General features: G+C 40.8%; 5 protein-coding genes and 1 long non-coding RNA gene across 8 annotated transcripts; 1 reads left to right on the top strand and 5 right to left on the bottom strand.

The window, feature by feature from the left end:
- Window positions 1–463: 463 nt before the first annotated feature.
- On the top strand, window positions 464–25,174 carry rubcn (rubicon autophagy regulator). Of its 3 annotated transcripts, XM_004561970.6 has the most exons (22): window positions 464–868; window positions 2,734–2,887; window positions 4,492–4,575; window positions 6,456–6,615; window positions 6,719–6,825; window positions 7,051–7,276; window positions 8,040–8,462; window positions 9,089–9,136; window positions 10,029–10,124; window positions 11,862–11,977; window positions 12,164–12,359; window positions 13,273–13,380; window positions 14,667–14,741; window positions 17,334–17,394; window positions 18,371–18,503; window positions 18,580–18,725; window positions 19,052–19,116; window positions 19,212–19,450; window positions 19,752–19,813; window positions 19,905–20,058; window positions 20,195–20,288; window positions 23,143–25,174. In XM_004561970.6, the coding sequence occupies exons 1-22, from the start codon at window positions 831–833 to the stop codon at window positions 23,277–23,279; spliced, it is 2,922 nt and encodes a 973-aa protein (XP_004562027.1). In that variant the 5' UTR covers window positions 464–830; the 3' UTR covers window positions 23,280–25,174. The 3 variants fall into 3 exon arrangements, with proteins under 3 accessions (XP_004562027.1, XP_004562029.1, XP_004562028.1); XM_004561972.6 differs by lacking the exon at window positions 14,667–14,741 and having other exon boundaries at window positions 465–868; XM_004561971.6 differs by lacking the exon at window positions 9,089–9,136 and having other exon boundaries at window positions 466–868.
- Window positions 25,175–26,220: 1,046 nt separating this feature from the next.
- LOC101475288 (5-hydroxytryptamine receptor 3A) lies at window positions 26,221–32,926 on the bottom strand. Its single transcript, XM_023155304.3, has 6 exons — window positions 32,615–32,926; window positions 31,333–31,502; window positions 31,012–31,172; window positions 30,305–30,515; window positions 29,577–29,786; window positions 26,221–27,207 (listed from the first exon to the last, which is right to left on the bottom strand). The coding sequence occupies exons 3-6, from the start codon at window positions 31,156–31,158 to the stop codon at window positions 26,903–26,905; spliced, it is 873 nt and encodes a 290-aa protein (XP_023011072.3). The 5' UTR covers window positions 31,159–31,172; window positions 31,333–31,502; window positions 32,615–32,926; the 3' UTR covers window positions 26,221–26,902.
- Window positions 32,927–50,338: 17,412 nt separating this feature from the next.
- On the bottom strand, window positions 50,339–53,366 carry LOC101475589 (5-hydroxytryptamine receptor 3A). Its single transcript, XM_076873609.1, has 6 exons — window positions 53,347–53,366; window positions 52,951–53,120; window positions 52,227–52,387; window positions 51,423–51,633; window positions 50,966–51,253; window positions 50,339–50,728 (listed from the first exon to the last, which is right to left on the bottom strand). The coding sequence occupies exons 1-6, from the start codon at window positions 53,364–53,366 to the stop codon at window positions 50,511–50,513; spliced, it is 1,068 nt and encodes a 355-aa protein (XP_076729724.1). The 3' UTR covers window positions 50,339–50,510.
- Window positions 53,367–53,673: 307 nt separating this feature from the next.
- Window positions 53,674–54,440, bottom strand: LOC143412723 (uncharacterized). Its single transcript, XR_013093268.1, has 3 exons — window positions 54,117–54,440; window positions 53,910–53,954; window positions 53,674–53,790 (listed from the first exon to the last, which is right to left on the bottom strand). It is a non-coding gene; the product is annotated as an uncharacterized LOC143412723 (long non-coding RNA).
- A 10,225-nt stretch (window positions 54,441–64,665) lies between these two features.
- Window positions 64,666–71,435, bottom strand: LOC112436008 (5-hydroxytryptamine receptor 3E-like). The gene is made up of 8 exons (XM_076874588.1): window positions 71,297–71,435; window positions 70,949–70,993; window positions 70,561–70,667; window positions 69,775–69,944; window positions 69,489–69,652; window positions 68,522–68,732; window positions 65,806–66,015; window positions 64,666–65,620 (listed from the first exon to the last, which is right to left on the bottom strand). The coding sequence occupies exons 1-8, from the start codon at window positions 71,408–71,410 to the stop codon at window positions 65,346–65,348; spliced, it is 1,296 nt and encodes a 431-aa protein (XP_076730703.1). The 5' UTR covers window positions 71,411–71,435; the 3' UTR covers window positions 64,666–65,345.
- Window positions 71,436–90,914: 19,479 nt separating this feature from the next.
- On the bottom strand, window positions 90,915–101,746 carry LOC112436007 (5-hydroxytryptamine receptor 3C-like). Its single transcript, XM_024805123.2, has 12 exons — window positions 101,725–101,746; window positions 101,422–101,501; window positions 99,640–99,814; window positions 98,487–98,653; window positions 97,783–97,846; window positions 96,852–97,015; window positions 96,252–96,358; window positions 93,984–94,153; window positions 93,692–93,855; window positions 93,203–93,413; window positions 91,460–91,669; window positions 90,915–91,377 (listed from the first exon to the last, which is right to left on the bottom strand). The coding sequence occupies exons 1-12, from the start codon at window positions 101,744–101,746 to the stop codon at window positions 91,094–91,096; spliced, it is 1,818 nt and encodes a 605-aa protein (XP_024660891.2). The 3' UTR covers window positions 90,915–91,093.
- Window positions 101,747–110,462: the final 8,716 nt, after the last annotated feature.

Raw genomic sequence — 110,462 nt, 5'->3', positions numbered from 1 at the left:
ACTGCCACAGGGATAAGTAATAATAATAATTAATATTATTTGTATTTTTTCACGCTATATATCTATCTATAGATATAGATAGATGTATTGAAGGCATAGATACGACTCTTTAAACAGCGTCAAAAAATACAAATAATAATAATAATTATTATTTGTATAAAGAGAGAGAGAGAGTCCACTGTAGTTACAAGTAGATTTTCAGATTAATTCCCTCATTTATTATATCAGGCTGTCCTTTGTAATCATAATAATTTCTTTTTTGAGTAAATGTTTCAGTCTACTGCAGTGTAAAATTATAACGGTCAGTGGTAATTCCCTTGCTGTGGTTATGGGTTTAATCTTTGCTAATATTTTAAAGTTTCAGCTTGAAAATACAGACCTGCAGTACTACTCTGTAACAACAGGTGGCGACATGGACCGGGTTTCTATCTAGTCTTCTAGAAAGCTCTTTCCTCACCCGCCGCCTAAAAGCCATAACTCTTTATAAACTTATTTATAAAACACAACTGAGCCTTTTATTTTCAAATTATTTGCAAGTTACTGAGGGCGGTATTATCTGGTGTTATTTTAAAGTAAGCACTGTTACGTTAAATAGTGGGCAGAGCTACGCAGAACACCACCGCCCACTGATGATTGTAGCAGGTCATGCGGCCTCCTCTGTTTTGATCCACGGCTTTGACAGACAGGGTAGAGATGGCGGAAGACTTTAAGTCCGGGTGACTCTTTCAAGCAACTCTGCTACTGCGATACATCTCTATTGTACCTAACAGGACGGGATATTCTCCGAGAAGCTGGCGGCTTTGTACGGCACTCGGTTCCTCCCTGAGGACATGGAGATCAGGGCAGAGGGAGAATCTGAGGAGCGCAGGTGAGTGACAGGTTAGGCAGCGTTGGTATACGGCTAACACCCATGGTTTCATAAACAAGGCAACTAAAGAGTTATGTCACTGGTTACCTGTGATCTTTGTTTAAAAAGATGACCAGCAGTGAACGCATTTAAGCTGAGTCAACTGTAAAAAAATGCGAGCCTAAGTAGGTTTGAACACTAGTGAAGAACTAATACCAGTATTACCCGTTAAGCTAGGCTAGGCTAACCTGACATGCCAAGGTTTGACAGGCTGGAGCTAATGGCTCTATCCCAAAGGTCTCCTGGTTTATTATTTACTGTGTTGTAAAAAAAATATGGCGTTGTTAGACTGCACATTTGGAAGATGACGGAAAGGCTTGTATTCGTTAGCGTTATTAGAGCTGTTAGCTGTCATACAGTGAGATGGTGCTAACAGCTAAACTGACCACATAAAGTACCTGTTGTCTAATAAGATTAAAATATGGGTTATATCAGCAAACTAAGCAGGTGGTTATTTTTATGAAGGTTTACTGAAGATCAGCAGAATTACTGACAGTGCAAGTACTGGAAGACTTTTGGGAAGTTCAAGGATTTCCAAGTGTTTTCCCTAGCAGATTAGAAGGATACATGTTTGCCGATCCTCTTAGTTTGCACAGCCCGGGGTTTCTCGTACATGAACACGCACAGATAAGAGTGGAAGGTAATCCTTAAAACCTCAATCTCTCCGAGTCTAGAGGAATTTTACCCCTGGATGTGGAGGGGCTAATTACATAACTTTACCCCTCTCACAGATGCACCACGCTCCGCAGTATGTGCAGAATGCTCGCTAACCTCCGGCCTCGTCCCCCTTACACTCCTGTGTTACACATATTATGTGATTTGATTAGTTGGCTCTGTGTCTTAACTCGTGATGCTGCTGCTGCTCAGAAATTCTGCTGATGCCTAAGAAAAGACCTTGTGCTCACTGTTGTGCTTCTTCCAGGTTTTATTGACTTTTCTAGCTGGCCGTTCTACTTTCACACACCGTCTCTGCCTGAGATACTGTTTTTGATCTATTAGGAAAATAAATTGTTGTGTTTGTCTTTGGCCATGTCAGCCTAGATCAAAGAACTCTTTAGTCTGGTTTCACAGCCTTACAACACATAATCTTCTCTATTTTGTTGCAGTTGTGTTTTTATATTATCTACTGGATTTATTTAACACCATGGAGCACATGTCCAGTTAAGTTCTCCTATAATCAAGGAGTTCACCCTCAGTTGTTAACGTGAAGGTTTCTTTGTTTAATTTTTTTCATTTGTGTGCTGCTGGTGAAGTCTGACTTGCTGAGCTGAGGGGGAATGAGGAAGTCCTGTGAGCCAGCAATTTATGGCTCTTGGGGAGTGTCTAATATCTAGTATCTGACTTTTTTTTTCTTTCTTCCACTGCTGACTGTATCCTAAAGATAAGGGTTGACTCAGTACTCAGTGGGTACATGTCAATGACTGAATTTGTTTTGCAGTATACTTCATGAAGGTACTTGTAGAATTCAAGTGGGCTCTCACTAGGTTCAAGACCTGCCTTTTATTTACATTTGTACACAAAATATTGATGTTCATGATAGAACGTCATGAACATCAATAATGGGTTCAAACGTACTGACCTTTCCTGATAGGCAGACTCTTGGCTATCGGGAAAAGTCAACATGTTCATGTTGGGATGTAATCACACTGCTCACACATTCAGTAATCCTCAGCATTTCCAATAAGTCATTGAATTTCTGATTGTTTCTGAGAAAAGAATTTTGGTCTAGATGATTAATGGATTAATCAGCTGCATTGCCAACACCAGAACCTCTGTACCTCCTCCCTCTTTGTTAAATGTCTTCTTGCTTCCCTGTTACCTTCCAGAAAGGAGCACTGGAAGCTGCTGTCCAGCCTGAAGACCACAGTGGAGGGCCTCTTGTCCACCAACAACCCTAACGTGTGGTCGCGGTATGGTGGCTTGCAGCGGCTGCACAAGGACATGAACAACATCCTCAGCCATGGACTGAGGAATGAGCAGGTCAGCACACGAAGCCCATATCGATCTCAACAACAAACCTTTTTTTTTTGTTTTAACAGAACAAGGATGGCATTTACTAAAATAACACCAGCATATTCGCATGCTTGGGGGAAAATAAAGAATGCTGATTTTGCTAGATACGTCCTGTGTGTTTTGTATCTTATTTCCCGTGCTGTGTCTGTGCCATCTGATTCTGGTATGAAGACAAAAACACTTTGTGTTGCACTGAAGGTGCATTTACCCTGATCAACTGTATCAACACAGCATGCCTGATGAGGTTTTGGTGCATGCATGTATTGAGACTTGGGATGTTTATGTGAGTGATATTGACAGAAGTGCTGTGTTTGTATTGAAAAACCTGTTCTGATCTGACAGATACTCTCCATATCATGGTAATGGGAGTACCTGCTTTGGAAACAACCTGCCCTCATATTAAATTAAAAACAAAAGTGAAACACAAATGTGAACTAAACCGGAAAAAAATAAAACCATAATAAATCTGGCCGGGATGGAAGCGTGTGATTTTTATCAGGTGGTTTACAGTCATGTGGGGGAAAAAAGTTTTCACAGGACTGTGCAGTCTTGTGAAATCTAAATACACCCTTACGTCCGTGAATTAGGAGGATAAGACGCAGGAAAGTGCAAATGTATTTTATTAACAGATCATCAGGAAGGGTGAGGACCTCCTGTAGAAGCAAATGTTTTGGTGGTTTGATCGTCAGTTAGCATGTTAAGTGCTAAATGATGGTATAATGGGGGGGAAAAAACAACAGAACAGGTTTGGCTTGTTTGACAGCGTTACCAGGGGAAGACTCTTCTCTCTAAAATGAACATGGCAACAGCGCTTAGGCTTGCAAAACCACATCTGAACAAATCATAAGACTTCTGGAACAATGTCCTTTGGACAGATGAGAGCACTTTGGAGAGTTTTGTCCATAGTGCACAGCCTCATGTCTGGTGAAAATCAAACACAGTATACCAGTGCAAACACCTCATACCAGCTGTCAAGAACTGTAGTTGAGAAGTGATGATTTGGGCTTATTTTGCAGCCACATAAATTGGGACATCTTGCAGTTGTTAAACTCTTCTGCATATCAAAGTATTTTTGAGTCAAATGTGAAGCCGTTGGTCCGACAGTTAAAGCCTGGTCAAAATTATATAATGCAGCATGAAAATAATCCCAAGCACAACAGAATGGCTGAAAACAAAAAGAATCACAGTAGTGCAGCCGCCCAGTCAAAGTCCAGATCTCAGCCTGATTGAAATGCTGTGGTGGAGCCGTGAGAGCTGTGTATAAACAAATGCCCGCAAATGAACTGAAGTGGTGTTGTAGAGAAGCTGCTCCACAGCAATGTGAGAGACTAATAAATTTAACAGAAAATCATAACTTATTGTTACTAAGGGCGATTCTGTAAACTACCAATTCACCAAAACTTTCTTTTTAACTAACTGGATGAATATATATATTTTTTCAGTTGCCCTTCTAAAATTTAAGGAAAATATGATATGAAACACAACTCTCGTTCTTCATAATGACTTGCTGTATTGGTTGAAGCTGATACTTTTGAAACTGGGTCATACACGCCTTTGGTCTTGTGTTGCAGGTGTACTACAAGCAGAGAAACTATTGGCCGTTTGTTTGGTGTGTTCGCTACATCAGCCCACAACTCGCCTCCCATGTTGAACAGGTATGCCCAGCCATGTTAAAGCTGGGATGTAACTTTTTTTTTCTTAATCTTTCCTGACACACAAATATTTCTACTAGACTTTCTGTGCATGATTCAATTTCTTTCTTATTCGAAACTGTGATACAGACTCTTAATACATCCTCTGGCTGAAACAAGCTGCTTTAGCGTTCACCCACTTTAAGCCGGCTTTCTTCTGATTGGCTGGCCTTTACAAACAGAGATTTGGAACAGCAGTTCAAAAATAAAAAAAATTAAAAAGCATCTTTATTTAATCAAACACTGCAAGTTTTTTGTTTTTATATTGTGATTTACATTTTTTTTTTTTTCCCCTAAATAATGTGGCAAAATACAGTATACACTCTTTTGGCTCTGGTTCTCCTTAACTAAATAATTAATAGTTGCTGTTTAGCAGTGTTTGAGAAAAATATGCTACTGTGATTTAATGCTAAGTGTGGTTTATTTACGCTACATTGGTTGCTAATGCGGTTTTCATTTCTAAATCAGTTTCTTTCTTCGTTTCTCTCGCTTCGTTTCCTACTTCTGAGTCATCTTGTTCAAAGCTTTAAACACTGTCTGGTGGTGTTGTTGTTGTTTTTTTTTATTATTAGTTTACTGTAAATGTGAAACCTGTAAAAAGAGCTAATGTTTCAGTTCTCCAATCCTTGTTCACAGCTACCAGGGATGCACACATGCATGTTTATATCTTTTATGTTGTTGCTGTTGCTGTGTGTTTTAGTTTTGAAAGTATAGCAAGTTTCCTGAGAGAGCTGCAAAAGCAAAGAGTAAGCAATTACATAATTTAGGCTCAGAAGAAGCATTTGTTTACTACAAACCAAACACATCTTTAGTGTGAAGGTTGCATTTAAGAAAATGACACTGTTGGATTTGGAGGATTTATCTTTTCTGGAGGAAAAATGATAGTTTACTTTTTTTTTTTTTTTTTTTTTTTTTTTTATAACCTGTAATGTGCTCTTGTCCCATCAAGCCTGAAGTGCTAGATTTGCTGGAACTGCCTCCCTTTTGTGGAAAATCCCCATAAAGTGATGTTAGAATGTGTTTGAGAAAAATAACACGGGCCTTATAATTATGTTCTTGAAAAATCCCCCCCAAACTCACATGATCTGATGGCCTGGGTAGAGCCACTACACTTACTTAGATTGCTGACTTTTTGCTTCCTAGTTTGTTGTGGAAAACGGTCTGCCTTTAACCCCAGTCCTGTCTGTCAGGAGGTAATGGAGTTGTATAACAGCAAATGGACTTGGAGTAATCTAGTTATCCTCATTATTCCCCTGGTGTTACAGACCAGCAGGGCTCACTCGGGCATAATGCAATCACCATGTGATGATTGTTGTTCATATCTGAGCCGCCGTCCTCTAGTTTTGTGCTGCTTTTTATCATCTGACATTCCACTTGTTTTTCTCTCTTTTCAAGCCTGGTGTCTATTTCTGTCTCTTCTTCCTAAACCCTCTTCGTAGCTTTAGACCAACTGGTGGGAAACACTTATGGGGAATGTTTGCAGGAAAACTCAAAAGAGGAGCAGTTAGGTTGACTCAGTGTTGGCTTAATGTTTCTTTTAACAATAGAAACTAGTTTGAAATATATAGAAGAAGATCTGGGTAGGTGTTAGAAACAATTAACTGCCAAGGATGAACTCCAAAGCCAAAGCCAGCACCACCTGCTGAATGGTCACAAAAACAAAATCCAGTTAAGGAAATGTTTATGGCCTCATCAGCCGAATTTTTTTTTTTTTTTTTTTTTTTTTTTTTTTTGGTTTACAAGTTTGATCACATAATTAGAGATGGAAATGTGCTTTTATAGACATATAAAAGTTTTAGCCTGTGTCAACACTTTCCCATCTGCTGTTCTCTGTCCATCCTCAGTTCAGGCACCTGGAGCCGGTGCTAAGCACTGGGATGAAGAGTGCTGGTGAAAGCTACAAGGCTGAGCGTTGGCTGCTTCACAGCTTACAGGTTCACATGCTGTCATCGCAGCTCCGACCTTTGCTCAAGCATCTGGGACACATGCGTAAATACTACAATGGTGAGCCACGTTAATAACAGCCCAGGTTGATATACTTGTATTAGAGATTGCTGTGGTGTATAAGTTGTGTTAACTTTGTTTTCCCCCCTCTCTCGTCTTTCAGATGATGCTTTTCTGCTGAGCGAGCCTCATGTGACCGCCATGTTCCAGTGCCTGGAAGCTGTGGAGCAGAATAATCCCAAACTGCTCGCCCAAGTAGACACTGTTGGGGTGGGTTTTCTGACATCTTTGCACATATCACCTGTTTATTCATGAAAAGGTCACTTGTGCAAATGTTTTTCATCGCTGTTTCACTCAAGTTTGACCAGACTGTAAACACATCATTCAGTTTTTAACCATCACCCATCTTTGATGAGTGGTGTTAAAGTGATTTAATTTTTCAAAGAAAAGAAACTCCTTTTACTTTTATTAAAAATCTTTCTTTCCGCTGCCCAGCTGTCCCCTCTGAAGGGCCCACCTTGCCTGGGACTACTGAAGAGCCAGAGTCTGTGTGTCTTGCCCGGATCTGGTGGGGCTTGGAGAAACGCCGACAAGGCTCCCAGTAGAGAATCTCTAAGCCGCAGACTCACCACCTCCAACTGCTCTCTGCGAGAAGCAGTCACCACCAGCCAAAACTCTGCAAGCACTACAGCAGCTGGATCCTCAAACAGCAACAGCACAAGTGAGAAAAGAGGCTGGGTTGTGGATTTATTTTTTCTTATACTTAAAGTGTCTTGATGCATGCTCAATCATCCAGGTAAGTAAATCTCCAAAAGTTGATTCTGTTCATCTGGACGTCGCGTTCTCATTGGGAGAAACGTTTCGTCACTCATCCAAGTGACTTCTTCAGTCTCAGCTGACTGCAGGTTTCAATCTTATAAACAGTACATTTGCATAATGACTGAAACCAGCCCAGTGAAGGAACAATGGGCTGGGAGGTCAGTTCCTTCATCATAATTATGCAAATTCTCATGACCATTGATCAATGGCCATGAGTATCATTCACAGAGAGTTGGGGAATGTCCCCTCTCGGGTGGATTTGTGGCAAGGCGCTATGAATACACTACAGTTTGTATGTGAATAGGCAGGCTGAGTTAACCGTACAGAGGCCTGATTGTTTGTTGGCAAAGCCAATTGGTGAAGAATGTGTTAATGCAGTTGGCGAAGTCAGTGTCCTGAGCTGAATGTGCTCACTGAAATGGACAAGGGTGGTTAAAAAATAGCTTAAGTGGATTTAAAATCTCTGCAGCGTGTCACCATTTTTAGACAGTCGGTTTGTATAAACAAAAACAGACATGCGCGATACTTATATGTATGTAAATACTTACATACGCAAGCCCTTGTGGGGCAGAAAATTCTGGGAGTAAAATTTGAATATGTGAAAAACCAAAAACCCATAAGCAAAATCTGAGTACAAATCTTAATCTGTCCCATTTGTCTTGCAGACACTACCTCTCAAACCAGCAGCCTGGAATCTGAATGGGTGGTTGTCACCAGTCCGGGGGAGAACGCACGAGGTGCGACACCCCCACCTGGCTCAGCGTCCATCCCTTCAATCTCATTAACGGACACAAACTCCTTCCTTCAGCCCGAGGCTGACGAGTACGGTGGCGGCGGTGACTCTGACGATGGTCCAGAGTATTTGGCCATCGGTAACCTCGGGCAACGCAACGATCGATGCAATTCCCAAAGCTCCACCCACAGCAGCGAGCGGGGGGGGAACACGGACCAATCCCTGCAGCGTTCTACTACACAGGCCCCGCAGAGGCGTTCATCTTTTTCAGAGGGCCAGAAGGGGCCGGGGAGGGGGCTCAAAGGACACACTCGATCATTCTCTGACACGGGGGTCAATCAGAAACTCAGGAATGGTGAGTAGGAGATTTCAAGAGTTTCCGTTTGGAAGGGATTGTTTTATTTATTTAAATTACAGTGTATAGCAATTTTCTGTTTAATTAAGGAGCCTCTCTTTCCTATGAGAAACATTTAAAGATAAACTTGTACTTCAAAATTGATTGTAATACTTCCTAAAGCGGTGAACTTCAGCTTCAGCTGGTAGCCAGTTCACTTCTTGCTTAGTTACTTTGTGTTGCATGTTCATAGATCACAACGTGGCCTGTAGTACTTGTGGTATTTATTTGTAATTGTCTGGCGTGTTTCTCTGGAGCGAGTTTGTAAATTTCTCATGAGTTTAGGTCATTTTCAGAATTAAACTAACCCTAATTTTACTGTAAGTAGCAGAAATGTACCTGACTAATGCAGTTAAGGGTGAGGTTAAGCTGTAGTTCTACCTGCGTAGTATGTGTGTTTTTTCACAGCTCTCTGATATGCGGTTAAGCCGTGTTCTCGCACGCTTCCTGTCTGAGGTTTTAAAGCTTTCACCCAGTTAATATCGGCTCCGTTTGCTCAGACTGTTTCCCCTTTCTTGGCTTGAATTAATCATCTCTTCTTCTGCTCTGTCCTTGTCTTATCTCTCCCTTCTACTGTTTGCACAAAGGAGGGGGCCACAGAAAAATCACCATAATAATAGAGGACCCGGTAGCAGGTTGGCGGTGCAGTTTCACTGTACTCCATCACATGACTTCTCATCTCCCCTCCGCTTTTTAAAAAAAAAAAAAGTTCTTTGTGTGCATGGTGAAGAACTCCATCCCTCTTATTTTCCACTCTTGTCTTCAGCCCATCATTTGTGTTTTGGATTTTTCTTCTTATTTGTTTATTTAAACCAAATCAGATTGGTGTGAAGAAGTCACTTTATCACTTTGCTTTCTTTTGTTCTGGGACTCTATTACAATTCACACCTTGGCTCATGTGACCCTTACGACTCGCATGACAATGAGGTGGCTCAATGACTCTCAAAATTGTCAGTGTTACAGCCCCATTAGAGGTTAAATACCTGGGAGTGTCCCGTCTATTTGAGAACCCAAAAAGCAACATTGCCTTTAACTGAAGTGTGATGGGGGTGACCGGCGACCATAAAGGTTCCCTAAGACTACGTGTCAGTATTGTATTCAAAGAATCATGTAGTCTTGTCTTTTCTTCTGATGTTTTGAAGTTTTAATATAAATTCTGGAGCTCACAGAGAGGAAGATTCCCAATGCAAAACATAACTTTAATGCAGTATTGTTTACATTTGCAAAGCAATGACAATGTAAACAATACTGTAAGTTTGTGGTCTTTAAGTAAAAGTGGGTCACTGAGTGATATAGACTACCTCTGTTTCACTCTGCAGTTAGGCTGGTTGGCACTTAAAGCCACATTTGTTTCAGTGTAGCCATACACTACACAATAGCCTTAGACGTCATTGTCCAACACAAAGCATTTAACCAGCTGCTTTTCCTGCACTCAAGCATGTTTGCATCCATTTCTCTTAAAAGAATACTGTAATGAGGTGAAGGATGTATTAACACACATCCTTTTTTTGTGTGTGTGTCTCTCAGAATCAGCAGGCGAGGACTGCTGCATGAAAGACTACAGCCCGTTCTCACCTCAGCACAGTGATACCAGCACATCCAGTTCTCTTTACATGGAGTCTTGTGAGTTTTCTGTGTGAATACTGACACGCATATGTCAGCTGACGTCTTGATGAGTTTTGTTTATTCAAAATGCAATTAGGTCATTAAATAGAGATCGACAGACCACGCGACTTTCGCGTATTGCATTGTAGGTACGAATGGCAGCAAAATCAAAACACTGCATCAGGCGCTAGCATTTCCAGCACCGGTAATCGTTCATTCTGCGGTTTTAATCCCTGCTTGCATTTTATTTGCCCCCAAAACAGTTGCGTACAAAACGAAGGCGAACACAGCAGGTCCGTACAAAGACAGACTTGATGAAAAGGCAAAAAAAAAAAGTACGAGGAAAAAATCAAAGGAGTGAAAGGGTCAGACCATACAAGCATACAGAGTGCGCTAAAGACGTTGGCGTGCTGCCCAACTTTCATCACACTCATATTTAGAATTATATGGTCCTAAGTGTGAGTGCATACACTCACGAAATGTTTAGTAACTTCAGATCCCTGCAACAAGCCCAGGTCCAGTTTATTTTGGTGTGTCTATTTTCTGATTTGGACTATTTCATTTTACAGCTGTCGTTAAAATTTTTCCATTTTCTCCTGTGCAGGCCAACGCAATTTATTTGTCTTTTCAGGTTGTAGTTTTACACAACATTTTCAGATCCAATAGAAATAAAATAAGTTTTTCATAATTCATTCAATTTATTGTCTTTATTTATAACTGGCATTATTGTTTCATTCTATTATAGATTCTTACAAGAAAGAGGCAAATCCATTATGCTTTATTAGCTGCTTCGGTGAAAAACAAATCAACAATGCAAAAAAACAAAACAAAAGAACCACAAAACATTTCAAAACAACATACTGGAAAACAGTTATTCATCACTTGATTGCTTCAATACAACCCTTGGGCACATATATGTCGGACTTTTCGTGGCTGTTTTGATCTCGCTCTCCCTCTTAACCGATCAAATCTCGCTGTGGTAGCAGCTTTAAACTCAGTATGACCCAGGTCGATAGAGGGTGCCCAGTCTGGACCGCAGCATTTTGTAGGCTGGTTTTCCTGCAAAACACAACAAACATTAGCAGGCAAAGCCACAGTGAACAAAGCAGCAAAGCGCAACGAATTCAGTTCAAATCCATATAAGACTTATTTGTAACCCACATCAACAATTATGTTATGATAAATTACGTGTTAACTACAACAAAAGATTTACCTTTGTGGAAATGCTTGGAGCAGACTAACATGTGAGCTGGAACGTTAGATTTGGTCTTGGAATAGCTGTAATCCAGGCCATCCGTCGCCTCTTCGTGACTTCGGAAACATGACTTGAACAATTTTTCTTCCGCGAAGGAATCCGATAAAAAACGATCTCTTTACCCGTCGGCTTCCCGTGACTGTCATGTGACCGCCTATGGCAGTTAATAATACAACAGCTTCTTGCCATTCTTTGTGTCTCAGTTTATCTCTGTGTGACTGTCTTGTAATAGCTCGCGCGTGCTGCCTCTTGTACCTACAATCCTTTGCGGTTTTACCCCGGAAATGACGTCACATTTTCGATCTCTATTGTCCAATATTATGTAAAATGGATAAAAGTAAATCTGTCTTGACCAACACCCAATTAAAGTGTTTCTTCTGGCAGCCAAAAATCAGAACCTTTTGATTTGTAGGCAACATTATGGCACTAAAATTCCAGTGCAGTGTGTAAATGTCTGTTTTTATGGCTTTGTGTTTCTGTGTATGCTTTGTTTACTTCAGATGGGTCCCAGTCCAGCAGTACCTCAGAAGGGATGTTCAGGAGGCCGTCAGAGGGGCAGAGCCTCATCAGCTACCTGTCAGAGCAGGACTTTGGCAGCTGTGCAGACCTTGAGAAGGTCAGGGCTTAATTCATTGCAAATGTAAATTGAATCTCAGTGCAAACATAATTGAAATGGAGAAAAATGTAGAAATTATGGGTGAAGATATGATGATAGTTACAACCAAATTTCCCCTTGTGGGACAATTAAATTATTATTCTATTCTATTATATTCTCCTTTTTAATTACCTCTGTGTGCTGCAGGAAAATGCCCATTTCAGCATCTCCGAGTCGCTTATTGCTGCCATCGAGCTGATGAAGTACAACATGCGGCGCCAAGAGGAGGGCGAGGAGGAAGGAGACAGTGACAACGAGATTCAGCAGCTGAAGCAGAAGATTCGCCTGCGAAGGCAGCAGATCAGACGCAGCCGTCTGCCGCCATCAGCAAACTCCCAACACGGTGTGCAAACATCAGTTACATGAAATCCTTTTGTCATCTGTACACAGACACAGTACTTCCTTCATGTGATTCTAGGTCTCTCAGTAGAGAGAGAGCTTTTTAGTTGTCAATCTTCAAAAACAATGTGTCTGTTTAATTAAAGTAGCTTTCACTGATGCACAGATCTTTAAAACAAGTATCAGCTTTTAATAGATCCTCACATTTAAATCAGACAGTAAGAACCTGCTTTTTTCACTTGAGGAACATTTCTAAACTTAGATCCATCGTGTCAACAAGTGAACTCAAGATGATCATACATGCTCTTGTCTCTACTAGACTTGACTGCTGTAACAGCCTGTTTACTTATCTAAACAAGAAAGGGCTAGCTCGTCTACAGGTTGTTCAAAACTCTGCAGCGAGGCTACTGACCAGCTCGAACAAGGGAGCTCATATGACCCCTGTTTTAAAGAGCATTACAGGGACCCCCCCCCCCCATATTGCTGATTAGATTCATACACATACTTCCACTCGTAACCTGAGGTCATCAAACCAAAACCTTTTAGTGGTCTCCCACACTCGTTTTAAAACCCGAGGGGACCGATCTTTCCAAGCTGTTGCACCCAGACTGGAATGCACTTCCCCTATTTCTACGGTGTTTGGACTCAGTGGAGACCTTCAAAAAGCAGCTAAAGACATTTTTATTTCAAAAAGCTTTTAATTAGACCAGGGTTTTTATGATGTATTTATGACTGTATTGTGTTTTTGTAAAGCACTTTGTGACACATGTCTGTGAAAGGTGCTATATAAATAAACTTTACTTACTTACTTACACATACAGATGGACCACAGAAATACTGGAGAAACCATTTATGATTTTTTTTTAAATTTTTTTATTGCACGTGTTGTTTATTTCTGTGTCCTTTCTTCTGTGCAGCTTTTCACTCCACTGACAGTGGAGGCTCCAGGAGGAGCTCTCAGGACTCCTACCAGGGCCTGTCTGACTCGGGCTCAGCGGAGGAGGTGGAGGAGTGTGAACTGCGAGGTAGAGAGGGAATGAGGGAACACTGGGGTGGGGGGCTAAATAATCAAATATATATATTTTGGAATAATTATTAGTTTTATTCCTAGATTTTATAATTCATCATTGATTCGATTAATTCACTTTCTGGTCATAATTCATAACCTCTTCATCAGCCTGTCTGCTCACCAAGCATGTCACATTTCACCGAAGACCCTAAATATGAATGTCTGAGTGCAGAGTTCACATAATACTAGCTATTTCTGCTGTTGCCATTTATATATAGCTGTTAAAGTCATGTGATCACACACGCTAAGTATTTGTATAGTCATACTCATTTTGAAAGGCGTAGCTATTCTAGGAGGTCTGTCATATTTCTCATGCTACAAACAACCGTAGTCTATGAATTGCTTTGATTCTGCTAATAAGGGTTGTGGTTTTTCTCGTGTCTTGGTGGGTTTTATGTATGAATGTATATACATGTATTTAACTGTACTTGGAAATGAACATCTTTGGGATTTCTGCTAACAGTAGGGCTGTCCTGTAACATTTAACTAAATGTTAACAGAGGATAATTGGTTTGGTTGGTTGTTAGGGGGAAAAAGAAACTTTGACCCAAAAGTTCTCAGGAAGTTACAATCATGGACAGATGCTGTGAAGCTGATATTTAGTCATTCATCTGTCGACCTGATATCATTTACAACTCGTCTTTACTTCAGTCCTTTAGCACTGGTGCTTGTTATAGACTCTCTTTACTGGTTGTTGCAATACATTCAGATGTATTCCTGCTTTTGCAATAATGAAGCAGCAGTTTTATTTGTTGTTGTTTTTTATTGTGTGGTGTTACTGGTAACATTCTTACCTAGAACTAAAATATTTTACTGTTTCCTCAGTATATGAACTCAACAGCCATTTAATTCAATATACCTGTTAAAGTACTTATTAATTAAAACATTAAGCTGGTTGTAATACTGTGTTCAAGTTCAAACCAAGCATCAGAAGGGAAGAAAGGTGTTTAGGAGAAACTGCTAACTTGTTATCTTTACACATAACCATGTGTGGGGTTTACTGAAACTGGTCTAAAAAGGAGAAAATATCCAGTGCGTGGCTATTCTCCAGGTTAAGAAGCCTTGTTGATACGAGAGGTCAGAGGAGAAGATTGGAGTAAAATCATTTCATGTGTTTTCACCCTTGTACCTGCATGACTTCCACATATACATGCTCCTCTGGATGCGGCAGCGCAGGGTGGCACTGACACACTCTGTGGAGTGTAAAAATGTATGCATGTGGTGACAGTTTGTGTCTCTCAGATGGCTGTGAGGGTCAGTCCCTGTTGGCGATGTCTCAGAACGGCCTCTCCCTGTCACTCGCCTCCCTCTTCTCAGGTATCTGCGGGCTGGAGTGGTGGGCGTGGCTCCACAGCTACTTACAGGCAGTTTACTGTGGCTGTGCTCCTCTGAGAGGAAGCTGGTGGTTCTACTCCAAACTGAAAAACCTTCTTTCATTAATCGCTCTAACTGTGCTGGATGTGGGTCCTGCATAATTGCCGTGCTAGTTAGTGTTTTGGTTTCATAGTAATACTTTTTTTTTTTTTTTTTTTTTTTTTTTTTAAAAAAACAACTTCCATTTCACCCAGCTCTCACCACTAATTTTTATACTATTGTGCATATAAGGTTTTGCAATATCTTATCTTTACCTGCTTTTATAGTTTTTAAGTATTTAATTGAGAGCTATGCAAGCTGTGCACCAAAGGCATTAAAAATTGATGATACATTTCTGGGTTTAATTTACAACCGAATTACAAAAAAGTTGGAATCTGTGTAAAATGTATATTAAAGAGAACGTACAGATTTGTCTTATTTACAAAAGAACTTTGCCAACATGTCAAATGTTTAAACTGACATTATGTAACATTTTAAGCTCATTTAAAATTTTACTGGAGCATAGCATCCCTTCATTATTTCACAATAGCTGCTCTCCAGTCCTCAGTTGTCTTTGTTGTAGTTTTTATTTAGTTTTTCGTTTGTTTCATTGTGCTCCAAGATCTGGACTGCAGACAGGCCAGTTCAGAACATGGAGTCTGCAACATTCAAGGTGTTCTCTGACAAACATGTCATCCTGATAGGAGCATGTGCTGCTCTAAAACCTGTATATACCTTTCAGGTCTGATGGCTGATGTACAAGCTGCTAATTCCATAGGCAATAATGTACTCGCATACCATTGTTTGAAGTGAGTGCTGATAACACGCTGGATGGTCTCCATCTTGTGTTTGTTCATGTGGACAAAATAGGTTAGAAACACTTAGGCTTCAGCCTTTTGTTTCTTGTGTCCAAACTTTTTTTGAGATGTTGCTGCCATCAAATCAAAACAAGTTAATATTTATGTGTATAATATGTCTCAGTTTAAGCACTTGGTGTGTTTTGTTCTATTAAGAATAAAATGTGAGTTTATGAAATTTGCATTGCAAATGATAGCGTGCTGAATAACCACTCTTAGCAGTGGCAACATGTAGTTTCCTTCCATAACTAAAAACCAAACACAGTTAAGATGCTATCGGCTCAGTCTCATACTCACTCAGTTATTTTATTTCCCTTGTGTCCAGTATCTAATCTCTTTACAAGAACTTGTCAGTTTGGAGATGAGCCACCTGCCTCCTCACCTCAGTGAAACTGTGCTCTTGCCTTTTTGTGTTAGTGCTTGTTGCTCAATGCTCCGGGGTTTTGGTGGTGCAGGAAGACGAATGTGCCTGTACCTGTCGGGGTTTAAAGAGGCTCTCGGGAGGAGACGAGGGAGTTAACCAGTTGCATCATGTGGCTGTTGTACATTTGAGGTTATCACGTATTCATCCATCCATCCATTCATTCATCCCAGTCATTATTCATTACTTCCAACATGTGTCCAATGACCATCTGGTGTTGTCACACATGCGTCCTTCCACCACGTGTTCATATTTAAAGAAGTTAGCTCAGTAACCAGAATGGTGCTAGGATTATTCCTGATAAGGTACACTTCAGGAGGAATAACAAAGAAGCGGTTATCTCTTAGGGGGATTTCATTTAGACATCACAGCTTTAATTTTCTCGTAGCATTTTCCTGAAAATGCACCGTTTAAAGGGAAGGCAAAGAAATTGGCTAACACCACTGACTACAATATCCCAACAAATCTAACAGCTTTCTAACTGTGCTGTAATTGCAACTCACTCCTCTGAACACAGACTGATCAAAAAGATCAATTGTCAGAGCTTCTATGCACACATGATTTACGTTGTGCCACTAATTGAAAATTGCACATTCACACGATGATTTTTAATCATCTCGAGCAATCAGAACAAATGCAACCGTTCAGACCTTTGTATCTGTAGGTCTTGAGTTTGCTTAGTAGAAGCTATTCATAACACACATAATCAAAAGATTTTTAAAATCCATCTTATCTGTTCTGCACCAACTTTAATTGCCTGCAATCCTGAAATTTTGGCTGTAACCTGCACTCATATGAGCAAACAGGAATGTTGATCCTGAAAGAAACTGGTAAATCCATGCAGGCGGTCTCCTGTTCTGCCAAACCTGTGCTGCTTTTGTCTTTGCTCGCTAGTTTCTTTTCTTTCTTTTTTTTAAGAACACGTTTTAGTGATGATATTGAGACTGTTTAGCTTTCACTGCATGTTTTCTGCTTAAGTGAATTTAAAATTAGCTTGAATTAGAAGAGAAGAGATGGTGTGGGGTTTTTTTTTTTTTTTTTTTTTTGTCAAATTTATCTTTCTCGATTTGTTTCACTTTTTAATCTTCAACCTCTTTGATTAATTTTTTATTATTATTTGTTTTTAACTCTGCTTTGCTGTAGCAAATAGTGGCAACAAACCAAAGAAACACCATCCACTCGCCAGTTGCTTGCAAGCCTTTGGAAGCCCTCTCTTAAAAATGAGTCCTGTTACTGTTTGTTTTCACTCGGCCAAATCTCCTTTAACGTGTCTTCTAGATGCAGACATAAAGCACAGTGTAAGCTCCAGCGGCAGATCTTTTCTCAGCTCAGATTCATTGTAAGTAAATTTTTCTCATTTCTCTTTACATCATAATTTTGTCAGTTTTACTTTAAAAACTGGCTCAGTACCTCACTAAGGAACAGCCCTCTGGCTCGACAAATCATGGAAGCTCCACTACCACATCGTCGTTCTAGACAGACCAATCACTGCAAGGACAGAGGGTCTCCTGACCCCCTTTATAATAGCCACTGGCCCAACCACAGGCATTTTCAAATAGCCCTTTTCCTCTAGTACTTACTGGGGGCAGCTCAGCTCGACTCGGTTTTTCAGGTTTTCTGTTAGGTGGCAGTACCTGATACCAGGTACCTTTTTTATTACCTACTGAGCCAGGGTTCCAAACAATCTAAAGCAATTGGAAAATTTGACATCAACAGACTGCATGCCACCAATTTGACACTCAGTGGCGTCACTTGATGAGTCATGAGCGTCTCCACAGAAACCTGGCAACGAGGGAAATGACTACCCACAAAACTCTATGGTTCCCGTGGCTGACAAAGTGCCGTACACTGAGTAGCAGGTATACCGTCACCTCAATGTCCTCCATTGTTGTGGTGTTCATGTCGCATGCAAATGACGTCACTGGACTTTCAGCTGGATTGCTGTATCAAGCTCGTGTACATTGGATGGTACTCAGGTCACTTTTTCATTACAACTAAGTCAAGTTGAGCCAAGTAGGTGCTAGGTGAAATAGGCCAAAAGTATTTCCTCTACGTGCCCATGCCCCATTGCTCTTACTGTTATTGTCATACTAATAACTTACTGATAATACACAAGGACCTATTTGGAGTTGAAGACCAGAGTTGAAGTCACTTAAACAAAACAAAACAAAGCGTGCTTTAGGTTTCCTACACTCCATTGACTTCATTTAGTTAGTTTAATCAATCAGTTGAATTCCAAATTTGAACATTAAAATGAATCAAGTTGTGGATTTTACTGTCCCTTTTTTAAAAATGTCTTGCTTTCCTGTGTGTAGCACCCCCTCCTTCCTCCAGTCTAACTCAGCTGAGTCAGTAGCCATGGGTTTACTCAGGCAGTTTGAGGGCATGCAGCTTCCTGCAGCTTCTGAGCTCGACTGGCTGGTCCCAGAACAGGATGCCCCTCAGAAGGTACATATCCCTGCCGCTTGCAGTTTTCCAAACATGGCACTGAACATTGTACTCAACTGATCATGCTGTCTCCCAGTTGTTGCCTATCCCAGACTCTCTGCCGATCTCTCCTGATGACGGCGAGCACGCAGACATCTACAAGTTAAGGATTCGGGTCAGAGGTAACCTCGAGTGGGCGCCGCCGCGACCACAGATCATCTTCAACATTCATCCTGCACCCAAGTGAGTCCACATCATATGCATCTTCATCTTTGTGAAAATAAATTAAAAAATAAATAAATAAATGTATGTATGAAAAATAAATAAAAGCATACTACAGGGATTAAAGTGGATACAGTAGGTGGAGAAGAGGAGTCTAAATTAGGGTTCTGTTAGCACCAATGAACTTAATTTATATTTTCAGGAATAATAGTGATGACTGTGGGCTCTTTCACAGAAAATTTAAAGATATGCTTATATTTATTAATCATTTCAGACATGCAGTAATCAAGTAAGAGACACAACTGTTTGCAGTTTGCATTTTTTTTTAACTTATTGTTGTCTTTCAGGAGGAAGATAATTGTGGCTAAACAGAACTACCGCTGTGCTGGCTGTGGCACCCGCATTGACCCAGGTATAACCAGCAACAACATAAAAGCTAAAGGAATTGTTCTGCGTGCACATCCTTACCTTACCTCCCTGTGTTTTTGTTGCCTGTCCCTGCCTCAGACTACATTAAGCGGCTACGTTACTGTGAATACATCGGCCGGTACTTCTGCCAGTGCTGTCATGAAAACTCTCAGGCTGTGGTTCCCGGCCGGGTGCTGAGGAAGTGGGACTTCAGCAAATACTATGTCAGCAACTTTGCCCGGGACCTGCTGAGCAAGATTTCTGGAGATCCGCTTTTCAACCTCAACGATATCAACAGCGAGCTGTACAAGAAAAACAAATCTCTGGAGACTGTTCGAGTGAGTTCAGAGGCAGCAGTGACATTATCATGTTCAGACTAACATCACCAACATGCAATATCATTAAGAAAGAGTGTTGGAAAATAATTCACACTCTGTCTTTACCTTATATCCTGTATTTGAATTTATTTTTGCAAGTGCTTCAATGAATTACTGCACATACTTCTGATTTTCCTGGAAAATATAAAGAGATGATGGTTGACTTGAGACTTTTGCATCATACAGTAACACAGCCTTACAAGTCATGTTTATTTTTCTCATGCACAGTGAAGTAAACATAATTTTCTAATGTGGTATTCAGGTTTTGAGGATGCAGCTTTTTCACATGAAAAATCTCTTCAAGACGTGTCGCCTCGCTAAAGAGTAAGAGATCTCTGCTTTCTCGTAGTCCACGATCATTTCACAAAGCTTGGTAACAAACTTAATTCGAGGTTGTGTGTGTCTCTCTCCTCAGCTTGTTGGACAAGTTCGACAGCCTGCCGGGTCACCTGACAGAGGACTTTCACCTCTTCTCCCTCAACGACCTCACTGCTGTGCGCAACGGGGAACTGGGTTCCCGAATGAAAGAGCTGCTGAAACTTGGTACCATGCACGTAGCCGGCTGTGTGGTAAGATGAGAGTCAGGTTCCTCTATAGATTAAAATGGGCTTTTGGACAATAACATCAACAAATACAATGCTTTTTGTTTTTTTTTCGTGTTAATCTAAAATTTCCTTATTTCCTTTCCCCTCATCTTATCCTCAGCTGTGCCAAGCAAAAGGCTTTATTTGCGAGTTCTGCGGGAACGACAAAGACATCATCTTCCCTTTCCACCTGAGCAAGTGCCAGCGTTGCGAAGGTGAGCCCTCTCTGCTGGTGGCAGGCCTGGGTGGTGCAAGGCCCTCCTCCCGCCTCTTCGTTCAGTTTACCTGGCCAGATTGGAAGATCCCCAAGCCTCGTAGCCTGGCAAAGGCCCTCGCGATGGGCATGAAAGAGGGGGTGGGTGGGGAGGAGGATTTAGGGATGGGAGTAGATGAGGAGGTGAGGAGTGGAGAGCAAAAGGAGCAGGAGGAAGTGCGACAAGCATCAAGAGACACAGCACAAGTGAGACATGAGAAAGGGGGACTATTTCAAGGTTTTACTGCTGGAAAACTGGTTAAAGCTTTTTCCCGAAATAAGCTTAATGAGGAGGAGCAGGTAATGACAAGAGGGGGGGATTTGGGGAGGAAGGAACAGATGGCGCATGATGACAACGGAAGCGTTGGTCAGCACGGTGGGGTGGAGAGCAGTGAGGGGGAACAGAGCAAGGAAAAGGAGGACAGACATACAAGAAAGGAAAAAATGAACTTCTTGAAGGTTTTTCAGATGGACAGATTAAAGAAAAGCATCTTAAAAGCAGACAAAAGGGACAGCGACAGAGAAATAGGCAGCAGCGTGGAAAGTTTAAATGAAATTGGAAAAGAGGGGAAGGGAGGTGGCAAGGCATCAGTGCTAGGAAGTCGAGTCAAAGGTTCTTCAAAAACAGACGTGGAGGATGAGCGGAAACCAGAAGTGAAAGAGGAAGACAGAAATGAAGAGTTTAAAAAAAGATCCTCAGAGGAAGCACGGGGAACGGCAGACGAAAAGAAAGATGGGGCCCAAGCTGGGAGAACGGGGAAAACTGAATCTGTGGCTGACAAACATCCCGTTATGAGGCTAGAATCTCATCAGCTGACAACTGTTGTCTCCAGAGGGAGAAGCAAGGAGAAGGAGGAGAGTAGTGGAAGTGGGGAAAGTGATGGAGGAAGAGGAAGAAACCCTGGGGAGGAAGGCCAAGAAGAATCAGGAATTGTGACGCGGAGTAACTGGAGAAATCATAAAACTCGCAAAGGCAGGAAAATAACCAGAGGCAGGAAGATGAGGGAAGGCATGGAGGAAAAATAAGACAAGAGGGGAGAACACAAAGAGACGCGACATAAATCATGATGCAGGGGGAGGTGGAGGACACGAGTAAGGAGGGCTGTGTCCTGGGATCACAAAGGATTAGGAAACCTGAGTAAACCTGGAATCAGCTCACAGCAAACAGTTTAATTTCATACATTTGCTGGATTAAAACTAGCTCCTGTTTGTCCAGAACAAGCGATGGATTTCTGGTTGCAGTTAACCAAAGGCCTCACGGTTATTTATCCTTTGAATAAGACTATCGAGCAGTTATTGTACAGTGATTTAATTTTGTCTACCCTTGAGGTACATGTTTTTTTACAGTGTTCAGTCTTGATATTTAAAATGTTACTACCCCAAACGCACATTTTTGGCAGTTAACACTTGTGTAGCTGTGCATTAATGTTTACCAAAACCAGAAAGTCTTACAGAAACCAAGTTGGACAATCCTTATTGCCAAGAGTATGATGATGATGATTATATTGATACCACTCTTATATTTGCCTGTTAAAGGTAAAACAACGGCCTATAAACGTCTCTAAACTTTGCAGATGCACGAGTTGGGCCTCACGTGTTTACATCCAGTGTTAAATATGTAGTTTTAATTTACTTTGCAGACATAAGAGTGGTGTTCTCTAACTGCACAGGACATGGTGAACTGTCCCTTTAGGTGTTGTAATATGTCTTGTGTGTTAAATTATTATTAGATGTTGTAGTCGTACCTTCATATTTCAGCCATCTTTTTCCCTTTACAGTTGTTTTTTGTCACTGAGGTCTGGTGTGTTTCTGTAGTTACGGTGCTGGTGGAGGGGCGATGTTTTTGGGCGGGGTTTTTTTGCGGTGGATCTCTTTCGGCTGAGGTTGTGGAGGTGCTGGCGCTCTACGTTCCCATCTTTCTCTCTGAGCTCTGAGCTGCTTCCGTGTTGTTGGTGTGTGTCACAGTGAAAGAGACGCTGCTCCTTGTAGTTGCTGCTTTTATTCTTCTTAAGAGCTTTTCTGGGAACGGGTGGCAACTGTACTACAGTGGTGCGTCGCTCTGAAACGTTTACATCTCTGCATGCTTCGTTTCGGTGGGTGTTTGTGTTTGTCTGAGTCGTTTTCTCGCACGTGTTCCACCTGAGCTGGTGATTTCATTCCCTTTGTTCGTGTGTGATGTCGGCTGAAGAAGAGTCAAGTAAATCTGGACTCTGCTGTTGTTGTTGCTACGCTGCCTCGCCTGTCTGTGTTTTTAAACCCTTTTCTTTTAGTATTTAGGCTTTTGTCGAAGGAACTACTTTAACGTGCGGAGGTGACGACATGGATGTGAATGTGTAATTTATGCTTTTTAGTAGCTTCTGCTTCTGATTGCTATTATTTAAGCTGGTTTTTATTTTATGTCCTCATAAAATAAACATTGTTTTTGAATTTGAGTTGCCTGTTTTTTCATGAGTCCATCATCAACAGAAAAAAAAGAGATCCCCGTTAGAGCATCGTATGGGAATGAGGCTGAGTAATGAAACGGGACATGTCTGGACAAGTTTCCTTGTGCTGAGCTTATCCCGGGATATGACTTGCCTGACATACCTGCTCCTTGTGGCTTTCTGCCTTTTTCTTCTGCGGCTTTTATACCTTCCCCGCTCCACCCATCGTCCCTCAGCTCTAATTGTGATTGGCTGCTGTTTGTGCAGTCCAAACATGAAACTAGTTAAACTGGTTTACACTGCGCAGGTGTTGCTTTCTTGTTAAGATGACACACAAGCTCAGTTAAACTGGCTTTCTTTTTAAAAAAATGTTTTCTCTCCGCTTTTTTTCAGACTGCCACGCGTGTTACCACCGCACCTGCTTCCGCACAGGTAAAGACTGTCCTCGCTGCCAGCGGCTGGCAGACCGGAGAGAGAGGATGGCACGCAAAAACATGGAGGAGCAAGAAGATGAGGGAGGCGGGCCTTAAAGCTGGCAACAGGGGAACCTCAGAGAAAGAGGAGGAGGAGAAGCACAACACGACGATGATTGTAGTGGCTGACGGTCTCCCGTTCTGTTCCAGCCTTTGTAACCCGGCGAGACGGCCTTTGCAAACAGCTGATTGCCTCACATGCAGGTTTTACTACATCAGGGCAGCCGCATCACTCAGAAAGAGCACCAAGGCTGGTGTTGATTTTTTTCCTATGAATCTCTTTTAGACATGCACTTTACTCTAAGAATGCGTCCTGCTAGAATGGTAGTGATTTTTTAGAAATCAGCTCCCTGATTTGGCAATTGGATTAGATTTGTCTGTCCTTTGCTGATGACTTTATTTAAATTTCCTTGTAAATATGAACTGAATATTCTTGCCAGCATCTCCGTATGGTAGTGCTTCTGTTGCTCCAAAGGGAGTTTTACAACAGGGCACCTTTCTTGCTTCAGCTGTGCTGAATCATTCCTGAATTAATAAAATCGCTCCGTGTGTGTGAATGAGAAAACGTGCTGCCTTACACAGATGTTTGATGCTCTTATGTTGTAGTTTCATGTGTGAAAACAGCCAAAGATTCTCGACCTGTCAGAAAGTCCCCATTTTTCACTTTTAAATCTTTAAATTGGGATTTCAAAACGTTAGATTTGAAGAGCTGATCAGTTTCCCAGTTAAGACGGTGTATTTAAATAACCCAGGAGTGCTCTCTTCCTCGCTCCTTACTGTCCTGTTTTTAGCTATTTTACACACATTTGTGTGGCTCTTGGACAAAGCTGCATTCAAAAACACTGGACATTAGAGGAGGTGTTTCAAATCAGCATTGAGTTTTTTTTTTTTGTTTTGTTTTTTTTAAAGAATTGTGCTGCTGCTTTGTGTGCATTTGGTTACTGGAGAGAGGTGTGGGTGCTTGTGTTTATTTGCGCACACGTCTACCTGCTGTGCGTGTAGCCCAACTGGCACACGGCTGCTCGTTGTAGGTTTTGGAATATTGGAGAAGGTTTGGTTAATTGCACTGATCCCATGTTTTTGTTGGAGGGGCCGATGGTGGGACATCACTCTTTGAGTTTTTAGATGTGTCAGGAACATGAACCCTGATCTTGAACGGTCTTAAAAGTTCCTGCCGGTTGAGTTTCTCAACATTGTGAAGATCCACAAGGTAGAAGAGACCATTATCACTTCCTGGGCTAAATTTAGTTTTTTCTTCCAGCAGTTTGAAAGTGTAAACACGACGGTTCACTGTTTGAACACGGAGTTGTGTGCGAAAGCAATTTTTCCAATGGGACTGCTAGCTTGGAGTCTCCTTTAACTGTTTAAACTGACCGTAAGGTTCTGACCACGTATGAGCGTGCTGTTATCACCTGTAGCAGATGATTAATTTCAGTAGTTGAACCAAAAAATATCTTTACAACTCTGATCGTTTTATTTTGATGACTTTTTTTGCAAACCCAGTATTGCACAGAGGAATAGAAATGTCTGATTATTGGCTCTGTTGTGAGCTGAATTGATCACATTTGTAGTCCTGAAGTCCTTTGATAGACTGGATAAAACTCCAGTGTATGTATCCCATCTGTAGATTTGAGTTGTTGAGGTTTTGGGCACATAAGGATAAAATATCTTTATTTAAAACTGCCAGAGACTGATTTTTGAATTTTGAGATGCTTTTTAGAAGAAACACTGAACAAAGTGACTGCTGAGCTCTACTGACAAACCTCCATTTAGATGATTATTACTATTGGTTTTGTTGCCTTTAACATGGACGAGCGAAGGAGCCTTACAGTGCACTACAGATCCAAATGTATGCTATTAAAAAAGTTAATTATTATGATTAATATTGTGTGTTCATTTGCTTTGGTTCTGTAATCATGTTAATAATAAATGACTGGCTAGACTGTTAATAAGTGTCATTCTTCACTTGAACTTTTCTTGGTAAATAAAACTGAAGTCTTGGAAGTTCATCTGCTATGTATGTTCATAATTAGTATTTAATACATCAGAGTCACAGCTGCCAAGACCCAGAGGTGGAGGTTTTTCTTTGCCTGTTTTGTTTTTGTGTGATTGCAAAACAATAGGCTGGCGCCCCCTGGTGGGCCATGAAGGTACTTCAGATCGACTATAGGAGATCATTAACAATAACCCATTTTGAACATTTCCTTCATACATGTAATTTGTATGCAGTTTAAATAAAAGCGAATGTATAATTTTTAATGTTGCACTTCTGAACCTTTAATAAGCCATAATCCTATTTATACGGTGAATCAAACGATTATCATTTTGGTTTGATTTCTATAAGAGTCTATAGGAAAACTTCATTGGAAGTGGCTCCAAAATCTCATAGATTTTTCTGTTTAAAAACTCTGATTATGATAATTTTGGAGTCCTTCCATGAAAAAGAAACTGAACTAATAAAATAAAGCCAAGGTATTTTAAAAATGAATAAATCCGTAAAAATTAATCGCTGTTTTGTTTTGTTTGTTTTTTTTGGGGGGGGGCTACTTTCATTTTTGATCTATTTAAAATAAATAAAAAAAAAAAAAATCCTAATTTGCAAAAGTGAAGCTGTTAATGAAGAATCAAGTCATCAGAAAATCAAAATAAATGAAAACCCAGCTGAAAGTCTTCATTTTCTGCTGGTGTGGTGATTGGAAATGATTGCCTTAGGTGATATCCGGTCACACTGATGAATGCATTTGGAGCAAATTTGGGGTTCAATACTGAAGTGGTTTGCAAATCAAACCTGATCGGTGGACAGCCTGCTCCCAGTCGTCTCCGTACAGGTACTAATCAGGCTTGGCCCAACCCAACATGTGGAGTGCTCGAGGTGGCGGTATAACCTCAAACTGAAGCAGCTTTAATTGTCATAAAATGTAATTTTTAGTTACTCAGTTTCGATGCCAAGCTGTTTAAGTAGCAGAGCTGAAACCATCGCTTACATTTCATTGTCACAGAAGCTGATGTCTCACGTATTTATTTTCTTTGTCACAAATTGCTGTTTATGATTATGCAGGTAAACCACAACCCATGAAATTGAAAAACAATACAATAATAGTTGTAATAGTTTTAATTGCTAATGAATCTTAAAGACAAGTACAACTTCTATTAATGGCATTAGAGTCTAAATGTGTTCAAGGTTCTGATCTGCAAGGAAAATGGTGGTTACTGGATGTAAGCCGAGGCCTGTAAGTTTATGAATGTGTCCCTCTTTCATTATTTTTCTCTGGCTACTGATATGTTTGGGGGGGGGGAAGCTCCAGTAAATAGTGTCAGGATACAGTAAACCACAGTTTGTGACTGTAAAATGCAGAGTTTGCCAAGGCCAGCTACCTTACAGCTCATTAACTGATGCTATTTTGATTACAGGAATGAAATGCAGATAACAGAAGCAGGGCTATTTTCATTATACTAAATAATGCTGCAATTCCTGATCTCAGCAAATCTAACTCATGCCCTCTTTGCTCTTGGTTTGTGTATTTGTCACACTAAAATGTTTCAGGTCATCAATTCCTTTGATCTGAAACATGTACGTGTGACAAATATGCAAACAAATAAGGAATCAGCACGGGGTCAAGTGCATGCGTGAAGTGAAGATTGCCATGGCACTAATCCATGTGATGCAGTTTTTGATCTAATCATGTAGCAAATGAATTATTCCATATCCAGATGCTTATTATTGTGATAAAGCTCACAAAAATGAAGATGATGTACAAGCCAAACAGCAGACGATCGATCACTGTCCCGATCATTTCCCACTCCTGCGTGGCTTTGGTCCCTTGACAGTATTTGTCCATCTGAACTCGGATGGCTGTGAGCTCTCTGCCTAACATCCTCAGTTGTTCCAGAACTGGGTCCGGAGAGTCCAGAGAAGCTGAAAGTGTAACATCTGAGATGCTCTGATGGTCGGAGAGGTTTGTGGCGCTGGTGTTCGCTGATGGTGCTGTGAAACACAAACAAAACACCCTGAGACCACAAAAAGTGGTTACTTTTTCTTAAGTCGTAGATGGTGATTAAAATCGACTTGACTATATTACTACCGGCTTAAATAAGGATAAGCATAACGTACTTTTCAGCTGAGAGATACGTGGCATGACTGTGGAGAGTTGTGACCTAAAGTTTACGTGTCCAGATTCATCAGGATCAAATTGTTTACAAGTTTTAAAAAAAATTGGTACATCGAACTGACTGCGAGAAAATGATTCATGCGTTCATATCGAACGGGTCAGACTGTTGTAACGCTCTGTTTGTAGGACTACACCATCATCAGAGTTCTTGCATATAGGCAAATATAACCATTACCCAAGCGTTTATGTCACTTCACTGGCTCCCAGGACACACACACAGATTTGCCTTAAAAATCCTTCTATTAGTTCTTGAAGCTCTCAGTGGTTTGGCTCTCTGGTACAAGTTAATATAATTCAGTGAAGGAGAAACTTTCAACTCGTTTATTCTTCTTGCATCCCTCCATCCATGGTTTTCAACTTATCCGGGGCCGGGTCACGGTGGCAGCAGCCTAAGCGGAGAAGCCCAGACCTCCTCCTGCCCGGCCCCCTCCTCCAGGTTGTCCAGAGAAACAGCAAAGCGTTCCCAGGCCAGCTGACAGATATAATCTCTCCAGCGTGTCCTGGATCTGCCCCAGGGCCTCCTCCCAGTCGGACATGCCCGGAACACCTCACCCAGGAGGCATCCTTGTCAGATGCCCAAACCACCTCAACTGGCTCCTTTCAAAGAGGAAGAGAAGTGTTTCTACACTGAGCCCCTCCCGGATGGCCGAACTCCTCACCCTATCTCTAAGGGAGACGCCAGCCACCCTTTGGAGAAAGCTCATTTCTGCCACTTGTATCTTGCTCTTTCGGTGGGAACGTACACCGATGGATAAACTGAAAGCTTCGCTTTTACGCTCAGCTCTTTCTTCAACATGATGTACAGCCTCCGCATCACTACAGTCGCAGCACCAATCTGTCTGTAGATCTCCAGCTTCCCTCTCCTCTCACTCGTGAACAAGACCACGAGATACAGTCGTGGCCAAAAGTTTTGAAAATGACACAAATAATATTTTTTACAAAGTTTGCTTCTTCAGTTTTTATCATAGCAATTTGCGAATACTTCAGAAGGTTATGAAGAGTGATCAGATGAATTGCAAAGTCCTTTTTGACATGAAAATAAACGTCATTCCAAAAACCTGCATTTCCACTGCATTTCATCGCTGCCATAAAAGGATCTGCTGACATCATTTCCACAATCTTCTTGTTAACTCAGATGAGAATGTTGATGAGCACAAGGCTGGAGATCATTATTATTACTCATTTATTGAGTTAAAATAGCGGACTGGATTTGTTAAAAGGAGGGTCATTTTTGAAATCATTGGTTACCTGCAAAGAAACACATGCAGCCATCATCGCGTTGCATAAAAGAAATTGATTCCATCCTGTTTTTTAAAACTCCAATTGCTTATTTGTACTATGCTTTCATTTTAGAGTGTACTTAAACTCCTTTATTTGGTGCAGGAACTCGTCCCTGACCCTCAGTGGGCACTCCTTTTTCTGGCTGAGGGCCATGGCCTCAGATTTGGAAGTGCTGATTCTGAATCCTGCCTCTTCACACTCAGCTGCAAACCACTCCAGTGCCAGCTGGAGGCCGTCACCTTATGAAGCCAACAGAACCACATCATCTGCAAAAGGCAGAGATGAAATTCTGAGGCCACCCAAGTGGAAGCCTTCTGCCACTTGGCTATGCCTAAATATTATGTCCATAAAGATTATGAACAGATTCAGTGACAAAGGGCAGCACTGTTGGCGTCCAACGCACCAGAAACATGTTTGACTTATTGCTGGCTATGCGGACCAAGCTCCTGCAACATTTTTATAAGGATTGAATGGCCTGTATCAACGGGGCTAGACACCCCATACTTCTGCGGAACATCTCACCAGGGACATGGGTGAATGCCTTCTCCAAGTCCACAAAACACATGTAGACTGGTTGTGCAAACTCCCATACACCTCGAGTATCCTCGAGAGGGTAAACAGCTGGTCCAACCAAAACATAAACCAAATTGTTCCTCCTGCATCCGAGGTTCGACTAACGAACGGACTCTCTTTTCCGGCACCCTGGCATAGACTTTCCCAGGGGGGCTCAGGAATGTGATCTCCCTATAGCTGGAACACACAATCCTCAGCCATAATGCCAGCATTATGTTGTTTAACCTAACACATAGTCCACTACAGTCAATACAGGCCACAGCTGTTTCTTCAGCTTGGGCTCTTAACAAAATCTTCTAGTAATAACAGGACTATAAAAATAATAACGTACCTTTGTGAGATGGATTGAGGGAGACTGTGACTCGGTTGCTCTTTTGCTTTGGAGGGATACAAACAAGAACAGCTAGATAACGTAACACGAGGACACTGAGCCAGTGAGGCACTGCGCTGTACTCTCTGGGCTTGTACTGAATGTTTGTGATGAACAGCGTCTCCAACAGGCTGGCAACCATCAGCGCCAGACTGATGGAGAAGAAAACATCTGCAGGAAACAGCACCAAAGACAGGAAGAACTCAGAACAGTTTTCATTAAATCATTTTCACATGTGAGCTCATATTCTCTTTCTCAGTCTTAGTTACCATCGTGTTTAAGAAATGTCTGGATTACAGCCATAGATGCCTTATCTTGCTGTGTGTCATTGACATGACAACTAGAGCTAAAAAAAACCCCCCACACCCCAAGAATAAATGTGTCTTTAGTAGGTGGAGCCTTTTGGCAAGTTGACACTGATCGGGATCATCCAGTTTTGCAAAATGTACTTCGGTGAAGAGTTTCACAGTTTAGAAAACTTGTTTTTTTAGGAACTGACAGTTTTGGTGAAAATTTGATTTCGAGACGTCTGTTCCACAGATGTTTGAATTCAACCCTTCTTAATCCAAAGGACACTGTATTGTCTTTCAGAAACACTGTCTCTAACCTCCTTAAGTGTATAAATACAGCACAGTGTATTTCTTCAAAAGAAGAACTATGCAGCCGATACTACATTTATGTACACTCACTGATGAGCGGTGTTTTCTCCCCGGTAACAGGCAGCAGGTCATTCATTATGAGCAGGAAGACGGTGTAGCCCAGGATGAGTGTCATCTTGAAGGAGGATCTGTCCACGCTCTGTGGGGGCAGCACAAAACTGAAGAGGTCCACTGTGATTAGGAAACAGCTGGGGACCAGGAGGTTGACCACATAGGCGATTGGTCTCCGTCTTAGCACGATCTTGGGAAGAGACAAAAGTATTAAACCTGTAAGAATTTTGTTAGATTGTATGCATCAATCAATCTTTTTCCTTTACAGCGATGTGACTGACAGAAAATGATTACATCAAGTTGTTGCTGCTAAAGTCACTGAATCATAGGATGTACTTAGTTTTTACCAACTGCTTCAGAATTTTGGTCAATAAATGAGATGTCTCATTACATCAAATATTAGAAATGAAGCTTTTAAAACGGAAACTACTTCCAAAATGCTGGACGTAATCCCTGCTGTCCTGTGCCACCACAGCACAGTTCAGTTTCTTTATGTTTCACTCATGCATCATCTGCACCTGATTTTACTTTACTTTCATTCTCACGACAAACATGTTCAATATGATAGCGACTGGTTTATAAAGGCTTCCCATAATTAGGAACTATTAAACAATAAAGTGTGATCAGCTATAACAGTACAAAATAAATTATCAGAAGGATGAAAAAGTCAGTAAAAACACGCTTACATAGTATGTGATCTCAGAGTAGCTTCCACTGTCTAAATGCAGGCTGGAATCGGCAATATTTATATCTGTCAGCTCCCACTCCCCACTGGTTACTATCACATCTTGGGACTCTTTCAGGACCTTTTCAGCTGTGGCGCCTTGAATCATCTGAATATCCGTAGCTAGAGTGACATTCAAGACTTTTGCTTATTTGCATATTAGCACATAGTTTTGTGTTAAAATCAGAATATGGATGCTCTATAGGGATGTTTTAGAGTTTAAAAAAATAATTTTTAAGACTCTTTGAGATTATTATTTTTTTAAATTTTCAGGCAGCCTTACCAAAGTGTATATATGATCCGAAGGTCAACGAGCAGTTTTGGATATCAAAGGGAAAGGTGTAGATTCCCAATTGGCAAGAAGTGACCACTGTGATGGGCTTATCATCATATACATGACCTGTATTATATAAGTAGACATAGGGAGTTTTGGTAGAGCTGGCTTCGTCCAGGCTGGAATAGAACAGAATACAATAATAAAACACTGAAAAAATATATATGAAAAACAATATATTCAAATCAGGTGATGAGTGTAAGAGAACAATAATTCATTATTATCAGGATGTCCTAAAAACTAAATGAAAAGTCTTCAGCTAATCCAAAATGCTGCAGCAAGAGTCCTGACAGGGACTAGAAAGAGAGAGCAGATTTCTCCTGTTTTGACTTCCCTTCATTGGCCATCCATCCATCCATCCATCCATCCATCCATCCATCCATCCATTTGCTTCCGCTGTTTTATAGAAGTGAAAAACTATTTTATATGTTAGAGGTGTCACAAAGCAAGAAATATTAGTGTCAAAGGCACTTTTCTGCTTGAAATGTATTTTTCACAAAAAGCTCATTTTCTCCCCTTTTTTGGTCAAAACAGGCATTTTTGGTGGAACCCACCTCTCTTCTACAGCTGATTACTAAAGAATGGAAAATGGTAGAAACAAGCTTTTTTTTTGGATGAAAGAAGAGAGTCTGTTCTTCATTTTGGTAGGTTCAGCGTTTATATGATCATAACACACAGTTTTCTGTGGCTCTTCAAAAATGAGTAAAAATGCTCAAAAACCCTGGCAGTGGGGAGTTACCTGATTTGAAAATGGCTGGCAGTGAATGAGTTAAAAGGGAGTTTTTCCTTCCCACTGTCGCCAAAGTGCTTGCTCATAGGGGGTCATATGATTGTTGGGTTTTTCTCTGTATGTATTATTGTAGGGTCTACCTTACAATATAAAGTGTGATTTGGCGCTGTATAAATAAAATTTGAATTGAACAACACTGAAAATAAATGTCGCAGCCTGTCCAGTAGGTGGTGCAGAGGGTGGTCGGGGTTCCTGATTAGTTTATTTATCTCCTGCTCCCCCAGCAGACCACAGCAAAGTACACTGCACTCATCAGGACGTAAGCTTCCTTAGCAAAGAAAACCTGCTCTTCCACTTTCTGTTTACAGAGCAAGTGTTGGTCTCCCAGCTCAGTTGTGGACGGCGATGTCTCTCATGACTGCTTTGTCATTTCTGACATTTTTAGTGTTTTAATTAAAAGTTAGTTTCTTCGACTTGATTTAGAAAATTCATTAAACTTACAGCTGTTTTAAGTGAATGTCTGGGACCCAAAGGTTGTCCCGAGGAACCGAAACTCTTTTAGCTGCACATTCCTTCTCATCCCAGTTCAGTCCTTCGATATCCCACTCCTACATTAAACAGAACAACAGCAAAACTGTTCCACAGCTCTACAGCTATCATGCTAACTGCTGAAACAGGGAAACACAACATCTGGCATTAAGTCATGTTAGACTGTAAGAAAAAGTTCCCAAGTGATAATAAATATTTGAAATTACTGTTACAGACTTAAGGAAATCTAAAATAACAAGTAATGTATTCTTTATGTATTAATTCAGTGGCCAAACATTTTGATTCATTCTTATGATCGCTCTGGATTGGTTCATTGTGCTGAAAATACAAATAGCTGCAACAGAAATAATTTACAAAATGTCAGTATAATCATATAAGAAATGTGACATTATTGTATTAGTTCTGAGAGCTGTTCAAAACATACCAGGACCTGCCATATGACTGAAGACAGTGTTTGGGATTTTTCATTCTAAAGATGAGTAACATTAGAAAGTATATTAGAGTCATAAGGATTATTAGTTCCACATAGATGACATGATGTTAATATTTTGTGTATAAGCTGTGTAGACTCACCACTCCTAAAATTCCTGCCACTGTTATGCTGATGGATATGTTTATTGGCTTTGCAAAGGTTTCGACAGGACGCAGCAGTTTGTTAGGGAACAAATGATTTGTGAGTTCATCAAACAGGGCAGCAGGAGTTGGGCTGGTGCAGTTCAAAGCCGCCACAAAGCCTGAGATCAAGAAGAGAACAAGCAAATTAAACGTACCATTATGTTAAATGCTTGAACATGAAAACACGCAGGCTCAGTTCTTCCATTTGTATTTTTTTTTTTAGTGCAGCAGATGCTTATTTTATTACAGCGGGTAAACACGTGAGAGCCGAGTGTGTTTACTCGTTTCTTTTGTTTGTAATGAAAATGTAATTGTACTGAAAACACTGAAAAATAAAAGCAGATCCAGTGCTGCCCTTTATTGAGATAGATGTAACTGAATGATCTCCTTTGTTTGAAAATTAATGACAAAAATAATAGTGATGGGAAAGTTTTTAAACATTTAACCATTTAGCTTCTCTGTTATGTATTAATCTGCATGTATATCACGTATAAAGAAATGAAGGCAATACTTTAACTTTAGTCTCTAAGTTAGGTTTGTTTTTCTTACAGGAAGTTTTAATGCTAAATTTTAATAAATCCTTCATACATTAGTAAATATGTGTAAGGTGTTACGACTGTGCAGGAAGTAAATCAACACATTGCTGTCGCTTTCTTTGTTGTGAAATGTGTTGATAAAATGTTTTCTTGCCTTACCTTGTAGCAACATGAAACAGATGACGATCAGCTCAGCAGCTTTCACACCGGCCATTTTCTGTCTCAGCTTTATTTAGCCCTTATTAACATGACAAGTGGCTGATACTCTAAATTACAACAGCTTGGGTGCCGTCACATACAGATAAAGCTGTGAGGATGCGCAGGTGAAACCAGTAACCACCTTCAGAAACTAATATTGACTTTGCAGTGTGACACACGTACCTGATGCACGCGTCCATCCACACATTGTTGCAAGTGTTTGGATTCAAAGCAGGTTTTTATCACTTATCATCTTCACTTGGATTTGTTCCGTATGAGTCAATCACATGATGACTGTTGTGACAGCTTTTTTTTGGCAACAGGCTCTGCTGCTTTCAATTTCCAATAATGTGACATAGGTCACATTATTGGAAACATTATCAGCTGCCTCCCTCTTCCCACTCCACCACAATCACCCACACATGCAGGGCCTTGGGGTAAAGGTATGTCACCAGGGTGCGGGGGAGGCATCTCCCCCTCTGTCCCCTTCTGGCTGCCTGTACTTCAATTTTATCCCACAACTTAGACATTCACATTACTCACACTCTCATAACACATACATATAGGATCTTGGGGGTGGGCACGCTACACGGTATCCAAAAGACCATCAGGGGGTACACCTCACCCCTGGCGTCGTTGCCCACCTCTCAATGTTAAATACACTTAGACATTGAGGGCTATCAGGAGGGACCATGCGCTTACCTGCTGCTCTCTGGCAGGTAGCTCCATGCCCTCCTGGGTTTTAAATGCACCTTAGAACACACATGCATCAACACTACAATGAGCGGGTGGAGGGAGGTTTGGAGTCTTCTCTCACCCCCATTCTCTGCGGCCTGCTGGAGCGGGGGGGCTAGGAGGAGGAGTTGGCTGTCCGACTGCGGTCTGGAGTGTGGGGCCTCCCTGCTGCTGCCGAGTCGGGGCGGTCTGCCTCTCCCCACCGCAGGGAAAAGGGTAACACTACCTGGGTCTGGGTGCAGTTTCCCCCTCCAGGGGCAAGGGTACCTAGACCCGGTTCGTAGAGTACGCTTGGGGAGTGTGATCGTGTGTACAGCGTCTCTTTATGTCTGTCTCCACGTTGGGTGAGTGTGGAGTAAGTGCATATGAGAGCATGAGGGTGGGAATGGATGTTTGTATCTGTGTGTGCCTGTATGTCTGTGTCTATATGCCAGTGGCGGACTCCCTCAGACATCGGTGCGTTGGTGGTTCTTTGTGTCCGGGGATGGGCGTCCGGGTAAACACCGGCTCACTCCTTGGCGGCCGCTTATCGGGGCCTGGAGCCTGGGGCTTGCTCGGGCCACTTCGGAGGTGGGGTGCCCCCGGCCTCTCGGCCTGGGGCTCGGTCACTCAGGCACAGCTGGCTGCCGGCGGAGCTCACGGGTGTGTCACTGCAACTCCCCCTGGCTTCTGCTCCGCGGCTGCTGGGTGAGCCCTCATCTGGGACTCTCCTCAGCTCTTTCTGGGACAGTGGCGCGGCTGCCCCTCTGTTGGTCTTCCTTGGTCTCTTGTGTTCTGGGGGCCTCTGGATGTCTGGAGTTTTGATCTCCTCCATACCTGCTTCATGCCCTGGAGGACGGGGCTGTGGCCCCCCCACACCCTCTAGCAGATCATTACATGAAGGAACCTTTTAAAAAAAACAAGCGCATCCATGCTCACAGGTGTACACACCCACAAACTACACCCTTTTTGGCTCCTACCTCAAAGCACACTGTGTTCTGTTGATCTTATGTGCTGCACAATAATGTTTAACATTTAGTATTTACTGTCATATTCCCATATATCATTGTGATGTTGTTTATTCTATTACTCTTGTTCTCTTCTGCTTGTTTTCTTTTTTCTTTCTCAACAGGTGATCCAGGTGATCGATAGATGCATTTCTTTTTCTTTTTTTTTCTGCCCGTTCTGTTGGTTTTTGTTTTTTGCCCTTCTCCCCCGTCCCTCTTCTCAGCTGTTTCTCTTTCCCTCTTTCTTTCCCCCAGTCAAGTCTGTCCCGTATTCAGCAAGTAAAAATAAAATAAACAATAAAAGGTGAATCAAATGGACCATTATGGCAAGGCTGGGATGGTCAATTTGGTAAAGTAAATCCGTTGGGCATCTTTCTTTGCCTTTAGACAATAATTCTGATGGCAAAAGAGCCAAACGGGACAGGCAAAAAACAAAAACAAAAAACGACTAAATAAAACAGGCAATAAATTAACCAAAAGCAGTTTAAAAAAAAAAAGAAAAAAAAGAAAAGCCAGTGTGCATGGATTCATCCGTGTTTGCCATTACACACTTCAGCACCATTGGGCAGTGATTTTCAGGTTCCTTTTCACATGTAATGTACAGCTGGCCACTACACTCTTTGCAAAAGCCTCTGATTTTAATAAAACAAGATACAGTTCTGAGGTACACCTTGGCTCGTTTAAAAGTAATGGTGCATGTACTTTTAACCTCTTTCCAGATTCCCTGGTTTACAACATGAGTCCATGTACCTGGCTTCAAAATTGTGTATTCCCTTTTCTTGAAAGTACTCTTTTTGTATGTGACTTTATGTGGAATCATATGTATCCACTGTTCAAATGGGAGCTCCACATTGAAAGTCTTGCAGTCTTTGTTTTGAAAAGGAGAGCTGCTTTGTTCAAAATCATTATCATTGTCACTGCTGTCTGTGTCAGTCAGTCTCTCTTCATCACTGTAATCCAGAGCAGCCCATACATTGTGTCTGTTTAATTTAACAAAAGTGTAAAGAGCTTTTGGTGTCATCTTTTCACCAAGTTGTTTGCATAGATTTTGCCATATGTCATCACTTGGAGTTGAAACTTTTCCATTTTTTATGACTGCTTCTTTAGAAGCACGAAGGACTTCAAATACTGCAATTTTGTCCACCACTGATTTCTTTGGCATCTGTCAAGCAAAAATTAAAAATGTGATATATTAGTGCTATAATTTGGTTATAACTTTAATTCTACATCTTTAAGTGGACATTAAAAGTGAACAACTAAGCTGTAGTGCCTCTTCACCTCACTGTACAATACCTTGTGCAATACTTTTTGTAAATAGTCAACAGTGAAATAGACTCAATACTTGAAATGTGCAATTCACTTGTATTTTTATTTTTTATTCCTATTTATTCTATTTATCCCCTTTGTATATTTTATTTATATTTGTCTCTGTATTTATGTTATATATATATATATATATATATATATATATATATATATATATATATATATATATATATATATATATATATATATAACATTCTGTAACTGTAACTTCTGTCGGTGCTGTGCTTTTTTTGGAAATCGAATTTCCCAGAGGAACCCACCTGAGGGATTAATAAAGTTCTATCTTATCTTATCTTATCTTATCTTATCTTATCTTATCTTATCTTATCTTAAATTACTTACTTTGATACACTGTTTTGACGTAGTAAATTGAAGTGTTGATGATTGCTGTTGCTCATGGGATCTAGCTTAAAAATGCAAATAAGATAGCTAGCACATGTTTTCTTCAACTCTTGTTTTTTTCTCTCAGAAGAATGTGTATGATAGCATCCCCTGGTGATCACAAACCAAACACAGGTCGCTATGTTTGTTTTTTTTGGCAGAGTTTATCAGTTTATCCTTACCAGTGTTGGGTAAGTTACTTTAAATTAGTAACTTAGTTACATTACTAGTTACTTCTATCAAAAGTAACTCAGTTACTTCAAGTTACTCGTTACTTTCAAAGTAACTAGTTACTAGGGAAAATAACTTTGGTTTTACTCAGAATTCTCTTGTTAATGTGTTTCTTCCATAACTTTGCCAGTCTTCTAGCTTGCTTACTTGCCACAGTGCACTGTGCCACCTACCAATAGAAAGGAAAAAATAATGTGCACATTTCCACGAGAGAAATCCCACGCCTGATTCTATCCTAGCCTGCTTTTTACATCCAACACAAAAACTGCAGTCGTGGTGCTTTCGATTGTACTCAGAACTCGGAAATGCTGCCTTCTGAATAGGAAGATGTAGGTAACACCAGACTGCAGATGAGCTGCTTACAGGGCTGGACTGGGACAAAAAAATCGTCCCGGGCATTTTGACTAGAGACCGGCCGCCATTATAGGAAAAATCATAAAGCCTTTGAATGAAAATAAACACTGTTGTGGCAGTGATGTACACTGTTCTGATGGTATATATGTATCAATTTATCAATTGTTTGTTGCAAGACTCAGATAATTATTTTTTTAAAAGTGAGACATTTTAAATGAGAATAAGAAAGTGTTTCTTTGTGCCCCCCTCTCCCTTTTAATGCCCAACCTTGTCCCCTGGCAACACTTTGCTAGACCCGCCCCTGCACAGTTACCAGCTGTCAGCTACTTAGAAAAGGATCCTGGGGTTATTTGTCTCTCAGAAACAGTTCATAACTTCCCTTCAACTCATTCATGTCACCTAAAAGGTAAACCTGTTTCTCCATCACAGCTCTGATGATCCAGTAAGGACATCTCCTGGTTTCATCTTCATGTTTCCCTCTCACCAGATAACCAAACCATATCATGACCAGCAGCTTTACAGCTGAGGCTCCAGCAAACATCAGCTGATAGTAGAAAGTAATATTAAATAAATTCTAACAACAGCTGATCAAATGTGCTGCTGTTGTTTAGCGCGACATCCGCTGGTTTCCTCTTTCTGGCGCAAAGTGAGCAATAAATAAACAAGAGACAAAAGCCGATCAGCTGATCATTGATCAGTTTCATGATTGAAGTAGAAACGGGTGAGGGAGGGGGAGAGGATGAGAGAAGAAGAGGCAGCTGTGCAGCGTAAACACAGAATAACTCCAGCTTTGTGTCTTTTTCATTGTAGCTGAAGTCCAGGACAAAATGTTCCTTTTCACCTCAATAAGAAACACGTAATATTTTCTCTGAATACTAGACGATTCTGTTTTTTATGGGACGGTTGGCAACTCTAATAATTAACCTTATGAACAAAATAAAGTTCAACATCAGTAACATAGCACCCACCCAGCTGTATAGAAACTCCGTCATGCTAGCTAGCACGCAGTACGAAAAAGTCAGCACAACGAAAATAAACTCCACCTAAACTTGGTTCATATCTGACCCAGATGGACTGCAGGTCATAACTTCTTACCTGAAGTTCAGTTCACCTGACTCTCTCGGACCAGCGGCTGCTTCGGGTCTCTGCTCCTGCCTCCCTTTTCCTTCATCCACCTGCTGGCCTCCACCACTTGCTAATGTTACTGAATCTGTGGAAGCTCTGCGATGCCGCCACACGAAGTAACGAATAACGAGCCTATTTAAATCCCAGTAACGAGTAACGCGTTCCCGGTTTTGACATAATAACTAGTTACCGTGCTCGTTACCACAATAATAACGTAGTTACTCTAACGCGTTACTTAATAATGCGTTAGTCCCAACACTGATCCTTACCACGATCTAGTTCAAAATTCATTTGATCAGTATAAAAATGAATTTAGTCAATGTTCAAAGCTCATCATTAAAATACTTGTAGATAAATCCAGACTCTGTTGAGATAAATCTGTGTCTGTGTCAATCCCACACGTGTTTAATAGCCCACTCATTTAATAGCCCTTTGTGACCATGGCTACAGAAGTTTGACTCTTGCAAAAAATATAGGTCGGCCCTTTCATGTAACATTGACAGTTACCTAAGGTTCACAGTTCTGCAGGCTGTTTGGAGCCTTTGAGTCCAGATTTGCTGAATCACTGAAGTGCACTCCTGTGTATGTTAATTTTATACAACTTGCTCATGACAGCCCACATACAAATGACAGCACTTTTGTTAATATTAGCATTTGACTTAAAAGCTACAGTTCACATATTATTAGGTTAATGTTTTAACAACCATTAGCATTTTAGCATATACCCTGCTGGTAGCACACTAGATGGAGTAAGGTAATGTTAAGAAACATGGTAGCCAGTGATCCACAACCAGCTTATTGGCTCAAAACACCTTATCTAATTATAAACTGATACGCACCTACTGGCATGCCCCTTTAAATTTCTTCATAAATGTTATTTAATGTTATTATTACGGCAGCACGGTGGTTAGCACTGTTGCCGCACAGCAAGAAGGTCCTGAGTTCAATTCCACCATCAAGCCAGGGTCTTTCTGTGTGGAGTTTGCATGTTCTCTCCCCGTGTTTGCGTGGGTTCTCTCCGGGCTCTCTCCAAAGACATGCAGCTTGTGGTGATAGGTTAATTGGTTAATCCGAATTGCCCATAGGTGTGAATGTGAGTGTGAATGGTTGTCTGTCCCTGTGTGTTGGCCCTGTGACAGACTGGCAACCTGTCCAGGATGTACCCTGCCTCTTGCCCTATGACAGCTGGAATAGATTCCAGCACCCCCTGCGACCCTTAAAAGGATAAGCAAATGGATGGATGGATGGAATTTTATTAATATCTTTAAAATAATAGCACCACAAACAAAACTTTTTGCAGCACAAACCTGTGACATCAACTTCTGTTTGATTTGGGTGATGTGGGGGGCTGGTTGACCTTTTGACGTTTGCATTTTCATTAATATCTTTAAAACAGAGGCAGCACAAACGACAATTTTAGCAGCACAAACCAGCACAAACGTAGCACAAACGTTTGATACCACTTTTGTTGGATTTGAAGAAGGTGGGGGGGCCAACTTCACTCACATGGTATCACGTTGTTCCACCCTCACCTTGCTGTGTTTCTTCCTTCGGTTTCTTGGCTAAGCTTTAGCTCTCAGTTCCTGGTTTGTTTTCTAGTTTGTGTTTCCAGTTTCGTCTCTAGTTTTCTGAGTTTTTTTCTATAGAAAGTCTTCCCAAAATTAAAAGCGGCTGCTCTAAGTTGTCAGTCTGTGTACGAGTCCTGCATTTTGGATCCTTCATCCTGCCACTGCACCCTCCTTGACACAGGCTCAGTTCTTTTAATTTTATTGGTGTTTCAAATGCTTTTTTTTTTTTTTTACTGCTGCACCAAGTTTGCTTAAGTACTTTAAGGCTGCCTGTTCATTCAAGGGAGATGAAAAATACATTATAATTGTAGCTAGTAATATCACAGATGATTAAATAAATATATTTTAGGTAGATGCTTGTGCATTCTTAAAGTCTTATTGAAGTATGTCATCCATACATGCCAACCCTCTCGATTTTTCCGGGAGAATCCCGAATTTCAGTCCCCCTCCCGAATATCTGTACAATAATAACATTTAACTTATTTTATCCGATAAACACTGTAAAATTCAAGTTTTTTGTATATATATGTATATGTACAAATGTCTCCCTAATTCTGAGGTCTCAAGGTTGGCAAGTATGATGTCATCTGTTCAAAGACCCTCCCAGTCAGTGCTGTTCTCCATGCCTGTCTTACTGTACATGATGTTGTTACACAAACACTTTAAAGGTGATCATTTAGGACTTAAACAATAATACAGACAGCAATGTAGTTAAACATCTTACATTCAGTTTTATTAGGAATGAATTAAAAAAAAATCTAGTCTCCTATTTTTTTGTGTCATATAGGAAAAGAAGCATCAATATCCGATGAGAAGACTCATCGGATATTGGCCTTACTGTGTGTTATTTTGTGGTGTTTGGTGCAGTTTTCTTGTTTTGTAGGATTGTTTTTTTTTCCCAATGGGAGGTGAATATCTCTAACAAGTTTTTTTCACATTTGCACATCTTAATTTTTTAAGTGAAATATGCGTTTTGAGTTTATGTACTTTATGCATATAAGGCAACGTTTTCCTTTTGCAGTATTTTTGTGTAGTGCATTTTTCTGTGTTTTAATAAAAGGGGAACAAAGGTCAACCAAAAATGATGTTATTATTTTCACATACTTACTCAGGTTATGCGAAGTGAAACATGCATTTTTTTTTTTGGGGGGGGGGGGGTAATGTGCTGGAAAAGCTTGAAAATGGACTTGAAAGTGCTTAGAAAGGGCTTGAATTTAACCCTGAAGAAGGTGTATGAACCCCGCAAGGCAGGAAAGTAAAAATCTCAAGAAGGAACTGATGAAAGTGCAAGATGAAGTTGCAGAGGAGAAAATGGAGTTGATGGGATTCCTCAAAGCGATGACAGACGCTGAAGTGACCAAGAAAGACTGTAAAAATGCACTGAAAGACCTACAAATGCACAAAAAAGAAGCTAAAGAGCTCCTGAAACAGTAAAACTGGCCAAACAGCAAAAAGAAAAAGTTAAAGATGCCAAGCAGCACCTAAAGAAAACCTTACAAGAGCTGAAGGCAAAAGAAAAGAAAGCCGAGGACAGGAGTGGATTCTGGAGCAGAGTGCAGAAGAAAAACTGTCCCAGCAACATCGAGTTTAAGGGGAATGATGGATCCACAAAGGAGGACCAATAGTTTCTTCTTCCTTCCCCCTTTCTCTCACCCCAAACCTTTTTCATGATCTTCTCTACCCCCACCCTGGCCCATGACAAGTGTTATGTAAAACAGTACCACACTTTCCACTCTGTAACTGTGAATAAATCCATTATTGCTTTATTTTACAATGCAGTGCAAAAATATTATGCTCCCAATCTTTTTTTGAGCACAAAGCTTTTTTTGCCCCTTCCTGACTTCTTAAGTTTTATTAAGTTTCGTTTTTTTTTAAAATGATGATTTCGTGTTTTGGATTATTCAAATTCAAATTCAAATCTTATTTGTCACGTACACAGTCATACACAGTACGATATGTAGTGAAATGCTTGGACAACTGCTCGTGACCTAAAGAAAACAAAAAAAAAGAAAAGGCTATGAATAAGATAGGAAATAAATATGAAAAATTAAAAAGGGTAAATTTAACTAGGAGGGAATAAAATATAAATTAAGGTTAAAAATGAAATAACTGTACAACACAAATTAGAATGAAGGGTAAATTTAACTCCCCTCCTTGAATCGCTACCTTATCGTGGTGGAGGGGTTTGTGTGTCACAGGGATCCCAGGGGCTATGTTGTCTGGGGGCTTTTGCCCCCTGGTAGGGTCTCCCATGGAAAATTGGCCCTGGGTGAGGGACCAGACAAAGAGCGATTCATAAGACCCTTATGAAAAGGAAACCGAGGGAACAGTTTACCCTGCCCGGGATAGGAGGCAGGCCCGGGGAGGGTGCCCGAGGGCGAGCGTCTGGTGGCCGGGCCTTAGTCCATGGGGCCCGGCCGGGCACAGCCCGAAGAGGAGACATGGGCCCATCCTCCCGCAGGCCCACCACCCGCAGGAGGCGCCATAGGGGTCGGGTGCATTGTGTGCCGGGTGGCGGCCAGGAGCGGAGGCCCTGGCGGACTGACCCCCGGCTGCCAAGACTGGCAATAGGGACATGGAATGTCACCTCTCTGGTGGGGAAGGAGCCTGAGTTAGTGCGTGAGGTTGAGAGGTACCGGCTAGATATAGTCGGGCTCACCTCTACACATGGCTTGGGCTCTGGAACCAGTCTCCTGGAGAGGGGCTGGACTCTGTCTCAGTCTGGAGTTGCCCCTGGTGAGAGGCGGCGGGCTGGGGTGGGTATCCTAATATCCCCTCGGCTTGCTGCCGGTGCGTTGGGGTTTTTCCCGGTGGACGAGAGGGTTTGCTCCCTGCGCCTTAGGGTCGGGGAACGGGTCCTGACTGTCATCTGCGCTTATGCGCCGAGTGGCAGTTCAGAGTACCCCGCCTTCTTAGAGTCCCTGGGGGGGGTGCTGGAGGGTGCTCCACCTGGAGACTCTGTTGTCCTGCTGGGAGACTTCAATGCTCACGTGGGTAGCGACAGCGAGACCTGGAGGGGCGTGATTGGGAGGAACAGCCTCCCTGATCTGAACCCGAGCGGTGCTCTGTTATTGGACTTCTGTGCTAATCACAGTTTGGCCATAACGAACACCCTGTTCGAACATAAGAGTGTCCATAAGTGCACGTGGCACCAGGACGCTCTAGGCCGTAGGTCGATGATCGATTTTGTAATCGTATCAGCAGACCTGCGACCATATGTTCTGGACACTCGGGTAAAGAGAGGGGCTGAGCTGTCAACTGATCACCACCTGGTGGTGAGTTGGATCAGGTGGCGGGGGAGGACGCTGGACAGACCTGGTGCACCTAAACACGTAGTGAGGGTGTGCTGGGAACGTCTAGCAGAGGCCCCAGTCCGCGAGATCTTCAACGCACACCTCCGGCAGAGCTTCAACAGCATTCCGAGGGAGACTGGGGACATTGAGTCCGAATGGACCATGTTCAGCGTCTCCATTGCCGAAGCTGCTGCATTGAGCTGCGGCCGCAAGGTGGTTGGTGCCTGCCGTGGTGGTAATCCCCGAACCAAATGGTGGACACCAGAGGTGAAGGGAGCCACCAGGCTGAAGAAGGAGAACTATCGGGCTTGGTTAGCCTGTGGGACTCCGGAGGCAGCCGACAGGTATCGACAGGCCAAGCGGAATGCGGCTCGGGCAGTGGCTGAAGCAAAAACTCGGGTGTGGGAGGAGTTCGGAGAGGCCATGGAAAAAGACTTTCGGACTGCCTCGAAGAGATTCTGGCAAACCGTCAGACGTCTCAGGAGGGGAAAGCGGTGCTCTACCTGCACTGTGAATAGTGCTGGCGGAGCGCTGCTGACGTCGACTGAGAAAATTGTCAGGCGGTGGAAGGAATACTTCGAGGACCTCCTTAATCCCACTGACACGTCTTCCAAGGAGGAAGCAGAGTCTGGGGATGAGGGGAATGACCCGCCAATTTCCGGGGGCGAGGTCACTGAGGCAGTTAAACAACTCCTTGGTGGCAGAGCCCCTGGTGTTGATGAGGTCCGCCCCGAGTCCCTGAAGGCTCTGGACGTTGTAGGGCTGTCCTGGTTGACACGCCTCTGCAATGTTGCGTGGAGATCAGGGGCAGTACCTGTGGACTGGCAGACCGGGGTGGTGGTCCCCATCTTTAAGAAAGGGGACCGGAGGGTGTGTTCCAACTACAGGGGGATCACACTCCTCAGCCTCCCTGGGAAAGTCTATGCCAGGGTGCTGGAAAGGAGAGTTCGTCCGTTAGTCGAACCTCGGATACAGGAGGAACAATGCGGTTTTCGTCCTGGTCGCGGAACACTGGACCAGCTCTTTATCCTCTCCAGGATACTTGAGGGTGCATGGGAGTTTGCCCAACCAGTCTACATGTGTTTTGTGGACTTGGAGAAGGCATTCGACCGTGTCCCTCGGGGTGTCCTGTGGGAGGTGTTGCGGGAATATGGGGTGTCTGGCCCATTGCTACGGGCCATTCGATCCCTATACAACCGTTGCAAGAGCTTGGTTCGCATTGCCGGCAATAAGTCGGAGTCATTCCTGGTGGGTGATGGGCTCCGCCAGGGCTGCCCTTTGTCTCCGGTTCTGTTCATAATTTTTATGGACAGGATTTCTAGGCGCAGCCAAGTGGCGGAGGGCTTTCGCTTTGGTGGCCTCAGAATCTCATCTCTGATTTTTGCAGATGATGTGGTTCTGTTGGCTTCATCGGGTGAGGGCCTCCAGCTCGCACTGGAACGGTTCGCAGCCGAGTGTGAAGCAGCGGGAATGAGGATCAGCACCTCCAAATCTGAGGCCATGGTTCTCAGCCGGAAAAGGGTGGAGTGCCCACTGAGGGTCGGGGATGAGTTCCTGCCCCAAGTGGAGGAGTTCAAGTATCTCGGGGTCTTGTTCGCGAGTGATGGGAGAAGGGAGCCGGAGATCGACAGACGGATTGGGGCTGCAGCTGCAGTAATGCGGACGCTGCACCGGTCCGTCGTGGTGAAGAGGGAGCTGAGTGTAAAAGCGAAGCTCTCAATTTACCGGTCGATCTACGTCCCTACCCTCACCTATGGCCACGAGCTGTGGGTAGTGACCGAAAGAACGAGATCGCGGATACAAGCGGCAGAAATGAGCTTCCTCCGAAGGGTGGCTGGCCTCTCCCTTAGAGATAGGGTGAGAAGTTCGGCCATCCGGGAGGGGCTCAGAGTAGAGCAGCTGCTGCTCCACATCGAAAGGAGCCAGCTGAGGTGGTTCGGGCATCTGACAAGGATGCCCCCTGGGCGCCTCCTGGGTGAGGTGTTCCAGGCATGTCCCACCGGGAGGAGGCCCCGGGGCAGACCCAGGACACGCTGGAGAGATTATATCTCTCGGCTGGCCTGGGAACGCCTTGGTATTCCCCCGGATAAGCTGGAGGAGGTGGCTGGGGAGAGGGAGGTCTGGGCCTCTTTGCTTAGGCTGCTGCCCCCGCGACCCGGCCCCGGACAAAGCGGATGAAGATGGATGGATGGATGGATGGATGGATGGTAAATTTAACTGGGAAAGAATAAGATAAAATATATAAATTAAAGTTGAAAATAAAATAACTGTACAACAAAATACACAATATAGAACTATATAAGAATGTATGAAGAAATATAAATATAAATAAATATATACACAATAACAGCAGCTGTACAAGTATTAACCGGAAATGAAGAATATAGTGACCAGTGTTGTGCAATCCACATTATGTCTTGTGCAGTGAAAATATGCTTAAAGTGATTTAAGTGATGAAGTGAAAACAATGTCCAGAATGTCCAGTGTGTGTAAGAACCATATGTGTGGGTCAGTACTGTGTGGTGGTGTGATTGAGAGACTGTATCGCCTGCGGGAAGAAGCTCCTCCTCAGTCTCTCTGTGTTGGTCTTCAGGGAGCGGAATCGCTTTCCTGACCTCAACAGAGAGAACAGTCTGTTGTTGGGATGGCTGAGGTCCTTCACGATCTTCCTGGCCTTGGTCCAGCACCGCCTGCTGTAGATTGAGTGCAGGTCAGGGAGCTCGGAGCGGATGGTGCGCTCAGCTGACCGCACAACCCTCTGTAGAGCTCGTCTGTCCTGCATGGTGCTGTTCCCGAACCAGGTTAAGATGTTTCCCGCCAGGATGCTCTCTATGGTGCACGAGTAAAAGTTCCTGAGCACCTTGGAGGGCAGTTGGAAGTCTCTCAAGCGTCTGAGGTGGTAGAGATGCTGACGGGCCTTTTTCACCACGGTGTTGATGTGACAGGACCATGACAGGTCCTGCGTGATGTGAACTCTGAGGTATTTGAAGCTGTCCACTCTCTCCACTGGGCACTCGTTGATGACGGGGGTCTGGTAGTTCCTCTCCTGCTTAGTGCTGAAGTCCACTATCAGCTCCTTTGTCTTACTGACGTTTAGAAGGAGGTTGTTCCTCTGGCACCAGTTCTCCAGATTCCTAATCTCCTTCAGGTAGGCCGTCTCGTTGTTATCAGAGATCAGGCCCACCACGACGGTGTCGTCAGCAAACTTGATGATGGTGGTGGAGCTGGTAGTGGCCACACAGTCATATGTGTACAAAGAGTACAGCAGGGGGCTCAGAACACACCCCTGGGGGGCTCCAGTGCTGAGAGTGGTGGAGGCTGAGACATGTCCGCCCATCCTTACTGCCTGTGGTCTGCCAGTTAGGAAGTTGGAGATCCACTGACACATAGATGAGCTGAGTCCCAGATGCTCCAGCTTGGTGGTGAGTGTGGAGGGAATTATGGTGTTAAATGCAGAGCTGTAGTCTATGAAGAGCATTTTAACATAATTCCCCCTTCTAGTGTCCAAGTGAGTGAGTGATGTGTGGAGGAGATGAGAGATGGCATCGTCTGTGGAACAATTGCCCTGGTAAACCTAAAGGCTTCAGGGAGCATTAATTGAGACAAGTGAAGCCTTTAGGTTTTTATTTCCAGTTCTTTTGTGACCCCCTGGATGAAACGTCGATGGGCTACGTCCACACGTGCACGGGTATTTTGCACCCAAATGCATATTTTTCTATGCGTTTGGGTCTTTCTAGACTTGTGATTGCTCACCATTTAGTTTATAGCGTTTACATGTGGACGGAGATATTTTTTCAAAACTGCACGGCTCAACAGGATTTTCTTTTTAAAACAATTCCGTTTTCAAAAATACCCGTGTACGTGTGGACGTAGCCTTGGAGTAATTTTAGTAGGTCGGTCAGTTCAAGTCCCAAAGTCACAAAGAAATGCCTTTGTAACCCTTTCCGGTAGTGATGTGCGATACCACTGATTTCCTTTCCGATCCGATAACAAGTAATATTCAGGGTGGTATCGACGATACTGATCCGATACTTTGTATAAAACTTATTTTATTTATTGTATAATAATAATAGCGTCATAATGATTACAGGACATCAGATTACTTGTTCTTATCACTTAATAATGCAGGGTTCATCATATAGAAATAAAAAACTGAAGTTGTGCGCTATTTGAACACCTTGCCTGCCTGCAGCACTAAAGGACTCCCTGAGAGACGTCTGTCTCGCCCTAGCAGCACCTGTCCCTCTCCCACTCTTCAGTTCGCCTCAACATACGCTCGTCATATTCTGTGATATGATTTACTCTGAGGTGTTTGACACGGTTAGTGATGTTGCCACAACCATACATGCCAACCCTCCCGATTTTTCCAGGAGAATCCCGAATTTCAGTCCCCCTCCCGAAAATCTCCCGGAGCCACCATTCTCCCGAATTTCTCACGATTTTCCACCCGGGCAACAGAATTGAAAAACCATATCGCAGAATTCAGCCAATTCCAGTTTCCAACAATGACGGCAGCTACTTAGTTTTAATATTACTCTTTTTTCTCTTTCTGGGTCGCAAAAAAACTTTTAACATATTTTCAGGTGAGCATGTAGCTGTGTAAACTTCAAATATCTGAGCCGACCGACACATCGTCTTCAAACCCCCGCGGCCTTTCACTACTCGGGTTAAACATGATATATAAGTCACTTTGATAACTTAAATATGTTATTGTTTGGCTTTTTCAGTGTTTTATTTGTTCGTGAGTAAATCGGTTTGGCTGAGATTAAAGTTATTAGATTAGATTAAATTAAATTTAACTTTATTAATCCCTCGGGAGGGGTCCTCCGGGGTTTTCACACAGCTGAATAAACGTTAAACAAAAAACTAATTAAACAAAGTGTGAGACGGTCGAGAGTTTACGTCAGCGCCTGGTTATATTTTAGATAGCAAGGAGCAGACGGCAGAGTTTCACTCCACCGAGGGAGCTCGTGATGTACTACCCGGCTTTCTTTAGACCACGAAGGCCGGGTCCTCAGGTGGAAGCAGCCTCTGAATTTGGACACCCCCGCTGTTTCCGGGCCGGCCAATAATAACGGTGACATTTAACGTATTTTATCCGATAAATAAACCCTGTAAAATGCATTCATCCCCCCTCAACAGCCCTTTTGAATGTCTCCCTAGTATGGCCACAACACCTCACTCTTGGAGCACTTTTTTGCCACTTTTATCGCAAACCACGTCTCAGCTGTTTGTGGAGGTAAAATAAGTCCGCACATGACTCCAATTACACTCAGCCATTGTTGTGAGTGGTGATGTGCGGATCGATCCTGAAATATCGATTCCTCCGATACCAGTCATTTATGTTCTAGAATTGATTCTCATATAAAATATCACTATTTTAGTAATTTAGGGTAAATATGTAGTTCATCATTAACAGGAACAGTGGAAAGAAACTATATCATTCGGATCGTTTACATTCAAAGGAACTACTTCCTCTTCCGCCTTTCATAGTCATGTGCGAAATACGGCTGTATAAATGTCTCGCAGCCCCTTGGCGTTTTTTTAAATCCTGCATATTATTAAAAGGTGGTGATGGCGAATAAATAGTCCATCAAAAGCTTTGTGGGTCAGTCCATCTCAGCCCAGGATCAACTTTATTGCTGGCTTATTGTTAATATCAGGTAACAACAACAAATTTTCATTTCCTACTTTATTGTTCATACTTTTTCTAAAGTAGATTTTCCTCTGTGTCTTGTGTCTTTGATTTAAAAAATAATGGTAAGCATCACTGTTTTTATTTTCAGAATTACTAATTAAGATTTTATTTTCATTAAAATTTCTTTCTTTGACAAAATAAAAATAATAATAAATACGTGTGTGTGTTTAAAATGGATTAAAAATGTAATGCGTCTGAGAATTTATTACCACACGACTCTTCTTCAGCTGATTTCACACATAGAGACAAGAAAACTGCATTGTTATAGTTCACTTCAGTTATTATGTTACTGTTTTCTGTCATCAGATCTTGGGTTAATTTTAAAAAATTTGTAACTGGTAGGGTTAATAAAAGAAGCTACTGCTGTACATGATTAATGGTAAAAAGCAATAAATCTAAAGGCATGCTATATATATATTAGCACTTTGAAAATCTTACTGATCATGCAAAGCTCAAACCACATCGAATCATACATTCATCCACTTTAAGCAATATGATCTATCCCCAAATGCACAGCCAGTTTACAATCACCCGTTAACCTAACATGCATGTGTTTGGACTGTGAGAGAAAGGACCTTGTTGCTCTGAGGGAAGATTAACTCATTTATTACTGTGGCAGATGATGGTGATGATGACCAGCCCCTGTCCTAAAACCACTGCACTGTATTTATCAGTTGGCCTGTTTCAAAATTACAAGTAAATTATACTTTATGTTAGAGAAAAAAAATACAGTCCTTGTCATGCATTCACGTTTTCTAATTGTTTATACAAGACACCCATCCTGGATCATATCAATATTCATTTAGGTTTGAGTGATCCAAATGCACCACATTGTGACAATAACCATAGCATAGCAGATGATGATCAGTAGATAGATACGAAACAGCAGGAAGTCAAGGACATATCCTACATGGCACCACTGGTCCAACAGCTGGCTTTCCTTCTGCAGAGAGACGAGGTGGGCATGAAGTTCAGCAAGGTACTGACAGATCTGTTGCAGTTCAGGCAGAGCAGATGTACCTGGCAGAAAAGTGGAGATTAAAAAGTCAAATAAAGAGCACTCCATAATATATTTAACACCACAGATATCTTTTAATTTAATACAGAATAGAACATTTGCCCATGTAACCTTTTTGTATCTGAGTGAACCAAGTGATGCCTGCCAGTATGTTTTCTCAAATACTTTTAAGGTCACAAGATTTTTCAGCACCAATTGGCCATTGGCAGTAATGACAGAGTATTATGTAGGTTGGCTACCGTTACTAACTGGGTGCTGGTCAGGTGCCCGGCTGGCTGGTTGAATGATCCAAGGACCAGAACTGCCATTGGAGTTTCCAGGTTTATCCTTCTGTGGTGTAGAAGGTGGCTGGATATCTTCTGGCCAGCGGTAGCAGATGAGGTTTGCTATATGTTTGAGCACAACAATCCTAACCCACTTTGGAACCTCCCGATATTTCAAGGAGTTATGGTGGAGGACATTTGTAATGATGACTGTTTCCAGTAGACTGATAACCATGAGGGCAAGACACACTGAGAAATAGATACCTAGATTGAAGAATCAAAGGACAAACATTAAAGTAGTCATACATTTAACTTTTAAGATGTTGGCCGAGTTGTTTATCAGCACTTTTAACAGGCAGCTAAATTTGGGGCCTATAAGCCTTCCAACCATTTTCTTCTACTTATCTATAAGGTGGTTTATAACAGTATGCACCTATGATGGGAGTGCCATTTGCTGTACTTGGCAGCAGGTCGTTCATGATGAGCAGGAAGACTGTGTAGCCCAGGATGAGGGTCATTTTGAAGGAGGCACGGTCGACGCTATGGGGAGGCAGGTAGAAGGACAGGATGTCAATGAGCATGAGGAAAGAGCTTGGGATCAGAAGGTTGACCACGTAGAGCACTGGGCGCCGCTTTACGACCACCTAGTGAACAAGAAAGCACATGCAGTTTAGATGCATCTTCACAGGGTGTGACTTCTGTATTCAGAAAAGTGAGTTTTTAATTTTGCATTCACTTTCTGTTGGTTCTTTTTTAGTTTCTATAAACTGATAGATACTGAATTAGTAAATGCTAAATTCTAAAATCTGTTCACCGACTCCTGTTTGGGGATGAGAATGTACAAAACCATCTGCCTGTTGCAGTTCAAAAAGTTTGTATAGGAGAAGTAAGAAAGGAAACAGTTAGCTAAAAATCACTTTAAAGGTCTACAGTGATGCAGTGGCTTGCAGATAATCTGTGGTCAAGCAGTAAAGCCTTTTGGATGGTTTTAAAAACAACTTCTGACCTTAATAATAAGAGACTCAGCTACATGTCACACTCTGTGTTGAGCTAAACTATACCTGCTGGCTTACATTGTATATTTGCCATACAGACACTAGTGGTAAATAGCATTAATAAGTAAGCATCAGTCCCATTGTTGCTGTGCTGTGGAGTCTCTGATGCCCAAATTAGTTTCAGTCTGTTATATTTGTTTTATTTAAAAGTAGGAAATTCAGTGAAAGTGTGGCTCTCTGACCCAGAAGGTGATGATGTCCCATTCGTCGATTCCAAATTTAAGTATGGAGGTCTTTCCCAGTATGTCCACCAGCTCCCACTCTCCACTTGCTTCCAGGTATCGTTTTGAGTTTAGAGACATCTCCTTAAAAGGCAGAGCTGGACTGACCCTCACATCCCGTACTATGTGAGACAACCACAGCAACACAATACACTGTTAGGTATACATACAAAAGTAATTTTGTAATTTGCACACAATGTATGATAGTTGTGTGATTGAAATGAAGATGTTTGGCTTTCATTTAAGCGGTTTAATACAGGTATTCAATTAACCCTTTAGGAAATACAGACATTTTCAAACATAGTCCTTCAAATTAATTGGAGTCAGTCTCATAGCAGTTACCTAATCTCAACCCAAACAAACATGTTTTTTATTTATTTATTACAACCCAAAAAGACCCAAAAACAAACAGCAACTGAAGGTGGCTTCAGTAAAACCCTAGCAGGGAGGAAAGGGAGGAAACAGTATTTGGTTAGATGGCTTCTGCACTTCAGGCAGTCAGAGAATTTGTATCCCAGTATTAAAAACAATTATTATGTTTAAAATTATGTTACTTTGTTCCATTAATATTATTTAGCCACTGAAGATGTGAACTATGTGTAAAATTGGCTGTAATTCCTAAAACGGCTGATGCAATTTTTTTGTTAAACCCTCTGAATTAAAGCTGAAAGCAGCCCATTCTTACTGGTGTGCATGTAAGAGCCAAATGTAAATGTGCAGTTCTGCACATCAAAAGGAAAACTGAAGATCTCCAGATTGCAGGATGAGACGAGCCGCAGCATCCTGTCCCAGCGGATGTGACCCGTGTGGTTAACGTAGACGTAAGGACATGCCTGGGAGACGTCGTCATCCACACTGGCAGGGGGAGGTGGGGAAATTAGGAAATAGTATAATATTGAACAAAAACAATGACAGAAAAGAGAGATCGTATTTGTATCAGTCCCACTGTGGATACATATGTATGAGACAGTGTAAAGTAAAAATAGAACTAAATACAAGTACAGTCATTATTTATAACTCCATAGTTTTATAAGTGCCCCTGTAAGTAATTACAGTAATCAAGTACACACAATACTAGGACCATAAGAGGTCTGTATCCATCCTTATTACACCTGTGGTTCCTCCACTGTGACAAGCTAAAATGTCTGCATGAAAAGGTCGATAATGTACCTGCAGATGACATCTTAGAATATCGACATGGTTTGTATTTTGTAACTGGACTTCAGGATCTTTGGCTGATTCCAAGCCTGTTCACAAAAATATCTTTTTCAGATCTGTATCAGCATTTCATGCTTATCACTCTGTACTTATGGCAACTATGCATGTGTGGTTTTGTGCTTAAAGGTTCATTTTGCTGAGCTGATTAAATGTATAAATGTTATTATTTAAAAAAATGTTTTATTTGAAGTGCTTACAACTCATAAACAATGATGTCCGGAGACCAGAGCTCCTTCACAGGTAGAGAAATCTTCGTGACACCATCACACTCCTTGGGGTCCCAGACCAGGAACTCATTGTGCCAGTACTGCCACAGAAGTAATGCATTCATTTTAAACCTCCAGTGTAACATTTAAATATGTGAGCAGCTTTTTACAGTGTCCATGGTTATACTTACTATAAGTTTGACATTTATTGAGTACTTACCAGTCTCAGCCACAAGAAAGTAGTGAGCATCTGAGTTTTCTCATTCTGAAATACAGTGAATATGAGTAAACCTGTTGTTGACTGGTACCACTCAATTCGAGTTAAAACAGCATTAAATAAGAATAGGTATGATAATAATATGGGGTTTTAGAGAAATTCCTTAAGAAGTCTTGGTGCATTTCTTAAAGTGGTAATAAGGAAACTCACCACACCGAGGACAGCATACAAAGTGAAGGAGATGTTGGCTATGGTGGGATTGCTGAGGTTCACGGCTGGCCTGAAGGGTTGGAGGTCAAAGACAGCCTGCAAGGACTCGTGTGTTGGGCCACTGTGGCCATTTTTACAAGACAGTATACTGTAACATACAGACACTGACCACAGAGAAAATGTATTTCATAAAAACAACAAAACACAAAGAATAAACTTTGCTTTTGAGTTTTTGCCTTTATGGATTTTTACCTATAGTGTCAGTTTAGATGGGGTGACCAAGAGGGTCACCTCAAGGCACTTTATATTGTAAGATAAAACCCCTAAAATAATGACCCCCTTGGAGCAAGCACAATAAATTGAAATCTATTAATTACTGTATTTTTCTGACCATAAGGCACACGGATTATAAGGCGCACTGTCGATGAACGGGTCTGTGTTTTTATACATAAGGCGCACCGAATTATAAGGCGCTTGTTAAGCAAAACAAGCATTAGCATTCATCCTCCAGCTTCACTGTTTATGCTATGCTATGCTAATATAGCTGTGCTCCTAGCGATCACGGAGCACATCATTATATACCAGCTAGCCCAGGGGTGTCAAACTCAAATACACAGTGGGCCAAAATTCAAAACTGGAACAAAGTCGCAGGCTAACGTTAATATTTATTGAAATATATTTATTCCTCCAGATATAAGAATGAATCTTTTCTTATGGACTCAAAAACGTTTTGCTGAAAAACTGAATATGGAACAAGCAAAGCTTAATACTAAACTGTGGTGGACCACTGGAGGGCTCCACTCACACCCAGTTCTCAGGAAGTGTTGTTGCTGTGTTTTGGAGGGAAAGTGTTCAGTTCTGTGGTGATGAGTAATAAACGAGCAGTGTTTATCGAGAGCTCTCGTGTTGTCTGTGTTTACCTCCACATTGGTGACCCCTGACTCGAACATGCTGCAGTCCGATGGTGGCGCCGACTCCGCTCTGGATGCATCAGCAGCCGCCAGCTCTCTGCCTCCGGCTGCAGCTACGTTTGCTGTGGCGCTCGAGCTGCCGGACTTTTGGCTTCACGATCCCCCGTCGTGGTTCGTGCACGTGGAGGCTCAGTTTGCCCTTCGTGGCATCTCGGCTGACGACACGAAATATCACCATGTGGTGGCTTCTCTCGACCCGCTAGCCACCCGTCGTGCGTTGACTCTCCTCCGGGACCCACCCACCCGAGGGAAGTACGCTGCCCTTAAGGAGCTGCTTCTTCGGCGCTATGCCCTCACCGACGCAGAGCGAGCCGAGAAGCTCCTCTCCCTCTCAGGCCTAGGTGGCGGTACGGCTCTCGAACTGATGGAGCACATGCTATCCTTTCTCGGACCGGATGACGGGGGATTCCTCTTCGCCCACATCTTCCTCCAACAGCTGCCGGCGGCCGTGAGAGCTGGCCTCGCCAACTCTCCGCTTCTGGGCACGAAGGATTATCGCTCCCTGGCTGAGGATGCGGATCGTATTCTCCTGGCTACCTGCACTTTCCACGATCACGACCTAGTTCCAGCCTCACCGGCGGCGCCTTCCACTTCCCCGCTGACCTGCCACGACGTACCCGATCCTTCGCTGACGGCAAAGATCGCGGCACAGCGACACCACGGACGGGACCTTTGTTTCTACCATCAGCGTTTTGGCGCCGGAGCGCGCCGCTGCCTGCCGCCTTGCGCTTTTCCGACCCTGGGACATGGACCCCGCCAGCGCGCTGTAGCGGCCGCGACCGCTGGCGACAAAGAAAAACTGCTCTTCATAGAAGACTCGCGCTCTGGGAGACGTTTCCTGGTCGACTCTGGCTCCCAGAAGAGCCTCCTTCCCCCGTCCGGAGCCGACAGTTTAGCAGCAGGCTGCGGACCGCAGCTTATTGCGGCTAATGGCTCTCCCATCGCAACGTTCGGGGAAAGGTCCGTGACTGTTTGTTTTCATGGTCGGGATTTCCAATGGACCTTTGTTGTTGCCGCTAGCTCTGTACCTATTTTGGGCGCTGATTTTCTTTGTGCCCACGGACTGCTGGTCGATGTCGCTAACAGACGCTTAATCGATGCACTGTCTTTTTCTTCAATACCCTGTTTCACTCGCGCCATCGAGCCCCTGAATCGGGCTAATTTAGTGACTTCAGGGAATGTTTTTCAGCATTTGCTCTTGGAGTTCCCTTCACTGACTGTTCCTAATTTCTCGAACACGGCAACGAAGCACGGGGTTGAACATTATATTCCGACGGTCGGTTCCCCGGTGTTCGCACGCGCGCGCCGCCTCGACCCCGCGAAACTCTCCGTCGCTCGGGAAGAGTTTGCCGCAATGGAGCGCCTCGGCATAGTGCAGCGCTCGAATAGTGCCTGGGCTTCTCCGCTACACATGGTGCCCAAGTCAGACGGTCGGTGGCGGCCGTGTGGGGATTTTCGCCGTTTGAATAATGTCACGGAGAATGACCGTTACCCCATTCACCACATCCAGGATTTTTCCGCCCACCTCGCCAGCACCTCGATTTTTTTCTAAAATTGACTTGGTGCGGGGGTATCACCAGGTTCCCGTGCGCGCCGAAGACGTCCCCAGAACTGCCGTTATTACCCCTTTCGGCCTGTTTGAATTTTTGCGCATGCCGTTCGGCCTGAAAGGCGCCGCCCAGACTTTTCAGCGGTTGATGGACTCTGTTTTGCGCGGGCTGCCTTTCGTCTTCGTGTACCTTGACGATATATTGGTGGCCAGCTGCTCTGAGAGTCAGCACGCGTCCCATCTGCATCAGGTTTTCCAGCGCTTGGCGGCACACGGCCTGATCGTCAACCCCTCCAAGTGCCAGTTCGGCTTGCCGGTTCTGGATTTCTTGGGCCACCGCATTTCCGCTGACGGTGTGGTTCCGTTGCCAGACAAGGTCCGGGCCGTTTCGGCTTTTCCGCGTCCTGCGTCAGTTAAAGCGCTGCAGGAGTTCTTGGGGATGGTCAATTTCTACAACCGCTTTCTCCCCAGAGCTGCGCACCTGCTGCAGCCTCTCTATGCTGCCTTGAAGGGTAAAACAGCTAAGGACCCGATTGATTGGCTCCCTGAACGCATCCAGGCATTTTCTGGGGCCAAGACCGCACTGGCAAACGCCGCCCTGCTGGCCCACCCGTTTCCGTCGGTGGAGATTGCGTTGACCTCCGACGCGTCGGACGTGGCAGTGGGCGCAGTGTTAGAACAGCGGGTCTCTGGTGTCTGGCAACCGCTCGCTTTTTTTAGTCGCACGCTTAGAGACAGTGAGCGCAAATATAGCGTTTTTGACAGGGAGTTGCTGGCCCTACACCTCGCCACACGGCATTTTCGTTTTTTTCTCGAGGGTCGGAGCTTCACCGCGTACGTCGATCATAAACCTTTGACATTCGCGATGTCCAAGGTCTCTGATCCATGGAGCGGGCGCCAGCAGCGCCAGTTGGCAGCCATTTCCGAGTTCACAACGGACATTCAGCACGTGGCTGGTAAGTCCAACTGCGTGGCTGACTGTCTATCCCACGTGCTGGTTTCTCCTGTTTATGTTGGCATAGACTTTGAGGCTATGGCCGCTGACCAACAGGCCGACCCGGACGTCCTTTCCCTTCGGTCTGCGCAAACGGGCCTTGTACTGGAGGACAGACCCGTGTGGAACGGCGGGCCTAGCCTGCTTTGCGATGTTTCCACCAGCCGTCCACGCCCTGTAGTTCCCCTTTCGTGGCGTCGTCGCGTTTTCGACTCCGTACACGCCCTCTCTCATCCAGGCGTCCGGGCCTCGGTCAAGCTGGTCAGCTCTAGGTTCGTTTGGCCGGGCCTTCGTAAATCGGTGAAAGACTGGGCAGCCGCGTGTATCCCATGCCAACGCACTAAGATCCATAGGCACACACAGGCGCCCCTCGAATCCTTCCGCGTTCCAGGGAGGCGTTTTGATCATGTGCATGTGGATCTGGTTGGTCCTCTGCCGCAGTCACAAGGTTTCACGCACCTTTTGACTGTAGTGGACCGCACAACCCGCTGGCCTGAGGCAGTGCCTCTGGCCTCCACTACAGCAGCAGCAGTGGCCAGGGCATTTTTGTCAACGTGGGTTTCGCGTTTCGGTCCCCCCGCCGACATTACCTCAGACAGGGGCCCCCAGTTCGTTTCCGAGCTTTGGTCTGCCATGGCTGACGGCCTGGGGGTCAAGGTCCACCGCACCACTGAGTACCACCCGCAGGCCAACGGGATGTGCGAACGTTTCCACCGGTCGCTTAAGGCTGCGTTCCGTGCTTCTCTCACAGATGGCAACTGGGTTGACCGTCTTCCATGGGTTTTACTGGGGTTGCGCTGCGCGGTTAAAGAAGACCTTGGGGTTTCCCCGGCTGAACTTGTCCTTGGTCAGCCCCTCCGGGTCCCCGGGGAATTCTTGCCTGAGAGCCCACCCCTGTGCTTCGCTCCCTCTGTGCTGTCTCTCCGTGCCCCAAGAGACTCGTTTTCTCTTCCTGGCCCAGTGCACCATTGTGTGCCTGACACCTTTGTTCCGAGGTCGTTGGACTCTTCACAGTTTGTTTTTGTCAGGCATGACGCTCATAGGCCTCCGCTGCGTCCACTGTATGACGGCCCCTTTCGGGTTATTCAACCGGGCCGGAAGCATTTCCTTTTGGATTTTGGGGGTCGGCAGGAGGCTGTTTCTATTGACAGACTTAAACCAGCACATGTGCTTCTGGATGACCAAGTGGTGCCGGCTCAGGCCCCCCGCCGTGGCCGCCCGCCTTCCACTGGACTGGACAACCCTGCTTCTTCCTCTGGGAGCACCCCCCACCTGGCGGGGCCCGAGCTATCTTCAGTTTTTCCTGACCGTCCGTGCCAGCCTGGCCCTCAGGCTCGTTTCCCCTCCGCCAGCTCTCCACCTCCCCGGTTCAGCCGTTCTGGACGTTTAATTAAAGCAAGGGTTCTGGACTAGGGGATGACCCTACTGGGTGTTCGGGGGGGGGGGGGGGGGCATGTGTGGTGGACCACTGGAGGGCTCCACTCACACCCAGTTCTCAGGAAGTGTTGTTGCTGTGTTTTGGAGGGAAAGTGTTCAGTTCTGTGGTGATGAGTAATAAATGAGCAGTGTTTATCGAGAGCTCTCGTGTCGTCTGTGTTTACCTCCACAAAACAATATATATATATTAGCTGTATAATACCAGTAGGCCAGCTCTAATAGTAATTTGGTATGGCTTCGCGGGCCAAATGTAATTAGGTTGCGGGCCAAATTTGGCCTGCGGGCCAGAGTTTGACACCTATGAGCTAGCCCAACTTCAGTAACCCTACAAACGTCACTGCTGTTTAGTTTTCTGTCTTCATTTATGTTGGAAGTGATAGCAGAGCTGTATGTTTGAATTGTTTCAGAAATCTCTCAGTCAGAACATGCTATATCATATTTAGGTGGAAACTAGCGAGCTAACTTACGGCTAACTTCTATCTCTGTTAAATTTAATAAATCCTATTTTCATGGATGCCTGGATGTTAAACGTAATTGTTACATCTGGTAAAGCAGCAACGCTGATCATTTTATTAAAGATGAAAGAATTTAGACAGTTTTTACCTCTCATTGATGCCGCAGTGTTGATTTGACTTTGGGACCCGAGGCGGATGGATTGTTGGACCCAGATTACTCCGCGAGGCTCCTGACTACGGTAGCCATAATGCTCCAACAATCCATCAGCAGTGCGGCTTCATAGCTTACAAAAGTCGTACTAAAACATTTTTGACAGTTTTTTGAACGCTGTGCCACATAAAATCGGTTCCAGGTCAGTAAGCACAACCAGAATTCATACATAAAGCACACCGGCGCACTGTCGTTTTTTGAGAAAATTAAAGGATTTTAAGTGTGCTTATAGTGTGAAAAATACAGTAGATATGATTCAGAAAGGTCATTGGAGAGAATTGTACTAAACAAATATCAGTAGTAGTGCAAGTAGCTGTACATAATATTAGCTGTGAGATGGCGATGACTAATTTATTCTCTGATGGTTTAAATGTATTTTGTGAAAATATTCATTTAGTCATTAGTTGTTTCGATTAAAGAAAAACTTGATTCAGCAGCTCTGACTGTTTGTCAGCTTGGTTACAGTGTTGAAAAGAAACCTTATGATTCTCAATTCAATTCTTTATTTATTTGTCACATGTAGTTATAGCTGGTACAACATACAGTGAAATGTTTTTTCTGGCTAAAAAAGTACTCCCCCCGACTGTGCAAACAGAGATTCTATTCTCTTTTTTCAGCAATGAACAATAAGTGCCCTAGCTTCACCGAGGAGTTTTTAATTTTTGGTTTTTAAAGCGCAACAAACTTTTTTCTTAAACTAAATAAGCGTCTTCTAAATTAGTGAGATGACTTTTCCTCTCCAGTTTACAGCTTATCTGCTTTCAGGTGTGTGTTTATGAGTTACACTAGGCACTTCTGATTGTAGACTTTATGATGGATTTTTATAGGCGTATTTCATACATAAGACATAATAATGTGTATGTACAAAATGTTACTTAGTTCTATCATTTTCAATCAGCCAGATTTGTTTTGATTCTTAACTGAATATTTTAAAATGTATGTACTAACACTGTATGATAATTCTTCATATTTAAACAATAAGAACAAGAGTCTAATGTCCTGTATTCATTATAAACGTATAGTTTGAAATACTCTCATTTTTAATCCAAACACATCAAGTTTTTGCTCAAAGTATCGGTATTGGATCAGTATTGCTGCCTGAATTTTACTGTATTATCAGATCAGAAAGGAAATCAGTGGTATTGCACATAAGATAAAGGGGGGGGGGGGGGGGGGGGGGGGGATGATTGAACTTATTTATAGCACTTTTAGAAAGAGATCTGCTGTAATCAAATGTTATTCATCAAATGTCAAATCAAATGTTATTCGTTAAAAGCCATTAAACAATAACGACAGTTGCCAACTAGAAGATGAAATAACAAAAAATATTTATAGCAGTAAAAAAAACAAACGTCTTTGCAGTACTTATACTTAGAAAGTGTGATTCTAGCATACCACAGTGACATAAACTAAATGTACAAAAGGGAAAAGAAACAAATATATTTGCACAGTAAGACTGATTTTAACCTGAACCTGACAGATAAAACCTTTACATTAGTAATAATTAAAATAATAACAGTCATGCTTATCATTATTATTAAAAACATTTGTTGCAGATGAAAACCTGCTTAGGTTTAGAAAATAAAGTATGAACACTTAAGTAGGAAATAGAGGTGTTATCATTACCTGACATTAAGAGTAATCCTGTGATGAAGTTGATTCTCTGCTGAGACGGGCTCATGCTGAAAGCTTTTGATAGACTAAACTTTCTCCACCACCACCTTTTAATAATGTGCAGTGAAAAGCTCCTCCTGATAACACACACACACACACACACATACTTGTTTTTGTCTCTTAAAGAAATATTGTAATGATGAACCTCTGGAGATTTAGTGCCTCCTTAACCACAGCCACTACCTGCCTTACCCCGAACAAAACAGCAATCTTAAGACTAATAAACACTCTATTGTTTAAATCATCAATGTTTTATACACATTTTATAAGTGTCTCACAAATAACAGATTTCACTAAAAAAGAACAACAAAAATAATAAACAAAACAATATATGTGCTAGAACTCTGTTGTGCATACCTGTCAAACTTTCAGGACCCTTTAACACGTTTTTTTGTGTTATTATCTCTTTTATTGGGACAGCTGTTGAACATAACAGTAGTTTGCCTTTTTACACTTTCTTTGCTGTCACATTTTAACTTGTAATTGAAAAATAAAGAAGACAGAAAAAGAAGAGAAAAGAAAAGAAGAAGAGAAAAAAAAAAACTAGGGTTAGGAGGCAGCAGGGCAGGTAGGTTTACGTAGTACTCAGGGTTGTAACATCATATACAAAATCACACCTCATATGCTTAACATAGTCTGTCCATTTAGACCATATTCCATAGAAGGTATCCCTCTGAAGTTTAAGAGAAAATGACACTTTTTCCATCGTATAGATCTCTTGTACAGAATGTATCCAGTCTTCAATCGTTGGTGGTTCAGGCTTAAGCCATCTTCTCGTAAGAGGCTTTTTACTTGCGGCCAGAAGGATATACAGGAGTCTTCTGTCATTGGAATTCAGTTTATCCACTGGTGCATTGCACAAAAATATGGTCTCAAAAGTTGAAGGAAAAACAAATGAAAAAACATTTTGTAAATGATCATGGATTAGAGACCAATACTGGCGAATAACTTTACAGTCCCAAACCTTTAACGTGTTTTATTATGCAAACAGTCACAATGGCAGATTATTTCAGTCTGTTTGAGGTCACTGAGGCCTCGTGAATAGATTAAAAAACAAACACACAAACCAAAAATCACCAACAAAAATAGCAGTAAATAGAAAACTGTGGTCTATGCAATGCGTCACAAACACATACAGGGTAGCACAGAACTTGTTTTTCACACCTACAGTAACCGTTCACCCATTTTGTTTTTCAGCACCTCCACCTGTGGGAGCAGCAGTCTTTTCCGATACCTTTCGGTGTGTACTGTGCTAATGATCCACACAATTATTTTTGGATTTATGCTTTTTTGAAAACCTATGACAGGCTCTGACCCTGATACATAGCTTAAAATAAAATGTATGATTCTTAAATTGTACATTTTGTCATAAACAAAGACAAGAACAAGGACCCAAGGTGCCAATCAAGAAAGACACCCTACTTCAAAACTCACACCTTCAAGCTTGAATGAAGTTTGCATCTGTCCACGTGGACAAACCAAACGCTTTCTAGAGAACATTTTTATGGTCAGACAAGACAAAGATTGAACTATTTGGCCTCAATAACAAGCGGTGTGTTTGGAGTAAAGGTGAGACTTTGAAACCAAAGAACACTAAACCGTCAACCATGATAGTGGTAGCAAAATACTCTGGTGCTGTTATGCTACCAGTAGTACTTGTAGATAACACAAATGGACGGAATATTCAAACGGAAGACCACCTTCAAATTATTTAACTTTACTACAAATCAACAGCTAGATGTTTGCAACACATTTCAATGTTCCCAAAGGATAATGAAAGCAAACACACATCAACACTGGTTTTGGAATGCATAAAGCAGACTAACATTAAGCTTCACCATCCAAGTCAGGAAACTAACCACTATCAAATCTGCCAAAAAGAGTAATCAATTATCTTGAATTATGCCCAACCCATATGGAAAAGAAATAGAAAAAACTTATAAAAGACTTGCATCAGATGTGGCCTACTTCATATAGTGAATCATATAAGACTTATATGATTTACTCATGAAAGTGGCCACTTTCATATATTGTTTTAGTAAGTATCCAAAACATACAAGTTTCATTTATATAATTTTTCTAGGGTTCTTATATCTGTTTTCACTCTTGTATGCTTTTCATACAAGTTTCATACAAGACAGATACAAACTTTATAAGATTTATATATATCTTTTCCATATGGGAAGGCTTGTTGATGGCTGCACAAAACCACACAAAAAGATATATAACCAAAAATTAGTGGGGGTGGCTATTTATATTCGACTGTGTGTGTATACTCTTAACCCTGTGTGGATTAGAGAAAATCCAAAATAATTCTAACTTGTTGTTTTTAAAAGTCATTAAAGATGTATGATGTAGAACTCTTGGAAGGCTCAAATTACCCCGATAATCAGGTTCATAATGAAATTATATATTAAACTTGGAGCTACTAGTCAGGCAAGTGTGAAATGAAACACAGAAAAGTAACATTTTGAATATTGTAAACACTTGCTAAATCAATAAATTCAGCATATTATAATCCTTTTTTTTAACCAGATGAACTCTGTAGGTGACTGATCTGTTGATTTCATCTGAAGCCAAACACAGTGGTTATAAAGCAGACAGAAGACAAGATTCATGACTAATAGATGGTCAACGACCAACCCAGTTCCTTCAACACGCTGTCCCCCAGGTGTGGTTGGATGGGTGTGAGGGTTTCTCTAGATGCGCATACTCTGCAGATCTGTTAATGAGAAGCTGTCTGTCTTCATGTTGCTAAATATAATGTACTGAGTGAACTGCAGTTAACTTTTCCAAATGGCATTGTATTTTTACTTTTTGTATTTAAATTGAATTTCTTTATAATTCCAAAGGATATTAATCAGTGGGACACCAGTAGTGGAATTTTAAATGCTGTTTAATCAATTACACCATCCATTCATGTATTTTAAACAGAGATGAGAAGACAGGCTTCCATGCACTTCCATAACTCAACCAAACAAAAGAAAACAACAACAATCTGAGCAAGTATTGCACTTTTTCCATCTCAGTTGCTTGTTAAAATTAATTGTAAACTGCAAAACTGACAACTAACTGACCAAGAGTGACAGCTTTTTTATTATAATAATTCATAATAATATAATGACATGCTAGTAATGCCATACTTTTAAAGTCAAGGTCTTTTTAATTCTAAGATTAAACAAGACAGAAATTTACCACTAACTTTTGAATTAAACACAAAATAACAAACAGCAAAGAAAATGTGAGAAAGACCTTTAATATTTTCACACAGATACAAAACAAAAGATCATACTAGTTACACAAGATCAGAAATTCTTAATAGTAAGTAATAGAATAAAGGTAAAGGCAACAAGTAATTGATACTTAACACATAAAATATTAATTTTTGTCAAACGATATTTAGCTGTTTGTAAGTCACGCCGTATATATTAGCAGCTTAATGTATGCCAGCTTCGGTCTTTCTACCCTTTGTAACTGACATATGTCATGGACCTGGATCTTTGACCCAGTATTTTCAGCTTTTCATTTTGGACCTTTTGTTACTTTTGATTTTGAGAGATGGTGTTATTTTTATGGTGTTTTGTTTCTGGTGTTATTTCCTGTGTTTCCAATAATTAGTTCTTTATGAAATTATGTTAGTTCTCTTCCCAGTCTCGTCTGTGTCTGGTCCTCAGCGTTTCTTTTGGAAGTCAGTTTTGAATCCATGTTTGTCTACCTTTCTGCCTCCCAAGCCTCCAAGTTCATTTGTCTTAGTCCTGGTCTCAGTGTTTGTTACTTCCTAATTTATTTTGAAAGCATCTTGTCCCATCTGTGTTATGTTCAGTTTTGCTTTCCCTGTCTCATTGTGGGCGTGATGTTAAATATTATTTGAAAACTAAAAGTTAATGCAAAAAGTTTAAAGTTTAAAGTTTAAAGAACAGACAAGCTAAAAAGTTAAATTAGGCCGCATTGTATGAAACCACCCAGATAATGATGATGGTAATGAAGCTGACTGTTATGAAGATGATGTAAAGGATGAACAGCAGGCGGTCTATGATTAAACCTATCTGGATCCATTCCTCTGTGCTCAGGCTTTTGCTCAGATGCTGCTCCACCTGAAGGCGGACGGCCTGGAGGCCTCTGCCCAGGCTCCTCAGCTCTTGCAGGGTTTTGTCCTCACCCAGTGGCCCCTTCTGCTCCAGAGTCTTGGATTCCTCTGTCACTGGAGAGGAGACTGGCATTTTGTATTGCAGAGAAAACAACAGAGAAAATTATGTCAGCTTTGTCATTTTTTAAGAACTTGCTCATCCCGACATTCTATCTAATAGATTGGCATTTCTATTGAGCGGAGACAAGTCAGAAGATTATGTCAGCTTTAACATTTGTTAATTATTTGCATATCCTGATCTTGTTTCCTACCCTGTGTGACTGGATTTTGGATCACTGTGTCGTTCCGATCTCTGGGCTTTGGAGGAAGGCATACTAGTCGACCCAGGATTTTAAGAAAAAGCACTCTGATCCAGCGAGGAGCTCGAGAATAGTTAGAGGAACCGCAGAGGAAGTTTGTAATGACGATAGTTTCCAGTAGACTGCCCACCATCATAGCCAGGCACATAGAAAGGAAAACATCTAATAACAATAATAATAATAGTAGAGAAATAATTAATGCCAATATTTTACAGACAAATACAAGTTAAATCCAGACAAAAACATTTAAAACTAAAAAAAGGACATGGAGATGGAGGAAGACAGAGAGAGATACATTCCTTCAGTTCACTGTAAAGAGTGTTGCATAACTAATAATGTTTAACTGTAGGGATGTGTGCAACTATTTGATTAGACAATTCATTTTCAGTATTATCACTAATTGATACCAGACATACTTGTTGTTTAATCTCATTATTAACATTTTAATTGATGCCTAATGTCGGTAAATTGTTGTGTCCAAAATGTTATGTTGTTGTTGAGAAACGTCAACAAGGTTTTTAATCTAGGCCTGATCTTGTTACCACTATTATTGTGAAATATTTTAAAAGCAAATGATTGTGAATACAAATGGCAGAAATTAGCTCTCAGTGGGTTGATGGCCTCTCACTCAGTCAATTGGTAGGGGCTCAAAATAGAGCCGCTACTCCTCCATATTGAAAGGTTGCTAGTTGAGGCAGTTGCCTCCTGGGTAAACTGTTCCAGCTGGGCATCTCCTACCAGGAGAAAGCCCCCAGAATACCCAGGACACACTGGAGCGATTTAATCTCGTGACTGGCCTGGGAATACCTCAATCTTTCCATGGATAAGCAGTAGTGATGTGCGATACCATTGATTTCCTTTCCGATCTGATACCAAGTAATATTCAGGGTGGTATCGATGATACTGATCCGATACTTTGTACAAAAGCTTGTTTTATTTATTGTATCTCAAATTATAGCGTCATAATGATTACAGGACATCAGATTACTTGTTCTTATCACTTAATAATGCAGGGTTCATCATATAGAAATAAAAAACTGAAGTTGTGCGCTATTTGAGCATGTTGCCTGCCTGCAGCACTAAAGGACTCCATGAGAGACGTCTGTCTCGCCCTAGCAGCACCTGTCCCTCTCCTCCTCTTCAGTTCGTCTCAACATACGCTCGTCATATTCTGTGATATGATTTACTCTGAGGTGTTTGACACGGTTAGTGATGTTGCCACAACCATACATGCCAACCCTCCTGAATTTCAGTGCCCCTCCCGAAAATCTCCCGGAGCCACCATTCTCCCGAATTTCTCCCGATTTTCCACCCAGGCAACAAAAGTGAAAACCATATTGCAGAATCCATAGCCAATTCCAGTTTCCAACAATGATGGCAGCTACTTAGTTTTAATATTACTCTTATTTCCCTTTCTGGGTCGCAAATTTTTTTTAAACATATTTTCAGGTGAGAAGCTGTGTAAACTTCAAATATCTGAGCCGACCGACACATCGTTTTCAAACCCCCGCGGCCTTTCACTACTCGGGTTAAACATGATATATAAGTCACTTTGATAACTTAAAAATGTTACTGTTTGGCTTTTTCAGTGTTTTATTTGTTCGTGAGTAAATTGGTTTGGCTGAGATTAAAGTTATTAGATTAGATTCAATTAAATTTAACTTTATTAATCCCTCGGGAGGGTTCCTCCGGGGTTTTCACACAGCTGAATAAACGTTAAACAGAAAACTAATTAAACAAAGTGTGAGACGGTCGAGAGTTTACGTCAGCGCCCTGTTATATTTTAGATAGCAAGGAGCAGACGGCAGAGTTTCACTCCACCAAGGGAACTCGTGATGTACTACCTGGCTTTCTTTAGACCACGAAGGCCGGGTCCTCAGGTGGAAGCAGCCTCTGAATTTGGACACCCCCGCTGTTTCCAGGCCAGCCAATAATAACGGTGACATTTAACGTATTTTATCCGATAAATAAACACTGTAAAATGTATTTATCACCCCAAAACAGCCCTTTTGAACGTCTCCCTAATTCTGAGGTCTCAAGGTTGGCAAGTATGGCCACAACACCTCACTTTTTTGCCACATGTATCGCAAACCACGTCTCAGCTGTTTGTGGAGGTAAAATACGTCCGCACAATTACGCTCAGCCATTGCTGTGAGTGCGCCCGCCAAGGGACTGCGAGACATTTATACAGCCGTATTTCGCACATGACTATGAAAGGCGGAAGAGGAAGTAGTTCCTTTGAATGTAAACGATCTGAATGATATAGTTTCTTTCCACTGTGTTCCTGTTAATGATAAACTACATATTTACCCTAAATTACTAAAATATCGATATTTTAATGTGAGAATCGATTCTAGAACATACATGATTGGTATTGGAGGAATCGATATTTCAGGATCGATCCGCACATCACTAATAAGCAGAAGGCAGCTGGTGAGAGGGAGTTCGGGGTTTCCTTGGTTAGGCTGCTGTCCATTTGACCTGACTTTAGATAAGTTAAAGAAAATGGCTGGATGATTTATTGTTTGGAGAGAACTTTATCCTCTTTATCCTCACAAACGTTCCAAACAAGTCATCCATCCACTTTGTATTTGTATACCCTTTTGTATTTGGGCCAAAGAGTCACATTGGGAATAAGTGTATACCAATCAAGACAATTTAAACTTACTTATGAGAGGTATGGCATTTCCAGTGGCAGGCAGCAGGTCATTCATCATGAGCAGGAAGACGGTGTAGCCTAGGATCAGTGTCATCTTGAATGAAGACCGGTCAGCATCATTGGGAGGTAAGATGAAGCTGAAGAGGTCCACAGTGATGAGGAAGCAGCTGGGGAGCAGGAGGTTCGCTACATACAGCATGGCCTGGCGCCGCAATGAGATCTGCAGCAAAGTGAGAACTTAACTAATCTCACATAGCTCTTTGTGCTTTGATTATACAGTACCTCATACATATACAATAGTTAAATGACAAGGCCCATAAATTTGCAGATATAACTTAATTGTGAAATGGTTTCCCCATCTTAAGTGTGTAAAACAAAGCCTTTCAATCTGTTTACTGTGGTAGAGAACTAGTTATGATCAGAATACTTGTGGCAGCAGGTAATGAAGTTTCTTTTCATTAGTAACTAAACAATTGAACTGCAATTAATCCATATGGAAAATAAATAGAAAAAACTTATAAAAGACATGCATCAGATTTGGCTTGCTTCATATAGTGAATCATGTAAGGCTTATATGATTTACTCATGAAAGTGGCCACTTTCTCATTACTTTCATATATTGTTTTAGTAAGTATCCAAAACATACAAGTTTCATTATATAATTTTTCAAGGGACCTTATATCTGTTTTCACTCTTGTATGCTTTTCATACAAGTTTCACACAAAACAGATACAAACTTTATAAGATTTATATATATCTTTTCCATATGGGAAACTGCAACTATACACCCAAATTCTTTATATACATGAAGCAATATATCCTAGGTTCCTATCAAATATACAAACAATAGAGTCAAATGGTAATGAAGAGAAAACTCTTCTACTTCCTGAAAGAACTTGTCTTCTGTTTTCTTATAGTATGAATAAGTAAATCATACAATAACATTACATTTTTACAGTGCAATGCAGTTTCTTACATAGAAGCGAATTTCATCGTAAGAGCCCGATGCTGTAGATGTTAGTGTGTATTTCTTTGCTGCAATTCCAATTAATTCCCATTCACCCATAGTTGCCATCCTAGATTTAGAGTATTCAGTCATCCTCTCTGGAGTCTCTTTCAGGTAAAGCTGCAAAGCATTACCTGCATGGAAAACAGTCAAAGTCAGATAAAACCATATACATATAAATAAAAAAACAGCTTTAAAGACTAATCCACTCAATTCACCAGGATTGCTTGTGATACATCCTCGTGGTTATACTTACTCTTGAGTGTGTATGAGTTGAATGATAAAGTGCAGTTCTGAATGTCAAATGGAAACAAGTAGATGTCAAGCTTGCAGGAGGTGATGGCTTTGATAGGCTGTGAATCACTTACAGTACCATCAGAAAGCAGGTAGGCATATGGCACCTTTGGAGCTGTGTTTTCATCCATGCTGCAGGAAGATAAAAGACATTAATTGAAGTCAGATATCTACATGGAAGAAATGGAAAATGTATGGAGAAATAGCTTAAACTGGACTGTAGCCTATATTGATTTTCACCAGAAGTGATAACCAGGTATGATAATAGATCAAAGACTTGAGAAACGTGCAGCCTAATAATAAGTGACTTATTATTGTTAAATTATCTGCTTCTTTCTGTCTGCTAAATATTATAGGAGGCAGATGATAAGGATTATACCTTTATATAGCGGATAGCAGTGTTACTGTAACAAAAAATAATTTCCCCCAGGGATCAATAAAGTATTCTGATTCTGATTCTGATTCTGATTACCAAGCTGCTCTATTGTCCTGTGCATGCCATTATGATTTTTTTTTTTGTACAATGAAACCAACTGGAGTCACAAGCCCCATGTTTTCTGACAAAATTCTACACATAAACTGTACCTTTGTAGTTTCACTTGTATGCACTTTCTCCATTTTTTCTTTCCTACTTAGCAGAGTTAGCTCTTTATTGGCTAATGATGCTTCAGGGCTAGTTCTCAAGATCATAAAAATACATAAAAAAGAAACTGATTGTAATCTGTGAATTGTTGAAGATAGGACTTACAATTCATTGATTATTATATCTGGTAGCCAGAGATTTGTTCTTGGAACAGACATCTGACTAGTTCCGCACTCTTCTGGGTCCCATTTGGTAAATTCATTTTGCCATTTCTGCAACAAAGAAACCCAAGAGTCTGACACCGTCCTTCTTCTTTTTAACTTTCTCTCTGTATTATTTTACGGTCTTTACCTTACAATGTAAAGAAACATGAGGCAACTATTGTTGTGATTTGGGGCTATATAAATAAAACTGTACTAAACTGAAAGTCACTAGTGGATTTGACCTTCTACTGCTATTTTGGGACAAAACTTACACTGTGATCCCTAAAAACGTTTTCATGGATAGAAATCAGCATTATTGCTTGAAAACTTACTATGAAGAAACTACTTACAAAATCTTGCCAGAGAAATGTTTTGAGGAGTTGAGCTTTCTCATTCTGAAAAAGAAGATTTTTATCCATAACTGGATAGTTTTACTGAACCTTAATGTCTGTAGAGCACATACTGAACTGAATCATTCATTTGTCTTAATTATTGATGTTCAGATGTATTATACTTATTCATTTTGATTTAAAACTCAAATTAAAAATATGTGGAATGAGAGGGAGACAACATTTTTAAAAAAGCCTCTCATGAGAAGTTTCTTTTGACCATTTTATGCTCTTTATCTTGTACAGTATGCAGAAAAGCACATGCGACCATTACTGAATTGATTTTAAGTTAATAAAGGTGTTATTTACCACTCCCAAAATGCCAAACACAGTTATAGAAATGCCAATGTTAGTGACGGTTGTTATGTTCACCACAGGTCGAATGGCGTTCAGGTTGAAGACTGGCTTAAGGGCCTCCAGCATTGAAGGTGAATCAGGGTTAGAGCAGTTCAGCAAGGTGGAGCTGTACTGAGCTACAAAGGATAGAAGAAATGTGCCCTTATGATTTATATACATTGACATTTGCTTCACTATCTAGGAGCAGATATGTTTTTTTGCCCCAAATGAATAAATGGCCCTAGCAAAGCATCAGAAACCCACATAAACATTTGTGTGAAATGAAGAACCATAACCCTGAACCTCAATGTATACAGTGGTTCGGTTTGGATGAACAATTACGACTGGTAATGTTTTGTGCAATTTTGAATTTTTTCATCAAAATGTTTTTCAACCCTACATTTAGGTGAAAACAGAGTACAGAGTAAACATTGATTAACATTACAGTAAAAGTCCCACTCAATTTATTGCAAGTTTTCTTAATATCTAAATATCATGCCTCATTTTTAAAAACACAAACGAGGCATGATCAGTCTAAATGTGTCTAAATCTAAACGTGATTTTATTCAGTGGTCAGATTTCCGAAGATTTTGAATATTTTGTTTTTAATCCAGCCATAGAAAATCTTTAAAATGTGGACACGAACACACATTCTGACTAAATGTGTGATTTGGACATGTTTTGGCTAAGCTGTCATTGTGAGTTATGCTAACAAAATAAACAAGTCATGACCCTGGATTAACAGACAAAATAAAAAGTTCTAATGCTGAACCATTACCATGCATACAATCATTTGCATATTTTTTAGTATTTTGGATAACTGACTTGAATGAAAACTGTAAGAAAATCAACACTCAAAAATTGATTAAAAATGTAAATCAAGGAATCACATAAAAGATGTGTATACATTTTTAAGACAAATCAAGTTGATTCATTTTATACATTTTAGCAGCTGTACTTACCATTCACAAGCAGAGATATGAAGATGAATAGAAGCTTAGAAGGTCTTACTTTCAGCAGGCAGCACTAAAAACATTAAAATTACATCAAAACAGGTTGTCAGTTTCAGTGGTGTGCAAGTGGTGAGGAATGCCTGTAAAGATTCTTAGTGGCATTTTAAGTGTTTTTTAATGATTACATCTCTTCTTTTTCTTCGTCTGTTTCAAAAATCTGATACTTATCCCCAACAGTAGAATCAGATATTTCAAGATATGAAATAAATATTTTTATTTAAGACAAAACAGAAAATAATGTTTTTCACTTTTAATGTAACACTGCCTTTATTGTTTTAAGAAAATCATCACAATTAATTCAAAAACCATTCAAACTGAACCAGGGCATGGGCAAACGAGGGAACACACCACAGGAGGGAACACAGCTGAGTGTGATCCAAATAACAAGACAGGGAGAAGCAAATCTGAACATGATGCACACAGGACAGGAGACTAACTTAGTAAAACAGGAAGTATGGGAAACACACAGAGACAGAGATAGATGAAACCCAGGCAACAGAGGCAGGAGAGAGTGCGAGAGCTCAAGGGACACAGAGATTACTTTTACTTTGCTGACTCATGTTAGGGTACCTGGGTCATTGACTCAGTGTTTTTTATATGTATAAGAGCTGTTACAACTATATATTCATGTTTTAGATTACTTGGGTTAAGTGCTGCACTGTAACATGACATTATATCAATGATATTCTTAAGTTGCAGGAAAACTGCAAAATTACCTTCGTTAACTGGTAACATTTTGTAAACATATTACTGATAGTATCAGGAAAATACAGAAATATGCTTAGGGGTTTTCAGGATATCACAACATTATAAATGTTTTCAGTCTCATAAAAAACTTGACTATTCAAGAAATTTGAACTACCATAAGATTCAGCAACCATACTTCATGTTGTTTTTTTCCGCATTCATCAAACAAGCGTTTACTGCATAAAAGTCATTTTACGCTTGTTAACACTCTTCTGCTAAAGCCTTTTCTTTTCCTATTTTTGAGTGATGAGCATGCTTTATGATTGTATATGCACCCAAAAATGCTAAAAATATTTGAATATCAATTCTTATCTATGTACCCATTTTCAAACGCTCTAAGGATATTACTCAAAATTAAGTAAACATTCATGTCACTAGCATAAATTGGGACCTCTAAAACATAGCAGCCGGCTACTAATAGTATGTAACCGAGCAAAGAAGCTGATTGAGACAAACAGAACGCAGAGGCCAAACAAAAGGCAGTTTTTACTTATTAGTAACATAAAGACAAGAATATTTCTTACCATGATGTTCCAAGTGAAATTGTATTCTTTCCGTTCTGAGAAGTTTGTCTTCAAACTACTACAGACTATTTAGCTTCTTTAAAGAATTGTCACATTCAAAACATTTTGCTGTCAGATGCATTAGTGAGCAGCTACAGTGCAAAAGTATGTCTGTAGCTTGCCTGGGAAACTAACTCTTGCCCCTCTTAAAGTCAGCCTTCATGGCCAAGATATACATATTGTCACTAAACAAAGATTGATTTGGCGGATTTGGAGAAACCACGGGCAAATGATGTGGAGCAGGAAAAACTAGGCATGGCAGGGCAGCTGCTTTGGCTGTATGTGTTTTGAGACAAAGTGTCGATAAACCACGGTTAATGTGGTTTTCAAGTCAGTGTGTGACGTCAGTGCCACACCTGCTTTGCTCACAAGCAAATGAGAGTAACCGTTGAGAAAGGTGGTGGTTTCAAAACCTCCTACCAGTGAAGCGTTGTCATTTTTTATAACACGGTAATTAAAATTCACCAGTTTTGTGAGAACATAAAATCCTCTGTGTGATAGTTTACATTGTTTTCCTGTTAATAGTAATAATAACTTTATTTGTACAGCTGCTTTTAAAACACATTCTGAAGTGCTTCACAGTTTTGACCTTATTGCAGTATGGATTTTAAATAAAACCAATCTACATCATTAAAATTACGTCTACAGTCGACCCCTGCCTATTTGCAGTGCAGCATTCGCAGATTCATGGAGATTCACTCCAAATTATTTGCGGAATATTTGCCTATTCGATGTATCTAAAATATTCACAAATTATTTTCAATTTATTTTCATGACTAAATACATTTTGGATGACAAAAACATTCAAATATTAATAGGAGTATTAACAACAAGCCACTAAATTATCCCATCCACCCTTTTATCGTTGTTTTATTTTCAGTGCAAGTAGCTGTAGTCCCATCCCAAATATTTTCTGACAACAGCATTCAGGTACTGTTGGAATTTATTTATTTTTTATTTTTAAGGCTTATGTCCCCCCATTACTGTATCTTACACAATTACCTCATAATTAGCATTACACATTTGTTTTATCATTTACTACACACAGATATGTATTGTAGAATATTTGAGATTTAGATTGTTACACTAATAACAGATATAAACAGAGAGAGGACTTCTTCTCTGAGGAATTTGTGGGGGATGGTCTGCCTGGACTCTTGATGGCACCAGAAGGTACAAAACTGGCTGACTCTCCTACACCAAAACAGGGCTGTAATATCTGGTGTTAGGAAATGGAATTGACTCTCTCCTCTTCTCTAACTGTACATGCCTGACCAGAGGACAAGAAGGGGTTGCCATGGTAATGGTAGTGATGCCTGGAATAGGGTCATCTCCATGTAAGGAAATGTCCAGAGAGGTGCAGAAGAAGAAACATGAGCCGATATCAGACCACCCTCAACTGATTCTACTAATCATGTTCACGTTGTGTTTCTGTGAGCCCACCAATAGAAGTGTTTGCTGCCTGTGTGTGGCTGGTTGTCTCTGAGTCAGAGAGACAGAGGTCCATTGCGCCATGTAAAACTAATCTGAAATTCTAACCGTTTGATAATAAATTGTGAAAACGTATAATCTGAGCATATTTGTCTTCTCTCATGAAAAAACTCTCACTTGCATTTTTTACATTTTTTAATTTTTTTTGCTACTTAGGTCTTTATGAGCTAATAATGCTTCAGTTCTAGTTCTCAAGATCTTACAAAAACATAAAATATACACGGATTGTAATCTTTGAATAGTTGCTGATGGGACTTACAATTCATTGATTACAATGTCTGGTACCCAGAGATTTGTTCGTGGAACTTAAATCCGACTACAGCCGCACTGTTCTGGGTCCCACTTGGTAAATTCGTTTCCCCATTCCTACAACAGAAATTATGCAGAAAACATGAAACCTGTTGGTTATGTTAGAATTTATTTATTTTTTTTATCTTTAATCATTATTAACCCCATTATTTTATATTTCACAATTAGCTCATAATTTCGATCATACATTTATGCTTTATCTGACATCACACATTCAAATCTGATTTGGATTTAGACTGTTGGACTGTGATGCTAACAGACACAAGACAGAAGACCCCTCTTGAGGATTTGGGTGTGGGTTGTGAAACCTAAAAGAAAACAACTGTATAAATCATGGTCTAAATCTACCTCTGCTAGCCTAGCCAGAGGACAAGAGATGTTTGCTCCATACAGGGTGGAAGATGACCTGAGGGATGGACCCAAGCCAAAGGGAGGACCAAGTCTAAAACCGTGGTACACCCTCAACTGTTTCAACCAATCACATTAACATTGTGTTTTTATGACACACAGTAAAAGCGTATGCAACCTGGGTGTGGTGCTCTTTGTTCATTTCAGTCTCCTGTAAGAGACATAGCACTGTTTTTAACTTAAACCTTTAACCCTTAATAAATTTAACAAAATATACTTTGAGCATATTTGTCTTCTGTCTCATAAAATGAACCAGACAGTTACCATTTCAAACCTCAGATGTTTTCATATGAAAAGAAACTCCAGACACTAAAGAGCCTGGCACCGTCTTTCATCATTTTAATGTGTTATTGTACGGTCTTTACCTTACAACTTGAGGCAACAATTGTTGTGATTTGGGGCTATATATATAAAACTGAATTGAATTGAATTTAACTGAAAGTAACTAATGGGTTTGACCTTCTGCTGTACAGAATTTCTTTTAATGACAAAACTTACACTCTGATCTATAAAAACATTTTTATGGATAGCATGGATAGAAATCAACATTATTGATTCAGAATTTACTATGAGGTACTTAAAAATATCTTGCTAGAGAAATGTTTTTAGAAGTTGGGCTTTCTTATCCTGAAAGAAAAGATTAATTTTATGCTCTTTATCTTGTACAGTATGTAAAAGTATGGCTTAAGTGTCTCCAGCATTGAAGATGTAGTTGAGCTGTACTGAGCTGCAAAGGAAAGGTAAGATGGCGCCGCCATTGCGTGCAATAGGTTGGCAGCCTTAACATGAAATTTCCCCTTGTGGGACTAATAAAGGTATTTTATCTTAAGTCCAGTTAACTGTCAAAATCCAAAAATGTCACACTATCCTTTGATAGGTGTTATAATCTGGCTCTTTGACATCGATTTTGCAATTTTGAATTAATAATATAAGAAACATAAATAAATGTGTATTAGCATGTTATACGAACTTTAGTTACCATGCATGAGCAGCGAGATGAAGATGAATAGAAGCTTCGAAGGCTTGACTTTCTGCGGGATTCAGCTGGATCCACTCCTCCGAGCCTTGGTTCTCTTTCTGCTGCTGCTTGACCTGCAGGTGGATGTCCTGGAGGTCCTTGCCCACTTTCTTTAGTTCCCGCACAGCCCTGTCCTTCACTGCTGGCCCCATTGTTTCTTGAGGCTTCATTATTCAGATGGCAGTTGTGGTCTTAAGGTCTACTTCTAAGTTAATTCAGGAAAAATATTTTTTAGCTTTAGTTTTTCAGTGTGATTCTCTTCTTTTACAACTTTTCATGACAAAATAAATGAGTTTCAACTACTCCGTGAATTCAGTTGTTTTTGTTAAAATATAAACTACATACCTGAAGCTCCTGATCTCTTATTCAATCGAGCTGTACAGACAAGAAAACCCAGAAACTGCAGAACGAGGACTCAGCTCCAGCGAGGGACAAGAGAGAAGTCAGCAGACCCACACAGCAGGTTGGCGATGAGGTTTATTTCCAGCAGACTGGCCACCATCAGAGCCAGGCAGATAGAGAAGAACACGGCTACAGAGAGACAACGGTCTGTGTTGAGACCCAGAAACAAAGGTTTACAATTTCACAGTCTAATCGACTAAATATATGTAAACTACAATAAACACTTTTAGTAATTTTGCCCTTGAGCCACATTAATTGTCCTACATGCTCATGAAGGAAGAGCAATACATGCTGTAGGCATTAAGTGTAGACGTTACAAGCAAGGTTTCTATTTTTTATCTACACTCAATTTTTTTAGACACTCTTGTAAGAATGTAATTTTAAGAAATCACTGTAGACTTTTTGTTGAGTGTCACTGACTTATGAGGGGTGTGGTGTTTCCAGTGACTGGCAGCAGGTCATTCATGATGAGCGGGAAGACAGTGTAGCCGAGGCTGAGGGTCATCTTGAAAGCATACCTGTTCACGGTCTGTGGAGGCAGCAGGAAGCTAAAGAGGTCAACTGCGATGAGAAACCTTGGGTGCAAGAGGTTTACCATATACATAATGGCCCGGCGCTTCAATCTGAGCTGTGGAAGGAATGAAAAGAAGAGATGAGAGGCGTCCTTAAGCTGTCTTGTCATTACCTGTACATGTATCTTCACTATATAACTGTATAATTCTGGTTTTAATTGAATTCATATTTTTAGGTGTGTTTGACTTATACAAGAAAAACTTTTTAAAAATGAAAATAAATTTCCAATATAAATTTGCTTACTTTTGACTCTGACTATTTATAGTAGTTTATAGTTACAATCAACTTACATAAAATTCAAGCTCATTAACACATAAACCATCACTGCCAGTATCATTCTCTGTTTTTTTATCCAAGGTGATATCCAGTAGCTCCCATTCACCGATGGTAGAGTCTGTATGTCACAGGGGAAGGTGTAGATATCAAGGTTACAGGAACTGACAACTTTGACAGGCTGAGCATCATCCACTTTACTGTTGCTATGCAGGTAGGGAGTAGGTGGTGTTTTGTTTTCCTCCATACTGCGAGACCAGATCAAATGTGTGAAGTGAGAGAATGGCACCCAAAGATTTAAAGTATACAATTATATTTATTCATTTACCTATTAACCTAAGCTTAACAGGTCTAAATACTGGAAAGATTTTTATGATAATAGTTGACAGTAAGGAAAACACAGGTTATCTCCACATCTCTCCTTTTAAAGAAAAGTTGTCTGAAGACTCAAAATACTCGTGCAGAATTATGCACAATTGTTTACCAAAACCTAGTGTACAGTAGTTTTAATAAATTATATCCCTATTCAAAGAATTAATAAACAATTAAACAAACTATTTATTTATTTAGAGGTTATCTCAACATTTCTCCTGTTCTTTGGAAAATACTTGTGCAGTTTGATGAGCTTTTGTATGATGATACTTACAACTCAGTGATTACAATATCTGGAAGCCAGAATTTGGTTCTGGGGAGATGCAGGAGGTCAGTACCAAACTGAACTTTGTCCCAACTGATGAACTCTTTCATCCAGGACTAAAATAATAAAATTGGTGTCAGCACAAAGAGCAGGTCTGAGTAGTCATCACATTTACAAAATATAAATCTAAACCCTTAAATCACTTTATGGGACTTATAGGACTATCATACTACTTTACATATCGTAGCTAAATAAGTATTTGGATAGATTTTGGTTCTGGACATTACCACAATGAATTTAAAATGAAACAACTCAGATGCATGTGAAGTGCAGTTTTTCAGCTTTAATTCAGTGGAACTGAACTAAGAATTTTTAAACATAATCTCTTCATTTCAGGGCCTCAAAAGTCATTGGACAAATTAAATAACTGAACATAAAACATTCATTTCCAATACTTGGTTGAAAACCCGTTGCTGGCAATGACGGTCTGAAGTGTTGAACTCATGAATATCACCAGGGTTTCCTCCTTTTTAATGCTCTGTCAGGCCATTAGGCTTTCAGTTACTGTTTTTTTTTTGTGGGCCTGTCTTTAACAGGTGAAATGCTCACTTGGGTTAAGATCAGGTGACTGACTTGGACATTCAAAAATATTCCACTTCTTTGCTTTAATAAACTTCTGGGTTTCTTAGGCTGCATGTTTTGGGTCATTGTCCATCTGTACTATGAAACACCGCCCAATCGGTTTGAATGCATTAAGCCAAAATCGAGCAGACATTATGTCTCTGAACACCTCATAATTCATTTGGCAGTTTCTGTCCTGTGTCACATCATCAGTAAATACTAGTGTCCCAGCGCCACTGGCAGCCATGCACGCTAGTGCCATCACACTGCCTCCGCTGTATTTTACAGATGATGTGGTGATGATGTGCTTTGCATCATGAGCTGTTCCACGGCTTCTCCGTACTTTTTTCTTGCCATAATTCTGGTAGAGGTTGATCTTGGTTTCATCTGTCCAAAGATTTTTATCCCAGAAGCTTGCTGGCCTTTTTTAGATGTTCAAAAAATGTTCAAAGTCCAATACTTCCAGTACTTTCATGCAGTCTTAAGGTAGACTTGGATATCGCACAGTTGGCTATTGTGGAGGGGTTTCTCTTGACCATGGAAATGCAAGCACCACACCTGAGATCAACTCCAGGAAAACAATAACAATGTGTGTTTTAAAGTCTATTTAGAACATAACATTCAAATTCAAAGAACACACATTTCACACATAAAGACAGAAAACCATTCACACTCACATTCAAGGCTTTGGCCATGTTTGCGAACATATGTAATATTTATTTATAAAATCATGAAGCTTTTCTCTCAGTAATTTGTCTACACTTGAAGAGTTTTAGAAAGCAGTTCTGGAAAATGTTGCGGCCTGTATATACTCTCATTAAATTATATATCAAGCTCATCTTCAAAGAGGTGAACATACCACTCCTAGAATCCCACACAGCATGAGGAAAGGGCCGACATGGGGCATATGTCACTTACTTCAAAGACTGGAGACAGACAGTCCAGCAGTGCAGGTTGGTTTGGCACAGAACAGTTCACCATGTAAGCACTGCACAGAACTGATGAAACAGTTGAACAATAATATTGAGTCTAATTATGTTCCCATGCATGTTGTCTTTTTTTGTCCATGCTGCTAAACTAATTTCTCCTTGTGAGAAAATAAAGTATTGAATTGAATTTTCACCAACTGGTTAAACAGAAATTTATATATATATATAACGATCATGGTTGGCTTGATGATGGAAGGACCCCGTATAATTAAAAGGAAGTATAATCAAGATGTTTTATTAATAATAGCTAGCAGTAAAACATTGCATTAAAGTAACAGATGCACTATTGCTATTAGTTATTATGTACATTACCTATTAGTTACACTTCATAACATAAAGACCAGAAGATTCCTTTTCATGACTTCAGAGTCTGCAGCTTTTCTGGGAAACCAGCTCCAAATTTCCAGCCTTCATGGCCAAGATATACATATTCTCATTAAACAAAGCGCGATGAGGACAAACCACGGGCAAATGATGTGGAGCAGGGTAAACTAAAGGCAGAGCGACTGCTTTGGCTGTATGTGTTTTGAAACAAAGTGCAGATAAACCACAGGTAATGTAATGTACCTCAGTGTGTGACTCAAAAAATGGTGAAGACTGACCACAGCAACGTCAGTATCACACCGGCTGATCACAAGCAAATAAGAGTAACCTGTGAGAAACAGGTGGTGTTTGGTTTCAAAACCTTCTACTAGCCAAGCTATTTATCATTTTATATAACATGTTTATTGAAAAAGTTTTTTTGTCTACTATTTTTTCAGACTTGGTTTAAGTTATATACAATAACAATGCATGCATACTTCTTAATATTAATTTGCTCAGGAACAAATAAAACAGCGAAATAAACTTAACCCAACAGATATAAGTGAATTGTGTCTGGTGGCAGTCAGTGTTTATGTAAGCTGAAAATAAATAATTAAATAAATAACTGAATAACTAATTAAATGTGTCATTAATGAATTAATTAAATTGGGAAATAAATGAATCATTTCATAAATGTTTTAAATGAAATTGCCTGATTTTTAGTTAACTATTTATATATTTATTTTTGTCTATTTTAATTTATTAATCACAAATGTAATTAATGGTCTAATGATGTATTTATTGAATTCATTTTGGCACTTGTGGCCAAACCAACCAGGGTGGGCTCGTTTGGCTTACAGCAGTTCGCCTTGCAAGCAATGCAAAGTGCTGATGAGACAGTACAATAATATTGAGTCAAACTATGTTGCAGCATTTGGTTTGCAATATGAGTTTCACAATAAAACAATTTCAACAATCTCGTACTTCTTAGAAATAATTTGGAATTTAATGAATTTTTATTTCCAATTACAGCTCAGTCCAGAAAAAATGAAATATTCCAGGCAAAACCTCCCACAATTCTTCTGCAGTGATGTGAAAAACTCATTGCTAGATACCATAAATGTTTACTCATCATAATTGTTTTTAAAGTTTTAAACCATGAATTGGTTTTGGTGCAAAAGTGGGGCCTTCCTCTGGTTCCTGTCTTCTGTTTCCACCCACCTGGTGTAATCACACACCTGTTCTTGATATTCTTGTTTGTGGCCAATACTTTTACTGAAGTTTATGTTGACAAAGGGTTCATTATGCAAAATTTTTCAACACAGTCCTCTTGGCTGACATCTGGTGGCCAAAAATATAAATAACAGCTTGAATCTACAACTTGAAATAAACTGCTTCATTGAAATAAACTGCTTCATTATGATTCTGACATAAACGGTAGTAACCAGACTGAAAAGCAGCGCACATTTCGGTGCTTTATTTCTGTGCATTTTTTTCTTGAGATGTCATACACTTTGGATTCTAGCCAATCATTTTACCTTTCCAAGGATAGTAGGCGGGCCCAGGTACGTACGTTCTTTTAGAGCAGAGCTACAGATTAAAAACGCCCAAGGCCAAGCGGTCAAAAGTGTGGCTGTACTTCACAACAAAAGATGCAAACTCAGCAGCCTGCAAGAAGTGCTTTAAGGTGATACTGTGCAAAGGATGTAACACCTCGAATCTGATGAAACACCTGGTGTGTTTTTTTAAAAGCCAAGAAATGGTAAATGGCCTGTATTTGTATAGCGCTTTACTAGTCCCTAAGGACCCCAAAGCACTTTAAACAACCAGTCATCCACCCATTCACACACTGGTGAAGGCAAGCTACATTGTAGCCACAGCCACCCAGGGGCGCACTGACAGAGGGGAGGCTGCCGGACACTGGCGCCACCGGGCCCTCTGACCACCACTGGTAGGCAACGGGTGAAGTGTCTTGCCCAAGGACACAACGACCAAGACTGTCCAAGCCGGGGCTCGAACCGGCAACCTTCCGATTACAAGGCGAACTCCCAACTCTTGAGCCACGATCGCCCCTTTGCACCATGTTTGATAGCTTGCTGAAAGACCTCACACCGAGCACATCTACTGCGGGTGTGGTGCCTGTTATTGTGGTGTAATTGCATTGTACAGTAGATGTTAATGCAGCCGGTAAGTGTAGTTAGGCTGACGGCAGCTAGAGGGCGAGACCGGTATGTTTTGAATAGAATGTTATGTTATGTGGGGAGAAGAATTGTACAGTGGACCCGCGTACAATTGAATAACACGACAGAAATCCTGTACTGATCCATATAACCTCAACTGAACGAACCTGTGTCTGGTGGAGCTTGCGTAAAAATGAGGGGGAGAATGTGGCGGATGAGACTGCACAGAGAGCACCGGCGGGGCCGAGTGCGACATTCAGCATCCAGCCACCGGAGTCCTTCGACTTTTCAAAACCGCAAGAGTCCAAATGGATACGGAGGTTCGAGAGATTCCATCTCACCAGTAATTTGAACGTCAGTTCGGAGGAGAACCAAGTCAACACGTTGATTTACTGCATGGGAGACGAGGAGGACAGCTGAGCAAAGGACAACATATGAGGGGGGTACATGATGGTTTCCAGGCTTTTTTCATTGTGAAGAAGAATGTGATCTACGAGCGTAAATGAGACAGTGGATGCTTTTGTGACTGCACTGTATGTGCTAGCAGAACATTGCAACTATGGAGTGCTACATGATGAGCTGATACGTGACAGGCTCATTTTGGTCTCACGGACAAACGGCTGTCAGAATGCATGCAGCTTGACCCAGATTTGACTTTGCAGAAGGCTATCAACATGGCGAGGCAAAGTGAAGAGGTAAAGCGACAACAATCCTCCTTACGAGCTGACTCTAGAGCTGTGGCTAGCGATGCTAAGTCTGTAGATAGAGTGCACAAAATCAGTCGTAAGCCTGTTAGAACCGAACCTCTCCAGGCTGATAGTCGTCAAGCTAAAACACGTGGATTCCGAGAAGACGGCAAAAAAGGGCCAACCTGTCAGAAATGTGGTGGCGCTCCATCCCATTCAAAGCAGGATTGTCCAGCGAATGAAGGGAAATGCCATGCATGTGGGGAAAAAGGACATTACAGGAGCATATGCAGGGCACCCAAAACCGTGCATGAGGTTGAAGAGGATGAACGTGGTTTGTTCCTAGGCATTTGTTAAGTGTGAGGGTGAGCCGTGGACTGTCGGCTTAAGCATAAACAACAAGAACGTGTCAATTAAAATTGATACGGGCGCTGATGTGACAGTCCTACCCCTTAAGGTGTGTCATGGTGCTGGGTCGTTGACCCAGCGTTTTGTGTTTCATATTATTATTGTCTTCGGTTCTAGTTGATTCTGATGTTGGTATTCTGTGTCCTCCCCTTGTGCCCTGTTCGTGTTGTGGATTTCCTGTTTTATTTTGAAGGTCTGTGTTTGTTGTCACTGTGTTCAGCTTGTATCCTCAGGTCGTCTGTGCTCCCACCTGTATGTCATTTCCTGGTCTCCTTGTTTGTGTGTATATATAGTGGGTGTTGGCCTGTGCTCATTGTCGGCTTGTCTGTGTTCCATGGTGTTTCGTTCCTCTCTCTGCCCCGCACCCCGTTTCTTATGTTCTCAGGTTTGTTATTTGGTTTTCCCAGTTTAGGTTTCTTTAGTCATTTGTCATTTGTCACTGCCAGTTCCGTCACCCCATTACTTGTAAATAAACATCACTTGCATTATCAGTCAACTGCCTGCATTTTGGGTCCTTTTCCTCCAACACCACGCGGCTTGCCTCGGCAGCTGTGACAGTACGAGCCGACCAAACATGGACCCAGCGGCATCCGCACCTTCCGAGGAGCTTCGGGCTTAAATTGACTCTGTTTCGAGGTTGGTTAACCTGTGGCTCGAACCTGAGGGAGAAGGATTTCACCGCACTGTGGAAGCCAGGCTACTAGAGGTGGGAATCACCATACATCCCACGATACGATATTATCACAATACTTAATGCACGATACGATATTATTGCAATTTTTTTTTATATTTTGCGATATTCAGATTCTGTACATAAAGGTAAACTTTATCAATATTCACTTTATCTAATATCAAAGTCTCACACTCAGTCTTTCTCTCATTTCAGTCAGTTTTATTGTTGACAAACTGAACGGTTTGTATTACAGTCTAGTCCAACTTAACTGAATGCAACCATCTGGTACAATTATAGCTATTCTAAACTATGCAATTTATGAAAACTATGCAGCCCCTTCAGCAACTGAAGAATTTGAAAGTAAATTAAAACAAAATATAATTTTACATTAAATAAAAAAGTTTTAAACTTAATTAAAATAAAACATGTCTTAAATTAAAATAAGTAAACTGTCATGTTTATTGCTGCCAAAAAAAAGTTAAACACATTTGGACAGTGAAGGAATGTCAGGATTCTTGCTCAGAAAAAGGATCAACATGCTCTGAAGTCAGAGCACAAAAACCTTTTTTGTAACAAAATATCGATTTCTGCTGTCCCTGTATCGATACATTACTAGCAAACTAAATATCACGATACTACACAGTATCGATTTTTTCCCCCCACCCCTACAGGCTACAGCAATTAATCTCTGCTCACCCCAGGCTACTGGACTCTCTTCACCTGCTCGCACAGGATTTTATCCTCCACGAGCTTCACCTTCACCCTCCAGCTGCTACCGCTTCCCTACCCAGCCCGGCGGTGAATGTTTTGCACGGCCCGCCAGGGAATCTGCGGCCCGGCCCGCCGGATATGGAATTACCCGGCCCATCGGAGCCGTCTCCGAGAAGGAAGCGACGTTCGCGCCGTCGGCCCATCACCCCACAGCCGGATGTTGGGACTTCAGAACTGCCGGCTGTGGTGAGTGGAAAAGACACTTTTTCTGTTTTGCCAGACTTTGTGACTGTTTATTCCGGGGCTGTGTTTTTTGAGTCAGCTGCCCAGCCAGAAGCTCACTTGGCTGCACAGCCAGAAGCTCACTTGGCTGCCCAGCCAGAAGCTCAGTTTGCTGCCCAGCCACAAGCTCAGTTTGCTGCCCAGCCACAAGCTCAGTTTTCTGCCCAACCACAAGCTCAGATAGCTGCCCAGCCACAAGCTCAGATAGCTGCCCAGCCACAAGCCCAGTCATCGTTTCTTTCACTAGCTCAGTCTCCTGTTTCCCCGCTAGTGCAGTCATCTACTCCACCACCTACTCCAACTTCACCACCGTTATCATCTCAACCTTTACTTCAGTCGCCCTCAGCTCAGCAACCTATTCATCACCTCTTGCTCTTGACGAAGGCGGTCGCACTTTTCTCCTCTCCTCCTCTCCCTTAGCTTCCCTGCCTCTTATGTCCTTGTCTAGTCTCATGTTTTTTGTATTACTTTTCCCTGGAACACTCTCTCACAGTCTGTTCTCTAAAACCTAAAAGAGGAATTATGGATTTGATCAACTGGTCCCTAAATGCAATTGACACCCCTTTCTCAACGAGAAGTTTGGGCTTGGGTGAGCCTGAGTGCTGAAGATATCTACCTACCAGTGTTGGGCTGTTAGAACAGCTTTGAAATTCATATGAGCTGTTCGCACTAAAGTAAAAAGCACCAACACCTCATGTGGATACCCTTTCGGCGCCAGCTTCGGTCCCAAGGCTGGAGCCGAACAAAAACACCCTGATAACAACTGTGTTTAGACTGTTCCTTCCCATTCCATGCAAGGCCACCTGGGTTGGCTGGAAGACTGTTTACTTAGCCTGGCAGGGCGAAGGACACTGTCTCAGCTGAACTCTGGACACGCACACACATACATATACACTGATATGCACACACCCATCCCCCCCTTTCCAAACGCCTTCGATGGTGGGTGTCGGTCTGTGCTCGTCGTGGGCTTGTCTGTGTTCCATGGTGTTTCGTTCCCCTCTCTGCGTCTCTCTGCCCCGCACCCCGTTTCTTATGTTCTCAGGTTTGTTATTTGGTTTTCCCAGTTTAGGTTTCTTTAGTCATTTGTCACTGCCAGTTCCGTCACCCCATTACTTGTAAATAAACATCACTTGCATTATCAGTCAACTGCCTGCATTTTGGGTCCTTTTCCTCCAACACCACGCGGCTTGCCTCGGCTGCCGTGATAGTACGAGCCGACCAAACATGGACCCAGCGGCATCCGCACCTTCCGAGGAGCTTCGGGCTTAATTGACACTGATTTCTGGTGGTGGTGGTACTGAAGAAGACAGAAGATGTACGCATATGTGTCGACCTTACACACCTCAATGAGTCTGTGTGCCGAGAGAAGTACATATTGTCATCAAATGTACATATTATTTTTATTTTATTATTTTTTTCAAATACAGTAGAAGACTGAGGAAGTGTCCCCCTATACATGTCGTTTATGCTTTCAACAGAGCATTCTCTATATTTTCTGGACATATGAGCAGTAAATGACGATTTCACAGAGAACATACTTTTACAACCAGTTACTGGACATGCCACAGGTCACCCCTCCACTCTATGCTGTTTTAAGTGAGATATAAGTTCTTTCACTGTGTGACATTGGCGCTCACATAGTGTTGTGGCACATTTTAAGTCTGTAAAAATGGCGCTACCAGCAATAGGGCGTGCAGGTACATTGTGAACCCGATAGAAATGGGCTTTAAAATGTATGCCTGCATTCACTACCGATGCATTTGAAAAAATGATGGGGTTTGTTCCTGTGAACGCGACAATGCAGCACATAACCCCTCAACGTCTTCAGCGTTTTGTTGCAAAAAGAGCACTAAATCATTGTAGCTGTCAACAGCACATTTGTTTTAGGTTACTAACCTCCTATGACCTTATAATAACCACTGCTTGAAAACAGCATGGAAAAAATAGGAGTAGCCTATTGCTCGGTCAGACGCCATTAATACTATTACTGGAAAACATACTCTCATGTATTTTAAGATAACAGAAAATGCAATGTTAGCTTACCAAAACTTTTGCTCATGCTAAAATAGCTGAATATCTCAACGTATACAAATCTCCACCACTCTGCTTGCAGACTGAGCGCGTAATGGCACGAGCCGCCAAGCTTGCTACTCCCGCAATAATTTTAAGTAGTCTAATCAAAGAACAGAAACAAACTCTCAGTGATTTGCCAAGGTAGAGCTTGTGTAGTTTTAAATACTAACACACTTTGGGCATCAAAAAAATAATTATTTGAGCAAATGATTAATTTAACTTTTACTAAATCTGGCTAAAATTGATTGAACGTGGTGCAAAATTAAAGAAATGACTAACATGGAGGAGATGACCAGCTGTCTATTTGAAAGATAATCAGCACAGACTCTAGTCTGGCCCACTGGCCAGCTTTGGAAATTTTAATTTTAACAAGTTTTGGATTTTTCTTCCACTGAAAAAGACCTCCCCCAAAGCCATTCCTACTACACCAAAATAATAACAACTAAATGAAAGAAACATTCCTGTCTTTTCACTGTCTATAAAAAAAACAGGACATTTTCTATGAAACAACAAAAACCTTTCTATTTTATAATTACATGACAATCTGGCCAGTGGGCCGCCATAACTTTTAGGTCATTTTTAACATTTATTTATTACAGTTTAAGACTAAAGACTTATGCTGAATGATTTCATTTATGTACTACAACAGTTTGTCTTTAAAATGTAGAAAAACTGACAAGTACTGTTGAAATTGTACTGTCATATAAAGATATCTCTGATAACTTCCTTACACTGACAGAAATTGTACTGGTCTGTCCCACTTAAAAAGTGGTCTGCATGTGACCAACATTGTAAATGAGTTTGAATGAATTTGTGAAATGTAATACAGATACTTTCTGAATTTAAAAAAAACTAACAAAATATGTAATTTTAACATTATTTTGGTACAGTTTCAGTTGTATGTGTTGACTTTTAAATTACAATTTTTCAGTGTTTATAAAACAGTAAACTGTAAATTCAACAAGGACATTTGATATTTAAAACATATTCCTACTGTAAAATTAACACTTTTATTTGGTTCAGGACTTTACAGGTATATATGTATTATTTACAAAATGTTGATGTAAATTAAACATTGCTTTCTTGTTTTTCTATTTAAACATTTTTGATGTCAAGATTTTACACAATTTTACTGTTAATTTCACAAACATTTTTTACAGTGTAGGCTTCACATAAACATCTACTGCAGAATATTTTTATAAAATCCCAGGCCAGGAAAATTGCCTTCATGTTTTTCTGTGTTTCATCCTCATCTACTTTGACACAAAGGCATCTGCTGTGATGCTTATACCTCTGATGAAGTCTTGCAAGTGTCAGCTTTCTTTTTATAGATATAAAAATATGGAAATGTACTGACGCATGATCTGAAATATAATATTTCTGACTGTCTGAGGCAAAATTTCCCCGATTCAAATCGAATTGAATCGAATCGTATCGATTCAGGACCTTGTGAATTGGAATCTAATCGATTCTAGATATCAGTGATGATACCCAGCCCTAGTACATGCGGCTGTCTTCTTGTTTGATAGAGTGATACCATATATGCCCTATAGCTACAAAAAAGGCTAACATTGTTATCTTTTTACAAAGAAAAACAGCTAAACATGAGAGGTTTTTGGACAAAGTTTGTGTTCTCCATTCTTAAAACACCGGTTCGAGCACCATTTAAGCACCGGTATCGGATAAAACCTAAACGATACCCATCCCTAATTATGATTGCCCCATCTGCAGAGCTGATTTGACAGCTTCTGTTTAAGATCATGTGACGGTTCTGTGGGATATTGGGCTACCGTTCTGGTGCTTTGAACATATATTTTTTGGTGAAAAAATTATGCTATGTCAATTTGATTAATAAATCATTTTGATGAATACAATTGTGTGTTCTCCTTTTGCTTGTGTCTTCTTGATGTTTTTTTTCTTAATAAAAATCCAAAAAACAATTTGAATGTAATCTATACAACACAATCTTACAATAGGCTGGAAGTATGCTTGTGCTCCATGTGATTATATAATTCATTAATCAAGCTTTATTAACAGACTTAAGTTCATGATTATACAAAAGAAAAAAAAGCACAATATATAAAACCAACCAAATATTAACTTTCGTAAAAGTGCTTTAAAAGTGCAAACACCTGCAGTTCCAAACATCTGAAAAAACGTCTTACAACCCCCTCTGGCTATTTTAAAAAGGATTCTCATTGCATCATTGTATGTGACATGCAACTTCGGCATGCTACATTGTGTGTAAGATGACCACAGGGGGGCAGTATAGAATGGTGTGCAATATGCTTCAAACCAGGTGTTTCCAACTCCAATTAGTCCAGAGCTACTGTTCTGCAGCTTTGGATCCATCCCTACTCCAACACAGCTGAATCAAATGGTTGAATTACCTCTTCAGCATACCATAAAGTTTGGCAAAGGCATGGTAACAAGACCAATCATGTAGATCCTAAGATTTTCAGTGTGATGACCATGGTGGTGAGAATTCGAATGGAATAAATCAGAGCATTGTTATATCCCAAGATCAAAGTTGACCACAAACCCCCCCCCCCCCCCCCCCCCAAAGCACACTGAGTAATATATCATATGAAAATGCCTGTAGAGAACTGTGCAAAACATAGTTTTTCCCAATCACAATGACGCAATAAATGTAGCAAAATCACACAGTACATGAAAACATCTTAACCCTTTAAAACCATCCGTGTCATATTTCCTACATGAGTTTGGGGGGTTTTGAAACTTCTGCATCGTCAGCGTGAAATAAATTGGAATTTTTTTTTCTAAGCATTAAAATAACAAACAAATGCAGGATGTAGCAAATATGACACAAATGAAAATTATACTGAATTTAATATTTAAGATTTTTTAAAAATGTCATCAATAGAGTCAATAAACAGTCCATTTTCAAAAACAAAAAAAGGATCCTCTAGTGTGGTTCAGGCTCTAAAGGAATTTTACAGCTTATAGAAGCAAACAATTTCAGCCAAAATGGGTGAAGATAATAAAATACACCATAGTGTGGGGGTTGCACACTATGAGTGCTTTTGTTTTATTATTTAATTTTATTTTAATTTTGAATCCTTTTGAGTAATTTAGCACCAAACATCAAATACAGAAAACTGCTGCTATAGAAGATGTATGTATAGGGTTCACAAGAACTCAATATAAAACGATCATCAGTTAAGATGCTTTTACACAGCTTAGAATATTTGTAAGATTTATTATCTGGACTTTAAAATATCTTGATTTAATTGTCTTATTGGTTCACAAAGTCATTGAAATTTAAGACAGATGAAGGGCTTTGTTGGAAAACAGGGCTCTGCTATATATTTATTTGCATAACTGGCATACTAAAAAGACAAAACATACAATACAAAGAGTTTAAAGAACAGACAAGCTAAAAAGTTAAATTAGGCCGCATTGTATGAAACCACCCAGATAATGATGATGGTAATGAAGCTGACTGTTATGAAGATGATGTAAAGGATGAACAGCAGGCGGTCTATGATTAAACCTATCTGGATCCATTCCTCTGTGCTCAGGCTTTTGCTCAGATGCTTCTCCAACTGAAGGTGGATAGCCTGGAGGCCTCTGCCCAGGCTCCTCAGCTCTTGCAGGGTTTTGTCCTCACCCAGTGGCCCCTTCTTCTCCAGAGTCTTGGATTCCTCTGTCACTGGAGAGTAGATTGGCATTTCTATTGAGCGGAGACAAGTCAGAAGATTATGTCAGCTTTGACATTTTTTTAAGAATTTGCATATCCTGATCTTGTTTCCTACCCTGTGTGACTGGATTTTGGATCACTGTGTCGTTCCGATCTCTGGGCTTTGGAGGAAGGCATACTAGTCGACCCAGGATTTTAAGAAAAAGCACTCTGATCCAGCGAGGAGCTCGAGAATAGTTAGAGGAACCGTGCAGGAAGCTTGTAACGACAATAGTTTCCAGTAGACTGCCCACCATCATAGTCAGGCACATAGACAGGAAAACATCTATAAAAATGATAGTGGAATAATAATTAATGTTTACATTTTACAGACAAATACAAGTTAAATCCAGACAAAATATTTAAAAATTAAAATCATGAATATTTTTGGTCTATTCAGAGGAATGGAGACAAGCCGTAAACTATTTAAGAAATATCCTCAGCCCCTGTCAGCTCAGTGACAAAAATTGTCACAGTTGACGCTTTAATCTGCCAGACTGCAGCTGCACCTTATGTACATTTTGTAGTATTCATTCCACCTCATTCATTTCTGTATTTTATGTATATAAGTTTAGATTCGTTATTTATAGTTGGTTTACACAGCTTTGTGTATGTATGTGTATATATAGACGTGTGTGTGTGTGTGTGTGTGTGTGTGTGTGTGTGTGTGTGTGTGTGTGTGTGATTTACATTGCTGTGCTTGAGAGCCACCATCTATCGGAACCAAATTCCCTGTATGTGTCTGCACATATACTTGGCCAATAAACACGATTCTGATTCTGATTCTGATTCTGATCTATGAGACTGTGACTCAACTGCTCTCAAAAATTTTGTGTGTTGTAATGCATATATTGATTTTCCTAAATCTCGAGTCTGACATATTTGTTATTCATTATTAATAATAAGAATAATTAAAAAGACCCAAACTAACACTGAAACTAATTTAATTTAATAACAATTAAATTAAAACTAAACATTTTCATATAATAAGAACTAAACTGAAATGTGCAGACCTAGAAACACATAGCTGAAACAAAATAGCCAAAAATAACTGTGCAGTATAACCAAAAACCTGGCACTTTGTTAATGATTAGATATGATGAATTGTACTTTTTAAAGGTAAACTTTGGCTGGTATTGGCCAGAGGGGCTGATGGTGCGATATGGCAGCCTCGCTTCTGTCAGTCTGCCCCAGGGCAGCTGTGGCTACAACTGTAAATGGTAAATGGCCTGCATTTGTATAGCGCTTTTCTAGTCCATAGGACCCCAAAGCGCTTCACACTACATTCAGTCATTCACCCATTCATTCACACACTGGCGATAGCAAGCTACATTGTAGCTGCCCTGGGGCGCACTGACAGAGGCGAGGCTGCCGGACACAGGCGCCACCAGACCCTCTGACCACCACCAGTAGGCAAACACGGGGTTAGTATCTTGCCCAATGATATTTGGCATGCAGCCAGGATGCAGCCTGGGATCGAACCACCGACCTTCTGATTAGTGGCTGACCTGCTCTGCCACCTGAGCTACTGTAGCTGCCTCCACCAGCGTGTGAATGTGAGAGTGAATCAATAGTGGAATTGTAAAGCGCTTTGGGTGCCTTGAAAAGCGCTATATAAATGCTATCCATTATCATTATTATTATTACTTTTAAGAATATATTATACATCGTTTTCTTTCTCACATGTAGCTTCATCATTACATTATGGTAGTTATACTGTTAAATCTCTAGGTAGGTCAGAACAAGCAACCCTTTTGTATTTGGGCCAAAAAGTCACATTGGGACGAAATGTATACCAAACCAGACAATGTAAACACACTTATGAGAGGTATGGCATTTCCAGTAACAGGCAGCAGGTCATTCATTATGAGCAGGAAGACGGTGTAGCCCAGGATTAGTGTCATCTTGAACAAAGACCGGTCGACTTCATTGGGAGGCAAGATGAAGCTGAAGAGGTCCACAGTGATGAGGAAGCAGCTGGGGAGCAGGAGGTTCACTACGTACAGCATGGCCTGGCGCCGCAATGAGATCTGCAGCAAAGTGAGAACTTAACACTAAGGACGGTGCTGATGTTCCTGGGTGTTTTTGATGTTTTTAGAACTTTTAGATGTATTTGATTTAAATGTTCTATAGATCCTAAGTTCCTCTGATATACTAACTGAACAGTTAAATATCTGATAATGAAGAGAAAACTCTTGTTTCGGATTACTTTCTAAAAGCCTTTGCCTTTGTGTCCTCCGTTTTCTTATAGTATGAATAATTAAATCATACAATAACATTATAGTTTTACAGTGTAAGAGTGTCTTACATGGAAGCGAATTTCATCATAAAAGCCCGATGCTGTAGATGGTAGTGTGTATTTCTTTGCTGTAATTCCAATTAATTCCCATTCACCCATCGTTTCCATCCTTGATTTAGAGTATTCAAACATCCTCTCTGGAGTCTCTGTCAGATAAAGCTGCAGAGCATTACCTGCATGGAAAATAGTCAATTTGTCAGACAAGACTATTCATATTAATGTCAGTGAAATAATTTTACTGTATTATAAACTAAACCATTCATTTCATAGGACAGACTGTGAAAGATCCTCATGAACTTACTCTTGAGTGTGAATGAGTTGAAGGTTAAAGTGCAGTTCTGAATGTCAAATGGAAACAAGTAGATGTCAAGCCTGCAGGAGGTGACAGCTTTGACAGGCTGTGAATCACTCACAATGCCATTAGAAAGCACGTAGGTATATGGGACGTTTGGAGCAGTGTTTTCATCCATGCTGCAGGAAGATGAAAGACATAACATTTAGAAACACAAGCACCTGTATGCTGATAGAGCCCTCATTATTAAAATTAAGTTTACTCAGATAGCTACATGGCAGAAATAGAAAATGTATGAAGAAAGGGCTTACAGTTGATATGTAGAGTGCCGCCTAATATTAAGTATGACTGCTAAGTGTTAACTTGTCTGCTTCATTCTGTCTGCTAAATATTGTAGGAGGCAGATCAAAAAGATTATACCTTCATATAGTGGATAGCAGTCTTACCAAGCCGCTCTATTATCCTATCCACACTATTGTTATGTTATTCCACTGACATCAGTTGGACACCTATGTGAATCGCTACCTTATAGTAGTGGAGGGGTTTGTGTGTCCTACTGATCCCAGGGGTTATGCTGTCAGGGAGCTTTGTCCCCTCGCATGGCAAATTGGTCCTGGGTGAGGGATCACACAAAGAGAAGAGCCTTCAGAAGACCCTTATGTGTACACGACCAAAGGAACCATTCACCCTGCTTGGGATGGAGTTACTATCCTAGCTCAGGACCACTTTGCTCGGACTAGAGCCGCTACTTCTCCATGTTGATGTCAAGGTGCTGGGTCTGGTGACCCAGTGTTTGTGTTTTTGTTAAATATTCTTTGTTTATTGTTGTTCTTGGTTTTGGTTATCTTAATTTCTTAAGCTCTCAGGAATCTTAGCGCTCCCTCCCTCAGTGTTCATCTTAGCCTGTGTTTAGTTTCTGTTCCCGTGTCCCACGTTTCATGTCTACTCTCCCCTGTCTCTGTGTTCCCTGTGTCTCCCCAGTCAGCCGTGTCTCCATGTCGCAGTTTGTACTCTTGCCTCTGTGCTTCACGTTCACTCTGTTTTCTCTGTCAGCCTTGCCTCCTTGTCAAGTCTGCGTCTCTGCACCTGTCTTTTGTTTCCTGTTTTACTTTGATAGTCTTGTGTCCTGCATTCACTGTTTTGAGTTTTGCTTCCCCTTCGTCTCGTTATGTCAGATTAGTCCCAGCTGTTTCCCTCCTGTTTTCCATTCCCTCTTTACTCCCTGGTGTATTTAAGCCCTGTGTTTTCCTCATGTTGTTAACCATGATGTACCTCTGTGCTGCGTGTGTTTCTTCTGTACTCCCACGTTAAGTTTCCTAGTTTCTTAGCTTTTTAGTTTGAGTTTCATGATTCTAGTTTCTTGTTTTTGGTTTTGTTTTTTGTATCAGTGTTGGAGTTTTTCCAGCAATAAAGGTGCTGTTTTGGGTTTACTCCCCCGTGTATAAGTCCTGCATTTGGGTCTGTCACACAGCAAACTACGACAGTTGAAAGGAGCCAGTTATGATGGTCAGGCATTTGATAAGGATGCGTCCTGGTGAGGTGTGCTTGACACATCTCAATGGGAGGAGGTCCCGGGGAAGACCCAGGACAAGCTGGAAAGATTATTTTTCTTGACTGGCCTGGGAATGCCTCGTTGTTCCCCTAACTAATCTGGAGGAGGTGGCTTGGGAGAGAAATCTGAGCTTCTCTGCTGATGCTGCTGACCCCGCGACCAGATAAGAGCAAGAAAATGGATAGATGGAAATTAGTTAGGGGTGGCTGTAGCTCAGGTGGCAGAGCAGGTCAGCCACTAATCAGAAGGTCGGTAGTTCGATCCCAGGCTGCCTCCTGGCTGCATGCCAAATATCCTTGGGCAAGATACTAACCCCGTGTTTGCCTACTGGTGGTGGTCAGAGGGACCGGTGGCGCCAGTGTCCGGCAGCCTCGCCTCTGTCAGTGCGCCCCAGGGCAGCTGTGGCTACAATGTAGCTTGCCATCGCCAGTGTGTGAATGTAGTGTGAAGCGCTTTGGGGTCCTTAGGGACTAGAAAAGCGCTATACAAATACAGGCCATTTACCATTTAGTTGGAGTCACAACTCAAATATTTCCTGACAATAGTATGCACAGAGACCATGCCTTTCTACTTTCACCTGTATGCACCTTCTCCATTTTTGTTTTTGCTGCTTAGTAAAGTTAGCGCTTTATTGGCTAATGATGTGTCAGGCTAGGTCTCAAGATCACACATATACATAAAAAAGAAATGATCTTAATCTGCGAATTATTGAAGATGGCACTTACATTTCATTGATTACAATATCTGGTACCCAGAGATTTGTTCTTGGAATTGAAATCCGAGTAGTTCCACAGTTTTCTGGGTCCCACTTGGTGAATTCATTTTCCCATTGCTGCAACACAAACCATGCAGATGTAAACATAAACACAATATAAAACCTGCTGGCTACCATTTAAAAACTCGAGATAATTAAATTTAAAAGGGAACCCCAAAAACTTTTCTTTTATCTTAACACTTTTATGTCACTAATGGGTTTGCCTATTTGCTGCCCAAAAAGATTTCAAGGGCAAAACTTAAACTTTCATCTATAAAAACATTTTTTTATGCATAGATATGGGTAGAAATCAGCTGTTTCATTATTGCTTGAAAATGTACTATGAAAAAACTGCTTACAATATCTGGCCATAGAAATGTTGTGAGGAGCTGGGCTTTCTCATCCTGAAAAAGAAGATTTTAATTTATTTATTCTCAAAAAAATAGAAAATTGCCCTCATGGAAAATTGCTTTTGACCATTTTATGCTCTTAATGTTGTACAGTATGCAGAAAAGCGCATGCACATGATCTAATAATGAAATGGTTTCATGGTAACAAAGGTGTCATTTACCACTCCCAAAATGCCAAACACAGTTAAGAAAAGGCCAACGTTAGTGACTGTTGTTATGTTCACCACAGGTCGAATGGCGTTCAGGTTGAAGACTGGCGAAAGAGCCTCCAGCACTGACGGTGTATCAGGGTTGGAGCAGTTCAGTATGGTGGAGCTGTACTGAGCTACGAGGGAAAGAAGAAATGTGCCCTTATGATGTCGCAGCAAATACCTTTGTCTGAACGCCCACAATTACAACTCTGGCAAACGCGACCCAAATACGAGTGAGGCATCATGTATATCTACATTTATCTAAATCTAAACTTGACTTTATCAAGTTTCAAATTTGAATTTCAGTTTTTAATCTAAAAGTAAAATCTTTAAAATCTAGACAGGAATGAATTGGACAACATGGTCCATAACATTTCTGGCTAAATGTGTATTTTAGACAATTTTTGGCTGCTAGGACCTCATGTTTCCTCTTCCTTAAATATTTATAAGACTAGCTAACTGTCAGTGTGAGTGGCGCTGACAAAGTGAACAAGTCAAGTACAACAACCTTAAATTAAAAAAAAATCCTCCAATACAAAACATGTACACTTTATCCTTTAATAGGTGTTATAATCGGACTATAGGAAATCACATTTGCAGTTCGGAATTTCAACAGGTATAACATCATTTTGTAATAAGATTATTTTTTAATAAGATGTCTGACACTGTAGATTATGCACATAAAATAGGCGGTATAGTGCAAATAATAACACAGTTTGATGAACCATTACAATGCGTCATTTATATGTTTAAATACTATTTAGTATTTTGGATAGTGACTGTGAGAAAATCAACACATCAACAATTAATTACACAGGAGATTCAAATAATCAGTAATATAAGAATTAGTTATTTTTTAATAATATAAATAAATGTGTATTTGTACATTATAGGAACTTACCATGCATGAGCAGAGAGATGAAGATTAATAGAAGCTTTGAAGGCCTGACTTTCAGCGAGCAGCACTGAAAACATTAAAACTGTGGTTGTCAGTTTGAGTGGTGTGATAGTGGCGTGGGAATCTTTTTAAAGACAGTCATTACAGGTCATTAAAAAAATCAACGTTCAAATCGAACCTAACTGTTAAACCTTGACGTTGTTAAATATTTCTTCATCTTAGATCTGTTAAACATCTGGTATGAAATTTATGCAAACCTTCCTTGTATGCCCACAATGTAAAAGCAGGTTTATATCTTTTATCTGTTAGATATACACAATCAACAGTAGTTACAAGTGTGAATAATGAATGAGGTGTATCTTGGTCTTGAAACTGATGTTTTAGATTACTTGGGTTAAGTACCACACTGCAATATGGTTTAATCATCATTGTATTCTTAAGTTGCAGATAAAATTAGATTTTGTAACTGGTAACACTGTGTAAACATATTATTGATATAATCTCAGGAAATACAGAAATATCTGTTGGAGTTTTCAATAAGAGGGAGAGCCTCTGTTTTCATGATATCACAACATTATTTTTTCATGTTTTTCCAGTCTTAAAAACAGATTAAATATCCAAGGCTTCATCCTAAAAGACCATAAAGGTTGGCAAACATATTTACAATATATTTTTTGTACACTCAAAATAGATAAATATTTGAATACCTGCATCCAGTCCTCTGAGCCTTGGTTGACTTGCCGGTGGATGTCTTGGAGGTCCTTGCCCCCTTTCTTTAGCTCCTGCACAGCCCCGTCCTCCACTGCTGGCCCATTTTTCTCTTGAGGCCCTTCGTAATCTTCAATATTTTCCACAGCAGTCGTGGTCTTAAGGTCTATTTCTAAATCAATGAGAGAAAAAGTATCAGAATCAGAATCTTTAGTGCCATAATGCTAATAGCACAACAAAATTATGTGCTACTCCATTCAGTGCAAAGCAAGGGAAGCAAACAATCAGTTTAACTATTGAAAAAATACATAAATAAAAAATAAAAAATATGTTCTGAAAATCAATATTGTATAAACAGTATAGAAATATAAACAAATAGATAGGTACATGTGTGGTTAATTGAGTCATTATTGATTGCACAGGTTGTGAAGAGAACATATCAATGTTCAGTTATTGTTTATTATTTACAATCACAACAGCCCCTCAATATGTGCCGTTTATTTTGGTTTTTATTGTCCTGTGCTGCCTTCCTGTGGAGTAGTTCATGTGCCGAGGATTGTTTGATTTAGGTCTTTTTTTTTTTTTACAACTTTGCAAAATAAATTATTTTGAACTCTGTAAAATCAATTATTTCTTTTATCCTGAATTTCCTCATGCTACTGATTGTTAACCACTTCAAAGCGACTTAAAAACTACATACCCGAAGCTCTTGATTTCTTATTCATTGGTGCCATGGAAACAAGAAATCCCAGAAATTGTGTGAGGACTCGGATCCAGTGAAGGACGGGAGAGAAGTCAGCAGACCCACACAGCAGGTTGGTGATGGGGTTTATTTGTCGCAAACTGGCCACCATCAGAGGCAGGCAGATGGAAAAAAAAACACCTACAGAGAGACAACGGTGTGTGCTGAGGCCCAGAAACAATACAGATTTACAATGTCGCAGCCCAATTGACTGAATTTGTGCGTGTGCCTGGGCATAAGCATTAAATACTGTTGGCATGGAAACCTGTTCCATGTAAGATTACATATTTTTCTCTATACTGTAATTTTTTACACACTCTAGAAGAATGTTCCCAGTCCAGTTTCTATTCAAACACAACTGTAGCCAGTTTCAAGAAATCAGTGTAAACTTTTTGTTGAGTGTTACTCACATATGAGGGGTATGGTGTTTCCAGTGCCCGGCAGCAGGTCATTCATGATCAGCGGGAAGACGGTATAGCTGAGGATGAGGGTCATCTTGAAAGCGGACCTGTCCACACTATGTGGAAAGCAGCTGAGGAACAGGACGTTTACCATATACTTAGTGGCCCGGCACCTCAATCTGATCTGTGGAAAGAAAAGAAGAGATAACTGAGGTACTCTTAAGCTGTGAACCATGCTTGTCATTACCTGGTACATGAATGTTTGCTATATAACTGTATAATTCAGGATTTAGACTGAATTTATATTTTTAGGTGTGTTTTAATTTTGCAATAATGTTAAAGATTTAAAAAATATAGGGAAAAAATTACAACATAGCTTTGATTTTATCTTACTATTTATTGTAGCTTCTCATTAGAATCAACTTACATGAAATTTAAACTCATCAGCACATAAACCATCACTGTTAATATCATTCTCTGTTGCTTTATCTGAGGTGATATCCAGTAGCTCCCATTCACACATGGTGGCCATCAAACTCTTGGAGACTATTGCCTTTATTTCTGCAGGTCTTCCAAGAAAAATCTTTATGTCCCTCGCTATGCGGGGAAGAAAAGTGAAGAGAAAAATGCTGACTTTAGTCAGAGCTCACTTAAAACCCACATTCAATTTAGATATAATTAAAAAGGGTGAAACTGATATGCATAAGTGTTAAATGTTCTTACCAAAGTGCAAGTAGGGGTTGAAGGGGTTGCAGTTTTGTATGTTAAAGGAGACGGTGCAGATATCAAGGTTACAAGAGCTGACAACCTTGACAGGTAGACCGTCATCCCCCGTACTATTACTACACAGGGAACAGGGTGTTTTTTTGTGAATAGATGTGTGAAATGAGGACATGGCATAAATTAAAAGCACCGTTGATGTTGACAAACAACCCCAACAATAACCCCATTATGTCACAGCGAAAAACTAAAACTAAATTATTTTGTAAAAATACTTCTTGATGTGTCTTTTTGCACAATATTCAGGAGAACAATTTTCAAAATCCAAAAATTCAACATTCTCAAATCCCGGGATTAGATTTAGGGTTTTTAATTAAGTGTAATCATATTCTCTTGTTTGCATATAAGTTAGATTTGTAATTTCAAGACAAAGGCACAGAGGATTTGTGGCATTTACAACAACAGAGTATCCCACATAATGCTGAAACATTCATTTTAGTTTCTAGATGTCTGCTCTTTTGGAAATACTTGTGCGGAGTTTGAGATAAAGAGTAAATGATTTTGTACTTACAGCTCGTTGATTACAGGCTCTGGAACACACAATTTGGTTCCGGGGAGATGTAGTAGCTCAGTACGCCACTGAAATGGGTCCCAACTGACAAACTCATTGATCCAAGACTAAAACAACAAAATTGGTATCAGCACAAATAGTAAGCAAACCCCTGCATGGCTACTAAAATTATTGCAGTACATAGTGCAATAATAAGTGAGGAGAAGTTCAGCCTTTTCATCCTGGAAGACCAGAACAAAAAGTCTCTACCACAGAAAACACAGAAAGCCTCTCTTTGAAGAAGTTTGAACTAGTTTGTGACAGTCCTTCAACTCAAGAGTTTCAGATACAATAGATACCAAAATATAAAATATGCATACACACTGTTGGGAAGCACTAATGACATCGTAAATAAGCTCATGTGACAGGTGACATACCGCTCCTAGTATCTCACACAGAGCGAAGAAAGTGCTGACATCGGTGGAATTTGTCATTTTCTCCACAGACCATATGTCACTTACTTCAAAGACTGGAGACAGACACTCCAGCAGGGCAGGTTTGTCTGGTGCAGAGCAGTTCACCATGTAAGCACTGCAAAGAGCTGATGAGGCAACAAAATCATGAATCTGAGTGTAATTACGTTGTAGTGTTTGGCTTGCAATGGGATTTGGCTGAAGTGAATTCAGTAGTTGTCAATTCAATTGTCTCTCTCCAGATTTAATGCTCATACTTTTACTATATTTAACGTCATTGATTAACTACTGAACACACTGTTGTTAAAACTGAAACTCAAACACTTTCATTGTGCTTAACAAAACACATACCTGTCTTGAAGATCAAAATCATGGTTGGCCTGAGTGACGGAAGAAGCTCCTGTAATCGCAATCAGGAGGATTTATGGATAAAAAATGGTAATAACATTTTGGATTCAAGTAACAGATATGCACTATTATTAGTATTTAACTTCAGCAGTAACACTTGTGACAATGTAACGAGAAAAAATTCCTTACCATAATGTTGCGAGTGAAAGTGTTGTATTCCAGCTGTTTTTTGAATGGAAACTGTTTTATTTGGTATACTACAGAATAATCATCTCCTTAAATAATTGCCACATTTAAAAAAAAAAAATTGTTGACAGCTGTATTAGTCAGCAGCAGCAGAGCAAAGGTGTGTCTGCTGGTTATCTGGGAAACTTACTCTTGCAAGACTAAACTGCGAAGATATACATACTGTCACTAAACAAAGCGTGATGTGGACAAACATTGGGCAAATGATGCGGAGCAGAAGGCAGGACAGCTGCTTTGCTTGTAGGTGTTTTCATACAAAGCACAGATAAACCACAGGTAATGTAAGGTACCTCAGTGTGTGACTTGAAAATGCTGAGGACTGACCACAGTAGCATCAGTGTCACACATGCCCATCACAGGCAAATCAGAGAAACCTGTGACAAGCAGGTGTTAGTCTGCCAAACAAGCTTTTATTATTTTATGTAACATGTTTTTTTTTTTTTTAAATAAATTAAAATTCACCCATTCGATGAGAACAAAGAAATAACCTGAGATGATACTACTACTACTACTACTAATAAAACAAAATTCCTCATGTCATCTTGGCTATACTTGCTTTGATTATAATCACTTTCTGTGTTTCTGCGTCACTACTACGTCAAATTCTCTGTTGAATTTAAAATGTAATTTTCTTTTCTCCTTTATGAGTTATGTATCAAGATACTTTGTATCAGGTCGGATTTTTAGTCCAACTGTGGAAATTTTCGATATGTGATCATAATGCACCACAACAAGATTCCCAGCCTAAGCGTTACTTTGTTTGTTTATCAGTGAGCAGAAAAGTGTTAACAGACTAAATTATATTCTAGTAATTAATTTAACTATAACACTATTATACCTATACTGCAGTAGCATGGCTACAAGCTATAAAACATAATATTAAGCCTATTACTTTTCCATATACATTTAATGACTGTCTTCCTAACTGTGATGGAGAACTTGCAACATTTTAAATAAAATACATATTGGGATCATATCAACATATCAGATTCTTATATTTGTTGCAATATCTGTTTTGTTTTTTTGATTGATGATAGTTTGATTTCTTACTCCACAAAGTAAAAGCCACCAAGAATTCATTGTGCTCCTGATTATTTAGTTTTTAGTTTAGCTTCAGAGCTACTGAGTGGACAGATGTGTAAAATTTCACACAGTTCTCTGCTTGGATGATATGATACCTCATAGACATCCAGTATTTCAATGAAATTTTCAACAACTTTTACACTCAGTCAGATTTACAGATGTTGTCTAGCAAGATAAGTATTTATTCATAATCAAACCTCATGATAAATATCGGCATGAACTACATGATCTATAAATGCTACATCAGTACATGTTAAAAAAAAAAAGTGACCTGTCCTGAAGCATCATATCAATATCGCCTTTGTCATTTAATTTACTAAACACTGAAACTCCTAATATTTGTAAAAATATTTTTTTTAAAAATACTGGGGGAAAGTGTTTAGAGTGTGCTTGAATGTCTTAAGACTATACTCACAGTTCACCATACTTGGAGTGAATATCCTATATAGCCGGAGGCTGGGACTTCCGGGTGATGCGTGGCAGCACAATGGACGCATAGTCACTGAGCTCTGTTCCAACTGAACTAAATTGCGGCCTCCAGACTTGAAAGTAATAACGTCAGCCCTTTCAAAAAGGGATGAAAAAGGGAAAATCTAAAAGAGGACAGAAAAACACTAACCAATCAAAGACTGAGGAGGCAAAGATCCAAAAAAGAATGGAACCACACGACAAGGAAGATGGCGGCTGCTTGCTACCTAGCCACGAGTCAGCGTTGCCTGAGTTAGGAGGAGATAGCATCATCCTCCGGGAGATCGCAAAAGTGTCCAAGGAGCTTGGCAGCTTTAAAGATAAAGTCCAAGAATCATTGCTGGGACTCACGGAGGACACTGGCAATAAGCTGGCCGATGAGTTGGCAGCGTTTAAACAGGAACTAAACCAAAAGCTACTCGAATGTGTGGCTACACAGCAGTCACAGGGTAAGGCCATTGCGGAGGCAAAGGGACATAGAAGGACTTAGGGCAGAGGGACTTAGGCTTGCCTGGAAGAAAAAAGTGTTTCTGGGAAACAAGCAGATTTCTTTTTGACCACGACTATGCCTTTGAAGTCATGGAGAAACGCAAATCCTACACGGGAATAAAAAAGGCACTAAAAGAGAGGAACATTCGGTTCCAAACGCCCTTCAAGCGGATTTGCATCCACTGGAGCACCGACCCACGGACTTACGAGGACACAGTGAAGGAGCTGAGAGCACGGGGCATTGAGTTGGAACCCGGGACCCAGCACTGAAGAGAGAGTACGTAACGCATTTTCATGGCATGGAGTGGATACGGAGAGGGACAGAGGGCCATGAATGGAAACTCAAGTCCGATGCAAACTGCGGGAATATAGAAGAGACTATTAAATATGAATGACAAGGAGGATAAGAGTTAAACTCACAAGCAAACAGACTATATAAGAAGGGAATATGCACCATTTGGTTTCATTGCTGTTCAAGTTGGTGCGTTGATAGTTCAGTTGATCAGATTTATAAGTTGCCATATATGTTGGATTCATCTAGTGTAAGTGGGATGTACCTGCTGGACAGTCGCCACAACACTAGGGAGAGCTCCCACCGTATGGTGGGTCCTTACTCTCCTCTCCCCAACAGGGACCTAAAGGGGTTGAACGATCCTGAGTAATTGGAGGACTCCATATGGGCTCTATTGTTTTTTTGTACCTATCTTAGTTTTGTGTTAACAGTGGGGGCGCAACGTTTTACCTCAGTGACATTTGGAATGCACATTCATGGCTCTATCTGGTTATAATAAAGTCCAACGTTAAAGGTACTCTCACTTACTGTAAATGGGCTCCAAAGCCCGGCAAAGCAGGGAAAAATTCTTAGTAAACTGAAAAGAGAGGACATTGATGTGGCATTTCTACAAGAGACTCATTTGGTGGGCCTTGAGCACGAGAAACTTAAGAGACAAGGTTTCAAGCATGCTTATTACTCTTCAAATGGTTTAAGACATACAAGAGGGGTGGTTATTTTAATATCAGGTAGGGTTATTTATGAACTTTTTGCTACAATTAGGGATAGAGAAGGCAGATTTATCCTGGTACAGGGCAAATTGGATGGGGAATTGATCATGTTCTATAATGTTTATATTCCTCCAGGTTCCACATTTGATTTCTATAGGCAAGTATTCGAGAAAGTAGTGACAGAGGCACAGGGACTACTTGTCTGTGGAGGAGACCTTAATATTACATTAAAACCACATCTGGACGCAGCGGGGATGAGAATATCTCTATCACAAAAACTAACTAGAAAACTAAACCTTCTGATAGAGGAGATGGGATTGGTGGATACTTGGAGGAACCTTAACTCAACAGCAAGGAACTATACTTACTATTCACATCCACATGCAACCTATTCGAGAATTGGCTACTTCCTCACTTTTGGTACTGACATGAACAGAATACATGAGTGCCATATCAGGTCAATGGACGTTTCCGACCACTGCCCTCTATATTTATCTTTAAACCCTACTCAAAGGAGAAAAATAACCAACTGGAAATTAAATTCTAGTATACTGAATGAACGGACATGTGAACATTTGACAGAAGACATTGCTGAATACCTGGAATTCAATGATAAAGATGAGTTTTGTGGGATGCGTGCAAAGCAGTGATGAGAGGAAAAGTTATTACTATAACCTCTAATATTAAAAAATCCAAAGTTGCAAGATTCCAGAAGCTGCAGTCGGAACTATTACAATTAGAGGCCACACACAAAAATACTATTGATACTAAGACAAAATTAGAAATGGCAAAGAAGAGAAATCTAATTGATGAGATATACACCCAAGACGTCCAAACGAAACAAAGATATTATGAGGGGGGAGCTAAATATATGAAACAATTGGCATATAGATTAAGGAAACAACAAGCAGACAGAACAATATACACGATAAGGGATCTGGAAACCTGTACTCACTCTACACCTACGACTGCACAGCCACTAACAGCTCCAACATCATTGTGAAGTTTGCGGACGACACTACAGTGGTGGGTCTTATCACCAACGGTGATGAGACAGCTTACAGGGAGGAGGTCAGCGCCCTGACCCACTGGTGTCAAGACAACCATCTCACCCTCAACGTCGCAAAGACAAAGGAGTTGATAGTGGACTTCCGGAGGTGCAGAGAAGTACACACCCCCATCACCATCAGCGGCGCTGCTGTGGAGAGAGTGAGCAGCTTCCGGTTCCTTGGCGTACACCTGGCTGAGGATCTTACGTGGTCAGTACACACAAACAAAACAGTGAAGAAGGCGCAGCAGCGCCTCTTCTTTCTCAGGAGACTGAAAAGATTCGGCATGAGCCCCCGCATCCTCAGGACCTTCTATCACTGTGCCATTGAGAGCATCCTCACTGGATGCATCACCACCTGGTATGGCAACAGCACCGCCTACAACTGCAAAGCTCTCCAGCGAGTAGTGCGGTGCTCTGAACGGATAATTGGAGGTGAGCTTCCCTCCCTCCAAGACATCTACAGGAAGCGCTGCCTGAGGAAAGCGGGGAGGATCATCAAGGACTCCAGTCACCCCAGCCATAAACTGTTCAGACTACTTCCATCAGGAAGGAGGTTCTGCAGCATCCGGTCCCGTACCAGCAGACTGAGAGACAGCTTCTTCCATCAGGCCATCAGACTGCTGAACACGTCATAGACACCTCAGCTTCACTACTGGAACTTCAACATTATGCACTCCACACTGTATATAAATGCCACTTGTTTTGCACATATTCAACTCTGTATATTTTATTATTATTATTATTATTATTATTATTTTTTTTTTACTATTTAATTCGTAAAAATGTGTATACACACACACACACACACACACACACACACACACACACACACACACACACACACACACACACACACACACACACACACGTAGGAAAATATTTAGTATACACATCCAGAAATGCATACATTATTATATATTGTACATATATTTATTAGTTTCAGATGTAGCCATTCTTGTATTTTGCTTGTTTACATTATTGTATTTTGCACAACTCTGTTGCTTGTGAAGCTCGCACACAAGAATTTCACTCACATGTGCTGTACCAATGTACCTGCACATGTGATGTGACAATAAAAGTGATTTGATTTGAAAGAAAAAAAAAACCAAAATGGAAATGCAGGGTATAGAGGAAATTAAGGATTGCTTTAAGAGATACTATGAAAAATTATATTTATAACCACCCACAAACGATGACGATCAAATGGAGAGTTTGCTTGACATGCTACACCTCCCTAAACTTACAATAGAAGAAAAATCGTTAGTGAAGCAAATTACAAGGGAAGAACTTCACTTGGCAATTGGTAAACTCAAGGCAAACAAATCTCCGGGTACAGATGGTTTTATTGCGGAGTGGTACAAGAAATTAAGGGAACCTTACTTAAAACATTTAATTGTGTCCTTACAAAGGGAGAAGCACCCTCCACATGGAAACAAGCCACAATCTCTATTATACCTAAAGATGGTAAAGACAAATTAGAATGTTCCAACTACAGGCCAATAAGTGTATTAAATGTAGATTACAAATTGTTTACGTCAATCATAGCACATAGACTTGAAGGTATCATCCCAAGGATAATAAATCTAGATCAAACTGGATTTGTTGGGTCGCGCCAAACCCATGATAGTGTTAAGAGGACTCTGCAAATTATTAGACATATTAATTTAAATAAAATACCAGCTATATTATTGAGTCTAGATGCTGAAAAAGCTTTTGACTCTGTGAGATGGGAAATTTTATTCCAAGTAATGCGTAAATTTGGGTTTAATGGGTCGATCATTACAATATTGAGTGCTTTGTATAATAGTCCAACTGCAAAAATAAAGATCAAAGGTGAACTTTCAGATGCTTTCAAGCTTGAAAGGTCCACAAGATAAGGATGCCCACTGAGTCCACTCTGATTTGCCATTTTTATAGAGCCGTTGGCTCAAAGCATTAGGCAGAATGATAAAATAAAAGGGATTAATATTGCTGGAAGTGAACAGAAATTGGCCTTGTTTGCAGATGATGTTTTGGTTTACATATAAAAACCTACTGAATCATTTATGGAGCTCATGTCAGTGTTAAAGGAGTATGGGTCCTACTCGGGATAGAAACTGAATATACAAAAAACACAAGTTCTTAGTAGCTTTTACAACCCCCCCCCCCCCCCCCCCCCCCCCCCCCCCAATTTGCTCAGCAAATACAAACTAGGCTGGGACAAAAGAATGATCAAATATTTGGGCATTAACTAATCAATGGATATAACCAGTTTGGAAGAAATCAACTACTCCCCACTTAAAAAAGATATCATGGTAGATATTACAATTTCTATAGAAAACCCTGACAGATACTTTGCAGAATGGAATAGGACCCAAGAGTTAAGTTTAAAACACTTCAGCTTCCCAAAGATAAAGGAGGACTAGGCCTCCCTTGCCTATATGACTATCATAGGGCAACACAAATAAGAAATCTGGTGGGCTGGTGTAAACCTGGATACTGTTCAAGATGGAAGGAAGTGGAACTTTCCTTGGGAGGTAACTTCCCTGTCGGGGCACTGATAGGAGATCCCTCAGAGTTATGATTCCCGGGCAACCCTTGGATAGTAAGCTCAATAAAGACATGGAAAAGAGTACTTAAAAAGTATAAATTAAACCAGAGGGCCGGATTCCTTAGTTGGTTTACATATGACCCAGAGACCGACTTGACATTTAAAACATGGGCTAATAAAGGTCTCATCACATACATTACCTTGTTGAAAGATGGAAAAGTGATGAGTTTCCAGGATCTTAAGAATAAGTTTAGGTTGCAAAATCAAGATTTTTTTTAGATATTTGCAACTGAGGGACTTCCTGAATAAAAAGCTAAAACATCCCCAGTTATCGACTGGGAATGAAGAAATTATTTATATATTCAAGAATGCATATAGAAATGCACCCTATCAAAAAATTATTTCCAAATTATATTGTTCACTGACCAATCTAAGGGGTCATGATACAAGATATGTTAAAGCAAGATGGGAAACAGAGGGTAATATATCCCTAACAGGAGAGGAATGGGATGGGATCTGTTGGCAGCAGTGGTCGGTAACAATCTCCCCTTCGTGGAGGGAATTCAGTTGGAAGAATGTAATTCGTTATTTTAATACCCCGGCTCAAAAATCCAATTATTCTCATAACACAACATGCTGGAGGCAGTGTGGACATGCAGCAGCAAATCATTTCCACGAATGTCCTCGTGTGGCTCCATTTTTGAAGGAAATACATAATGTCCTGGAAACAATCTTCCAAAAGAAAATACAATTTCATTTTGCAGTATTGTACCTAGGAAACTTAGAGAGTCTTAATCTATGCAAACCGGTTAAATATTTGTTCAATGTGCTGTTGGTAGCTTCCAAAAAGGCCATAACCCGCCGTTGGCTTAAAGAGGACACTCCTACTATAAATGAGTGGATTGATGTGATATACAGGGTGGGTCATTTATATGGATACACCGTAATAAAATGGGAATGGTTGGTGATATTAAAGTCCTGTTTGTGGCACATTAGTATATGTGAGGGGGAAAACTCCTCAAGATGGGTGGTGACCATGGTGGCCATTTAGAAGTCGGCCATCTTGGATACAACTTTTGTTTTTTCAATAGGAAGAGGGCCATGTGACACATCAAACGTATTGGTAATGTCACAAGAAAAACTGCGTTCACCAGATATCAACACAATTTCGATCCGCTCCTCACGTGTTAACCTCTTTGACATGTCAATGGCTGTGAACAAAGAGAAACTTGTAAATAACTCATGAAAGAATAAAGTTACGTTGAAACCAAGCACACCATTGTTTTTCTTGTGACATTACCAATAAGTTTGATGTGTCACATGGCCCTCTTTCTATTGAAAAAACAAAAGTTGTATCCAAGATGGCCGACTTCTAAATGGCCACCATGGTCACCACCCATCTTGAGGAGTTTTCCCCCTCACATATACTAATGTGCCACAAACAGGACTTTAATATCACCAACCATTCCCATTTTATTACGGTGTATCCATATAAATGGCCCACCCCGTAGACTATTTTTTTAATGGAAAGAATAACTTTTAGGCTAAAGTTGCAGGTGGACTCATTTGAGGATTACTGGTTGAAATGGTTGAAATATGTACAAAATGGGAGGCCCGATTTTGTATAATCTCATTGTATTTTCTGGTCTGTTTGTTTTTTTGTTTTATTTTGTCCCCCCCCCCCCACTGTAATTAAGTTGTATTGTTGTACATGCTGTATAAATAAGAAAAGCAATAAAACATAAATAATAATAATAATAAAGAATATCCCATATAGCCTACCTTTGTGTTAAACAAAAACTACAGTGCTGAAACTGGAAGTTTTAAATATCAAATGGAAAGCAGAAGATGATGCCATGATTGGCATAACGT

Source organism: Maylandia zebra, linkage group LG15 (assembly GCF_041146795.1).
Source record: "Maylandia zebra isolate NMK-2024a linkage group LG15, Mzebra_GT3a, whole genome shotgun sequence".
Classification (NCBI taxonomy): Eukaryota; Metazoa; Chordata; class Actinopteri; order Cichliformes; family Cichlidae; genus Maylandia; species Maylandia zebra.
This window is presented reverse-complemented; position numbering and strand designations above follow the sequence as displayed.

What these genes read in the sequence shown, in the direction of transcription:
- rubcn (XM_004561970.6), top strand. Translation starts at nt 831, where the DNA reads ATGGAGATCAGGGCAGAGGGAGAATCTGAGGAGCGCAG. An exon ending in TCGCCTCCCATGTTGAACAG is followed by an intron (nt 4,576 to 6,455) that starts GTATGCCCAGCC and finishes GTCCATCCTCAG; the next exon opens with TTCAGGCACCTGGAGCCGGT. An exon ending in CAATCAGAAACTCAGGAATG is followed by an intron (nt 8,463 to 9,088) that starts GTGAGTAGGAGA and finishes GTTTGCACAAAG; the next exon opens with GAGGGGGCCACAGAAAAATC.
- LOC101475288 (XM_023155304.3), bottom strand. Translation starts at nt 31,158, where the DNA reads ATGATTCAAGGCGCCACAGCTGAAAAGGTCCTGAAAGAGTCCCAAGAT. An exon ending in ACTCTGAGATCACATACTAT is followed by an intron (nt 30,516 to 31,011) that starts GTAAGCGTGTTT and finishes TCTCTTCCCAAG; the next exon opens with ATCGTGCTAAGACGGAGACC. An exon ending in CCTCAATCCATCTCACAAAG is followed by an intron (nt 27,208 to 29,576) that starts GTACGTTATTAT and finishes TGTGTTTCACAG; the next exon opens with CACCATCAGCGAACACCAGC.
- LOC101475589 (XM_076873609.1), bottom strand. Translation starts at nt 53,366, where the DNA reads ATGGATACAGACCTCTTATG. An exon ending in ATGGATACAGACCTCTTATG is followed by an intron (nt 53,121 to 53,346) that starts GTCCTAGTATTG and finishes TCCCCCTGCCAG; the next exon opens with TGTGGATGACGACGTCTCCC. An exon ending in CCAGCACCCAGTTAGTAACG is followed by an intron (nt 50,729 to 50,965) that starts GTAGCCAACCTA and finishes CTTTTCTGCCAG; the next exon opens with GTACATCTGCTCTGCCTGAA.
- LOC112436008 (XM_076874588.1), bottom strand. Translation starts at nt 71,410, where the DNA reads ATGCTGGAGGCCCTTAAGCCAGTCTTCAACCTGAACGCCATTCGACCT. An exon ending in TGTTTGGCATTTTGGGAGTG is followed by an intron (nt 70,994 to 71,296) that starts GTAAATAACACC and finishes CTTCTTTTTCAG; the next exon opens with AATGAGAAAGCTCAACTCCT. An exon ending in CCAAAATCCAGTCACACAGG is followed by an intron (nt 65,621 to 65,805) that starts GTAGGAAACAAG and finishes ACAAAATGCCAG; the next exon opens with TCTCCTCTCCAGTGACAGAG.
- LOC112436007 (XM_024805123.2), bottom strand. Translation starts at nt 101,746, where the DNA reads ATGATTTTGATCTTCAAGACAG. An exon ending in CATCTCTCTGCTCATGCATG is followed by an intron (nt 97,016 to 97,782) that starts GTAAGTTCCTAT and finishes TTTCCCTCGTAG; the next exon opens with CTCAGTACAGCTCCACCATA. An exon ending in ATGATGAAATTCGCTTCCAT is followed by an intron (nt 93,414 to 93,691) that starts GTAAGACACTCT and finishes ACTTTGCTGCAG; the next exon opens with ATCTCATTGCGGCGCCAGGC.